Source organism: Carassius carassius, chromosome 50 (genome assembly GCF_963082965.1).
Source record: "Carassius carassius chromosome 50, fCarCar2.1, whole genome shotgun sequence".
NCBI lineage: Eukaryota > Metazoa > Chordata > Actinopteri > Cypriniformes > Cyprinidae > Carassius > Carassius carassius.
This window is the reverse complement of record NC_081804.1, coordinates 7,916,165-8,060,343: the sequence shown is the minus strand read 5'-3', so window position 1 is coordinate 8,060,343 and position 144,179 is coordinate 7,916,165. Positions and strand designations below refer to the sequence as shown.

General features: G+C 38.6%; 6 protein-coding genes across 6 annotated transcripts in view; 4 read left to right on the top strand and 2 right to left on the bottom strand.

Annotated features, from left to right (window-relative positions):
• The window catches only part of LOC132133326 (WAP four-disulfide core domain protein 5-like), a 16,018-nt gene extending 9,451 nt beyond the window's left edge, over positions 1 to 6,567 (top strand). The window contains exon 4 of the mRNA XM_059546117.1: positions 6,527 to 6,567. Within this exon, the coding sequence (XP_059402100.1) occupies positions 6,527 to 6,567 (41 nt within the window). The remainder of the gene's footprint in view (positions 1 to 6,526) is intronic.
• Positions 6,568 to 9,120: 2,553 nt separating this feature from the next.
• On the top strand, positions 9,121 to 19,022 carry LOC132133325 (WAP four-disulfide core domain protein 5-like). Its single transcript, XM_059546116.1, has 4 exons — positions 9,121 to 9,300; positions 10,741 to 10,875; positions 11,430 to 11,687; positions 18,982 to 19,022. The coding sequence occupies exons 1-4, from the start codon at positions 9,186 to 9,188 to the stop codon at positions 19,020 to 19,022; spliced, it is 549 nt and encodes a 182-aa protein (XP_059402099.1). The 5' UTR covers positions 9,121 to 9,185.
• A 2,553-nt stretch (positions 19,023 to 21,575) lies between these two features.
• On the top strand, positions 21,576 to 29,461 carry LOC132133324 (WAP four-disulfide core domain protein 5-like). Its single transcript, XM_059546115.1, has 4 exons — positions 21,576 to 21,755; positions 23,196 to 23,330; positions 23,885 to 24,142; positions 29,445 to 29,461. The coding sequence occupies exons 1-4, from the start codon at positions 21,641 to 21,643 to the stop codon at positions 29,459 to 29,461; spliced, it is 525 nt and encodes a 174-aa protein (XP_059402098.1). The 5' UTR covers positions 21,576 to 21,640.
• A 4,520-nt stretch (positions 29,462 to 33,981) lies between these two features.
• On the top strand, positions 33,982 to 49,813 carry LOC132133322 (chondroitin proteoglycan-2-like). The gene is made up of 8 exons (XM_059546114.1): positions 33,982 to 34,148; positions 35,594 to 35,728; positions 36,280 to 36,409; positions 36,806 to 36,992; positions 44,462 to 44,489; positions 48,254 to 48,388; positions 48,841 to 48,917; positions 49,709 to 49,813. The coding sequence occupies exons 1-8, from the start codon at positions 34,034 to 34,036 to the stop codon at positions 49,811 to 49,813; spliced, it is 912 nt and encodes a 303-aa protein (XP_059402097.1). The 5' UTR covers positions 33,982 to 34,033.
• A 32,690-nt stretch (positions 49,814 to 82,503) lies between these two features.
• Positions 82,504 to 124,496, bottom strand: LOC132133828 (liprin-beta-2-like). The gene is made up of 27 exons (XM_059546823.1): positions 124,386 to 124,496; positions 121,317 to 121,522; positions 109,903 to 109,989; positions 108,308 to 108,421; positions 100,922 to 101,059; positions 97,571 to 97,774; positions 96,716 to 96,808; positions 94,591 to 94,702; positions 93,288 to 93,349; positions 93,088 to 93,163; positions 92,879 to 92,991; positions 92,167 to 92,231; positions 91,879 to 91,953; positions 91,125 to 91,185; positions 90,860 to 90,895; positions 90,359 to 90,500; positions 88,567 to 88,702; positions 88,213 to 88,335; positions 87,989 to 88,133; positions 87,456 to 87,567; positions 86,907 to 86,995; positions 86,681 to 86,803; positions 86,453 to 86,578; positions 86,098 to 86,286; positions 84,902 to 85,084; positions 83,752 to 83,817; positions 82,504 to 82,741 (listed from the first exon to the last, which is right to left on the bottom strand). The coding sequence occupies exons 1-27, from the start codon at positions 124,447 to 124,449 to the stop codon at positions 82,679 to 82,681; spliced, it is 3,003 nt and encodes a 1,000-aa protein (XP_059402806.1). The 5' UTR covers positions 124,450 to 124,496; the 3' UTR covers positions 82,504 to 82,678.
• An 8,981-nt stretch (positions 124,497 to 133,477) lies between these two features.
• On the bottom strand, positions 133,478 to 135,617 carry LOC132133066 (olfactomedin-like protein 1). Its single transcript, XM_059545758.1, is given in 4 exon segments — positions 133,478 to 133,503; positions 133,506 to 134,234; positions 134,860 to 135,145; positions 135,504 to 135,617. Coding segments are annotated over 4 exon segments (1,152 nt in total). The 5' UTR covers positions 135,615 to 135,617.
• Between the last annotated feature and the right edge of the window lie 8,562 nt (positions 135,618 to 144,179).

Sequence of the window (144,179 nt, the reverse complement as noted above, 5' to 3'; positions counted from 1 at the left end):
AAAAGACCATATATATTATTAGAATCTGCTTTAAAAGTTCAGTTTCAGTTTACAATTGTGACATACAATGTCATAACATTTTGATCTGAACAAAAAATTACATCTTAAAAACAATTAAAAAGTGCTTACAGGATTCCTAAAGAAAACAAAACCATTATAAAACAATAAAATAAATACTGCTGTCGAGCCTTTCCACTTGGATTTCACAGGTTTGCTTTTTGTATTCAAAATGTTCTGCGTGGAATCGCCGAATCACCGATACCACGACACGAGCACTGCCCCAACTGCACAAAACAGTCCCAAAATGAGACACAGCTGCAGGCGCAACGCGCTGTGACCCCACCGCCCGCCTCGGGTGAGCCCCTCTTCACACGGGACATCCTCGCCACGGTCCAGCGGTGGACGTTACCACATAAGCCCTAATGACGGCACAATTCAGCTTTGTACACGAACAGGGAAAATTTTCACCCTCCATTACTAACAGCGATATTAATGCTGACATAAGCTAATACCCATAATAATGACAACACCCTAATAACCACCAACTGTTTGATTACCAGCAATCTTCAAAATATCTTTTAAGTTCAACATAAGAAGCAACTCCTACAGGTATGGAACGACATGAGGGTAAGTAAATGATGACAGAATTTTCATTTTTGGGTGAACTATCCCTTTAAGACTCGGAACGAGTCTATTTGCTGATCAATGGAAACCCTTAATGAAAGAGCTGAGTGAGATATGTGGAGGAAATTTCTAGGCAATTTTTTTTTTTTATTGGCCATTTTTAAAAAAGAATTTTAATTTTTTTTTTTTTTATCTTTTGATCCCATCCAAGGTTGTTCTGTCTATTGGTTTTGTTTTGTACTTTTCATGCTTTAAAACTCAGTCATACTAAAGTTTTTATAAGGCAAAACGTGTCTTTGCACTATATACATGTTTTGCAAGAAGATGTTGGTTCATAAAAATAAGTGTACAAAAAATAAGGGAAAAAAAGTAGCTGATGCATAATATGGAGATTTACTTGTAAATATAAAGATGCTTAGCTCTGACTAATTTTAAACTGTAATAACCCACTGGGGTCGAAGCCAGCTCTGGTGTGGTCTGTCTCCTATTTTCTTGATGACCGTGAAAAGAACTAAAAATATGACATTTTTGATTGTACAGATAAAAATAAGATGATCTATGAAACTGCAAAGGGTCTACTTTTATTTGGGTATAGTCATAACAAAACAATGTGCTTCTCTAAATCTTCTTCTCTGTTTATAAAGAAACAACTCTTGCTTTTGTACTGACAAATACACACAAAATATGTCAAAATACCCATCTTGGAAAGTGTGTTCGAAAAAACTGTTAGTTAAGTGTGAAAAATAAACAGTTGAGAGAAATCAGATGTGTATCATTATAATGGATGCATTGTCTTTTAAAGGCACCGGTGGCAACAGTGAGAATCAAAGGTTACACCTTCTTTGTTTGCGTGAACATTTGGGCGGCATCATGCAAATCTTCCCACATCGTGACATGTGTGGGGGTTCATGAGCCATTTTAGGAGGGCGCGGACAAGTCCTAACTTTTATAAAGTATATCTCTTTGGGTATCTCTTTGTAACACTCAAAAGAGAAAGCAATAGTTGAAATTGCATCATATTAACCCTTTAACATTTTTAGTACGATAAAAATGTACGATACACCTATTTGTAAAGTTGTCAATTAACTAATTACTCTAGCCAATGTTGTCCCGTCATGTGACAAAAGAACGAACAACCTGAAAGATGAACTAATCAATTCTCTTTCCGGCTCAATACAGCATTGGTTTAACGTATGGGTATGTCACGTGATTAAGGAATGAGTCAAAGACCCGATAGACCCGAACTATGAACTAATCAATTCTCTTTCCGGCTCAAGACCGGATTGACTGACACAGGTGAATTACTACTAGCAGAACAGAACCTATAAAATATTGCGCGTGCGCTAGTGATGCGCGAGTCGGGTTTTTTTTCCAACCCGTGGATCCTGCTTTTATGAAATTATTTGGCCCGCCCTAGCCCGGCCCGCCCTAGCCCACCCCGCAAATTAAGTAAAATTTCTTGACCCACCCCGTGCATCGGGGACATCATGGAAGTTACGTTGCTACTTATACCTTCGTATCGTAACCTTATCAATATAGGCTATAGGTAATTGGACTATGATGGTACATTCGTGAACAAATCTTTTAGGTGAACGAATCGTTCTCGTTTACGTAATCCACTGACCATAGACAGTAAAAGACTCATTTCTCGTTCACTGAAGTTCCTCCCACAGCAGCGCGCGAGAGCGGCGCTTTTAGCAGCACATGCGCAGCTCGTGAACAGCTCTGTGAACTGTTTCATCCTGTCAAATATGGAAGCATATGGGTAGCAATTAATTAATTAATTAATTTAATTTATATTTTAAATATAAATATATTTTTTCCTTTAATAAAACAACATGCATTTTTGTTATTCGTTACCTGTCCTTTATTTTGACATAACTTATTGGGGAAAAGACATAATTTAATTACAAAATAAATGTAACTGTAATCAGTTACAGTTACTAAGAAAAAATGAGTAATTAAATTACAGTTACTTATGAAAATTTTAACGATTACAAAGGGGATTACATTTGAATATTTACACACATACACATAGGCTACAGCTTATTTCTTTCCCAAATTGCACTAAGACATACGGCCAATAATCTCCGCGATGCGAAAACAGTCATTAAAATGGAATTCAGCCTAACGCGGACAGAATATGCCACATTTTGGAAGAATAAACAAAAAGTAGATCAGTACACTTTAATCAAAACGCGATATGGGAGTGTCTGTGAATATTAAGCCGCAAAATGACAATCTATGAATCCTGCATGTTCTGCGTGTCTGTGGATACCAGGCGCTGACTGGCCATCGGGAGAACCAGGACAATTCCCGGTGGACTGGAAGACGATTTGGCCCGCTATTTTAATATTGTTATTTTATATTTGCACGCCGAATGTACGTATTTCCGAATCCGCCATTCGATAATTTAATCTCTAATAAATCATGAATCGGTTAGTCTTGACTGGCAATGGTTGGGCTCGCGCGCTCTCCGCGCATCCGCCAAACGGTTTGGATCAGACTCCGAGTAATCAATGTGAGACTCGAGAGAGTGGAGTGGACTGTGGAAGAGCACAGCTGGGGCAGAAAAGCGACACTTCTGTTCAGGGTTTCAAGTAAAAATAAATACAAGTGATAATTAATTTGCCAAAAAAACTAAAATGTAGGGCTGCTCCGATCAAGATCGGCCTATCATTAATGCGCATCTTGTCAGTAAAGCCGGTTCTCTAATCAGCGGTAAATTCCCTCAGGTGCGTGATTTCACATAGAGCAGCTGTTACTACACAGAGCCGTTGTTAACTGAGAAGATGCGCAAATAAACGCTGAAAATGAACGTGGATTTGCGCATCTTCTTAGTTAACAATGGCTCTGTGTAGTAACAGCTGCTCTATGTGAAATCACGCACCTGAGGGAATTTAAAGCTGATTAGAGAACCGGCTTTACTGACGAGATGCGCATTAATTATCGGCCGATCGTGATCGGAGCAGCCCTAGTAAAATGCACTTACAAAACATGGTAAAAGTCAAATAAAATTCTTCAGTATGAAAGTCATAAGAGGATGGATGGATAATGGAAGTGAAGGTGCAGTTCAGGAGAGAACTCTTAATTATTTTGCATGTCCCCCAACCTAAGGATTTAAATCTTTTTCATGTCAGGTCCATACACAAAATAGGGTTGTCCATGTTTCAGAATTTGTTGTTGGTGTATGAGTGTGAGATTTCCCAGCCTAATTTTTTTCCCAGTCCGCCCTTGGCGCAGACATGCAGTTTTATCATCATATCATATACAAAGATACAGCAGTGTTTCAAAAAGACATCAATGTTTCAGGAGTTTAGTTCGCAGAATAAGACACATGCTTATTAGATAACCATATTTGAGTTGATGTATATGATTGTGTTTTTTTTATTAACTATTTTTCCCCAAACCATTGTTAGATGCAGTGTTTCCTGTAGTTATGCAAATATTTGGGTTCAGAAACAGTATCTATAAACTATTTCTTTTGATTTTAAATTGGCATTGAACTTCAGATGAATCTCAAAGTAAAAGGCAATACTAAAGTCTGATTGTGTGGTGGATGTGTTCAAATGTGATCATCTTAATTCAAGTGATGAAGGATGGTGAAAGTCTGACAGTATTGAGCACTACTGTAAGGTTAAACCTGCATGGTGTTAATGTTTGAAAATGATTAACACTTGCAAATAAACATTCATTAGAAATTTAGAAAAGTAATCAAAAAGTACTCAAAAGTAATTAGTTACATTATTAAAGTAATTTAAAAAGTTACACTACTATTACATTTTAAATAGGGTAACTTGTAATCTGTAATTGATTACATTTCCAAAGTAACCTTCCCAACACTGTTTTGCATATTACATCTCAAATTGAATATTGCTACCCATATGCTTCCATAGTCAAAAAGAGTTACTCAAGATGTGACGGAGCATGTGACTTGTTGAATGTAGTGAACGAATATGATCTTCTCGTAGGTGAAAGAGTTGAATGAACTGATACATCTCATTCGTGAATGAATTGAATGAGAGTATACAGGGTCAGTGAGCCAAGCATGTAAATCTCGATCAGCAATCAGCAGATACAAAGTGCAGTTATAGGTGCACATACGCTTGTTTTCATATTTGCAATACAGAACATAACTCCACGTTTAATCCCCGATAAAACCTTGTGCTTTGTTAATCTGAACAATTTATTTAGACTATTTATTTAATGCGATCATGCACACACTTTAATGAAGCCAAATCAGTTTTTGTCACAAGTAAATACGTTCGTTGACTTAAGAAATAACACATAAGACACTCTTTTTCGACAACTGCTGGCGTATTTGTGTAATATGAAGAAATGGTCACTGAACGAATCAGTGAATGAATCATTTTGGTGAACGAACTGAACATCAACGAAACTCTTGAAAGAATCAAAATTTCCAACACTAAATTCCATGCAACATAAATGGATTTAAAAAAATGTTGTTTTTAGTGACCCGCCCCAACCCGCTCCGCAATAAAGTGCCAATTTCTTAACCCGCCCCAACCCGACCCGCGGGTCACCTGCAGGGACCCGCAGGTTATGAGACGACCCGCGCATCACTAGCATGCGCGACTGAACGAATCACTCCCCGTTCTTCCCGAGTCACATTAAAGATTTGTTCAAAATGAACGAATCGTTCAAGAACAACTCATCACAATACAATATGTTGCGATACTGTCAGCAAGGCGATATATTGGGATATTTCTTATTTTAGGAATAGGATATATTTTTAGGAAAGCTGTCATTAAGAAATCAATTCAAGTTTATTTGCATAGCGCTTTTTACAACAAAAATCATTGCAAATCAATTTTACGGAAAACTCATTTTCTACAATATTTAGTAGTAGCTTATCAGTGGTGACTGTCAATTTCTGTACATATGGCAGAAGTGTACAGAAAAATCAAAGACTTAATCAAACAGACGATGACCACTATTAACCGCAATTATATTATATTATGATGTAATCAAACTTATAGCAAAATTTGGTAGATCTGTGTTGTAAGAACACACCACCATATGCAAACGTTAGGAATAAGTAAAAGATGATTTAACCAGACCGCAGTGGGATCTCCATTTAACAGTGAAGGTAATTGAACAATTTTTATGCAGTATGAGTAAAGTAGGGTAGGGGTGTTGGGAATTAAAGTGCTTGCAGTATCCTTTAGTTAAATGTATAATACATATAAAATGTATTTTATAAAAAAGACCATATATATTATTAGAATCTGCTTTAAAAGTTCAGTTTCAGTTTACAATTGTGACATACAATGTCATAACATTTTGATCTGAACAAAAAATTACATCTTAAAAACAATTAAAAAGTGCTTACAGGATTCCTAAAGAAAACAAAACCATTATAAAACAATAAAATAAATACTGCTGTCGAGCCTTTCCACTTGGATTTCACAGGTTTGCTTTTTGTATTCAAAATGTTCTGCGTGGAATCGCCGAATCACCGATACCACGACACGAGCACTGCCCCAACTGCACAAAACAGTCCCAAAATGAGACACAGCTGCAGGCGCAACGCGCTGTGACCCCACCGCCCGCCTCGGGTGAGCCCCTCTTCACACGGGACATCCTCGCCACGGTCCAGCGGTGGACGTTACCACATAAGCCCTAATGACGGCACAATTCAGCTTTGTACACGAACAGGGAAAATTTTCACCCTCCATTACTAACAGCGATATTAATGCTGACATAAGCTAATACCCATAATAATGACAACACCCTAATAACCACCAACTGTTTGATTACCAGCAATCTTCAAAATATCTTTTAAGTTCAACATAAGAAGCAACTCCTACAGGTATGGAACGACATGAGGGTAAGTAAATGATGACAGAATTTTCATTTTTGGGTGAACTATCCCTTTAAGACTCGGAACGAGTCTATTTGCTGATCAATGGAAACCCTTAATGAAAGAGCTGAGTGAGATATGTGGAGGAAATTTCTAGGCAATTTTTTTTTTTTATTGGCCATTTTTAAAAAAGAATTTTAATTTTTTTTTTTTTTATCTTTTGATCCCATCCAAGGTTGTTCTGTCTATTGGTTTTGTTTTGTACTTTTCATGCTTTAAAACTCAGTCATACTAAAGTTTTTATAAGGCAAAACGTGTCTTTGCACTATATACATGTTTTGCAAGAAGATGTTGGTTCATAAAAATAAGTGTACAAAAAATAAGGGAAAAAAAGTAGCTGATGCATAATATGGAGATTTACTTGTAAATATAAAGATGCTTAGCTCTGACTAATTTTAAACTGTAATAACCCACTGGGGTCGAAGCCAGCTCTGGTGTGGTCTGTCTCCTATTTTCTTGATGACCGTGAAAAGAACTAAAAATATGACATTTTTGATTGTACAGATAAAAATAAGATGATCTATGAAACTGCAAAGGGTCTACTTTTATTTGGGTATAGTCATAACAAAACAATGTGCTTCTCTAAATCTTCTTCTCTGTTTATAAAGAAACAACTCTTGCTTTTGTACTGACAAATACACACAAAATATGTCAAAATACCCATCTTGGAAAGTGTGTTCGAAAAAACTGTTAGTTAAGTGTGAAAAATAAACAGTTGAGAGAAATCAGATGTGTATCATTATAATGGATGCATTGTCTTTTAAAGGCACCGGTGGCAACAGTGAGAATCAAAGGTTACACCTTCTTTGTTTGCGTGAACATTTGGGCGGCATCATGCAAATCTTCCCACATCGTGACATGTGTGGGGGTTCATGAGCCATTTTAGGAGGGCGCGGACAAGTCCTAACTTTTATAAAGTATATCTCTTTGGGTATCTCTTTGTAACACTCAAAAGAGAAAGCAATAGTTGAAATTGCATCATATTAACCCTTTAACATTTTTAGGAGGAGTAAAACTGACATTTATGCTTTTAACAGCCGGATGTATTTACACTAGCTTTTCCAGTTTTGTGTGGAATGCGCCCCAGACCACCTTCTGAAGTGGTTTGATCAATCGGATTTAAATCCATGTAGAAAGTGTTTCGGAGGGTATTTACACATAGTCTTTTCAGGATTCGATTGCTATCCTATCAGAGAAAAAGCATGAAGTGACCAGGTGTAAACAGGCCCTTTGAGGGCGAGTATTATCATGCTATATTCAACTAGCTAAGTCCCAGTTTCTTACAGTTCATACTTGTCTTTTAATTATTTGTGTATACTCATGTCTATCCAGATAATGTGTTTATTTGTATTAATTTGATTGATGTGCTTGTTTGTGCAACATATATGATTTTTGTACTATGAATAATAACTGAATAATATTTCAGTTTCCAACAAGACTATTCAGAGATAAAAAGGTTAAGTAATTCAATTGATATTCATTTTGATGGTAGCCCATCCCACGGCAAAGAAAAAAAAAAAAAAAACTCTATGGGAAACTCATCGTCTATGGGATCCCGTATTAAAGGAGATACCATTTTTGTCACTTTGACCATGTCTGCATGATGAAAATATGTTCAAAGAACGTTCACTGCAAAAAAAAATGCTTTTCTAAGAATTTTTGTCCTGTTTCCAGTCAAAATATCTTAATATTCTTAAATCAAGATGCATTTTTCTTATTTTGCTAATTATCTGCCAGTAGGATAAGAAATTCAAAACATGCTTGTTTCTGTTTGAATTAAGATAATTTTCCTTACCTTACGGCAGACAATTTTACGTGTTACGTAAAATGCACTTAAATGCACTTGTTTTCCCCCGAGGAAACTAAATACCTTATATAATTGTAAAAATTGTATCTATAGAAACTGCATCTCAACGTCAGAATTTTTTAGATATTTGTACTCTGTAAGAAAAGCATTTTAGCAGAGTGAATGAGGTATTTAAACATCGCTTACGCTTTTGGGAGGAGACCGCAAGAAACTCTGGAACCAGGTTAGGTTCATACAGTAAGTTACCACAGAAACGGATTCTGAGTAAGTTACCTCTTTTTCAGAAACAGGCATGAGTTACCCTGCTTTCTCTGGTTTGACAAACCTCCCATTCTGAAATGGAAAATCCAGAGTTTCCCCTCATTTCAGGGTTAACATACTCAGAGTTTTCACTTCATCTCCCAAAAAAAATTATATATATATATGCATTGAGGCTATAGAGCACACTCATTTTTGAAACAACCTCAGTATTTAATTCTGAGCAGTTTTCATTATCAGTAGCTCATAAGACGATAGCACAGAGTTTCATGTGGCAGTAGACGCTGTACCTGCTGACCACTGCATCTTCATTTTGCAGTTGATAGTGTTACCATGGAAACACACAATCCTCTTGTAATTAGATTACCTTAATTATTATGACATGGCGTGAAAGCACTGCAGCCTTCATATGGTCCAACCTCAATCAAACACATCTGAACAAGCTAATCAAGATCTCCCAGATCAGGTGAGTTTGATCAGGGTTGGAGTTGACCTGATCTCCTTGGCTCTTTAAAACCCAATTTTTACAGCAACTTCTATTGCAGCCACATTATTATTTGTGTGCATTGTTGTCCACACCTCAATTCAGTGCATTTTCTAGTAGGGATCATTATGAGATCGCAGGTTGGGATGATGACAGCTCGATTGTACTGCTCGTTGATTGCTGTTTTATGTTGTCTTTCTGGATACTTGAGCATAACAGATGTTACTGAAGGACAAACTGCAGGTGAGAATCCGTTAACTTGTTAAAGAAATGCAAAAAATAAGGGAATAAGGTCTTTTTAAAACTAACAGTTTGGGGATGAGTATTAGGTTTTGAAACCCTTTTGATTTGACGCAGTTCAATGTAAGTTTTGTATTAATGTTGAAGACTCCTTGCGTAGTCCCTGATTTGACAAGTTTCACTCCTGGCCTCCCCCAATGATGCTCTAGTACAGGGATCCTCAAATCTGGACCTAGAGATCTACTTTCCTACTGAGTTTAGACCTAACCCTAATCAAACCCGCATGAGCATGCTAATCAATGTGTTTATGATAATTAGAAAATCACAGGCAGGTGACTTTGGTCAGGGTTGGAGCTAAACTCTGCAGCACACTGTACCTCCAGGACCAGATTTTTGTGTCCAGTGGCTGGTTATGGTCTAGTGATTCTAATTGTCATGCTGACCCAACGAGGTCGTTTTCCTGATCGAGACTGCTCTGGAGGACATGCATGATGTTGCTTTTGACTGTGAGCCTGTGTGTGCAGCCTGTTTCCAGCGAGTTTAATGATGGATGCTAAGGTCCACAAAATAAACACCTGTGATGCATTGAATTCAATGTAAGCTTTAAGCAGAGACTATTAAAACTGAAGTATTCAGATTTAAAAACAAACAAACATGAGCCAAAACTTGAGTACAAGTTCTTCATCACAAAATGAAGACCGTGCCAGAATTGTCTTAAATCCCAAACAGTAAGACTTTAATGAATTTATTGGGTTATTTCAAATGTGTTCATTACTATAACACTAGCTACGCAAGTTAACCCTTAATCGGGATGTGCATGAGTTATCTGAAGAGCTCACGGTTACCGTTAATGTAAACCATGATTTGTAACGGTTAGCCTATGTGTGATGCTCCGTTTTGCTGACTTCAAAACTCCGTAGCAACTATAAAAGAGTCAGATAGGAGCTTTAATGCTTAAGTTTATAAATGCAAAAGTCTTTGGCCGTAATCAGCGCATGAATGGACCGGATTAGTAGCGGTTCAAGAACGCTGCATTAAAATGCAAGCTGAGTACTAGTCAAACTCCGATAAATTGTGCTTATGATTTATAGGGGTAATCAGCAGGAAGTGCAAAAAGATGTTTATCAGTGCCTCACATGTTCACTCATAATTCAAGAATTCAGGTGTTCAGAACATGAGAACTCCATTGCGCTTAAGAATCTTCTTACGAACGTCTTGGAATTTATCATAAGTTATGTTTAAGATTTGTGAATCTGACCCCTGCTTTGGTTTGCCACATCACGAAGAGCACAATCCGATGCTCTTATTTTCTCAGACACTTGCTAGATAAGGCTTCCCAAAACCTTGCTGATTGTAGAACTTAAAACCTGGAAAAAACTTCTTGATGTCACCAAGTGAATGGAAGTGCCCTCAGTGATGCTCTTTGACATGTATGTATAACAGCAAAGCCAGGAGAGTGTCCCCCTCAAACATCTGGAAGCTTGTTTAATGGGTCCTGTAACGGTGACTCTGACTGTCCCAACGATGAGAAGTGCTGCGGCAATGGAAGTGGAAATTACTGTACAGCTCCTTATACAGGTATTGGTCATTGTTTTGGGATTTTGCCTTTATCAAAAGTAGGTTTGAATTAAATATTGGATTAGTTATTTCTGGTAGCCAATGCAGATTTAAAAAAATCCTCTATTTTAATAGCTCTGCCCACAGGTGCATAGCTATTTGTTCTCTCCAGCCCTGGAAAGCTGATCCAATATTTACAAAGGTCATACTTGCCTTATCTTAAGCATTCTTTTGTTCCGCAGATGTCTTCCTCTGGCTTATTCATTTTTAATCCAACATCTGTCACTCGTCTAATGTCAGTTGTATGCACTGAGTGATCTCTCCTCCCCATTCATGAGTAGACATGCCCCTTACTGCTGATTGGCTACAAGTTTTTGCCACTCTGCCCAACTTTGCTTTCTAAAGCATTTTTGAAAATGCATACCCCACCTTTAAATCCCTTTGGATGGCTTTACAAAAAGAGTAATTAGAATTTACGCTGTAGGTAAAATTTGTTGTTCATGTTTGTTGCTGTATTTTGACGTGGCATACAGTCTATATACACAGACTAATGGTTGCTATCTGTGTCCATGCAGTGAAGCCGGGTCAGTGTCCCAAACCGAAGCGTGTTCCAGAATGTGCTGACCTCTGTTTCCATGATGGCCAGTGTCCTGCCACACAGAAGTGTTGCCCAACCACCTGTGGCCATGCATGTAGTGAACAAAGTGATCAGGAAAGTGGTCCGGAAAGTGATCAGGAAAGTGGTCCGGAAAGTGATCAGGAAAGTGGTCCGGAAACTGGTCAGGGAAGTGGTCAGGGTAGCGGTTATGGTCAGGGAAGCGGATATGGTCAAGGTAAGGGTAGCGGTTACGGTCAGGGAAGTGGTCAGGGTAGCGGTTATGGTCAGGGTAGCGGTTATGGTCAGGGTAGCGGTTATGGTCAGGGAAGCGGTTATGGTCAGGGAAGCGGTTACGGTCAGGGAAGTGGTCAGGGTAGCGGTTATGGTCAGGGAAGTGGTTATGGTCAAGGTCAGGGTAGCGGTTATGGTCAAGGTCAGGGTAGCGGTTATGGTCAAGGTCAGGGTAGCGGTTATGGTCAAGGTCAGGGAAGCGGTTTTGGTCAAGGTCAGGGAAGCGGTTTTGGTCAAGGTCAGGGAAGCGGTTTTGGTCAAGGTCAGGGAAGCGGTTTTGGTCAAGGTCAGGGAAGCGGTTTTGGTCAAGGTCAGGGAAGCGGTTTTGGTCAGGGAAGTGGTTATGGTCAAGGTCAGGGAAGCGGTTTTGGTCAGGGAAGTGGTTATGGTCAGGGAAGTGGTCAGGGTAGCGGTCAAGGTCAGGGACAAGGTAGTGGTCAGGGTAGTGGTCAGGGACAGGGTAGCGGTCAGGGAAGTGGTCAGGGTAGTGGTCAAGGTCAGGGACAGGGAAGTGGTCAGGGTAGCGGTCAGGGACAGGGTAGCGGTCAAGGTCAGGGACAGGGTAGCGGTCAGGGAAGTGGTCAGGGTAGCGGTCAGGGACAGGGTAGCGGTCAAGGTCAGGGACAAGGTAGCGGTCAGGGAAGTGGTCAGGGTAGCGGTCAGGGACAGGGTAGCGGTCAGGGTAGTGGTCAGGGACAGGGTAGCGGTCAAGGTCAGGGACAAGGTAGCGGTCAGGGAAGTGGTCAGGGTAGCGGTCAAGGTCAGGGACAGGGTAGCGGTCAGGGACAGGGTAGCGGTCAAGGTCAGGGACAGGGTAGCGGACAGGGTAGCGGTCAAGGTCAGGGACAGGGTAGCGGTCAGGGTAGCGGTCAGGGACAGGGTAGCGGACAGGGACAAGGTAGCGGTCAGGGTAGCGGTCAAGGTCAGGGACAGGGTAGCGGTCAGGGTAGTGGTCAGGGACAGGGTAGTGGTCAGGGACAGGGTAGTGGTCAGGGACAGGGTAGCGGTCACGGTCAGGGACAGGGTAGCGGTCAGGGTAGCGGTCAAGGTCAGGGAAAGGGGAGCGGTCAAGGTCAGGGACCGGGAAGCGGTCAGGGATGTGATCGGGGACGGGGTCGTGGATGTGGTTGGAGACGTGGTCCATGAAATGGTCATGGGCATTTTGCATAATACTTGCAGGAGATCTCTTCAATTCAGTACTTTATTCATATGGCATGTTTTCCCTGTTTGCTTAAACTGTTTAGAAGGCTTTCTGGTCTGTCTCCCCAGCAGCCTCAAATTAAAATTATCTGAAGAGTTGGTGTCTGGTGCCTTTTTTTTTTTTTTAATCCGATTCATTAAAGGGTGCACTCACACTTGTAATGTTTGGTTAGTTTAAAAACCCTGGTGTGATTGCTGTTAGTATGGTACATTTGAGTGTAAATGCTGCCATCCAAACTCTGGTACGCACACCAAAAGCAAAAGTGGATAGAGATCACTAAAAAGATGGGTCTCCGTCCACTTCCAAACAAACTCTGGTGCAGTTTGAATGCAACAGACCATACCAAAAGAGTAATGACCAAGTGTGACCAATTTGACATGGTGTAACCAAAATGAGTAGAGCTGTGTGTTGCCGAGAATCTGGCAATACAATAGTGATGGGAAGTTCGGATCATTTTACTGACTCAGACTTTTGTCTTTTTCAACAAAATGAAGAAATCTAGTTTCGTTCATTTCAGCTAAATGTAATATGTTACGTGTTACTTCCCCAACATGTCTAGTTGATCACACTACAAACAATACAAAACTAAGATGCTATAAGATACAGAAGAGACCAATTCAAGTTTTTTTTTTTACCTGGGTCTTCAGTCTGTGATTAGCTCACCTCTGAAAAGTCTTCGGGTTCAAGTCATTTCTTAATCATGTGACAGCCCCTTACGCTATTTCTGTCACTGTGTTTTTGTTACGGTTTCTTCAGGATCTGTGGTACTTTATAAATAAAGCCCTGTTATAAATAAATTATTGAATAATTAGTGTTTATTTACTGATAGACAGTCAAAAAGACAAGGCTATATAATAATCCAAGCCTACAATACAAAGTACAGATTAGTTTGTTCATTTTTAATCTAATTTTGAGTTTGCTGGTATAATTGCTTTTCCTAGGTAAACTTGACATTTTGGTCTAATATGTACAAGAAGATTGCTCAAAAAGGACATAATGACAAAAGCAAATAACATGTTGAATCCTAAACAAGTAACACTACAGTTCTGAAGTCTAATCTGAAGGGTGAACTCAGACAAATCATACAAGGTCATTGAAGATTAGAATCCACTGTAAAAAAAAAAAAAACTATCAAAGTGATTTCGCCATCATATGAACAATTTAAAGCATAACCAGTAGTTATAAAGTACGATACACCTATTTGTAAAGTTGTCAATTAACTAATTACTCTAGCCAATGTTGTCCCGTCATGTGACAAAAGAACGAACAACCTGAAAGATGAACTAATCAATTCTCTTTCCGGCTCAATACAGCATTGGTTTAACGTATGGGTATGTCACGTGATTAAGGAATGAGTCAAAGACCCGATAGACCCGAACTATGAACTAATCAATTCTCTTTCCGGCTCAAGACCGGATTGACTGACACAGGTGAATTACTACTAGCAGAACAGAACCTATAAAATATTGCGCGTGCGCTAGTGATGCGCGAGTCGGGTTTTTTTTCCAACCCGTGGATCCTGCTTTTATGAAATTATTTGGCCCGCCCTAGCCCGGCCCGCCCTAGCCCACCCCGCAAATTAAGTAAAATTTCTTGACCCACCCCGTGCATCGGGGACATCATGGAAGTTACGTTGCTACTTATACCTTCGTATCGTAACCTTATCAATATAGGCTATAGGTAATTGGACTATGATGGTACATTCGTGAACAAATCTTTTAGGTGAACGAATCGTTCTCGTTTACGTAATCCACTGACCATAGACAGTAAAAGACTCATTTCTCGTTCACTGAAGTTCCTCCCACAGCAGCGCGCGAGAGCGGCGCTTTTAGCAGCACATGCGCAGCTCGTGAACAGCTCTGTGAACTGTTTCATCCTGTCAAATATGGAAGCATATGGGTAGCAATTAATTAATTAATTAATTTAATTTATATTTTAAATATAAATATATTTTTTCCTTTAATAAAACAACATGCATTTTTGTTATTCGTTACCTGTCCTTTATTTTGACATAACTTATTGGGGAAAAGACATAATTTAATTACAAAATAAATGTAACTGTAATCAGTTACAGTTACTAAGAAAAAATGAGTAATTAAATTACAGTTACTTATGAAAATTTTAACGATTACAAAGGGGATTACATTTGAATATTTACACACATACACATAGGCTACAGCTTATTTCTTTCCCAAATTGCACTAAGACATACGGCCAATAATCTCCGCGATGCGAAAACAGTCATTAAAATGGAATTCAGCCTAACGCGGACAGAATATGCCACATTTTGGAAGAATAAACAAAAAGTAGATCAGTACACTTTAATCAAAACGCGATATGGGAGTGTCTGTGAATATTAAGCCGCAAAATGACAATCTATGAATCCTGCATGTTCTGCGTGTCTGTGGATACCAGGCGCTGACTGGCCATCGGGAGAACCAGGACAATTCCCGGTGGACTGGAAGACGATTTGGCCCGCTATTTTAATATTGTTATTTTATATTTGCACGCCGAATGTACGTATTTCCGAATCCGCCATTCGATAATTTAATCTCTAATAAATCATGAATCGGTTAGTCTTGACTGGCAATGGTTGGGCTCGCGCGCTCTCCGCGCATCCGCCAAACGGTTTGGATCAGACTCCGAGTAATCAATGTGAGACTCGAGAGAGTGGAGTGGACTGTGGAAGAGCACAGCTGGGGCAGAAAAGCGACACTTCTGTTCAGGGTTTCAAGTAAAAATAAATACAAGTGATAATTAATTTGCCAAAAAAACTAAAATGTAGGGCTGCTCCGATCAAGATCGGCCTATCATTAATGCGCATCTTGTCAGTAAAGCCGGTTCTCTAATCAGCGGTAAATTCCCTCAGGTGCGTGATTTCACATAGAGCAGCTGTTACTACACAGAGCCGTTGTTAACTGAGAAGATGCGCAAATAAACGCTGAAAATGAACGTGGATTTGCGCATCTTCTTAGTTAACAATGGCTCTGTGTAGTAACAGCTGCTCTATGTGAAATCACGCACCTGAGGGAATTTAAAGCTGATTAGAGAACCGGCTTTACTGACGAGATGCGCATTAATTATCGGCCGATCGTGATCGGAGCAGCCCTAGTAAAATGCACTTACAAAACATGGTAAAAGTCAAATAAAATTCTTCAGTATGAAAGTCATAAGAGGATGGATGGATAATGGAAGTGAAGGTGCAGTTCAGGAGAGAACTCTTAATTATTTTGCATGTCCCCCAACCTAAGGATTTAAATCTTTTTCATGTCAGGTCCATACACAAAATAGGGTTGTCCATGTTTCAGAATTTGTTGTTGGTGTATGAGTGTGAGATTTCCCAGCCTAATTTTTTTCCCAGTCCGCCCTTGGCGCAGACATGCAGTTTTATCATCATATCATATACAAAGATACAGCAGTGTTTCAAAAAGACATCAATGTTTCAGGAGTTTAGTTCGCAGAATAAGACACATGCTTATTAGATAACCATATTTGAGTTGATGTATATGATTGTGTTTTTTTTATTAACTATTTTTCCCCAAACCATTGTTAGATGCAGTGTTTCCTGTAGTTATGCAAATATTTGGGTTCAGAAACAGTATCTATAAACTATTTCTTTTGATTTTAAATTGGCATTGAACTTCAGATGAATCTCAAAGTAAAAGGCAATACTAAAGTCTGATTGTGTGGTGGATGTGTTCAAATGTGATCATCTTAATTCAAGTGATGAAGGATGGTGAACGTCTGACAGTATTGAGCACTACTGTAAGGTTAAACCTGCATGGTGTTAATGTTTGAAAATGATTAACACTTGCAAATAAACATTCATTAGAAATTTAGAAAAGTAATCAAAAAGTACTCAAAAGTAATTAGTTACATTATTAAAGTAATTTAAAAAGTTACACTACTATTACATTTTAAATAGGGTAACTTGTAATCTGTAATTGATTACATTTCCAAAGTAACCTTCCCAACACTGTTTTGCATATTACATCTCAAATTGAATATTGCTACCCATATGCTTCCATAGTCAAAAAGAGTTACTCAAGATGTGACGGAGCATGTGACTTGTTGAATGTAGTGAACGAATATGATCTTCTCGTAGGTGAAAGAGTTGAATGAACTGATACATCTCATTCGTGAATGAATTGAATGAGAGTATACAGGGTCAGTGAGCCAAGCATGTAAATCTCGATCAGCAATCAGCAGATACAAAGTGCAGTTATAGGTGCACATACGCTTGTTTTCATATTTGCAATACAGAACATAACTCCACGTTTAATCCCCGATAAAACCTTGTGCTTTGTTAATCTGAACAATTTATTTAGACTATTTATTTAATGCGATCATGCACACACTTTAATGAAGCCAAATCAGTTTTTGTCACAAGTAAATACGTTCGTTGACTTAAGAAATAACACATAAGACACTCTTTTTCGACAACTGCTGGCGTATTTGTGTAATATGAAGAAATGGTCACTGAACGAATCAGTGAATGAATCATTTTGGTGAACGAACTGAACATCAACGAAACTCTTGAAAGAATCAAAATTTCCAACACTAAATTCCATGCAACATAAATGGATTTAAAAAAATGTTGTTTTTAGTGACCCGCCCCAACCCGCTCCGCAATAAAGTGCCAATTTCTTAACCCGCCCCAACCCGACCCGCGGGTCACCTGCAGGGACCCGCAGGTTATGAGACGACCCGCGCATCACTAGCATGCGCGACTGAACGAATCACTCCCCGTTCTTCCCGAGTCACATTAAAGATTTGTTCAAAATGAACGAATCGTTCAAGAACAACTCATCACAATACAATATGTTGCGATACTGTCAGCAAGGCGATATATTGGGATATTTCTTATTTTAGGAATAGGATATATTTTTAGGAAAGCTGTCATTAAGAAATCAATTCAAGTTTATTTGCATAGCGCTTTTTACAACAAAAATCATTGCAAATCAATTTTACGGAAAACTCATTTTCTACAATATTTAGTAGTAGCTTATCAGTGGTGACTGTCAATTTCTGTACATATGGCAGAAGTGTACAGAAAAATCAAAGACTTAATCAAACAGACGATGACCACTATTAACCGCAATTATATTATATTATGATGTAATCAAACTTATAGCAAAATTTGGTAGATCTGTGTTGTAAGAACACACCACCATATGCAAACGTTAGGAATAAGTAAAAGATGATTTAACCAGACCGCAGTGGGATCTCCATTTAACAGTGAAGGTAATTGAACAATTTTTATGCAGTATGAGTAAAGTAGGGTAGGGGTGTTGGGAATTAAAGTGCTTGCAGTATCCTTTAGTTAAATGTATAATACATATAAAATGTATTTTATAAAAAAAGACCATATATATTATTAGAATCTGCTTTAAAAGTTCAGTTTCAGTTTACAATTGTGACATACAATGTCATAACATTTTGATCTGAACAAAAAATTACATCTTAAAAACAATTAAAAAGTGCTTACAGGATTCCTAAAGAAAACAAAACCATTATAAAACAATAAAATAAATACTGCTGTCGAGCCTTTCCACTTGGATTTCACAGGTTTGCTTTTTGTATTCAAAATGTTCTGCGTGGAATCGCCGAATCACCGATACCACGACACGAGCACTGCCCCAACTGCACAAAACAGTCCCAAAATGAGACACAGCTGCAGGCGCAACGCGCTGTGACCCCACCGCCCGCCTCGGGTGAGCCCCTCTTCACACGGGACATCCTCGCCACGGTCCAGCGGTGGACGTTACCACATAAGCCCTAATGACGGCACAATTCAGCTTTGTACACGAACAGGGAAAATTTTCACCCTCCATTACTAACAGCGATATTAATGCTGACATAAGCTAATACCCATAATAATGACAACACCCTAATAACCACCAACTGTTTGATTACCAGCAATCTTCAAAATATCTTTTAAGTTCAACATAAGAAGCAACTCCTACAGGTATGGAACGACATGAGGGTAAGTAAATGATGACAGAATTTTCATTTTTGGGTGAACTATCCCTTTAAGACTCGGAACGAGTCTATTTGCTGATCAATGGAAACCCTTAATGAAAGAGCTGAGTGAGATATGTGGAGGAAATTTCTAGGCAATTTTTTTTTTTTATTGGCCATTTTTAAAAAAGAATTTTAATTTTTTTTTTTTTTATCTTTTGATCCCATCCAAGGTTGTTCTGTCTATTGGTTTTGTTTTGTACTTTTCATGCTTTAAAACTCAGTCATACTAAAGTTTTTATAAGGCAAAACGTGTCTTTGCACTATATACATGTTTTGCAAGAAGATGTTGGTTCATAAAAATAAGTGTACAAAAAATAAGGGAAAAAAAGTAGCTGATGCATAATATGGAGATTTACTTGTAAATATAAAGATGCTTAGCTCTGACTAATTTTAAACTGTAATAACCCACTGGGGTCGAAGCCAGCTCTGGTGTGGTCTGTCTCCTATTTTCTTGATGACCGTGAAAAGAACTAAAAATATGACATTTTTGATTGTACAGATAAAAATAAGATGATCTATGAAACTGCAAAGGGTCTACTTTTATTTGGGTATAGTCATAACAAAACAATGTGCTTCTCTAAATCTTCTTCTCTGTTTATAAAGAAACAACTCTTGCTTTTGTACTGACAAATACACACAAAATATGTCAAAATACCCATCTTGGAAAGTGTGTTCGAAAAAACTGTTAGTTAAGTGTGAAAAATAAACAGTTGAGAGAAATCAGATGTGTATCATTATAATGGATGCATTGTCTTTTAAAGGCACCGGTGGCAACAGTGAGAATCAAAGGTTACACCTTCTTTGTTTGCGTGAACATTTGGGCGGCATCATGCAAATCTTCCCACATCGTGACATGTGTGGGGGTTCATGAGCCATTTTAGGAGGGCGCGGACAAGTCCTAACTTTTATAAAGTATATCTCTTTGGGTATCTCTTTGTAACACTCAAAAGAGAAAGCAAAAGTTGAAATTGCATCATATTAACCCTTTAACATTTTTAGGAGGAGTAAAACTGACATTTATGCTTTTAACAGCCGGATGTATTTACACTAGCTTTTCCAGTTTTGTGTGGAATGCGCCCCAGACCACCTTCTGAAGTGGTTTGATCAATCGGATTTAAATCCATGTAGAAAGTGTTTCGGAGGGTATTTACACATAGTCTTTTCAGGATTCGATTGCTATCCTATCAGAGAAAAAGCATGAAGTGACCAGGTGTAAACAGGCCCTTTGAGGGCGAGTATTATCATGCTATATTCAACTAGCTAAGTCCCAGTTTCTTACAGTTCATACTTGTCTTTTAATTATTTGTGTATACTCATGTCTATCCAGATAATGTGTTTATTTGTATTAATTTGATTGATGTGCTTGTTTGTGCAACATATATGATTTTTGTACTATGAATAATAACTGAATAATATTTCAGTTTCCAACAAGACTATTCAGAGATAAAAAGGTTAAGTAATTCAATTGATATTCATTTTGATGGTAGCCCATCCCACGGCAAAGAAAAAAAAAAAAAAAACTCTATGGGAAACTCATCGTCTATGGGATCCCGTATTAAAGGAGATACCATTTTTGTCACTTTGACCATGTCTGCATGATGAAAATATGTTCAAAGAACGTTCACTGCAAAAAAAAATGCTTTTCTAAGAATTTTTGTCCTGTTTCCAGTCAAAATATCTTAATATTCTTAAATCAAGATGCATTTTTCTTATTTTGCTAATTATCTGCCAGTAGGATAAGAAATTCAAAACATGCTTGTTTCTGTTTGAATTAAGATAATTTTCCTTACCTTACGGCAGACAATTTTACGTGTTACGTAAAATGCACTTAAATGCACTTGTTTTCCCCCGAGGAAACTAAATACCTTATATAATTGTAAAAATTGTATCTATAGAAACTGCATCTCAACGTCAGAATTTTTTAGATATTTGTACTCTGTAAGAAAAGCATTTTAGCAGAGTGAATGAGGTATTTAAACATCGCTTACGCTTTTGGGAGGAGACCGCAAGAAACTCTGGAACCAGGTTAGGTTCATACAGTAAGTTACCACAGAAACGGATTCTGAGTAAGTTACCTCTTTTTCAGAAACAGGCATGAGTTACCCTGCTTTCTCTGGTTTGACAAACCTCCCATTCTGAAATGGAAAATCCAGAGTTTCCCCTCATTTCAGGGTTAACATACTCAGAGTTTTCACTTCATCTCCCAAAAAAAATTATATATATATATGCATTGAGGCTATAGAGCACACTCATTTTTGAAACAACCTCAGTATTTAATTCTGAGCAGTTTTCATTATCAGTAGCTCATAAGACGATAGCACAGAGTTTCATGTGGCAGTAGACGCTGTACCTGCTGACCACTGCATCTTCATTTTGCAGTTGATAGTGTTACCATGGAAACACACAATCCTCTTGTAATTAGATTACCTTAATTATTATGACATGGCGTGAAAGCACTGCAGCCTTCATATGGTCCAACCTCAATCAAACACATCTGAACAAGCTAATCAAGATCTCCCAGATCAGGTGAGTTTGATCAGGGTTGGAGTTGACCTGATCTCCTTGGCTCTTTAAAACCCAATTTTTACAGCAACTTCTATTGCAGCCACATTATTATTTGTGTGCATTGTTGTCCACACCTCAATTCAGTGCATTTTCTAGTAGGGATCATTATGAGATCGCAGGTTGGGATGATGACAGCTCGATTGTACTGCTCGTTGATTGCTGTTTTATGTTGTCTTTCTGGATACTTGAGCATAACAGATGTTACTGAAGGACAAACTGCAGGTGAGAATCCGTTAACTTGTTAAAGAAATGCAAAAAATAAGGGAATAAGGTCTTTTTAAAACTAACAGTTTGGGGATGAGTATTAGGTTTTGAAACCCTTTTGATTTGACGCAGTTCAATGTAAGTTTTGTATTAATGTTGAAGACTCCTTGCGTAGTCCCTGATTTGACAAGTTTCACTCCTGGCCTCCCCCAATGATGCTCTAGTACAGGGATCCTCAAATCTGGACCTAGAGATCTACTTTCCTACTGAGTTTAGACCTAACCCTAATCAAACCCGCATGAGCATGCTAATCAATGTGTTTATGATAATTAGAAAATCACAGGCAGGTGACTTTGGTCAGGGTTGGAGCTAAACTCTGCAGCACACTGTACCTCCAGGACCAGATTTTTGTGTCCAGTGGCTGGTTATGGTCTAGTGATTCTAATTGTCATGCTGACCCAACGAGGTCGTTTTCCTGATCGAGACTGCTCTGGAGGACATGCATGATGTTGCTTTTGACTGCGAGCCCGTGTGTGCAGCCTGTTTCCAGCGAGTTTAATGATGGATGCTAAGGTCCACAAAATAAACACCTGTGATGCATTGAATTCAATGTAAGCTTTAAGCAGAGACTATTAAAACTGAAGTATTCAGATTTAAAAACAAACAAACATGAGCCAAAACTTGAGTACAAGTTCTTCATCACAAAATGAAGACCGTGCCAGAATTGTCTTAAATCCCAAACAGTAAGACTTTAATGAATTTATTGGGTTATTTCAAATGTGTTCATTACTATAACACTAGCTACGCAAGTTAACCCTTAATCGGGATGTGCATGAGTTATCTGAAGAGCTCACGGTTACCGTTAATGTAAACCATGATTTGTAACGGTTAGCCTATGTGTGATGCTCCGTTTTGCTGACTTCAAAACTCCGTAGCAACTATAAAAGAGTCAGATAGGAGCTTTAATGCTTAAGTTTATAAATGCAAAAGTCTTTGGCCGTAATCAGCGCATGAATGGACCGGATTAGTAGCGGTTCAAGAACGCTGCATTAAAATGCAAGCTGAGTACTAGTCAAACTCCGATAAATTGTGCTTATGATTTATAGGGGTAATCAGCAGGAAGTGCAAAAAGATGTTTATCAGTGCCTCACATGTTCACTCATAATTCAAGAATTCAGGTGTTCAGAACATGAGAACTCCATTGCGCTTAAGAATCTTCTTACGAACGTCTTGGAATTTATCATAAGTTATGTTTAAGATTTGTGAATCTGACCCCTGCTTTGGTTTGCCACATCACGAAGAGCACAATCCGATGCTCTTATTTTCTCAGACACTTGCTAGATAAGGCTTCCCAAAACCTTGCTGATTGTAGAACTTAAAACCTGGAAAAAACTTCTTGATGTCACCAAGTGAATGGAAGTGCCCTCAGTGATGCTCTTTGACATGTATGTATAACAGCAAAGCCAGGAGAGTGTCCCCCTCAAACATCTGGAAGCTTGTTTAATGGGTCCTGTAACGGTGACTCTGACTGTCCCAACGATGAGAAGTGCTGCGGCAATGGAAGTGGAAATTACTGTACAGCTCCTTATACAGGTATTGGTCATTGTTTTGGGATTTTGCCTTTATCAAAAGTAGGTTTGAATTAAATATTGGATTAGTTATTTCTGGTAGCCAATGCAGATTTAAAAAAATCCTCTATTTTAATAGCTCTGCCCACAGGTGCATAGCTATTTGTTCTCTCCAGCCCTGGAAAGCTGATCCAATATTTACAAAGGTCATACTTGCCTTATCTTAAGCATTCTTTTGTTCCGCAGATGTCTTCCTCTGGCTTATTCATTTTTAATCCAACATCTGTCACTCGTCTAATGTCAGTTGTATGCACTGAGTGATCTCTCCTCCCCATTCATGAGTAGACATGCCCCTTACTGCTGATTGGCTACAAGTTTTTGCCACTCTGCCCAACTTTGCTTTCTAAAGCATTTTTGAAAATGCATACCCCACCTTTAAATCCCTTTGGATGGCTTTACAAAAAGAGTAATTAGAATTTACGCTGTAGGTAAAATTTGTTGTTCATGTTTGTTGCTGTATTTTGACGTGGCATACAGTCTATATACACAGACTAATGGTTGCTATCTGTGTCCATGCAGTGAAGCCGGGTCAGTGTCCCAAACCGAAGCGTGTTCCAGAATGTGCTGACCTCTGTTTCCATGATGGCCAGTGTCCTGCCACACAGAAGTGTTGCCCAACCACCTGTGGCCATGCATGTAGTGAACAAAGTGATCAGGAAAGTGGTCCGGAAAGTGATCAGGAAAGTGGTCCGGAAAGTGATCAGGAAAGTGGTCCGGAAACTGGTCAGGGAAGTGGTCAGGGTAGCGGTTATGGTCAGGGTAGCGGATATGGTCAAGGTAAGGGTAGCGGTTACGGTCAGGGAAGTGGTCAGGGTAGCGGTTATGGTCAGGGAAGCGGTTACGGTCAGGGAAGTGGTCAGGGTAGCGGTTATGGTCAGGGTAGCGGTTATGGTCAAGGTCAGGGTAGCGGTTATGGTCAAGGTCAGGGTAGCGGTTACGGTCAGGGTAGCGGTTTTGGTCAAGGTCAGGGTAGCGGTTTTGGTCAAGGTCAGGGAAGCGGTTTTGGTCAAGGTCAGGGAAGCGGTTTTGGTCAAGGTCAGGGAAGCGGTTTTGGTCAAGGTCAGGGAAGCGGTTTTGGTCAAGGTCAGGGAAGCGGTTTTGGTCAGGGAAGTGGTTATGGTCAAGGTCAGGGAAGCGGTTTTGGTCAGGGAAGTGGTTATGGTCAAGGTCAGGGAAGCGGTTTTGGTCAGGGAAGTGGTTATGGTCAGGGAAGTGGTCAGGGTAGTGGTCAAGGTCAGGGACAAGGTAGTGGTCAGGGTAGTGGTCAGGGACAGGGTAGCGGTCAGGGAAGTGGTCAGGGTAGTGGTCAAGGTCAGGGACAGGGAAGTGGTCAGGGTAGCGGTCAGGGACAGGGTAGCGGTCAAGGTCAGGGACAGGGTAGCGGTCAGGGAAGTGGTCAGGGTAGCGGTCAGGGACAGGGTAGCGGTCAAGGTCAGGGACAGGGTAGCGGTCAGGGAAGTGGTCAGGGTAGCGGTCAGGGACAGGGTAGCGGTCAAGGTCAGGGACAAGGTAGCGGTCAGGGAAGTGGTCAGGGTAGCGGTCAGGGTCAGGGACAGGGTAGCGGTCAAGGTCAGGGACAAGGTAGCGGTCAGGGAAGTGGTCAGGGTAGCGGTCAAGGTCAGGGACAGGGTAGCGGTCAGGGACAGGGTAGCGGTCAAGGTCAGGGACAGGGTAGCGGACAGGGTAGCGGTCAAGGTCAGGGACAGGGTAGCGGTCAGGGTAGCGGTCAGGGACAGGGTAGCGGTCAGGGACAGGGACAAGGTAGCGGTCAGGGTAGCGGTCAAGGTCAGGGACAGGGTAGCGGTCAGGGACAGGGTAGCGGTCAGGGTAGTGGTCAGGGACAGGGTAGTGGTCAGGGACAGGGTAGTGGTCAGGGACAGGGTAGCGGTCACGGTCAGGGACAGGGTAGTGGTCAGGGTAGCGGTCAAGGTCAGGGAAAGGGGAGCGGTCAAGGTCAGGGACCGGGAAGCGGTCAGGGATGTGATCGGGGACGGGGTCGTGGATGTGGTTGGAGACGTGGTCCATGAAATGGTCATGGGCATTTTGCATAATACTTGCAGGAGATCTCTTCAATTCAGTACTTTATTCATATGGCATGTTTTCCCTGTTTGCTTAAACTGTTTAGAAGGCTTTCTGGTCTGTCTCCCCAGCAGCCTCAAATTAAAATTATCTGAAGAGTTGGTGTCTGGTGCCTTTTTTTTTTTTTTTTTAATCCGATTCATTAAAGGGTGCACTCACACTTGTAATGTTTGGTTAGTTTAAAAACCCTGGTGTGATTGCTGTTAGTATGGTACATTTGAGTGTAAATGCTGCCATCCAAACTCTGGTACGCACACCAAAAGCAAAAGTGGATAGAGATCACTAAAAAGATGGGTCTCCGTCCACTTCCAAACAAACTCTGGTGCAGTTTGAATGCAACAGACCATACCAAAAGAGTAATGACCAAGTGTGACCAATTTGACATGGTGTAACCAAAATGAGTAGAGCTGTGTGTTGCCGAGAATCTGGCAATACACTAGTGATGGGAAGTTCGGATCATTTTACTGACTCAGACTTTTGTGTCTTTTTCAACAAAATGAAGAAATCTAGTTTCGTTCATTTCAGCTAAATGTAATATGTTACGTGTTACTTCCCCAACATGTCTAGTTGATCACACTACAAACAATACAAAACTAAGATGCTATAAGATACAGAAGAGACCAATTCAAGTTTTTTTTTTTTACCTGGGTCTTCAGTCTGTGATTAGCTCACCTCTGAAAAGTCTTCGGGTTCAAGTCATTTCTTAATCATGTGACAGCCCCATACGCTATTTCTGTCACTGTGTTTTTGTTACGGTTTCTTCAGGATCTGTGGTACTTTATAAATAAAGCCCTGTTATAAATAAATTATTGAATAATTAGTGTTTATTTACTGATAGACAGTCAAAAAGACAAGGCTATATAATAATCCAAGCCTACAATACAAAGTACAGATTAGTTTGTTCATTTTTAATCTAATTTTGAGTTTGCTGGTATAATTGCTTTTCCTAGGTAAACTTGACATTTTGGTCTAATATGTACAAGAAGATTGCTCAAAAAGGACATAATGACAAAAGCAAATAACATGTTGAATCCTAAACAAGTAACACTACAGTTCTGAAGTCTAATCTGAAGGGTGAACTCAGACAAATCATACAAGGTCATTGAAGATTAGAATCCACTGTAAAAAAAAAAAAACTATCAAAGTGATTTCGCCATCATATGAACAATTTAAAGCATAACCAGTAGTTATAAAGTACGATACACCTATTTGTAAGGAAAGTTGTCAATTAACTAATTACTCTAGCCAATGTTGTCCCGTCATGTGACAAAAGAACGAACAACCCGAAAGATGAACTAATCAATTCTCTTTCCGGCTCAAGACCGGATTGACTGACACAGGTGAATTACTACTAGCAGAACAGAACCTATAAAATATTGCGCGTGCGCTAGTGATGCGCGAGTCGGGTTTTTTTTCCAACCCGTGGGTCCCGCTTTTATGAAATTATTTGGCCCGCCCCAGCCCACCCCGCAAATTAAGTAAAATTTCTTGACCCGCCCCGTGCATCGGGGACATCATGGAAGTTACGTTGCTACTTATACCTTCGTATCGTAACCTTATCAATATAGGCTATAGGTAATTGGACTATGATGGTACATTCGTGAACAAATCTTTTAGGTGAACGAATCGTTCTCGTTTACGTAATCCACTGACCATAGACAGTAAAAGACTCATTTCTCGTTCACTGAAGTTCCTCCCACAGCAGCGCGCGAGAGCGGCGCTTTTAGCAGCACATGCGCAGCTCGTGAACAGCTCTGTGAACTGTTTCATCCTGTCAAATATGGAAGCATATGGGTAGCAATTAATTAATTAATTAATTTAATTTATATTTTAAATATAAATATATTTTTTCCTTTAATAAAACAACATGCATTTTTGTTATTCGTTACCTGTCCTTTATTTTGACATAACTTATTGGGGAAAAGACAATTTAATTACAAAATAAATGTAACTGTAATCAGTTACAGTTACTAAGAAAAAATGAGTAATTAAATTACAGTTACTTATGAAAATTTTAACGATTACAAAGGGGATTACATTTGAATATTTACACACATACACATAGGCTACAGCTTATTTCTTTCCCAAATTGCACTAAGACATACGGCCAATAATCTCCGCGATGCGAAAACAGTCATTAAAATGGAATTCAGCCTAACGCGGACAGAATATGCCACATTTTGGAAGAATAAACAAAAAGTAGATCAGTACACTTTAATCAAAACGCGATATGGGAGTGTCTGTGAATATTAAGCCGCAAAATGACAATCTATGAATCCTGCATGTTCTGCGTGTCTGTGGATACCAGGCGCTGACTGGCCATCGGGAGAACCAGGACAATTCCCGGTGGACTGGAAGACGATTTGGCCCGCTATTTTAATATTGTTATTTTATATTTGCACGCCGAATGTACGTATTTCCGAATCCGCCATTCGATAATTTAATCTCTAATAAATCATGAATCGGTTAGTCTTGACTGGCAATGGTTGGGCTCGCGCGCTCTCCGCGCATCCGCCAAACGGTTTGGATCAGACTCCGAGTAATCAATGTGAGACTCGAGAGAGTGGAGTGGACTGTGGAAGAGCACAGCTGGGGCAGAAAAGCGACACTTCTGTTCAGGGTTTCAAGTAAAAATAAATACAAGTGATAATTAATTTGCCAAAAAAACTAAAATGTAGGGCTGCTCCGATCAAGATCGGCCTATCATTAATGCGCATCTTGTCAGTAAAGCCGGTTCTCTAATCAGCGGTAAATTCCCTCAGGTGCGTGATTTCACATAGAGCAGCTGTTACTACACAGAGCCGTTGTTAACTGAGAAGATGCGCAAATAAACGCTGAAAATGAACGTGGATTTGCGCATCTTCTTAGTTAACAATGGCTCTGTGTAGTAACAGCTGCTCTATGTGAAATCACGCACCTGAGGGAATTTAAAGCTGATTAGAGAACCGGCTTTACTGACGAGATGCGCATTAATTATCGGCCGATCGTGATCGGAGCAGCCCTAGTAAAATGCACTTACAAAACATGGTAAAAGTCAAATAAAATTCTTCAGTATGAAAGTCATAAGAGGATGGATGGATAATGGAAGTGAAGGTGCAGTTCAGGAGAGAACTCTTAATTATTTTGCATGTCCCCCAACCTAAGGATTTAAATCTTTTTCATGTCAGGTCCATACACAAAATAGGGTTGTCCATGTTTCAGAATTTGTTGTTGGTGTATGAGTGTGAGATTTCCCAGCCTAATTTTTTTCCCAGTCCGCCCTTGGCCCAGACATGCAGTTTTATCATCATATCATATACAAAGATACAGCAGTGTTTCAAAAAGACATCAATGTTTCAGGAGTTTAGTTCGCAGAATAAGACACATGCTTATTAGATAACCATATTTGAGTTGATGTATATGATTGTGTTTTTTTTATTAACTATTTTTCCCCAAACCATTGTTAGATGCAGTGTTTCCTGTAGTTTATTTAGTATATTTGGGTTCAGAAACAGTATCTATAAACTATTTCTTTTGATTTTAAATTGGCATTGAACTTCAGATGAATCTCAAAGTAAAAGGCAATACTAAAGTCTGATTGTGTGGTGGATGTGTTCAAATGTGATCATCTTAATTCAAGTGATGAAGGATGGTGAAAGTCTGACAGTATTGAGCACTACTGTAAGGTTAAACCTGCATGGTGTTAATGTTTGAAAATGATTAACACTTGCAAATAAACATTCATTAGAAATTTAGAAAAGTAATCAAAAAGTACTCAAAAGTAATTAGTTACATTATTAAAGTAATTTAAAAAGTTACACTACTATTACATTTTAAATAGGGTAACTTGTAATCTGTAATTGATTACATTTCCAAAGTAACCTTCCCAACACTGTTTTGCATATTACATCTCAAATGGAATATTGCTACCCATATGCTTCCATAGTCAAAAAGAGTTACTCAAGATGTGACGGAGCATGTGACTTGTTGAATGTAGTGAACGAATATGATCTTCTCGTAGGTGAAAGAGTTGAATGAATTGATACATCTCATTCGTGAATGAATTGAATGAGAGTATACAGGGTCAGTGAGCCAAGCATGTAAATCTCGATCAGCAATCAGCAGATACAAAGTGCAGTTATAGGTGCACATACGCTTGTTTTCATATTTGCAATACAGAACATAACTCCACGTTTAATCCCCGATAAAACCTTGTGCTTTGTTAATCTGAACAATTTATTTAGACTATTTATTTAATGCGATCATGCACACACTTTAATGAAGCCAAATCAGTTTTTGTCACAAGTAAATACGTTCGTTGACTTAAGAAATAACACATAAGACACTCTTTTTCGACAACTGCTGGCGTATTTGTGTAATATGAAGAAATGGTCACTGAACGAATCAGTGAATGAATCATTTTGGTGAACGAACTGAACATCAACGAAACTCTTGAAAGAATCAAAATTTCCAACACTAAATTCCATGCAACATAAATGGATTTAAAAAAATGTTGTTTTTAGTGACCCGCCCCAACCCGCTCCACAATAAAGTGCCAATTTCTTAACCCGCCCCAACCCGACCCGCGGGTCACCTGCAGGGACCCGCAGGTTATGAGACGACCCGCGCATCACTAGCATGCGCGACTGAACGAATCACTCCCCGTTCTTCCCGAGTCACATTAAAGATTTGTTCAAAATGAACGAATCGTTCAAGAACAACTCATCACATTACAATATGTTGCGATACTGTCAGCAAGGCGATATATTGGGATATTTCTTATTTTAGGAATAGGATATATTTTTAGGAAAGCTGTCATTAAGAAATCAATTCAAGTTTATTTGCATAGCGCTTTTTACAACAAAAATCATTGCAAATCAATTTTACGGAAAACTCATTTTCTACAATATTTAGTAGTAGCTTATCAGTGGTGACTGTCAATTTCTGTACATATGGCAGAAGTGTACAGAAAAATCAAAGACTTAATCAAACAGACGATGACCACTATTAACCGCAATTATATTATATTATGATGTAATCAAACTTATAGCAAAATTTGGTAGATCTGTGTTGTAAGAACACACCACCATATGCAAACGTTAGGAATAAGTAAAAGATGATTTAACCAGACCGCAGTGGGATCTCCATTTAACAGTGAAGGTAATTGAACAATTTTTATGCAGTATGAGTAAAGTAGGGTAGGGGTGTTGGGAATTAAAGTGCTTGCAGTATCCTTTAGTTAAATGTATAATACATATAAAATGTATTTTATAAAAAAAGACCATATATATTATTAGAATCTGCTTTAAAAGTTCAGTTTCAGTTTACAATTGTGACATACAATGTCATAACATTTTGATCTGAACAAAAAATTACATCTTAAAAACAATTAAAAAGTGCTTACAGGATTCCTAAAGAAAACAAAACCATTATAAAACAATAAAATAAATACTGCTGTCGAGCCTTTCCACTTGGATTTCACAGGTTTGCTTTTTGTATTCAAAATGTTCTGCGTGGAATCGCCGAATCACCGATACCACGACACGAGCACTGCCCCAACTGCACAAAACAGTCCCAAAATGAGACACAGCTGCAGGCGCAACGCGCTGTGACCCCACCGCCCGCCTCGGGTGAGCCCCTCTTCACACGGGACATCCTCGCCACGGTCCAGCGGTGGACGTTACCACATAAGCCCTAATGACGGCACAATTCAGCTTTGTACACGAACAGGGAAAATTTTCACCCTCCATTACTAACAGCGATATTAATGCTGACATAAGCTAATACCCATAATAATGACAACACCCTAATAACCACCAACTGTTTGATTACCAGCAATCTTCAAAATATCTTTTAAGTTCAACATAAGAAGCAACTCCTACAGGTATGGAACGACATGAGGGTAAGTAAATGATGACAGAATTTTCATTTTTGGGTGAACTATCCCTTTAAGACTCGGAACGAGTCTATTTGCTGATCAATGGAAACCCTTAATGAAAGAGCTGAGTGAGATATGTGGAGGAAATTTCTAGGCAATTTTTTTTTTTTATTGGCCATTTTTAAAAAAGAATTTTAATTTTTTTTTTTTTTATCTTTTGATCCCATCCAAGGTTGTTCTGTCTATTGGTTTTGTTTTGTACTTTTCATGCTTTAAAACTCAGTCATACTAAAGTTTTTATAAGGCAAAACGTGTCTTTGCACTATATACATGTTTTGCAAGAAGATGTTGGTTCATAAAAATAAGTGTACAAAAAATAAGGGAAAAAAAGTAGCTGATGCATAATATGGAGATTTACTTGTAAATATAAAGATGCTTAGCTCTGACTAATTTTAAACTGTAATAACCCACTGGGGTCGAAGCCAGCTCTGGTGTGGTCTGTCTCCTATTTTCTTGATGACCGTGAAAAGAACTAAAAATATGACATTTTTGATTGTACAGATAAAAATAAGATGATCTATGAAACTGCAAAGGGTCTACTTTTATTTGGGTATAGTCATAACAAAACAATGTGCTTCTCTAAATCTTCTTCTCTGTTTATAAAGAAACAACTCTTGCTTTTGTACTGACAAATACACACAAAATATGTCAAAATACCCATCTTGGAAAGTGTGTTCGAAAAAACTGTTAGTTAAGTGTGAAAAATAAACAGTTGAGAGAAATCAGATGTGTATCATTATAATGGATGCATTGTCTTTTAAAGGCACCGGTGGCAACAGTGAGAATCAAAGGTTACACCTTCTTTGTTTGCGTGAACATTTGGGCGGCATTATGCAAATCTTCCCACATCGTGACATGTGTGGGGGTTCATGAGCCATTTTAGGAGGGCGCGGACAAGTCCTAACTTTTATAAAGTATATCTCTTTGGGTATCTCTTTGTAACACTCAAAAGAGAAAGCAAAAGTTGAAATTGCATCATATTAACCCTTTAACATTTTTAGGAGGAGTAAAACTGACATTTATGCTTTTAACAGCCGGATGTATTTACACTAGCTTTTCCAGTTTTGTGTGGAATGCGCCCCAGACCACCTTCTGAAGTGGTTTGATCAATCGGATTTAAATCCATGTAGAAAGTGTTTCGGAGGGTATTTACACATAGTCTTTTCAGGATTCGATTGCTATCCTATCAGAGAAAAAGCATGAAGTGACCAGGTGTAAACAGGCCCTTTGAGGGCGAGTATTATCATGCTATATTCAACTAGCTAAGTCCCAGTTTCTTACAGTTCATACTTGTCTTTTAATTATTTGTGTATACTCATGTCTATCCAGATAATGTGTTTATTTGTATTAATTTGATTGATGTGCTTGTTTGTGCAACATATATGATTTTTGTACTATGAATAATAACTGAATAATATTTCAGTTTCCAACAAGACTATTCAGAGATAAAAAGGTTAAGTAATTCAATTGATATTCATTTTGATGGTAGCCCATCCCACGGCAAAGAAAAAAAAAAAAAAAACTCTATGGGAAACTCATCGTCTATGGGATCCCGTATTAAAGGAGATACCATTTTTGTCACTTTGACCATGTCTGCATGATGAAAATATGTTCAAAGAACGTTCACTGCAAAAAAAAATGCTTTTCTAAGAATTTTTGTCCTGTTTCCAGTCAAAATATCTTAATATTCTTAAATCAAGATGCATTTTTCTTATTTTGCTAATTATCTGCCAGTAGGATAAGAAATTCAAAACATGCTTGTTTCTGTTTGAATTAAGATAATTTTCCTTACCTTACGGCAGACAATTTTACGTGTTACGTAAAATGCACTTAAATGCACTTGTTTTCCCCTGAGGAAACTAAATACCTTATATAATTGTAAAAATTGTATCTATAGAAACTGCATCTCAACGTCAGAATTTTTTAGATATTTGTACTCTGTAAGAAAAGCATTTTAGCAGAGTGAATGAGGTATTTAAACATCGCTTACGCTTTTGGGAGGAGACCGCAAGAAACTCTGGAACCAGGTTAGGTTCATACAGTAAGTTACCACAGAAACGGATTCTGAGTAAGTTACCTCTTTTTCAGAAACAGGCATGAGTTACCCTGCTTTCTCTGGTTTGACAAACCTCCCATTCTGAAATGGAAAATCCAGAGTTTCCCCTCATTTCAGGGTTAACATACTCAGAGTTTTCACTTCATCTCCCAAAAAAAATTATGTATATATGCATTGAGGCTATAGAGCACACTCATTTTTGAAACAACCTCAGTATTTAATTCTGAGCAGTTTTCATTATCAGTAGCTCATAAGACGATAGCACAGAGTTTCATGTGGCAGTAGACGCTGTACCTGCTGACCACTGCATCTTCATTTTGCAGTTGATAGTGTTACCATGGAAACACACAATCCTCTTGTAATTAGATTACCTTAATTATTATGACATGCCGTGAAAGCACTGCAGCCTTCATATGGTCCAACCTCAATCAAACACATCTGAACAAGCTAATCAAGATCTCCCAGATCAGGTGAGTTTGATCAGGGTTGGAGTTGACCTGATCTCCTTGGCTCTTTAAAACCCAATTTTTACAGCAACTTCTATTGCAGCCACATTATTATTTGTGTGCATTGTTGTCCACACCTTAATTCAGTGCATTTTCTAGTAGGGATCATTATGAGATCGCAGGTTGGGATGATGACAGCTCGATTGTACTGCTCGTTGATTGCTGTTTTATGTTGTCTTTCTGGATACTTGAGCATAACAGATGTTACTGAAGGACAAACTGCAGGTGAGAATCCGTTAACTTGTTAAAGAAATGCAAAAAATAAGGGAATAAGGTCTTTTTAAAACTAACAGTTTGGGGATGAGTATTAGGTTTTGAAACCCTTTTGATTTGACGCAGTTCAATGTAAGTTTTGTATTAATGTTGAAGACTCCTTGCGTTGTCCCTGATTTGACAAGTTTCACTCCTGGCCTCCCCCAATGATGCTCTAGTACAGGGATCCTCAAATCTGGACCTAGAGATCTACTTTCCTACGGAGTTTAGACCTAACCCTAATCAAACCCGCATGGGCATGCTAATCAATGTGTTTATGATAATTAGAAAATCACAGGCAGGTGACTTTGGTCAGGGTTGGAGCTAAACTCTGCAGCACACTGTACCTCCAGGACAAGATTTTTGTGTCCAGTGGCTGGTTATGGTCTAGTGATTCTAATTGTCATGCTGACCCAACGAGGTCGTTTTCCTGATCGAGACTGCTCTGGAGGACATGCATGATGTTGCTTTTGACTGCGAGCCCGTGTGTGCAGCCTGTTTCCAGCGAGTTTAATGATGGATGCTAAGGTCCACAAAATAAACACCTGTGATGCATTGAATTCAATGTAAGCTTAAAGCAGAGACTATTAAAACTGAAGTATTCAGATTTAAAAACAAACAAACATGAGCCAAAACTACAAGTTCTTACAAAGTACAAGTTCTTCATCACAAAATGAAGACCGTGCCAGAATTGTCTTAAATCCCAAACAGTAAGACTTTAATGAATTTATTGGGTTATTTCAAATGTGTTCATTACTATAACACTAGCTACGCAAGTTAACCCTTAATCGGGATGTGCATGAGTTATCTGAAGAGCTCACGGTTACCGTTAATGTAAACCATGATTTGTAACGGTTAGCCTATGTGTGATGCTCCGTTTTGCTGACTTCAAAACTCCGTAGCAACTATAAAAGAGTCAGATAGGAGCTTTAATGCTTAAGTTTATAAATGCAAAAGTCTTTGGCCGTAATCAGCGCATGAATGGACCGGATTAGTAGCGGTTCAAGAACGCTGCATTAAAATGCAAGCTGAGTACTAGTCAAACTCCGATAAATTGTGCTTATGATTTATAGGGGTAATCAGCAGGAAGTGCAAAAAGATGTTTATCAGTGCCTCACATGTTCACTCATAATTCAGGTGTTCAGAACATGAGAACTCCATTTGCGCTTAAGAATCTTCTTACGAACGTCTTGGAATTTATCATAAGTTATGTTTAAGATTTGTGAATCTGACCCCTGCTTTGGTTTGCCACATCACGAAGAGCACAATCCGATGCTCTTATTTTCTCAGACACTTGCTAGATAAGGCTTCCCAAAACCTTGCTGATTGTAGAACTTAAAACCTGGAAAAAACTTCTTGATGTCACCAAGTGAATGGAAGTGCCCTCAGTGATGCTCTTTGACATGTATGTATAACAGCAAAGCCAGGAGAGTGTCCCCCTCAAACATCTGGAAGCTTGTTTAATGGGTCCTGTAACGGTGACTCTGACTGTCCCAACGATGAGAAGTGCTGCGGCAATGGAAGTGGAAATTACTGTACAGCTCCTTATACAGGTATTGGTCATTGTTTTGGGATTTTGCCTTTATCAAAAGTAGGTTTGAATTAAATATTGGATTAGTTATTTCTGGTAGCCAATGCAGATTTAAAAAAATCCTCTATTTTAATAGCTCTGCCCACAGGTGCATAGCTATTTGTTCTCTCCAGCCCTGGAAAGCTGATCCAATATTTACAAAGGTCATACTTGCCTTATCTTAAGCATTCTTTTGTTCCGCAGATGTCTTCCTCTGGCTTATTCATTTTTAATCCAACATCTGTCACTCGTCTAATGTCAGTTGTATGCACTGAGTGATCTCTCCTCCCCATTCATGAGTAGACATGCCCCTTACTGCTGATTGGCTACAAGTTTTTGCCACTCTGCCCAACTTTGCTTTCTAAAGCATTTTTGAAAATGCATACCCCACCTTTAAATCCCTTTGGATGGCTTTACAAAAAGAGTAATTAGAATTTACGCTGTAGGTAAAATTTGTTCATGTTTGTTGCTGTATTTTGACGTGGCATACAGTCTATATACACAGACTAATGGTTGCTATCTGTGTCCATGCAGTGAAGCCGGGTCAGTGTCCCAAACCGAAGCGTGTTCCAGAATGTGCTGACCTCTGTTTCCATGATGGCCAGTGTCCTGCCACACAGAAGTGTTGCCCAACCACCTGTGGCCATGCATGTAGTGAACAAAGTGATCAGGAAAGTGGTCCGGAAAGTGGTCCGGGAAGTGGTCAGGGTAGCGGTTATGGTCAGGGAAGCGGATATGGTCAAGGTAAGGGTAGCGGTTACGGTCAGGGAAGTGGTCAGGGTAGCGGTTATGGTCAGGGTAGCGGTTATGGTCAGGGAAGCGGTTACGGTCAGGGAAGTGGTCAGGGTAGCGGTTATGGTCAGGGAAGTGGTTATGGTCAAGGTCAGGGTAGCGGTTATGGTCACGGTCAGGGTAGCGGTTATGGTCACGGTCAGGGTAGCGGTTACGGTCAGGGTCAGGGAAGCGGTTTTGGTCAGGGAAGCGGTTATGGTCAAGGTCAGGGAAGCGGTTTTGGTCAGGGAAGTGGTTATGGTCAAGGTCAGGGAAGCGGTTTTGGTCAGGGAAGTGGTTATGGTCAGGGAAGTGGTCAGGGTAGCGGTCAAGGTCAGGGACAAGGTAGTGGTCAGGGTAGTGGTCAGGGACAGGGTAGCGGTCAGGGAAGTGGTCAGGGTAGTGGTCAAGGTCAGGGACAGGGAAGTGGTCAGGGTAGCGGTCAGGGACAGGGTAGCGGTCAAGGTCAGGGACAGGGTAGCGGTCAGGGAAGTGGTCAGGGTAGCGGTCAGGGACAGGGTAGCGGTCAAGGTCAGGGACAGGGTAGCGGCCAGGGAAGTGGTCAGGGTAGCGGTCAGGGACAGGGTAGCGGTCAGGGTAGTGGTCAGGGACAGGGTAGCGGTCAGGGACAGGGTAGCGGTCAAGGTCAGGGACAAGGTAGCGGTCAGGGAAGTGGTCAGGGTAGCGGTCAAGGTCAGGGACAGGGTAGCGGACAGGGTAGCGGTCAAGGTCAGGGACAGGGTAGCGGTCAGGGTAGCGGTCAGGGACAGGGTAGCGGTCAGGGACAGGGACAAGGTAGCGGTCAGGGTAGCGGTCAGGGACAGGGTAGCGGTCAGGGAAGTGGTCAGGGACAGGGTAGTGGTCAGGGACAGGGTAGTGGTCAGGGACAGGGTAGCGGTCAGGGACAGGGTAGCGGTCAAGGTCAGGGACAGGGTAGCGGTCAGGGTAGCGGTCAGGGACAGGGTAGCGGTCAGGGACAGGGACAAGGTAGCGGTCAGGGAAGTGGTCAGGGACAGGGTAGCGGTCAAGGTCAGGGACAGGGTAGCGGTCAGGGACAGGGACAGGGTAGTGGTCAGGGTAGTGGTCAGGGACAGGGTAGTGGTCAGGGACAGGGTAGCGGTCAAGGTCAGGGACAGGGTAGTGGTCAGGGTAGCGGTCAAGGTCAGGGAAAGGGGAGCAGTCAAGGTCAGGGACCGGGAAGCGGTCAGGGATGTGATCGGGGACGGGGTCGTGGATGTGGTTGGAGACGTGGTCCATGAAATGGCCATGGGCATTTTGCATAATACTTGCAGGAGATCTCTTCAATTCAGTACTTTATTCATATGGCATGTTTTCCCTGTTTGCTTAAACTGTTTAGAAGGCTTTCTGGTCCGTCTCCCCAGCAGCCTCAAATTAAAATTATCTGAAGAGTTGGTGTCTGGTGCCTTTTTTTTTTTTTTAATCCGATTCATTAAAGGGTGCACTCACACTTGTAATGTTTGGTTAGTTTAAAAACCCTGGTGTGATTGCTGTTAGTATGGTACATTTGAGTGTAAATGCTGCCATCCAAACTCTGGTACGCACACCAAAAGCAAAAGTGGATAGAGATCACTAAAAAGATGGGTCTCCGTCCACTTCCAAACAAACTCTGGTGCAGTTTGAATGCAACAGACCATACCAAAAGAGTAATGACCAAGTGTGACCAATTTGACATGGTGTAACCAAAATGAGTAGAGCTGTGTGTTGCCGAGAATCTGGCAATACAATAGTGATGGGAAGTTCGGATCATTTTACTGACTCTTTTGTGTCTTTTTCAACAAAATGAAGAAATCTAGTTTCGTTCATTTCAGCTAAATGTAATGTGTTACTTCCCCAACATGTCTAGTTGATCACACTACAAACAATACAAAACTAAGATGCTATAAGATACAGAAGAGACCAATTCAAGTTTTTTTTTACCTGGGTCTTCAGTCTGTGATTAGCTCACCTCTTGTCTGAAAAGTCTTCGGGTTCAAGTCATTTCTTAATCATGTGACAGCCCCATACGCTATTTCTGTCACTGTGTTTTTGTTACGGTTTCTTCAGGATCTGTGGTACTTTATAAATAAAGCCCTGTTATAAATAAATTATTGAATAATTAGTGTTTATTTACTGATAGACAGTCAAAAGACAAAGCTATATAATAATCCAAGCCTACAATACAAAGTACAGATTAGTTTGTTCATTTTTAATCTAATTTTGAGTTTGCTGGTATAATTGCTTTTCCTAGGTAAACTTGACATTTTGGTCTAATATGTACAAGAAGATTGCTCAAAAAGGACATAATGACAAAAGCAAATAACATGTTGAATCCTAAACAAGTAACACTACAGTTCTGAAGTCTAATCTGAAGGGTGAACTCAGACAAATCATACAAGGTCATTGAAGATTAGAATCCACTGTAAAAAAAAAAAAAACTATCAAAGTGATTTCGCCATCATATGAACAATTTAAAGCATAACCAGTAGTTATAAAGTACGATACACCTATTTGTAAGGAAAGTTGTCAATTAACTAATTACTCTAGCCAATGTTGTCCCGTCATGTGACAAAAGAACGAACAACCCGAAAGATGAACTAATCAATTCTCTTTCCGGCTCAAGACCGGATTGACTGACACAGGTGAATTACTACTAGCAGAACAGAACCTATAAAATATTGCGCGTGCGCTAGTGATGCGCGAGTCGGGTTTTTTTTCCAACCCGTGGGTCCCGCTTTTATGAAATTATTTGGCCCGCCCCAGCCCACCCCGCAAATTAAGTAAAATTTCTTGACCCGCCCCGTGCATCGGGGACATCATGGAAGTTACGTTGCTACTTATACCTTCGTATCGTAACCTTATCAATATAGGCTATAGGTAATTGGACTATGATGGTACATTCGTGAACAAATCTTTTAGGTGAACGAATCGTTCTCGTTTACGTAATCCACTGACCATAGACAGTAAAAGACTCATTTCTCGTTCACTGAAGTTCCTCCCACAGCAGCGCGCGAGAGCGGCGCTTTTAGCAGCACATGCGCAGCTCGTGAACAGCTCTGTGAACTGTTTCATCCTGTCAAATATGGAAGCATATGGGTAGCAATTAATTAATTAATTAATTTAATTTATATTTTAAATATAAATATATTTTTTCCTTTAATAAAACAACATGCATTTTTGTTATTCGTTACCTGTCCTTTATTTTGACATAACTTATTGGGGAAAAGACATAATTTAATTACAAAATAAATGTAACTGTAATCAGTTACAGTTACTAAGAAAAAATGAGTAATTAAATTACAGTTACTTATGAAAATTTTAACGATTACAAAGGGGATTACATTTGAATATTTACACACATACACATAGGCTACAGCTTATTTCTTTCCCAAATTGCACTAAGACATACGGCCAATAATCTCCGCGATGCGAAAACAGTCATTAAAATGGAATTCAGCCTAACGCGGACAGAATATGCCACATTTTGGAAGAATAAACAAAAAGTAGATCAGTACACTTTAATCAAAACGCGATATGGGAGTGTCTGTGAATATTAAGCCGCAAAATGACAATCTATGAATCCTGCATGTTCTGCGTGTCTGTGGATACCAGGCGCTGACTGGCCATCGGGAGAACCAGGACAATTCCCGGTGGACTGGAAGACGATTTGGCCCGCTATTTTAATATTGTTATTTTATATTTGCACGCCGAATGTACGTATTTCCGAATCCGCCATTCGATAATTTAATCTCTAATAAATCATGAATCGGTTAGTCTTGACTGGCAATGGTTGGGCTCGCGCGCTCTCCGCGCATCCGCCAAACGGTTTGGATCAGACTCCGAGTAATCAATGTGAGACTCGAGAGAGTGGAGTGGACTGTGGAAGAGCACAGCTGGGGCAGAAAAGCGACACTTCTGTTCAGGGTTTCAAGTAAAAATAAATACAAGTGATAATTAATTTGCCAAAAAAACTAAAATGTAGGGCTGCTCCGATCAAGATCGGCCTATCATTAATGCGCATCTTGTCAGTAAAGCCGGTTCTCTAATCAGCGGTAAATTCCCTCAGGTGCGTGATTTCACATAGAGCAGCTGTTACTACACAGAGCCGTTGTTAACTGAGAAGATGCGCAAATAAACGCTGAAAATGAACGTGGATTTGCGCATCTTCTTAGTTAACAATGGCTCTGTGTAGTAACAGCTGCTCTATGTGAAATCACGCACCTGAGGGAATTTAAAGCTGATTAGAGAACCGGCTTTACTGACGAGATGCGCATTAATTATCGGCCGATCGTGATCGGAGCAGCCCTAGTAAAATGCACTTACAAAACATGGTAAAAGTCAAATAAAATTCTTCAGTATGAAAGTCATAAGAGGATGGATGGATAATGGAAGTGAAGGTGCAGTTCAGGAGAGAACTCTTAATTATTTTGCATGTCCCCCAACCTAAGGATTTAAATCTTTTTCATGTCAGGTCCATACACAAAATAGGGTTGTCCATGTTTCAGAATTTGTTGTTGGTGTATGAGTGTGAGATTTCCCAGCCTAATTTTTTTCCCAGTCCGCCCTTGGCGCAGACATGCAGTTTTATCATCATATCATATACAAAGATACAGCAGTGTTTCAAAAAGACATCAATGTTTCAGGAGTTTAGTTCGCAGAATAAGACACATGCTTATTAGATAACCATATTTGAGTTGATGTATATGATTGTGTTTTTTTTATTAACTATTTTTCCCCAAACCATTGTTAGATGCAGTGTTTCCTGTAGTTATGCAAATATTTGGGTTCAGAAACAGTATCTATAAACTATTTCTTTTGATTTTAAATTGGCATTGAACTTCAGATGAATCTCAAAGTAAAAGGCAATACTAAAGTCTGATTGTGTGGTGGATGTGTTCAAATGTGATCATCTTAATTCAAGTGATGAAGGATGGTGAAAGTCTGACAGTATTGAGCACTACTGTAAGGTTAAACCTGCATGGTGTTAATGTTTGAAAATGATTAACACTTGCAAATAAACATTCATTAGAAATTTAGAAAAGTAATCAAAAAGTACTCAAAAGTAATTAGTTACATTATTAAAGTAATTTAAAAAGTTACACTACTATTACATTTTAAATAGGGTAACTTGTAATCTGTAATTGATTACATTTCCAAAGTAACCTTCCCAACACTGTTTTGCATATTACATCTCAAATTGAATATTGCTACCCATATGCTTCCATAGTCAAAAAGAGTTACTCAAGATGTGACGGAGCATGTGACTTGTTGAATGTAGTGAACGAATATGAACTCGTAGGTGAAAGAGTTGAATGAAATGAATGAGAGTATACAGGGTCAGTGAGCCAAGCATGTAAATCTCGATCAGCAATCAGCAGATACAAAGTGCAGTTATAGGTGCACATACGCTTGTTTTCATATTTGCAATACAGAACATAACTCCACGTTTAATCCCCGATAAAACCTTGTGCTTTGTTAATCTGAACAATTTATTTAGACTATTTATTTAATGCGATCATGCACACACTTTAATAAAGCCAAATCAGTTTTTGTCACAAGTAAATACGTTCGTTGACTTAAGAAATAACACATAAGACACTCTTTTTCGACAACTGCTGGCGTATTTGTGTAATATGAAGAAATGGTCACTGAACGAATCAGTGAATGAATCATTTTGGTGAACGAACTGAACATCAACGAAACTCTTGAAAGAATCAAAATTTCCAACACTAAATTCCATGCAACATAAATGGATTTAAAAAAATGTTGTTTTTAGTGACCCGCCCCAACCTGCTCCGCAATAAAGTGCCAATTTCTTAACCCGCCCCAACCCGACCCGCGGGTCACCTGCAGGGACCCGCAGGTTATGAGACGACCCGTGCATCACTAGCATGCGCGACTGAACGAATCACTCCCCGTTCTTCCCGAGTCACATTAAAGATTTGTTCAAAATGAACGAATCGTTCAAGAACAACTCATCACAATACAATATGTTGCGATACTGTCAGCAAGGCGATATATTGGGATATTTCTTATTTTAGGAATAGGATATATTTTTAGGAAAGCTGTCATTAAGAAATCAATTCAAGTTTATTTGCATAGCGCTTTTTACAACAAAAATCATTGCAAATCAATTTTACGGAAAACTCATTTTCTACAATATTTAGTAGTAGCTTATCAGTGGTGACTGTCAATTTCTGTACATATGGCAGAAGTGTACAGAAAAATCAAAGACTTAATCAAACAGACGATGACCACTATTAACCGCAATTATATTATATTATGATGTAATCAAACTTATAGCAAAATTTGGTAGATCTGTGTTGTAAGAACACACCACCATATGCAAACGTTAGGAATAAGTAAAAGATGATTTAACCAGACCGCAGTGGGATCTCCATTTAACAGTGAAGGTTATTGAACAATTTTTATGCAGTATGAGTAAAGTATGGTAGGGGTGTTGGGAATTAAAGTGCTTGCAGTATCCTTTAGTTAAATGTATAATACATATAAAATGTATTTTATAAAAAAGACCATATATATTATTAGAACCTGCTTTAAAAGTTCAGTTTCAGTTTACAATTGTGACATACAATGTCATAACATTTTGATCTGAACAAAAAATTACATCTTAAAAACAATTAAAAAGTGCTTACAGGATTCCTAAAGAAAACAAAACCATTATAAAACAATAAAATAAATACTGCTGTCGAGCCTTTCCACTTGGATTTCACAGGTTTGCTTTTTGTATTCAAAATGTTCTGCATGGAATCGCCAAATCACCGATACCACGACACGAGCACTGCCCCAACTGCACAAAACAGTCCCAAAATGAGACACAGCTGCAGGCGCAACGCGCTGTGACCCTACCGCCCGCCTCGGGTGAGCCCCTCTTCACACGGGACATCCTCGCCACGGTCCAGCGGTGGACGTTACCTCATTGCCCTAATGACGGCACAATTCAGCTTTGTACACGAACAGGGACAATTTTCACCCTCCATTACTAACAGCGATATTAATGCTGACATAAGCTAATACCCATAATAATGACAACACCCTAATAACCACCAACTGTTTGATTACCAGCAATCTTCAAAATATCTTTTAAGTTCAACATAAGAAGCAACTCCTACAGGTATGGAACGACATGAGGGTAAGTAAATGATGACAGAATTTTCATTTTTGGGTGAACTATCCCTTTAAGACTCGGAACGAGTCTATTTGCTGATCAATGGAAACCAATAATGAAAGAGCTGAGTGAGATATGTGGAGGAAATTTCTAAGCAATTTTTTTTTATTGGCCATTTTTAAAAAAGAATTAAAAATTTTTTTTTTTTAATCTTTTGATCCCATCCAAGGTTGTTCTGTCTATTGGTTTGTTTTGTACTTGTCATGCTTTAAAACTCAGTCATACTAAAGTTTTTATAAGGCAAAACGTGTCTTTGCACTATATACATGTTTTGCAAGAAGATGTTGGTTCATAAAAATAAGTGTACAAAAAATAAGGGAAAAAAAGTAGCTGATGCATAATATGGAGATTTACTTGTAAATATAAAGATGCTTAGCTCTGACTAATTTTAAACTGTAATAACCCACTGGGGTCGAAGCCAGCACTGGTGTGGTCTGTCTCCTATTTTCTTGATGACCATGAAAAGAACTAAAAATATGACATTTTTGATCGTACAGATAAAAATAAGATGATCTATGAAACTGCAAAGGGTCTACTTTTATTTGGGTATAGTCATAACAAAACAATGTGCTTCTCTAAATCTTCTTCTCTGTTTATAAAGAAACAACTCTTGCTTTTGTACTGACAAATACACACAAAATATGTCAAAATACCCATCTTGGAAAGTGTGTTCGAAAAAACTGTTAGTTAAGTGTGAAAAATAAACAGTTGAGAGAAATCAGATGTGTATCATTATAATGGATGCATTGTCTTTTAAAGGCACCGGTGGCAACAGCGAGAATCAAAGGTTACACCCTCTTTGTTTGCGTGAACATTTGGGCGGCATATTGCAAATCTTCCCACATCGTGACATAGACATGTGTGGGGGTAGGTTAGAATGAGCCATTTTAGGAGGGCGCGGACAAGTCCTAACTTTTATAAAGTATATCTCTTTGGGTATCTCTTTGTAACACTCAAAAGAGAAAGCAAAAGTTGAAATTGCATCATATTAACCCTTTAACATTTTTAGGAGGAGTAAAACTGACATTTATGCTTTTAACAGCCGGATGTATTTACACTAGCTTTTCCAGTTTTGTGTGGAATGCGCCCCAGACCACCTTCTGAAGTGGTTTGATCAATCGGATTTAAATCCATGTCGAAAGTGTTTCGGAGGGCATTTACACATAGTCTTTTCAGGATTCGATTGCTATCCTATTAGAGAAAAAGCATGAAGTGACCAGGTGTAAACAGGCCCTTTGAGGGCGAGTATTATCATGCTATATTCAACTAGCTAAGTCCCAGTTTCTTACAGTTCATACTTGTCTTTTAATTATTTGTGTATACTCATGTCTATCCAGATAATGTGTTTATTTCTATTAATTTGATTGATGTGCTTGTTTGTGCAACGTATATGATTTTTGTACTATGAATAATAACTGAATAATATTTCAGTTTCCAACAAGACTGTTATAATATTCAGAGATAAAAAGGTTAAGTAATTGAATTGATATTCATTTTGATGGTAGCCTATCCCACGGCAAAAAAAAAAAAAAAAAAAAAAAAACTCTATGGGAAACTCATCGTCTATGGGATCCCGTATTAAAGGAGATACCATTTTTGTCACTTTGACCATGTCTGCATGATGAAAATATGTTCAAAGAACGTTCACTGCAAAAAAATGCTTTTCTAAGAATTTTTGTCCTGTTTCCAGTCAAAATATCTAAATATTCTTAAATCAAGATGCATTTTTCTTATTTTGCTAATTATCTGCCAGTAGGATAAGAAATTCAAAACATGCTTGTTTCTGTTTGAATTAAGATAATTTTCCTTACCTTACGGCAGACAATTTTACGTGTTACGTAAAATGCACTTAAATGCACTTGTTTTCCCCCGAGGAAACTAAATACCTTATATAATTGTAAAAATTGTATCTATAGAAACTGCATCTCAACGTCAGAATTTTTTAGATATTTGTACTCTGTAAGAAAAGCATTTTAGCAGAGTGAATGAGGTTATTTAAACATCGCTTACGCTTTTGGGAGGAGACCGCAAGAAACTCTGGAACCAGGTTAGGTTCATACAGTAAGTTACCACAGAAACGGATTCGGAGTAAGTTACCTCTTTTTCAGAAAAAGGCATGAGTTACCCTGCTTTCTCTGGTTTGACAAACCTCCCATTCTGAAATGGAAAACCCAGAGTTTCATTTACATTTACATTTACATTTAATCATTTAGCAGACGCTTTTATCCAAAGCGACTTACAAATGAGAACAATAGAAGCAGTCAGGTCAACAAGAGAACAACAACAGTATACAAGTGCCATGACAAGTCTCAGTTAGTCTAGTATAGAACGCATAGGTAGGTTTTTTTTTTTTTTTTTTTTTTAATTAAAAGACAAGAAAAGGAAAAGTGCTAGTGTTAGTTGGTTAAGTGCAGGCGAAAAAAATGAGTCTTTAGCTGTTTCTTGAAAATGAGTAAAGACTCAGCAGTACGAATTGAGATTGGGAGGTCATTCCACCAGCTGGGCACAGTCCAGGAAAAGGTCCGTGAGAGTGATTTTGAACTTCTTTGGGATGGTACCACAAGGCGTCGATCACTTGCAGAGCGCAAACTTCTGGAGGGCACATAAGATTTAACCAATGAGTTTAGGTAAGTTGGTGCCGTGCCAGTGGTCGTCTTGTAGGCTAGCATTAGTACCTTGAATTTGATGCGAGCAGCTACTGGTAGCCAGTGTAACCTAATGAGGAGAGGAGTAACGTGAGCTTTTTTTGGCTCATTGAAGACAACCCTTGCTGCTGCATTCTGGATCAATTGCAGAGGCTTGACAGTACATGCAGGAAGGCCCGTCAGGAGAGCATTACAATAGTCCAGTCTGGAGAGAACAAGAGCTTGGACAAGAAGTTGGGTTGCTTGCTCCGACAGGAAGGGTCGAATCTTCCTAATGTTGTATAAGGCAAACCTGCAGGACCGGGTAGTTGTAGCAATGTGGTCTGTGAAGCTTAACTGATGAAATGATGTTTCCCCTCATTTCAGGGTTAACATACTCAGAGTTTTCACTTCATCTACCAAAAAAAATTATATATATATATACATTGAGGCTATAGAGCACACTCATTTTTGAAACAACCTCAGTATTTAATTCTGAGCAAAGAAATGCAAAAAATAAGGGAATAAGGTCTTTTAAAACTAACAGTTTAGGGATGAGTATTAGGTTTTGAAACCCTTTTGATTTGACACAGTTCAATGTAAGTTTTGTATTAATGTTGAAGACTCCTTGCGTAGTCCCTGATTTGACAAATTGCACTCCTGGCCTCCCCCAATGATGCTCTAGTACAGGGATCCTCAAATCTGGACCTAGAGATCCAATTTCCTACGGAGTTTAGACCTAACCCTAATCAAACACGCATGAGCATGCTAATCAATATGTTTAGGATCATTAGAAAATCACAGGCAGGTGACTTCGATCAGGGTTGGAGCTAAACTCTGCAGCACACTGTACCTCCAGGACAAGATTTTTGTGTCCAGTGGCTGGTTATGGTCTAGTGATTCTAATGGTCATGCTGACCCAAAGAGGTCGTTTTCCTGATCGAGAAAACTCTGGAGGACATGCATGATGTTACTTTTGACTGCGAGCCTGTGTGTGCAGCCTGTTTCCAGCGAGTTTGTTAACGATTGATGCTAAGGTCTACAAAATAAACACCTGTAATGCATTGAATTCAATGTAAGCTTTAAGCAGAGACTATTAAAACCGAAGTATTCCGATTTAAAAACAAACACGAGCCAAAACTTGAGTACAAGTTCTTCATCACAAAATTAAGACCGTGCCAGAATTGTCTTAAATCCCAAACCGTAAGACTTTAATGAATTTATTGGGTTATTTCAAATGTATTCATTACTACAACACTAGCTACGCAAGTTAACCCTTAATCGGGATGTGCATGAGTTATCTGAAGAGCTCACGGTTACCGTTAATGTAAACCATGATTGGTAACGGTTCGCCTATGTGTGATGCTCCGTTTTGCTGACTTCAAAACTCCGTAGCAACTATAAAAATTAGTCTGATAGGAGCTTTAATGCTTAAGTTTATAAATGCAACAGTCTTTGGCCGTATTCCGCGCATGAATGGACTGGATTAGTAACGATTCAAGAACGCTGCATTAAAATGCAAGCTGAGTACTAGTCAAACTCCGACAAATTGTGTGCTTATGATTTATAGGGGTAATCTGCAGGAAGTGCAAAAAGATGTTTATCAGTGCGTCACATGTTCACTCATAATTTAAGAATTCAGGTGTTCAGAACATGAGAACTCCGTTGCGCTTAAGAATCTTCTTACGAACTTCTTGGAATTTATCATAAGTTATGTTTAAGATTTGTGAATCTGACCCCTGCTTTGGTTTGCCACATCACTAAGAGCACAAAATCCGATGCTCTTATTTTCTCAGACACTTGCTAGATAAGGCTTACCAAAACCTTGCTGATTGTAGAACTTAAAACCTGGAAAAAACTTTTCATGATGTCACCAAGTGAATGGAAGTGCCCTCAGTGATGCTCTTTGATCATGTATGTATAACAGCAAAGCCAGGAGAGTGTCCCCCTCAAACATCTGGAAGCTTGTTTAATGGGTCCTGTAACGGTGACTCTGACTGTCCCAACGATGAGAAGTGCTGCGGCAATGGAAGTGGACATTACTGTACAGCTCCTTATACAGGTATTGGTCATTGTTTTGGGATGATTTTGCCTTTATCAGAAGTAGGTTTGAATTAAATATTGGATAAGTGATTTCTGGTAGCCAATGCGGATTAAAAAAACAAAACATGCCCCTTCCTGCAGATGTCTTCCTCTGGCTTATTCGTTTTTAATCCAACATCTGTCACTCATCTAATGTCAGTTGTATGCACTGAGTGATCTCTCCCCATTCATGAGTAGACATGCCCCTTACTGCTGATTGGCTACAAGTTTTTGCCACTCTGCCCAACTTGGCTTTCTAAAGCATTTTTGAAAATGCATACCCCACCTTTAAATCCCTTTGGATGGCTTTACAAAAAGAGTAATTAGAATTTACGCTGTAGGTAAAATTTGTTGTTCATGTTTGTTGCTGTATTTTGACGTGGCATACAGTTTATATACACAGACTAATGGTTGCTATCTGTGTCCATGCAGTGAAGCCGGGTCAGTGTCCCAAACCGAAGAGCGTTCCAGAATGTGCAGACCTCTGTTTCCATGATGGCCAGTGTCCTGCCCAAGCGTGCCGCACAAGCCCTGAAAAGTGAAGCCAAAACGTCTCGATCGCCCCCTGGTGAGTGGTCCTAGTATAGGTCATAAACCCCGCCTCCCCATGTTATTCAATGGGACGCGAGACCAACTAAACAATTAAATTACCCTTCAAATATCTTTTTTCCGAAGCTGTTTTTTGTCATTTACTGTAGTTTGTATCACGCTAATGTAAATACAAGTGTTCGTTTTTAAAATAAGTTGTTTTTTAGATAGTTATTTAATGCTCTAAAAACGGTGGTGTGACGTCGTGATTGACAGCTGTGATTGACAGCTCTCTTGAGCCGAGGAGGCACTGAAGCGTCAACAGGCTTTTTTCATGATCTTCTGAGGACTGAGGAGATTGGAGCTTTAAATTTAATCTCTAAATTTCTATAATTTCATGTATGAAAAAGCAGAAGTGAGTTGCATTAATAAACTAGTTGCTAACATATTGCATGCATTTTAACAATAAATTATAGGATGCTAACCTGGCTAAAACAGACTTCATGAGCTAAATATGAAGTTGATTTAGCTGTCCACTAGATTGAGATTAATTGTTTATAATAGTTTAATTGTAGTAATACGAGTACTCGTGTTTTTACAGTTTATTCATGTTTTACTTTTTTTAAATATGACCTTATTATGTCCTTAGTAAGAAGGAATGAAAGGCTTTCTCAAATAAGAACTTATTTAATGAACAATAGGAATAGCAAATAGAACAGCATAGATAGCAGCTGATGCAATACTTCAGACTCTCCTATTCTCCTGTTCTCAGTCTCACATATTACAAACCTCTACCGCCACCTACTGGCCAATATGCACAGAAGAACACAACATATTCCCCCATCACTTAAAGCAAACTGTCTACCCAGATTTTTAAGAACAAAAGGAACACAATAACAAAGTTACAAAATTACCAAAGCATTCACTTGGTTATGTAACATAACTACTTATCTCAATCAGACTAAAGAACAAAATAAGTTTCACGATAATCACAAGAATGTAGTATTCATATTAAAATAAACAACAAGGTGACTTAATGAATTACTCATCCTTTATATTCTCGCAATGCAAGTGACTAAGTAACACAGTCTTCCAGCCAACGAGGAGGTCGTCTCACACGGGTAGAACCCCTTTGAAGAGCTTCAGCAGCTTGAGGAGCCTGAGGAGCTTGAGGCGCCGGAGGAGGAGGAGGACGAAACTGAAATGACAAGTCCACAGCATCCATATCGGTAGTCTCCGAAACAGGTGCAAAAGAACGAGCCAGGTGAGAAGCATGCCAGTTCTTCCCGTCTGATAACCGGTAAGTACACGCACCCAGTTTACGCACAATTTGACGTGGGTTGGTAAATCTTGGATGCGCTTTCGGAACGTGAGTTGGAATGCGCACACGCACCCAATCTCCCACTTTGAAATCAGGAGTGCGAGCCACACGTCTGGAGTCAGTGTATGCTTTCATTTTCTGTTGTTTCAAAGAAACTCGCTGAAGAAGCGCAGGAGCATCCTGACGTGTGGTGAGAGAAGGAAGAACATTAAGACGCGTTCGCATCCTTCTGCCATGAAGCAACTCAAACGGGGATAGTCCTGTGGCAGAATGCGGTGTAGCACGATACACTTGGAGAAATTCCGTGACTGTAGATTTCCACGGCTTCGTTCCCAGAACAGCAGACTGAATGCAGCCTTTCAGCACGCGATGAAAGCGTTCCACAGCTCCATTCGCGGAAGGGTGGTAGACAGAAGTACGTATGTGTTGAATGTTTCTCTCTTTTAGGAATGTAGCAAATTCCACTGACGTGAATTGGGTTCCATTATCAGACACGATAGAACATGGATTGCCGTATCTACTAAACACAGATGACAAGAAGGCGATAACATTTTGAGTAGTGATGGAAGCGGTGAAAGCGACTTCAGGCCACTTACTGTGATAATCAACTAATGTCAGCGCATAACGACAGTCCCACACAGCGGTTTCAAATGGACCCACCACATCTACAGCTACCTTGTCCCACGGTACAGACGGAAAAGGCACTGGCTGCAGCGGCGCAGCAGAAGTGTTGGCAGTTTTGTCAGCAGAGGACAGACACATTTGACAGGTCTGTATGTGCTCTTTAACCAGACAATCTATGCCTGGCCACCAGGACAGTTCACGAAGACGTTGTTTTGTGCGCACAATTCCCTGGTGGCCTTCATGAGCTAACTTCACCATCGTGTGCCTTAGCGCAACAGGCACAACCAGACGTGATCCTCTGAACACATAATCGTGCTGCACACTCAATTCGTCACGTAGTTTGAAGTATGGACGTAGAATATTATCCACAGAAGTTGAAGAGGAAGGCCAACCGCGAGCTATTTGTGTGCGTAATGCACTCAGTTCAGAGCACGTCGCGGAGGCAGAAGCAAACTCTGCCGGTGACAGAGCTGACATTACAGGAGACATAAACGCCACAAACTCAGGTTCAGCGTCCATGCAGTCTTCATCCGAAGCAGGCAAAGGCAGACGAGAAAGACAGTCGGCAGTGCAATTTTGAGCCCCAGGCCGGTAAATCACATCATAGTTAAAGCACAGTAACCGTGCTGCCCAGCGCGCAATGCGCATTCCGGCGCGATCAGTACCTTTGGATGAGAGGAGCACAGTTAATGCCTGGTGGTCTGTCCGCAGGAGGAATTTACGACCCCACAAGTAGGTTCGCCACTTTTCAACTGCCCAGACACACGCAAGTGCTTCCTTTTCAATGGTTGAGTACTTGCGTTCAGCAGGCGACAATGTCCGGGATGCAAAAGCGACGACGCGCTCAGTCTTATTCTCATGAACTTGAGCGAGAACAGCGCCCAGACCATAATCAGAGGCATCTGTAGATACCACCGTAGGCAAATCGGGGTCGACCAATGAAAGTGCAGGACTGTCAATGAGCAACTTTTTTACAGCATCAAAGCATTGCTGAGCTTCCTCCGACCAGACGAAATCTGAGCCCTGACTGATGCATGCACGCAGAGGTTCAACTACCGTGGCAAAGTTGGGAATAAATTTATTGTACCATGATAGTAGCCCGATAAAAGAGCGGAGTTGAGGTGCATCTTTTGGAGCGGGTGCATGAAGAATGGCAGAAAGGTGATCCTCATCAGGTTGAATTCCTTGCGCATTCACCAGATGGCCCAGGAAGCACAGACTGGTTTTGTTGAACTGACATTTCGATTGATTCAGCTTCAGTCCAGCATCCTGTAAGCGCTGAACAACGGCTTTGAGCGTGTGATCATGTTCAGTTTGCGTACGTCCCCAGAGAATGATATCATCAAGGTAATTGGCAACATTCGAAGTCCCTGCAAAACTGTTACCAACATTCTCTGAAAAGCAGAAGGTGCTGAAGCAAGTCCGTACGGTACGCGACAAAATCTGAAAAGTCCTTCGTGAGTAATGAAGGCGGTCAGATCGCGGCTCTCCTCATGTAAGGGCAACTGAAAATAAGCACTCTCCAAATCGATAGTGGAAAATACAGTCGCTCCCCTTAACAAAGACAAAAGTTCCTCAATATGTGGTAGTGGGTAGCTATCCGTAACTACAGCCTTGTTGGGTTCTCGCAGATCCACGCACATTCGAATAGCACCCGACTTTTTCTGTACTACTACTATCGGGGAGACCCACGGCGAAGCGTCCACTCTCTCTATAATGTCAGACTCGAGAAGGCGATGAATTTCCTCACTGACTGCGGCTCTAACAGACAACGGTAAGCGGCGGAGTTTCTGGCACACAGGAGCCACAGCTGGAGAAGTCTTTACTCTGTGCACAAAGCCTTTTGCACATCCCAAAGCAGCTGAAGGCGTCAACGCAGACAATCGCAGCACAGGTGTTGATGACTGCGCTGGCAAAATTGAATTGCCTTCAAAACGAAGATGTAAGCCATTAATAAGATCCATCCCAAGCAGAGCTGTGCCAGATTCCACCACAAAGAATGATGTGGAGCAGGTGATGTCATCCATAGAGACAGTGGCAGGTAAGCAGCCAAGCACAGGAATCGGAGCACGAGAATACGTCACCAGTTTCAATGAAGGAGGCAGCAGAGCATCTTTCTGGAAGTGTGTATCATACACAATTTTAGGCAATATAGAAACAGATGACCCAGAATCCACGGTAAGCTTGATAGGCACAGACGTAGTTGCGGTCGCAATGAGAGCAGTGCACCGAATTTTATCAGTTGAGTCATGCATATAAAGGATCTGAACTTCAGGCAAGTCAATTTCACGCACTGAGCAAGCTTGTCCTGAACGACACACCCGCGAATAATGTCCCATCTTTTGACAGTTATTACACTGTGCCGATGCAGCAGGACAACTACGATCATTCGCGAGGTGTTTCTTAGATCCACAACGATAGCATTCACGAGAGGACAAAGCAGGTGCAGTAGTTGACGAAGGCTTTGAAGAACGCATTGTAGACGGTGGTTATAAAGGTGGTCTACGACGGAAACGTCCAGCTGCAGGTGGAGGCTTTGCATGTATCACTTGCACAGGAACTGAACGAGTATTCGATAATAATTTGGCTTGTTCACCAGCAGCTTCTGTTTGGGTGGCTATAGTAATGGCTTTTTCCAGAGTCAATTCAGATTCTAAAAGCAGTCTCTCACGAATCCGATGACTGGACACATTCTCCACGAGCTGATCACGCAACATGTCGTCCAAAGTAGCTGCAAAGTCACAAGTAACTGCTAAATCTCGTAGAGCAGCTACGTACTGAATTATAGTTTCTCCTGGTGCCTGAACACGTTTCCTGAAAGCATGGCGCTCAGCCACTATGTTCCGTCGAGGGGTAAAATGCGCTTTCAAGGCCGCAATCGCATCTTCCATCGTATCACCTTGATTCGGCAAGGAATAGAATAATCTTTGTCCTTCAGTCCCCAGACAATGTAGCAGTAGTGCTCGTTTGCGCTCAACTGGCCATGCATCTCCAGAAGCACCAACAACAAGCAAATAATTCTGAAACATCCGTAGCCACGTGTCGAAAGGAATAGTTGGTTCACCAGGACATGGCAAAAATGGCGTGGAAAAAGTAGAAACAGCTGCCATCTCCAAAAAAAAGTACCTCGTCGCCAATTTATTATGTCCTTAGTAAGAAGGAATGAAAGGCTTTCTCAAATAAGAACTTATTTAATGAACAATAGGAATAGCAAATAGAACAGCATAGATAGCAGCTGATGCAATACTTCAGACTCTCCTATTCTCCTGTTCTCAGTCTCACATATTACAAACCTCTACCGCCACCTACTGGCCAATATGCACAGAAGAACACAACAGACCTATTTAAATGCCTGGTTAGTAGGGTACTTGTATTTACCTTATTTTAATGAGATTGGAGTGGAACGGAGCAGACAGAGTTCACAGGAGCAGGACTCCACTTCCGAAACAGTGCAGATTATGGTATGTGCATTCTGCGAGGGAGAGTGAGGGCGGGGCACAGGGGCGGGGCCGTTGATTTCGCGGCTTTAAGGCTTTACTTCCTGCTTGCTACTGCGCATAGCTACTGCGCAGAACTGGTCCCTAGATCGCTATCTGCGCAGGCGCAAGTCCAAGATGTCAGCGCCATGTATGTAGTGAACAAAGTGATCAGGAAAGTGATCAGGAAAGCGGTCCGGAAAGCAGTCAGGGTAGTGGTTATGGTCAAGGTTAGGGTAGCGGTTATGGTCAGGGAAGCGGATATGGTCAGGGTAGTGGTTACGGTCAGGGAAGCGGATATGGTCAGGGAAGTGGTCAGGGTAGTGGTTACGGTCAGGGAAGCGGTTATGGTCAAGGTCAGGGAAGCGGTTACGGTCAAGGTCAGGGAAGCGGTTACGGTCAGGGAAGTGGTCAGGGAAGCGGTTTTGGTCAAGGTCAGCGAAGTGGTTACGGTCAGGGAAGCGGTTTTGGTCAAGGTCAGGGAAGTGGTTTTGGTCAGGGAAGTGGTTATGGTCAGGGAAGTGGTCAGGGTAGCGGTCAGGGACAGGGTAGCGGTCAAGGTCAGGGACAAGGTAGCGGTCAGGGACAGGGTAGCGGTCAGGGTAGCGGTCAAGGTCAGGGACAGGGAAGTGGTCAGGGTAGCGGTCAAGGTCAGGGACAGGGAAGCAGTCAGGGATGTGATCGGGGACGGGGTCGTGGATGTGGTTGGAGACGTGATCATTGAAATGGTCATGGGCATTTTGCATAATACTTGTAGGAGAGTAATGACAAAGTGTGACCAATTTGACATGATGTAACCAAAATGAGTAGAGCTGTGTGTTGTCGAGAATCTGGCAATACAATAGTGATGGGAAGTTCGGATCATTTTACTGACTCGGACTTTTGCGTCTTTTTCAACCAAATGAACAAATCTAGTTTCGTTCATTTTAGCTAAATGTAATGTTACGTGTTACTTCCCCAACATGTCTAGTTGATCACACTACAAACAATACAAAACTAAGAAGCTATAAGATACAGAAGAGACCAATTTGAGTTTTTTTTTTTCTTTTTTTTTTTTTTTTTCTGGGTCTTCAGTCTGTGATTTAGCTCACCTCTTGTCTGAAAAGTCTTCGGGTTCAAGTCATTCCTTAATCACGTGACAGCCCCATACGCTACTTCTGTCACTGTGTTTTTGTTATGGTTTCTTCAGGATCTGTGGTACTTTATAAATAAAGCCCTGTTATAAATAAAATATTGAATAATTTGTCTTTTTGACTGTCTATCAGTAAATAAACACTAGGCTATATAATAATAATACAAGCGTACAATACAAAGTACAGACTAGTTTATTCATTTTTAATCTAATTTTGAGTTTGCTGGTATAATTGCTTTTCCTAGGTAAACTTGACATTTTGGTCTAATATGTACAAGAAGATTGCTCAAAAAGGACAATGACAAAAGCAAATAACATGTTGAATCCTAAACAAGTAACCCTACAGTTCTGAAGTCTAATCTGAAGGGTGAACTCAGACAAATCATACAAGGTCATTGAAGATTAGAATCCACTGTAAAAAAAAAAAAAAAAAAAAAAAAATCTTTATCAAAGTGATTTCGCCATCATATGAACAATTTAAAGCATAACCAGTAATAAGTACGATGCACCTATTTGTAAGGAAAGTTGTAAATTAACTAATTACTCTAGCCAATGTTGTCCCGTCATGTGACAAAAGAACGAACAACCCGAAAGATGAACTAATCAATTCTCTTTCCGGCTCAATACTGCATTGGTTTAACCTATGGGTATGTCACGTGATTAAGGAATGAGTCAAAAACCCGATAGACCCGAACTATGAACTAATCAATTCTTTTTCCGTCTCAAGACCGGATTGACTGACACTGGTGAATTACTACTAGCGGAACAGAACCTATAGAATATTGCGCGTGTGCTAGTGATGCGTGAGTCGGTTTTTTTTTTCCAACCCGTGGGTCCCGCTTTTATGAAATTATTAGGCCCGCCCCGCAAGTAAAGTAAAATTTCTTGACCCGCCCCGCGCATCGGGGACATCATGGAAGTTACGTTGCTACTTATACCTTCGTATCGTAACCTTATCAATATAGGCTATAGGTAATTGCACTATGATGGTACGTTCGTGAACAAATCTTTTAGGTGAATGAATCGTTCTCGTTTACGTAATCCACTGACCAAGGACAGTAAAAGACTCATTTCTCGTTCACTGAAGTTCCTCCCACAGCAGCGCGCGAGCGCGGCGCTTTTAGCAGCACATGCGCAGCTCGTGAACAGCTCTGTGAACTGTTTCATCCTGTCAAATATGGAAGCATATGGGTAGCAATATTCAATTTGGGATGTAATATGCAAAATGACAATGCATTTCTGTATTTACATTTACATTTTCCAATACATTTGTGTAACGTTTGGTGCAAAATGAAAATTAAATTACATAATTTTCATGTGCCATTTCATACACCAGTTTTAATATGTAAAATGAATACTAATTTTAACGCTTTATAAGTTGCAAAATTAAAATGAAAATGTATTACAGATATGATTAGATATGTCTAACATGTTCAAGCAGAAACTGTGGCAAAATTATCATTTAAATGCTATATTTCTTAAATGCATTAACACTCACATTCAAGACACTTATGATTGCATTTTCATTCAATGTCCCGCAATGAATGTAGCAAAATTCAATGTGCACATTGAAAATGCATTCCGAGCCGATCACGTGTCCGCCCCCTCCCGCCATGTCAATCACTGCGTGAACAAGGTGGGGCTTGCAGAAGGTCAAGAGACTCAAATCTCAAATAGAACATTCAAGTGAGAGAACATGGACAAAACAGTTGGCCCGTGTACGTTTTGATCATTTCAGTTTATGGCTTCAATATGTCATTCGCACTTGTGGGCGGAGCTATCTCTGGCCATGAAAACATTATCCTATCATTATGAAATTTAGGTTTGTAGCTAAAGATCAGACATTTCATTGACTCGTGAAGTGAGCGTTTCAGTCGGAGGCAATCATGAATATATATTGGTTTTTAATAATTGAACTAATACATCAAACTACGTGGTCTCTTTGTGATTGGGCATGTTCTCTCGTCTCTTCCGGGCTGATGGGTATCTTTGTCAACCGCCAGACCAGCGTGCATGTGAGCAGCGTGAGTGTGGTCCTGTAGCTAGGTGTGCTCTTTCGTGTCTTTCAGGGGTTGCTGCGGAATCGCGCGATATTTGAAAGGTCCAACAAAGCAATGTTTCAGAATTCGTCTTCCTCGTGAGGAGAGGCGAATAGGTGAATAAACTTAGTAAAGAAAAGGAACGAAAACAACGGTGATGAAAGCTCCCTAAGGAGCCATAGGAATGGCTGTTCTCTCAGCGGCCGTGCGGAGAGGGACGTCGATAGGAGGGGATGTGTGGATACTCCAATTTTTGATTATGGAAAACATCCAATGCGCCAAAAAGCAATACTTAATACATTTAGAATACATTGAGAAAAGGTAATAGTTTAGGATACATTGAGAGAAGATGCCAGTGAGCTGGCTTTTTCCTGTCCTGTTTCCCAGTGGGATCATAAAGTTTTATGAGCTGCTAAGGGAGTAGGGTTACAACTCCTGGTTCTATTTGAGAACATTAAAATTAGGAGAAACATTTCCAATTTATAAGTTAGCAACTTATACTCCTCGCATAACAAGGATTAACCATTTTATGCAAAGCAAACCTATTCAAGATACATATTATTAAGGACTTATATAAAGAGCATAAAGAAAAGTTCATTTGTGTGTGTGTGCTTAGGAATGTGGGTGTTTTGTTTCTTCTTTGAGGCTCGCGTGGGTATCCCTGGACAGTCTCAATAGGTGTAATAACTGTCACCCACGGCAGGATGTTGCCGACATCGCGGCGCCCCAAATGGTGAATTATGTTGGAAGATGTTGTAAAACAAAGGTCCTTGTTTACTCACATTCTGGTCTTTGAGTGCAGAATGTGTTAGAGTTAGGATTCATTAATATGGAACAGATGGCTGAAATACCATCAGCTCATTAGTGTTACACCCATAATAATGACAACACCCTAATAACCACCAACTGTTTGATTACCAGCAATCTTCAAAATATCTTTTAAGTTCAACATAAGAAGCAACTCCTACAGGTTTGGAACGACATGAGGGTAAGTAAATGATGACAGAATTTTCATTTTTGGGTGAACTATCCCTTTAAGACTCGGAACGAGTCTGTTTGCTGATCAATGGAAACCCTTAAGGCGGGCGTACACGGAGCGATTTTTGCTGTCGTACGAGTTTGCATGCGATTTTTATTTTTTATTTATTTCTTTTTTTTTTTATTTTTTATTTTTCTCAATCGTGTGGAAATCGCGTATGCTCGTATGGTCGCGGCTCGTATCATTTGCGATGAATTACGAGCCGAGCAGAGTGGCTTACGAGCACTTCCCGACCTCCCGATCATTTTTAAACATGTCTAAAAAGTTCGTGAGCTATCGGTTTGAATTCGTGCCATTTGTGCGGTTGAACGAGCCGATTTGTTGATTTATCTGAAGTTGACCAATAACGAACTAGGAAAACCACAGAAGAAGAAACACGAACAGGGCAGCACCACGGCGAATTTGGACTATTGACCAGGAGGATAAACTCACTGAAGTCTGACAGGAACAACGAGCGCAGTATGATGTTTCTAGCAACGTGTACCATGCTTTTTAGTTCTCTCTCTTTCGCTCGCTCGCTCTCTCACACACGCATATGTAGTTTACAGGGACTCTCCATAGAATTAACCGGTATTCTATACTGTATAGTATTTTTTAAAGCCATTTGGTTTACGAGGGCACAGGAATTGTCCTCACAAACCATGTTTACATTGTAATACCTATTTCAGATATTTATAAACCATATACAAGAACACAAACACACACAGGGTGACCAAACGTCCCGGTTTCCTATTTCCTGTACGTGTAGGAAACAGTCACGGCTCGTATCAATATTTGATATGCAGTTATGAGAGAGGGAGAGCAGTTATATTAGGCGCGTTCGACTTGAAGCAGCGCTGAACAGAATGATCACCTGTATGACATCAAAGTACCGCGAGAGTGATTCGAATGCATTGTGCTCTCTTAGCGCTCTCGCGGTACTTTAATGTCATACAGTGATCCTTCTGTGCGTGCAGCGTAGCTTCAAGCTAAAGTGTCTATCAACTTCGTGCGATTGCTTCTGGAATTCGCGGGTTGTAAAATCGTGTCGTATATCATCTCGTCCGTACGATTTTCAGATAAACTCACTTGTGCCGTGTGTGTGGAAATACGATCTTCCGACCATCCGAATTCACACCGTGTACGCCCGCCTTTAATGAAAGAGCTGAGTGAGATATGTGGAGAATTTCTAAGCGATTTTTTTTTTTTTTTTTTTTTTTTTTGGCCATTTTTAAAAAAGAATTTACATTTTTTTTTTTTAATCTTTTGATCCCATCCAAGGTTGTTCTGTCTATTGGTTTTGTTTTGTACTTGTCATGCTTTAAAACTCAGTCATACTAAAGTTTTAAGGCAAAACGTGTCTTTGCACTATATACATGTTTTGCAAGAAGATGTTGGTTCATAAAAATAAGTGTACAAAAAACTTACAAAAAATAAAGGAAAAAAAGTAGCTGATGCATAATATGGAGATTTACTTGTAAATATAAAGATGCTTAGCTCTGACTAATTTTAAACTGTAATAACCCACTGGGGTCAAAGCCAGCAATGGTGTGGTCTGTCTCCTATTTTCTTGATGACCGTGAAAAGAACTAAAAAATATGATATTTTTGATCGTACAGATAAAAATAAGATGATCTATGAAACTGCAAAAGGTCTACTTTTATTTGGGTATAGTCATAACAAAACAATGTGCTTCTCTAAATCTTCTTCTCTGTATATAAAGAAACAACTCTTGCTTTTGTACTGACAAATACATACAAAATATGTCAAAATACCCGTCTTGGAAAGTGTGTTCGAAAAAACTGTTAGTTAAGTGTGAAAAATAAACAGTTGAGAGAAATCAGATGTGTATCATTATAATGGATGCATTGTCTTTTAAAGGCACCGGTGGCAACAGCGAGAATCAAAGGTTACACCTTCTTTGTTTGCGTGAACATTTGGGCGGCATTATGCAAATCTTCCCACATCGTGACATAGACATGTGTGGGGGTAGGTTAGAATTAGACATTTTAGGAGGGCATAGACGAGTCCTAACTTTTATAAAGTATATCTCTTTGGGTATCTCTTTGTAACACTCAAAAGAGAAAGCAAAAATTGAAATTGCATCATATTAACCCTTTAACATTTTTAGGAGGAGTAAAACTGACATTTATGCTTTTAACAGCCGGATGTATTTACACTAGCTTTTCCAGTTTTGTGTGGAATGCGCCCCAGACCACCTTCTGAAGTGGTTTGATCAATCGGATTTAAATCCATGTCGAAAGTGTTTCGGAGGGCATTTACACATAGTCTTTTCAGGATTCGATTGCTATCCTATCAGAGAAAAAGCATGAAGTGACCAGGTGTAAACAGGACCTTTGAGGGCGAGTATTATCATGCTATATTCAACTAGCTAAGTCCCAGTTTCTTACAGTTCATACTTGTCTTTTAATTATTTGTGTATACTCATGTCTATCCAGATATTGTGTTTATTTGTATTGATTTGATTGATTGTGCTTGTTTGTGCAAAGTATATGATTTTTTTTACTATGAATAATAACTGAATAATATTTCAGTTTCCAACAAAACTGTTATAATATTCAGAGATAAAAAGGTTAAGTAATTGAATTGATATTCATTTTGATAGTAGCCTATCCCACAGCAAAAAAAATAAATAAATAAAAACTCTACAAATTTATTCAGCCTCCTCGTCTATGGGATCCCGTATTATAGGAGATACCATTTTTGTCACTTTGACCATGTCTGCATGATGAAAATATGTTCAAAGAACGTTCACTGCAAGAATTTTTGTCCTGTTTCCAGTCAAAATATCTAAATATTCTTAAATCAAGATGCATTTCTTATTTTGTTAATTATCTGCCAGTAGGATAAGAAATTCAAAATATGCTTGTTTCTGTTTGAATTAAGATAATTTTCCTTACCTTACGGCAGAAAATTTTACGTGTTACGGAAACTAAATACCTTATATAATTGTAAAAATTGTATCTATAGAAACTGCATCTCAACGTCAGAATTTTTTAGATATTTGTACTCTGTAAGAAAAGCATTTTAGCAGAGTGAATGAGGTATTTAAACATCGCTTACGCTTTTGGGGGGAGACCGCAAGAAACTCTGGAACCAGGTTAGGTTCATAGAGTAAGTTACCACAGAAACGGATTCTGAGTATGTTACCTCTCTGAGTATGTTACGGAGTAAGTTACCTCTTTTTCAGAAACGGGCATGAGTTACCCTGCTTTCTCTGGTTTGACAAACCTCCCATTCTGAAATGGAAAACGCAGAGTTTCCCCTCATTTCAGGGTTAACATACTCAGAGTTTTGACTTCATCTCCCAAAAGAATTTATATATATATATATATGCATTGAGGCTATAGAGCACACTCATTTTTGAAACAACCTCAGTATTTAATTCTGAGCAGTTTTCATTATCAGTAGCTCATTAGACGATAGCACAGAGTTTCATGTGGCAGTAGATGCTGTACCTGCTGACCACTGCATCTTCATTTTGCAGTTGATAGTGTTACCCTGGAAACACACAATCCTCTTGTAATTTGATTACCTTAATTATTATGACATGGCATGAAAGCACTGCAGCCTTCATATGGTCCAACCTCAATCAAACACATCTGAACAAGCTAATCAAGATCTCCCAGATCAGGTGAGTTTGATCAGGGTTGGAGTTGACCTGATCTCCTTGGCTCTTTAAAACCCCATTTTTACAGCAATTTCTATTGCAGCCACGTTATTTATTGTGTGCATTGTTGTCCACACCTCAGTTCAGTGCATTTTCTAGTAGGGATCATTATGAGATCGCAGGTTGGGATGATGACAGCTCGATTGTACTGCTCGTTGATTGCTGTTTTATGTTGTCTTTCTGGATACTTGAGCATAACAGATGTTACTGAAGGAAAAACTGCAGGTGAGAATCCGTTAACTTGTTAAAGAAACGCAAAAAATAAGGTCTTTTAAAACTAACAGTTTAGGGATGAGTATTAGGTTTTGAAACCCTTTTGATTTGACGCAGTTCAATGTAAGTTTTGTATTAATGTTGATGACTCCTTGATGCTCTAGTACAGGGATCCTCAAATCTGGACCTAGAGATCCACTTTCCTACTGAGTTTAGACCTAACCCTAATCAAACACGCATGAGCATGCTAATCAATGTGTTTAGGATAATTAGAAAATCACAGGCAGGTGACTTTGATCAGGGTTGAAGCTAAACTCTGCAGCACACTGTACCTCCAGGACAAGATTTTTGTGTCCAGTGGCTGGTTATGGTCTAGTGATTCTAATGGTCATGCTGACCCAACGAGGTCGTTTTCCTGGTCAAGACTGCTCTGGAGGACATGCATGATGTTGCTTTTGACTGCGAGCCCGTGTGTGCAGTCTGTTTCCAGCGAGTTTGTTAATGATGGATGCTAAGGTCCACAAAATAAACACCTGTAATGCATTGAATTCAATGTAAGCTTTAAGCAGAGGCTATTAAAACTGAAGTATTCCGGTTTAAAAACAAACAAACACGATCCAAAACTTGAGTACAAGTTCTTCATCACAAAATTAAGACCCTGCCAGAATTGTCTTAAATCCCAAACAGTAAGACTTTAATGAATTTATTGGGTTATTTCAAATGTGTTTATTCATTACAACACTAGCTACGCAAGTTAACCCTTAATTGGGATGTGCATGAGTTATCTGAAGAGCTCACGATTACCGTTTATGTAAACCATGATTGGTAACGGTTCGCCAGGGTCGTGCGGGCAGGGTAGGCAGTGCCTCACCAAAGGAAATGTTGACATTACATTTATTAATTCCAAGAGCTTTATTAATTCACCACATTATTAATTGTATTCCAAATATTATTTTTTGTAACAAAAATTTTCAGGAATACACATGATATGCTCATTTTGCCATTGTTTGCTCCTAAAAACCGTTGTTTCATGCAGGAAATTCAAAAGCCATGGCCATTGAGGCAGAGGTGAGCGGTGCCTCTTTGCTCCATAGAACGTAGTTTATGTAGATTTGCGCATGCGCAGTCAGTTCTCATGCTGTCTTGAATTATCAACATTGAGGCAGAGACCGAGCTTGCTTCATGTCACGTGATCTACTCGCTCTCACTCAATCCGCGCGCTTCCCGAATACTAGCATCTTTTTAATCCTGGTGTGCCGTCGCCAGACGCTCATTGCGTGTCGGTGTGTGCGCCTAGCAGTTTGTAGGAGCGAATAAGCTGTTTTTGTACTTTAAAGCTGTACTGCTGACGCAATGTTTTCTGACTGTAGCCTGGTGCGCCGTCACCAGACCAAAAGTGTGTGTGTGTGCGCGCCGTGGCTGTCTGTGCGCGTTTGCGCATTTTGATGGAGTGACTAGGCTGCCGCGCCGCCTCCTTCTCTGTGTCCCGCACAAAACATTTGTTTGTTGTATAAGTCATAAGATAGATGTGTCCATTAATTTGATTATTATATTTGATTGTGCATTAGCCTCACATGACTGACTTTGCTGAATGCAGGCAGCGATCTGATGATGCCTGATATGAACTTGGGTTGCTAAATTAACTGAATGAATATATGAACATATATTCCACACATTGATAGGTCACAGCCTACCCATGACAAGATTTCACCGCACGTTACTGCGGTTCGCCTATGTGTGATGCTCCGTTTTGCTGACTTCAAAACTCCGTAGCAACTATAAAAATGAGTTAGATAGGAGCTTTAATGCTTAAGTTTATAAATGCAACAGTCTTTGACCGTATTCGGCGCATGAATGGACCGGATTAGTAGTGGTTCAAGAACTAGTCAAACTCTTGCAAATTGTGTGCTTCTGATTTATACGGGTAATCTGCAGGAAGTGCAAAAAGATGTTTATCAGTGCGTCACATGTTCACTCATAATTTAAGAATTCAGGTGTTCAGAACATGAGAACTCAGTTGCGCTTAAGAATCTTCTTACGAACTTCTTGGAATTTATCATAAGTTATGTTTAAGATTTGTGAGTCTGACCCCTGCTTTGGTTTGCCACATCACTAAGAGCACAAAATCCGATGCTCTTATTTTCTCAGACACTTGCTAGATAAGGCTTACCAAAACCGTTACTGGTTTAATTTTACACTTCCTTGGTTTGTATATGGACGGGGGGGGGGCTGATTGTGGCCATGTATGTAGTGAACCAAGTGATCAGGAAAGCGGTCCGGGAAGTGGTCAGGGTAGCGGTTTTGGTCAGGGAAGTGGTTACGGTCAGGGTAGCGGCTTTGGTCAGGGAAGTGGTCAGGGAAGTGGTCAGGGTAGGTCAGGGTAGCGGTTACGGTCAGGGTAGCGGTTACGGTCAAGGTCAGGGAAGTGGTCAAGGTCAGGGACAGGGAAGTGGTCAGGGATGTGATCGGGGTCGTGGATGTGGGTTGAGACGTGGTCATTGAAATGGGCATTTTGCATAATACTTGCAGGAGATCTCTTCAATTCAGTGCTTTATTCATCTGGCATGTTTTCCCTGTTTGCGTAAACGGTTTAGAAAGCTTTCAGGTCTGTCTCCCCAGCAGCCTCAAATCAAATAAAAAAAAAAACATTATTTAAAGAGTTGGTGTCTGGCACTTTTTTTATAAAATCAATTCAATTAAGGGTGCACTCACACTTGTAATGTTTGGTTAGATTAAAAACCCTGGTGTGATTTGCTGTTAGTATGGTACATTTGAGTGTAAATGCTGCCATCCAAACTCTGGTACGCACACCAAACAAGTGGACCGAGATCACGAAAAAGATGGATCTCCGTCCACTTCCAAACAAACTCTGGTGCAGTTTGAATGCAACAGACCATACCAAAAGAGTAATGACAAGATGTGACCAATTTGATGACATGGTTTAACCAAAATGCCGAATCTGGCAATATGATGTTGCGATACTGTCAGCAAGGTGATATATTAGGATATTTCTTATTTTAGGAATAGGATATTTTTAGGAAAGTTGTCATTAAGAACTGTTTATTTGCATAGCGCTTTTTACAATAAAAATCATTGCAATTTAATTTTACGGAAAACTAATTTTCTGCAATATTTAGTAGTGGCTTATCAGTGGTGATTTTCTATTTGTACGTGTGGCAGAAGTGTACAGAAAAATCAAAGACTTAAACAGACGATGATCACTAACAGCAATTATGTGATACAATCAAACTTATAGCAAAATTAGGTAGATCTGTGTAAGAACACTAAACCATATGCAAACCTTAGGAATGAGTAAATAAGATTTAACCAGACCACAGTGGGATCTGCATTTGCAATCAGTCCCAGTAACATACTGCACAAAAATTTTAATAACCTTGAGTAAAGTAGGGTAGGGGTGTTGGGAATTAAAGCGCTTGCAGGATCCTTTAGTTAAATGTATAACACAAATCTATTTTTTTTTTAAAAAGACCATATATTATTAGAACCTGCTTTTAAAAGTTCAGTTTACAATTGTGACATACAATGTCATAACCTTTTAATCTGAACAAAAAATTACATCTTTATAGGGCTTGGGTGCCGCGTTGCATTCTGGGACGTGGCGGCCATGTTGATGGCCTCGCGAATGTAAACACACAGCAAAAAGTAGAGTTGGCAGAATGAAAAATGATAAAATTGCGACAACTTGCTGCCGCACTTTTGCATTAATGATATCTTCGGCTACCTTGTATGTTTTGTGAGCACCTACACTTCAGAACAGTTCCGAAGCTATAAGTCATTGGAGTCTCATGTGCAGTTCACAAATAGATGGGTTCAGGAGCTGCAGATCATGGAACCGGAGTTGTGCCCAATTTCGACCCCCTGCTGAATTATCACCCACCTTGTTTAAATCGCTACCTGATTGCCTAATCCTAACCACACCCCTAACCCCTCCCCCACACCTACTCCTAAACCTATCAATACTAGGGGGGGTAATAATTCGGCAGGGGGTCGAAATTGGGCACAACACCGGCAAACAGTATACAGTAATCCGGACAAAGGTAGGGGAGAGCGGGGTTGAAAGTAACAAAGCGATTTTCTCAGAGCCTATTACTGTATTTGCATTCCCAGCTATGACGGTATATTCAGCCTTCAATCCTTGATGGAGCTGAGAAAGATCACGTGATTTCCTCATCATTTCCCGCAGTTAGGTCGGTAAAACTGTTTGAGTACAAAAAGTAAATTATTGAAGCGGTAATTTTTAATTGTGTTTTTTTGTTTCATGTATCACAGTAATGATCAATCTACAGGTTATTTAGTGCTTTAACACATCCTAAAGTTTGCATTATCAAAGTTTTTTAGTATAAAAGTAAATTCGGTTTAAATGCCAGGAGTTCCTGTCGGGACGAAAGTAACAGTTGTTACTTTTGTCCCGCTACAGTGACAAGTATTTATTTTGTTCCGGTACATGCTATTCTGTGAATTTCTGTCTCTTGCATCATTTATTAAAATGTTTGTCATATTATACCAAAAGAATGTCTGAGTGAGGGTCAGAAAGACAAACAGTGGTCTGGTTTTATCCAGATGTTTATGAGAGAGCGTTTCTGGACATAGAGGAACATCTGGGCAGCTCCTACCTCGATTTTACCTTAGTTATATTTAGGTTTTAGCCATACCTTAGCTTTTACACCTCCACCTATGAATTTGCAGTGTTTGCAGATGTTTTAATGCACATTTTGAATTTATGCATAAAAACAACTGGATGGAAACATGAATAGGCCTACTGTTACATTTTGTTTAGAATTTATATTATGCCAATGTAATTTAATTATTATATTGTTCATTCTGTTGAATATTTTTTTTATAAAAATACATTGAAATAAAAAAAAGTTTGTACAGTCGGGTTTTGAGACATTTGATGAAACTTAAATTTAAAATTAAAATATAAATATGAAATGTAATTTTTTTTTTTTTTGCAAAAATAAAAGACAGAATATGTTTGCAGTTACATATTAACAAGGTCATAGTCAGGTATACTTAATAAAAATAAGAGTAACAGAAAATAAATCTAGCTTATATTGTTACTTTTAACCCACCTGTGTTACTTTCGTCCCAACCGATGGGGTCAAAAGTAACAATGTGCAACTTATGTTCAAATTGAAATTATACTGAAGCCTTTCTACATTTCTACAAAATACCACCTGGTATTGATAGACCACACTTATGAGTTACTGACCACAGCAGAAATATATCTGTCTACAACATTATGTTTTAAAATGATGTTTTTCTGAAAAATGGTACTTTCGCCCCTGCTCTCCCCTAAGCTGTGCTCCACCTAGCTGCTAGTTTAGTAATAGTTAGTGCTAACAACCATTCACACATGTACTTTTAACTATGTGTTTCAAAAGTGTAGTTGGTAGCTGTCAACCTTCCCATTTTTTTTTCCGGGGTTCTCACGTATTTGAGCTCTTTTCCCGCTGTCTTCCTGTTTTAGTATTTTCCTGTTAAATATCTTGTTAGCCCCTTCCAGCGGACCTGTCAGTCTCTGTATTGTTGTCCTGTTGCTTCCCCCTTGCCCTTCCAGCGAAACAACATGTTTTCAAAGCATCGTTTTGCTTACTTAAAAAAGCAACCTTAGCGTGATGTTGGTCTTTTTAAGATAGTGTGGTTGTTGTGAGCACGATTTCACGCCAATCTGTAAGCAAAGTCGTTAGACCTAGCTTCACAACTCGCTTAGTTAATGCAGCAGCTTTATAGTACAAATATTTTGCTGTCAGTAGAGGGATAGAAACAGAAAGATTAATGTTGAAATTGTCCCGTATGTTGGATGAGTAAGCCGGGAAATTCCCTTATTTTCAATGTTGACGTAAGCTATATAAATTAATATTCAGATGTTATGGTCTCCGTGGTTGCGCCTCCAAGCAGGAAAGCGGTGGAAGTTAATCCGTTTTCATTTTTTCCCCATGGTGATTATGTGTTGCACTATTACACCCCACAATACATCAAAAGTTTAACATCAAATTAAGAGACACGGCTGAGAGGGAGTACATCTAAACACTGTGTAGTAGTCTGAGTTGCAGTAAAGGAGGCCATCAACACGGCGGCCACGCCAAGTAATGACGCCATGACGCCCAAGCCCTTCAATTAAAAAGTGCTTACAGGATTCCTAAAGAAAACAAAACCATTATAAAACAATAAAATAAATACAGCTGTCGAGCCTCTCCACTTGGATTTTACAGGTTTGCTTTTTGTATTCAAAATGTTCTGCGTAGAATCGCCGAAACCGCGACACGAGCACTGCCCCAACTGCACAAAACAGTCCCAAAATGAGAGACAGCTGCAGGCGCAACGCGATGCAACCCTACTGCCCACCTCGACCCGCATCGGGTGAGCCCCTCTTCACATGGGACATCCTCGCCACGGTCCAGCGGTGGACGTTACCACAAAAGCCAGCTTTGTACACAAACAGGGACAATTTTCACCCTCCATTACTAACAGCAACACTCTATATGGAAGTCGTGGCCTGGGGTTGGAGACTATGACAAGGTTGTGAGTTCGAGTCTTGGGCCAGCAATATCATGACTGAGGTACCCTTGAGCAAGGCACCGAACCCCCAACTGCTTCCCGGGTGCCGCAGCATAAATGGCTGCCTACTGCTCTGGGTGTGTGTTCACTGCTGTGTGTGCACTTTGGATGGGTTAAATGCAGAATTCTGAGTACGGGTCACCATACTTGGCTGCATGTAACGTCACTCAATTGCAGGAAGCCCTGACTTCGCAATAAACAGTGAAGTCAGCTTGTCACTGCAGTTGCCGTTAGAAGACCCGGTTGCTATAGAAACAGTCAGCGCTCTGAGACGTGCTCTTAGGACTGTGCATGTGCACTGACTGATCTATATGAAAATATAAAATTTAATCCTAAACTTGGTGAACAGTTTTGGAAAACTTGATGTCTCCCCATTCAAAGAGATACTAGCTGCCTGAGAGGCGTTTCAAAGATGGCTGCCAAGTGATATGACTTGTCTTAAGAGACTTTGGTCTAATGCACCTTTTGCTTGGGGTTTTCAGTGAGTTCAGTCACGATATACATTATACATTTAATTCAAGCAGACCAATCAGGTTGTGAATGTTTCACTTTGCCTTTAGGTTCTGTTTCTTAAGGTTCACTAAAGTTCAGCAAACATGCCACTGTGAACGCTAAGCGGAGCAGGACCAAATGTCTCATTTTCCTTTTTGTTTAAGACCAAATGATCCAGCTGAACTACATGTGTGAACACACCCTAAAAGCAAAGAGAAGGTACCTCCTACTTGCCACAAAGAACATTTTAATTAAATTGTTCCAGAAGGTGCCACCAACACTTGAGGAATGCTTATGGACAGCTAGGGAAAGCTATGGTATGGAAAAAATAATGTACAGCTTAAAGGGATAGTTCACCCAAAAATGAAAATTCTGTCATTTACTCACCCTCATGTTGTTCCAAAACTGTATGAGTTGCTTTCTTATGTTGAACATAAAAGAAGAAATTGAGGATTGCTGGTAATCAAACGGTGGTTGCCATTGACTTCCATGGTATATTTTTTTCCTACTATTGAACTCAATGGCAACCACCAACTGTTTGATTACCAGCAATCTTCAAAATATCTTAAGTTTTACATAAGAAAGCAACTCCTACAGGTTTGGAACGACATGAGGGTAAGGTGAGGTCATGTTTGGGTGAAATATACCTTTAAGACTCGGAAACCCTTAATGAAAGAGTTGAGTGAGATATGGGGAGGACATTTCTAAACATTTTTTTTCTATTGGCCATTTAAAAAAATATATATTTTTACAGTATTTTTTTTTTTATCTTTTGATCCCATCCAAGGTTGTTCTGTATTGGTTTTGTTTTGTACTTGTCATGCTTTAAAACTCAGTCATACTAAAGTTTTTATAAGGCAAAACGTGTCTTTGCACTATATACATGTTTAAGAAGATGTTGGTTCATAAAAATAAGTGTACAAAAAATAAGGGAAAAAAGTAGCTGATGCATAATATGGAGATTTACTTGTAAATATAAAGATGCTTAGCTCTGACTAATTTTAAACTGTAATAACCCACTGGGGTCGAAGCCAGCACTGGTGTGGTCTGTCTCCTATTTTCTTGACCGTGAAAATAACAAAATATGACATTTTTGATCGTACAGATAAAAATAAGATATCATATGAAACTGCAAAGGGTCTACTTTTATTTGCGTATAGTCATAACAAAACAATGTGCTTCTCTAAAATAAAGAAACAACTCTTGCTTTTGTACTGACAAATACATACAAAATATGTCAAAATACCCATCTTGGAAAATGTGTTCGAAAAAACTGTTAGTTAAGTGTGAAAAAAATAAACAGTTGAGAGAAATCAGATGTGTATCATTATGATGGATGCATTTTCTTTTAAAGTGACCATGCCTAATTTAAAAACTACTATTAGGGGTTATAATAGAACTTTAATAAAACCTAAAACTAGATAAATAAATAGTATTCATAAATTACAATTGTAGCTCTAGACCATAGACCTAGGGTTATGATTTTTTTTTTTTTAATACAGTTGTCTAATCGATTTTATAGTCTCAAGCATTCAGAAATCACTCAAAATAAAAATAAGCAGTTTTACTATAATAAAACCATGGTTACCTACTTTTGGTAAGGATTGTGATGTCAACGTTTTTGTTGAAAAAATTAAAGAGGCTGTAACATTCCTATCGCAATTAGGTGGCCAAAATTTAAATGGATATTTGAATTAAATGTTTGGTCAATATTTAAACAAGGTCGTCCTGTAAGTGTAACACCAGCAATTATCCTGCCTTTGGTGCCCTTTGCAGGCATATAGGCTAACGAAAATAGTTTAATTTGTATTACCAACATTATGTAGGCTATTTTATTCAGTGAAACCATATGATTATTATTAACCAATCGTTATGGTCTCATAATATTTTAGTTTTCATGACTTGAAGTGTAGGCTATTATATAAAAATAAAGTCAGATGCGTTGGTGAAATTATTACCGACATAAAACATGTTACTAATGTCAACAGTCAAAAAAGATTTTTCTTTTCTCTGCGCTGGACTGCGCTTATGTCTTTTCCCTGATATAGCCTAGTTGTCCATTTTATTATGATGATCATTTGTATTTAGCCGCAGGGAGAGAGTTTCTGCTGCAGCAGAAAAGATAGCTAAATGGCAACGAGTAAGTATGGTGACACAAAATAAAATGTGGCGAATTTTTTTTTTTTAAGCGGATGAAAAAAAAAGATAAGTAATGTTTGGCGGAAGAGCACTTCACAGCACTTCGGCGCAGTGATATCATCACTCCTTAAAACTCCCCCTCCCCTCTCACTGCACGCCTGCACTATTGGTAGAAGTTTGGGGGAGTTTTCAGGAGTAATGATATTGCTTGCTTTTAATTCACCAAAATTGGGGCCGAAAATCATGACTCAATGGGAGGGCGGGGAAAGGGGAATCTCTGCTATTTCTGCAAAACGAAAGTAATTTGTTGATTAATGAAAGGCAGGTGCGTGGTGGCTGGATTATTGAATTAGAGATTAGTCTGCCGATTCCATCTTTATTTTACCCGATAAACGAATTATATAATCCTAAGGGGGTTAAAGGCACAATACGTAAGTTTTTTTTTTTTTTTTTTTTTTTTTCTTTCATTAAAATATCCACAAAAAACAAAACAAAAACATATATTTTGCTGACTTGCATTATCCCAAATGTTTCGAAGAATGTCTAAATCCAGAAAAATCAGCATATTTTAACTAGTGTATCTGAACTAATTTTTGACCGTGTCAAGAGTGTCAATGTGTCACCTGCCAATGACCTCACAATCCCTCGATTTCAAGTTTTGTTTTGAATAAAACATGGAAACACCAAAGAAACTTTAATATGTTGAGCATTTTAATAGACCAGTGACCACTGCACAGAGTAGCATTATAACAGAACCTGGGCCACGATCTGGATTTGGGGGTTCTTGCTCGACTGATCCCAGACCCAGTGGGCACCCAGCCGGATCTTCTGTTCTGGGGTCATTGCTGTGCAGTTGAACATGTCAGTGAGATTGCTGCTGTGCAGGATAAAGTAGGTCATCAGAAAGATGTCACTTTGAGGTCACGTGATCAGCTGGATAAGATGGCGGCGTAGTTTGATTCTCCTCACCCAGAATTGTTCATTTGGTCGGTAATTCTCCGTTGAAACATTTTATTTTTATACCGTTTTTGAATAATAATTACCCTTGGAGCAGGATGGCTGAATCGAACAAAAAAATCTGCGTCTAATGCCTCTAAGAACAAGGGAAATCGGACTGATATGGAAGCCATTGCGGAATCAGTGTTGGAGAGACAGCGCGACTATCTTGAATCACGTTTTGACCAACTTCAACAAATGGGAAAGGATACGGAAGGGAAATTGTGTGCTATTCAGACCCATTTGCTGACTTTGTCTGACAGCATTGGAACCATAAATGCGGAGATGGGGAAAATACGATCGGATGTTAAAGGCAACTCAAAGTTACTAGCCACTCAAGAAGCGACGTTACAACAGATGCAGCTCAAGTTGGCGGACATGGAGGATAGGAGTCGACGGTGTAACATTCGGATCACGGGCCTGACAGAGGGTCTGGAAGGGTCTAATGCAGTGCAATACCTGACGCAATCGCTCCCTAAGTGGTTTCCCTCCCTCGGTAGCCTCCGGGGTGAAATAATGCGCGCACACCGCGTGTATAATGACAACAAGAGTCGAGCGAACAACCGCACAATGATTATCAATGTCCTTCGATTTACCACCTGTCAAGAAATTCTTCGGGCTGCCAGGAAAAACCCTCTCACTATTGATGGTCGGAGGGTGAGATTTTTACCTGATTACAGCAGCTACACCCTTAAACACCACCTAGCCTTCTCTCAAGCAATGGATAAAGCCAGAGCCAAAGGCGTGGAGTTCTTCCTTCTCTACCCTGCCGTTTTGAAGATTAAGGGCCAATCTCATTTCTCGGTCTTACCCCTTCCCCTTCCCCTTACCACTTTGTCTGCGTCTTCCCCTTGCTTCTCGATACCGAGTGAAGGGGGGTAGGGATAGAGTGTTCCACTAAGAAATGAGACGCCACTCGATTGCCATTTGCGTCATCTTCCCTTGCCACTATCTGGCTGCTACGTCAACAGAGGCGACAAGCATTGACATAAACAAACGAAGATGCCGTCGTCTCAGGTTGTGATGTCGATTTCCTGGGCTCTCTTTATCTTTGCACGCTTGTGTGCCATCAATCAAAGACACCGTAGAAGAAGATTGTGTCCACCGGTCAAATCAATCAAGGAATAATGAGTAATGTCACACAAATTCACTTCACACTAATTTCACCTAAAAAACATAATATGAAGTGTCATGTCAAGGATACAGATAAAAATTAACGTTAGCTTTGCTCGACAAATATAGCTGCTAGCTAGCGGTTAACTAGCGATTCAAAACAAAAACATTACAATTAAAATCGCTTAAACATTGTATTAAAGTATCCTAAAACACGAGTGTCATAATTATAATGTCAATTAAACTGATGAAAATTACATTTGTGCGACTCCTTCACAGTACGACGCTCAGCCATAAAAAAGCTTGATGTTGGCACTTCTTGAAAAAATTATACATTGTTACCCCTCTCTTTCAAGTGTGGTCCTCTGCAAACTTCGTTTCAGGGGCAATGTAGCCCTTCGCCTTGGCCCTAGCCCTTGATCAGAATGAGAATTGAGACGCCACTTCCCCTCACATGAACGCGCAAAACCGAGGGGGAAGGGTAAGGGCTAAGACAGAGAAATGAGACGCAGCCTAAGGTTGGTGGTCGAGTAGAGTCGTTCCAGTCTCCGACAGATGCTGAGGATTTTATCCACACATTACCGGCAGTGCTTCCCCTTTCCTCGAATGCAGACGATGTCCCGGTGGAAACTGAAGGCACAAATGCTGAATCGAGCGACCAGTGATTGTTCAAGCTGGAGTCTTGTCGGGATCCGTATTGTTTAACTTACTTCTTGGGCCACTGTTACACAATTGCAGAAACGATGGGGTAGATCGTTTTGAATTTTATTTTTATTATTTTATTTTATTTATTTATTTTTTTTTATATTGAAGCAGTTCCATAAGTGGCCTTAAGTTTAATTCTGTGTTTACACAATTTATTTGAATATTCATCCTTAGACGTTCTAATTTATGTATAGGCCGTGGATTAAGTTGTTTTGCACACACAATTTCTGCGATCAACTACCCCCCCAACCCCCCCCCCCTTTTTTTTTTTTTTTTTACATATGTTTCTAAAAATGTAGGCCTACAACTTAAGTGTTAGCTCACTTGTTCACAGTTGTTAGTCCCGGTAGGCCTACAAGCTCAGTAGTATAGTGATGTATTTCACTTAGCCTATTTTTGTACTATTGCACTATTATGTGGTCAAGAAATCTTGGTATTTTCAACGGTTCTTTCATGGTTACACAATTCTGGGTTGAATTATCTTTGCTGCCCCGTACCCATAAATGGTCACGGATCAATACTTAATTTGATTTTGTTTTGTCCTATTTTCTCTCACTGTTTTTGTTGTTGATGTATTTGTGTTATAGGGGAAACTCATTGGATTTTGTATTAATATTGTATTTTGGGGTATATTCACGTCGCTTAGCAATATTTGGTGAGGAAACCTTTATTGCAATTTCAGTGAGTGTAGCTTCTGGCAAAATAAAATTTATATTTAGATTGCCAGTGGTTGTTGTGAGAACTGTACATGATGATTATGGGTGAATTATCTATTCTTGTATGGAATTGCGATGGGCTGAATGCACCACATAAACGGAAAAGTGTCTTAACCTTGCTCCGGCAAAAGAAAATTAATCTCGCGCTTTTACAAGAAACTCATTTGCTAAATAAGGACTCTGGTCGTATCGCTAATAAATATTATCATACTATTGCTTCCTCTACGGCTAGTACAAAAACCAAAGGGGTATCTATTGTTTGCAGGCGTAATCTCAAAATTAAGGTGTTGGACTTATGGGCGGATGAAGCAGGAAGAATTGCTATTGCGAAAGTGGAACTGTATGACATAAAGATTGCTCTTGTATCTATCTATGCACCAAATACATTTGATAATTGCTTTTATGATACATTAACACAAAGGATGTTAGATCTGACTGATTATTCATTCATAATAGGAGCAGATATGAATGCAGTCTGGGATGTCAATATTGATCGGTCAAATTCGACTGCTTCCAGAGACCAGGAATTGGCTACTGCCGCTTTACATTCGTGGGCTAAAAGTTTGGGGCTTGTAGATGTATGGCGATCTCTCAATCCCTCGTCAAAAGACTATACTTTTTTCTCTTCCAGACATAAAACGTTTTCAAGAATAGATTTTCTGTTTTCATCTCCTAAACTTTTCCAGAAAATTGATTATGCTGGGTTATTGCCTATAGCCCTCTCGGACCACAAAGGAATATGGTGCTGCGCTACGTTGGGCTGTTTATCCAAGCGAGCCACTAGGTGGCGATTCAATACTTCCTTATTGGTGAATGATGAATATAAGACACAATTCCTATCTCAATTAGAGGATTTTTTGAAGTTTAATGTGGGTTCCGTTGATGACCCCAGAATATTATGGGAGACTGTAAAAGGTTTTATACGAAGCAATGCTACACTGTTCTGCTCCAATATTCGCAAAGCCAGATCTGCCAAATTGCAAGCTCTTGAAGCAGACTTTGTTAGACTTGATTCCACTTTACAGAGCAATTACTCTTCACGGATAGCAGTGGAACGGGACCTTGTTAAGAAAGAAAGAAATCATATTCTGAAGCAACGCTCAGAATTTTTAATCCATAGAACTAGACAGCGTTACTATTTCCATGGGTCCAGACCTAGTCATCTTTTGGCTATGAAAATTAGGTCAAATGAACATTTTGCCGATATTTCCTCCATCAAATCCTCAGCCGGCATTATCACAACTGAACCCAAACAAATTAACGAGACGTTTCGTGTCTTCTATTCCAATTTGTACAAATCCGAGTCTCAGCCTGAAGAGAATAGATGCAGTGATTTTCTTAAAAAGTTACATCTACCACGGCTAGCAACAAATGCTTCCACTCTACTTGATAGCCACATTTCTTTAAAAGAATTTAACGAGGCTGCCCTTGCTATGCAAAGGAATAAATCACATGGTTTAGATGGGATACCACCTGAGTTTTATATTGTGTTCTGGAATAAATTAGGTCCCTTGCTTCTAGACATAAAGACTTCAATTGAAAAAGGCAGCTTTTCTAGAGATGTCAATACTGCCCTAATATCTCTGCTTTTAAAGAAAGATAAGGATCCTTCAGAATGCCACTATAGGCCATTAAGTCTGTTAAATTCCGATTTAAAGATTTATGCAAAGGTACTTGCCCGGCGCATTCAGGATCACATGCCCTTGCTAGTCCATTGTGATCAGACAGGTTTTATTAAAACTAGACTGGCAGTGGATAACGTCAGGCGTCTTCTACATATAATAGATGCGGTAGTGGATGCTAAGGTTCCTTCAGCAGTGTTGTCCCTGGATGCAATGAAGGCCTTTGATCGGATGGAGTGGTCTTTCTTGTGGTCTGTTATGGAAAATATGGGTTTTGGTAAGGGTTTTATACATATGATTAAGGTTCTTTACTCTAATCCCACAGCATTAGTACTCACAGGACAATTACTTTCCTCACCAATTACTATCACTAGGTCTTCACGACAAGGGTGCCCTTTAAGTCCAGCTCTTTTTGCCCTCTCCCTTGAACCTCTTGCCCAGATGATTCGACAATCTACTGAGATAAAACCTATTTCCATTCACAATACTTTGCATCATGTAGCATTATATGCAGATGATGTTCTGGTTTTCATGGAAAATCCAGTAGTCTATTTCTAGCCTGCTGTCTGTTTGTGAAGAGTTTGGCCATTTATCTGGTTTCAGGGTTAACTGGTCTAAATCTGCCCTCTTACCTTTAAATGAGTCTGCTAAAATATTGCAGTACCCTTCCATTATTGCTGTTGTTCAGCATTTTAAGTATCTTGGGATACAAATTTTTCCCTCTTTGAACCACATTGTGACGCACAATTTTTCAGAAGTAGGCAAGGACATCAAGAGAGATTTGGACAGATGGATCAATCTGCCCAACTCTCTGCAGGCTCGAATCTCTATTGTAAAAATGAAGATTTTGCCTCGATTGAATTTTTTTTAGTTCTATGATTCCCCTCTCCCCTGCTGTCAACTTCTGGAATAAAATCCATGGTAATATCTCCCAATTCATCTGGAATAGAAAGACCACGTTTAAAACTGACTACTTTACAAAGGAAGAGGGTAGATGGGGGTTTGGCAGTGCCTGATTGTAAGTTCTATTTTTGGTCTTTTGTACTTCGGCCTTTGCTTGTATGGTTTAATCCTTATATTCCTGTCTCTTGGCGCAAGATAGAAGAACATATTGTGCATCCATGGAATCTAGAAGACATCCTTTTTTTCTAATGTATCAAATAAGCAATGTCGGCTGCGCTTTGGTCCCATAGTTTCCCATCTTATTCAAACCTGGAGGTTAGTTGAATCTAGATGCAAGGTCTCTTGCAAGTGGCATACACAATCTCCCATATTTAGTAATAAAGGATTGACAATTGGAGGCAGACCCATTCCTCCTTCACATTGGAGTAGGAGTGGTATTCGTCATTTGAAAGACCTTTTTATAATGATTCTGGTTTGTGCTCTTTTCAAGACATTGCAAATTCATTCAATTTGCCAGCATCCTCATTTTTCTTTTATCTACAGCTTAGATCGGCCCTCAAAGCATATGGTGTTCCTTGGCAGCAACCTTTGCTTGTACACCCATTGTATAAGTTGATTATTGCTCAAGGGAATAATAGGGGCTTGGTGTCCATATTATATAACTTTATATTAGAGGCCTCTTATGCCAAATTGCCTTTAGATAGGCTGTGGAGACGTGACTGCCCAAATTTGGATCCAGAATTTAATTGGGAGGATGTTTGGGTAAATATAAAGGAGGCCTCTCGTAATCCTAACCACCAGCAGATACATTTCAACTTTGTACATAGAACGTATTTAACACCTCGTAAACTCCATTTAATGAAGAGATTAACTGATCCAACCTGTACCCAATGCGTTCTGAAGGTTCCAGGCACTTTCTTACATATGATGTGGGAGTGTCCACCTGTTGCTCAATTTTGGACTCAGGTGGCATCCAGATTATCCGATCTGGTCTCAGCAACGATACCTGTAACGGTGCCTGTCCTGTTACTGAATAACCTAACAATGTTTAACCTTAATAACCAACATAAGCGCACTGTACTAGCTGGCCTCACAGCTGCTAAAAAAATGATTGCATTGAGATGGAAGCCTCATTCACTTTCTGTTAAATGTTGGATTCTTACATTTTTAGACGTGATTCTTCTAGAATTGTCTACTGCTCGAGTTAATGGTGCGAATGAAAAGGCTCTCTGTAACTGGCATACTGTTTCTGAATCACTAAAAGCCTGGGTGAGATGATCTCTTTTCTTTATCTGATTTAATTCAAGTTGGTTTACTCTGTGTATTCATTAATTCAAGGTCCTGAAATCGAGTTATTCCCCTTGTTTTTTTTTGTTTGTTTTTTTTTATGTATATTTCAATGTATGTGTATACTTTGTTTTTGTGCATGTGTGTATATATAGATATATATACATATTTTCTGTTGACTGTTGCTTATGATTTTAAAATGCTTAATATCTTGTTCTTTTTCCTTCAATAAACATTTGATCACAAAAAAAAAAAAGAAAGATGTCACTTTGGGTTAAAGGACTTGGGTGGAACTTGTTCTCCGGTTCCCCCGAAAAGCAGACACTCCTTTGTTCTGGATGAGGTCTGAGGAGGTTGTTTTGTTGGGTTTAGCCCATAAGGTTCTGAAAATGCTGGTTTTGGCTTACTGGAGATCTGTTTGCATCAGTCCAGCCGGTCTTCAAAGTGTGGTATCCGTTATAAACTGGAAATATTGATAGATAATTACAATACTGCATTTTCAATTTACTGTTTCTTCAAACTTTGCTTTAACTCCCCAAAAGTCAGATTCAAAATATATATTTTTTATAATTTATTTTACTTAATTCATTTAAAAAAATTATATTTTTATTCAGTAAGGATGCAAATGATTTAAAGAGACTTTGTAATGTTTGAATGTTTTAAACTGAATAGTTTTACACTGTCAATAAATACAAAACAAGCGAGAGAAGACATTAATGCTTTATTCAACAAGGATGCATAAATGAATCAAAAGAGATAGACATTTAAATAAATAGTTTCTATTAATCAAAGAATCCTGACAAAAATGTTTTACCATGTTTTCCCCCAAAATAGCTAACTGTTTTTACCTTAATAATAATAATCACCATTATTAATAATTGAGCACCAATGTTAGTGGACAATAACTGAACTGCAAACCAATATGTTAGAATGAATTCTGAAGGATCATGTGACACTGAAAACTGGAGTAAAAACTAATATTCCCAATATTGTAACCGTATTAAAATAAGACTTCGTTCAAAGAAAATAATTATTAATATTGTTTAAAATAAAATAGCTGACATCTCTAACATGACAGTTTGCCACAAATAAAATAGCTGTCAATGGACACCGACATGTAAAATGTTGCAAGGTAAAATAACTCGCCAATATTATTCTTTCTTTGGTATTGGTTGACCGTGAACCTGTGGTCTGATTTTTCTTCTCTTCTTTGGAGTCCTGTTAAGATAAGTATGCTCATTTAAAGCTCAACATATATGAATAAGGACCTCCTAAAGTTTGTCACCGTGTTTGTCGGTTGGATTATGGGACACATTGGACACTGGACAAGTCGTCATACACAGCTTAAAGCCCCCTACTACAACAAACCCCTTTTAACTCTTGGGATGGATTTAACCGAGGTATAGCAAGCAATGCAGTTAGCATGCAGTTCAACTGGCTATACGAATACAATATTTTAAGAAAAACACAATGGTTGAGGTAGATGATTTTATCTATTGACAGAAAGGCTTTGGGAAAAGTGCTGTCTGCATATTACACAATCATTTTTTTGTTTGCTCTTTAACTCAGATCTGATTGTCATACAGTACATCCAGTGTTGGGAAGGTTACTTTGGAAATGTAATAGGTTACAGATTACAAGTTACCTTGTTTAAACTGTAATGGTAGTGTAACTTTTTCAATTACTTTATTAAAGTAATGTAACAAATTACTTTTGAGTACTTTTTGATTACTTTTATAAATTTGTGAAAATTAAAGAATATTAGATAACTGTATTTAAGTTGATGTATATGCTTTTATTTATTAAGCATGTGACGTATTCTGTGTAATAAACTCCTGAAATATTGGTGTTTTTTTTAAACTGCTGTCTCTTTGTATATGATGATAGTTTTCCCAAAATAAGTAAAATGCACATGAAGTGACACAGAGCAGTTTTAGGAATTATGAGGAATATTGAGGCGGCAGAGGTTGAAAACACTGCGAGCTTCAGTAGGCTTATGTGTAGTAAATGAAACCATGTCTTTACAGGAGGGGCGGACTGGGAAAAAAATTCAGACTGGAAAATTCAAACTCATACAAACCAGTCCATGGACAAAACTATTTTTTGTTTGGACCTGACATAAAAAAAAAGGTTTAAATCTTTAATTTGGACTGAACTGCACCTTCACTTCCATTTTTCTCTTCAGTCTCTTTATTTTGCCCGGTTATCCATCTCTCTTATGACTTTAATACTCAAGATTGAACAAAACTAAACTATACAAACAATACTCACAATACTACAATATCTTTATAGAAAAATCCTAATACTGTACACGAGTCATGTTTTTCCCTTACAAAAGTTAAACATGCTTTTATTAGCCTATATAAAAGTAAAAATTTTTTTTTTTTTTTTTTTTTTGCAAATGGATTTGTATTTTTAAATAAATACATTTGTAAAATAATTTAACATTTTTGGTTACCACAGTTAAACAATAGTAACCATTTTCTCTGGATTTATAGTTAAATATTAAAATGTTAATTTTCGTAAGGGTTGTTGTGTTGTCTGTCATAGCTCCCCCTAAACCTATTAAAAAAAAATCGGATTTTTTTTTCAGCTAAATTACTACTGTAACATTACAACTGATAATAATGATGTCCTTTATATAGTATTTTGAGTGATGACTGATGAGCAACGTGCTGCTGCTTGATAAAAAAAACAAAGACAAAAAAGCATCTTTACAGATGAAACTGACCTGAAACCCTGAACAGGAGTTCTGCTTCTCTGCTCCAGCAGTCCTCTCTCTCTCTCTCTCTCTCTCTCTCATTCATTCATTCATTCATTGATTACTCTGATCCAAACCGTTTGGCGGAGGGGCGGAGAGCGCGCGAGTCATGACTAACACTTCATGACTTATTAAAGATTTAATTATCAAATGGCGGATTCACAAATGATCGCTTTAGTACATTCGGCAGGCAATTATACAATAATGATATTAAATAGCAGGCCAAATCGGCTGCCAGGCCACCGGGAATTGTCCCGGTTCTCCCGGTGTCCAGTCCGCGCCTGATTTCCAACACTCAGAATGTGCAAGTCATATATTGCATTTGTGGGGCTTAATATTCACAGACACTAGTCCATGCCATGTTTTGTTACTGACCTACTTTTGATTTAGTCATCCAAAATGTGGCATATTCCGTCCGCGTTAGGCATTTCGTTTTTATGACTGGATTCTACGAACCAGACTGTATTTCCGCATCCCGGAAATTATCAGGGCGGTATGTCTCAAAGTAGTCAGTGCAATTTGGGAAAGATATCAGTTAAATCTGTATGTGGATGTGTGTAAATATTCGAATGTAATCCCCTTTGTAATCGTTAAAAATTTCATAAGTAACTGTAATTTAATTACTATTTTTTTCTTAGTAACTGTAACTAATTACAGTTACAATAATTTTGTAATTAAATTACGTAATGCCGTTACATGTAACTAGTTACTCCCCAACACTGAGTACATCATAACCTCATAACGCCTCCAAAATAATTAGTAACACAATAACAAAAATAGCAGAGCTGTGTTCTTGAGCTGAATTATGTAGGATTGTGTTACACAGTTCAGGTCCTGAAGCTTTGAGGGTGAGGTGGGTTAGGTTGAGGTACACTCTCAGCAGGACGGTGGAGTTAATGTGACCCAGACCGATCACACTATGGCAGTCTGGCTGCGTCTCATTCCTCTCAGCAACTCGTCTTGGCTGAGTAAGTACTGTAAGTGAAAGGAAGTGAGGGTGTCAGGATTGGTGTGAAGCTCTGCATAAGTTAAACCTAGTTAAGCAGTTCAACCTGATTTGTTTGATCATGTTGCTTAAAAAAAAAAATTTGTTTTGGCCATTGTGTATCATGGACCTTTTTAAAGTCCACATGAAATCAAAATTGACTATTTACTTTGTTCGCCTAAATTGATCGTTTTGTGCTGAACAATTCATACATGCGAGTCAATCCACACAAAAAAAACTTTTGGCTTCATAATCTTTAATCAAAATCTGAAAATGCCCCTCCCCTCTGCATTGGAGGACCTTCACTGATGACGTAGGCTTGAGGAATTTGGTGTCTGCTTAATCTGTAACCACGCCCCTCCAACTGACAGTAGACGTCCTGCCTGTGTGTTTGCGAGCATTGACAGCGCGTGAAAGGAGAGATGGCGAGGAGGTGCATTTTTGGTTGTGGAACTCACGGAACAGTTTTCCCTTTCCCTAAAATTCACATCGAGATGCTCGCGAGTGTGAACTTGCTCCTGAGCCGCCACGTCCAGGTGACCATTTGAACTCTCCGCATGTAACGGCTCAAACATGTAAGGTCTGATTCCCGTGATGAAATGATCCTCCATGTGTTCCTGTTCTTCATCTTCCACCTCCTCCTGCAAACTAAATTGCGGTGATTCAGGTGGCGAGTAATCCTCAACAACCGATTGTAAACTTGCATTTAGATCTGCCTCCATTTTTTGAATTAAACACCTACTTATCTAGATCCAATCAGGTGCTAGTTGGAAAATAAGCCACGCCCACTATTTTCCTCATTTATTATTCCGTTTCTCTCGGAAATACGTCACAACACTGGAGAAGTTCCGTTTCACGGGGACTTTAACAATTCTGGTGTTTTCAAAAGCAAAACCTTTTTTTAAGCTATTGTTATATTGGTGCATATAAATATAATTTTCTAGGCACTGTAGAATAAAAAAACAAACAAAAAAAAAAAACCCGTAAGTTCTCTACTTACTGTGAGGTTGTTAATTTCCCTTGAAAAGGCCTCGATCTGCATCCCTGATTCTTTAGTGTGCAACATCTGAAAAACCAAGATATCCGTCAAATATATTGATGTAAATAATGTACGTTCATATTCATCTTTTGGTCATAGTTAGGAAAAAAAATGTATTAATAGAAGGAATTTTTAGCAGAAGAAATGGGTGATAATGAAGTGCAGATATTGTAAAGGGAGAGGAATGTACCTGCACAAGTGCATGAAAGTCCTTTCCCAGCATGCACTTCTCCACATTGTGAAAATGGGTGTTTGGTGATGGCCAGACGCATGGATGAACGCAGGTTAATGCTTAATGTTTGCAAATCATGCATGTCAATGTCATTTTTCAGAGTTTGTTATTAAACATTTGTTGCAAGAATTTATTTTTTAAATCATTTACAGCCAGCCCCCCCCCCCCCCCAAAGGACAATGACAATGGGGTGGGGGGGTTGGGACGTAGCTTTTCTGCGTGTAAAAAAAAAAAAAAAAAAAACATCACTGGGATTGAGGAAGTTTATTGATTGTCACAATATTTTGGGTTCTATATCGTTACACCATCTTCAACTATAAAAATACTTGTGCATTTTATGATATAAAAATAGCCTCATGATTATTTAAAATGTGCTGCTGAACATTTAATAGAAGTCTATGCTTTTTTTTTTTTTTAAATCACCATAAATATACCATTAAATTAATCCCTAAAATATGCAAATATTGCACAAAATTGTACACTGTCTTTTAAAACAGCACAAACTACATGTCAGGTTACAAAAATGGAATACTTTAATAATATATATATATAAAATATTTATTTTTTTTACGATTCACAAAAGAAGATCAAATAACTGTCCATCACAGGAAAAATGGCACTATTCTGAGAAAACTGTTCTGTTAAACCCTGCTGCCTTTGTGAGATGATTTCATTTACATTACTTAACCCTTGGATTCAGGTCTTCCTGCGTCCGTACTGCTGTCTTGTGTCCGTCAATGAAGGATGTTGCGATGTTATAAAATGGCACCTGTGTGGTTGTGAGGTTGACATGGGTTTTGTGGGATATGGGTGGAAGGGTTATTGGCTGCAAGCTCAGCGGTGATGGCTAGCAGAGCATCAGATCTGTAGATCTCCCACCTGCTCCCATCTCTGTGGGTCCCTGTCAAAGATGGGGCTCAGGCCCCTGATGCCGCTGTAGGGTTGGTTGGCCCCATTGAGCAGGGCCTGGGCTTTTGAAGCGTCCAGAGGGCAGATGTAGTCAGTGGAGTCCTCAGCACGCTTCTTACGGTGGCCAAAACTGGAGAAACCTATTTTACGTGGCTGAGGAACAACAAATGAAGAATAAAACACAAAAGCATGATTAATGCATCATCTAATGCTTACTTAAAGTTAATATTGAAAACACTTAGAATTTAACACTGTTAAATCTTTAGGAAATTGAAAATCGTAAATGACTATTTTTCATACTGTATATTATAATAGCCAAATTCACTTTTAGTTCGATTTTGTTTTTAGTGTTTTTTTATTTTTTAAGACAACAGAATTTTTATTTTTTACATCTGACACCATATTATCATCATCATCACTTCTACTACTACAAGCATTAATAATAATAATAATAACAATAATAATAACAATAATAATAATTATAAAATCAGAATATTTCCACCAAATTAAATGAACTTTTTCATTATTATTAAAATTAATTAAAATAAATATTAAAATAATTAGAATAAATAATTGTTTGATACTAGCACATTAAAATTAATAATAATAAACTCTTTCGTCACCAAATTAAATTAATTATTAAATTCCACCAATGTCATTAATTTAACTATTAACGTAAATTAATTAAAATGAATGAACTGAATTGGGCTGGATATCAGAAACTGCCTGCGAATTATCAAATTATCCTTATCGGATTGTGACAAAAGACCAAATCATGAATCTCCAGAATCAAATTTTTTGAAAAAATAATAGAAAAATAAAGAGAATTTTTAATGCTGTTTGTTGGAAATAAAAAAAATTTATCTGCAGAAGTAGTGCATTTTAAACACACACTCTTTCTATTATTAGGAAAATTAATGGCTCAACTACCTAAATGATTACAGAAATGTTTTATCTAAAGCTTCATTGTGCTTCGTAAGTGTGCTCAGCTGATGCAGCAAATGTGCATCTAAACCAAATGTGCTGAGATTAAACAGGAACCGGGCAGCTGAAGCATGTGTCTGTTTATGTCAGGGCTTCCGACTTCATTCAGTTGCAGGGATGAAGGCGTTTCTAAATATTTGGTCAGCAAATGTCCATCAAAGTCAAATCTGCGATTTTCTCACCCGGACTTTAGCAGTGGTTGTTAGCTGTGTGTATCCTGATGATTCCAGGTACTCTTGTTTCTCCTGCTGAGCCTGAGAGCCCACCAGCATGTTGAAATTAGTGGCCAGATGCCTCCTCAGCAGAGTCTTCTGAGGGGGGATGTTCAGGAGCATCGCAAGTGTGTCCGAGTTAAAACGAGGTTCCAAGATCTGTGAAAAAGGAAGATCTGAAGTTACTATGGTGTTCTGAGTAGTTTTTAGTGGGCTGCTATGCATTTGCTAGGGTGGTCTGGATGGCTGCTTCCTGGTTGTGAAAAGAGCCCATAAGAATTAATTTAGGAGTTGCAGGAGAACGTGTTAGATGCTAGTTACTCACTATGAGTCCTCCATGCACTCCGCTGCCTCTCAGGTTGGGAGCGTATTCTGCCAGGTCAGCTGATCTGAGCCACTCCATCACACGGTGATTGGACCACTGAACAACCTCAGAAGGCGATGTCTTATTCTGTCAAACAACATGAAGAAGCATATCAATAATGAGCAGTATAAGTCCTGGAAGTATAGAGCTGGATTGCCCTCTCTTTGTTTCTGTTTATTTCATCCACACCTCATCTCCAGGTCTTCTTTTGAGGCAGCTGGGGTTGAACTTGTTAACATGTAGGACGTGGATAGCACACTTGATGCTAAGATGATGCAGCTGACTGGTGACTTTCAGAAACAGCAGATCATTCTGAAAATAAAACCAAATTATCAATACTGATCACATGATATATTAGTTAATTCCAGTCCTCTAACTTGATTGCAAGGCACTATAGGAAGTTAAAGATATTTACCACTGTCAAGTACTGCAGCATTCTACCGTCCACACGTCCTTCGCTAAACTGGTCTTTGTACTGTGGTAAACCAATGTCATCCAGCCACCCTGTGTAGAAATAACAGTTTCTTTATATAGTGTAACTACAATTTTTTTTTTTCTTTTTACTTACATTATCTAAAATATATATAGGTGTATGTATGTGTGGAGAACTAGGAGTGTCACTTAAAGTGAAGTAATTCCTTATAAAAAAAACTAAAACAAAGCAAATATAACTTTTTAAATTGACAAATATACAAATTTAAAAGTTTAATTTGTTTTCAAATGTAGTTAATAAAAAGCCCTTCATAAATCTTTTCAAATGAATTTTTGGGACATTTAAATTGCATTTATTTGTTTACATTTTTATTTTTTAATTAATATTTTGGACCGATTCATTGTATTTTTACAGCACTGGTCCTCCATATGTGCACAAACAAAACTGTGAAAAAAATATTTATCAGTAATGCACATGCAGAATGATAGAAATTGTCAGCGTTTGTCTCAGAGTGGTGTCATGGGTACATACGCGTGACCCAGATGTGGTCCAGTTCAGAGGATTTCTCTGTGATTTTGGTGCTGAAGGAGCGCAGAGCCAGCTGGAGCTTCTTCCTGTGAAGAGGATGTTTAATGCCCAGCTCCTACATGTGAAAAAAACAGAAATCAAACTGGTTGTGACAGCATATTGTTTCTGTGGTAACGGAGTTATCAATATCAAGAATTGAAAAGAAATATTTTGAAATGTTCAATTAAATAATCCTCACATAAATGTAAACACATTCACTAAAAACCAAAGCTGAACATTCATTTGATTTGATGGCAGAACACATTAGTAAGTCATGCAGCATTACAGACACGGAACAGAAGTTAAAGTCGCTCTGGCAGGTAGAACCAAACCAGGATTTGAGTGGCACCACTGCCACCTGAAGGAAGAGGCATAGCCAAATCATTTCACAGTGTTGAATGAGGAAATCAGATTGTTGATGTAAACCACAGGTCTGAATTTGTTATTTTTTTTAGCCCATAGTCTTGTGCTTAAATCTTGTATGAAGTATCGCTCACCTTCTCAATGTCCTGCGAGGAGAGTAATGTCTGACCGCTGGTGACCCACTGTCTGGCCATATTCACGTACTGAACCAGACCAAACTCCTCCATCCATGCACACACCTGATCACATGACCATTTTGAGAAGGGGATATTCCTGTCACTGCAGAACACATGTAGAATATTAGAAAGATGAATAACTGTGCTCGTTTATGTATATTGCATAGTAGGTGCTGAGATACCGTGCTGAGGCATTGGTGCTCAGGCAGTCGAGTCGAGGGCCGGCCGTGGCCCTGAAACCCCCTCGCCTGAAGTCAGAATCAGATCTGTCTGCAGGAAGACTGCCTGACTGTGTTCTCCTGATCCTAAGAACCAGAGCAAAAAAAGGTGTGGCCATAAGGGCACACAAAAATGAGTTATATAACCAATAATATCATAAGCCACTTTTCATGATACAATCCAATCCTGAAGAGTAAAATGCAAACTTGTGATTTCCATATTTCACACAATATCACTTAAAAACGCATCATATTCGAAACCATAACGCTTTTTTTGAAAGCTGTCTTTAACCAATTAAAAAACCCTCAAATACTTACTTTCCCCACAGTTTTTTACGAATGCCTTTCTGGTTCTTGTGCTGTGGTGAAACAGGAGACTGCTGACCTGATTCTAGTCCAGACGACATGGGTGAAAGGTCAGACAAGGTCGAATCATCCGTCTTCTCTGCCTTTCCTGTGAACAGGAAGCAATCCACTTGTTCAGTTTTGTGTTTCTGCATATTTAGTGGTTCACTATTGGACTGAACACGCATTATTCCTTCTTTAGTAGTGGTCTAATGGTTAGAAACTTGGACTTCAAATCCGAAGGTGTTGGGTTCGAGTCTCAGATCGGCAGGAATTGTCAGTGGGGGGGATACCACGACTGAGGGGAGACCCTTGAGCAAGGCATTGAACCCCCAACTGCTCCCCAGGTGCTGCAGCAATATGACACACCCACTGCTCTGGGTGTGTGTTCACTACTTTGTGTGTGCACTTGGATGGGTTAAATGCAGAGCACTAATTTCAGGTATGGGTCACTTCTTCTTCCCTTCACTTCAGAGGTAAAGAAAGCAAATACTTATGTCACAAGGCTGCAGAGGTGTTTAGAATTTTTACTTCTATAGATCTCAAAAAAGCTTCTTTTTAAACTAAGAGAAATAGAAATTAAAATGATTTTAATAGCGATCAAATAAATTATTCATTTATTCATCATTAAAAAACAATTAATTAAATAGCCGAAGCAGGGCACACGGTCATAAACTTTTCTAGTTTTCAGCACCAGACTTCTGAAGTCTATATGAAACCCAAATGGATTTTCCCTTATTCCTTTTAACCATATAAAGTACATTATATTTGCATCACATCAAGTATAAACTCAAAGTCTAATCTCTGAGTTGAGAGAGAAAGGGGAAAAAAAATTCCCCATGCTTTCAGCTTTAAAGAATCAGGATAGGAGAGCTTAGGTTAAATCCAATATGACACAGCAAGAGTGTGCTCTGTGGTCGCATGCAAACGTGAGATTGAGACGACAATACCTAAAGCTGGAGCACTGGCGCTTCGGCAGCGATCTTCGGATCGAGTGAGAGAGGAGAAACGCATGCGGAGACAGTTGCACAGCCCAAGAGATTGATTAGTCAGAGAGAAAGAGTAACGAAAAGATAAACAGAAGATCATGCAAAGACACTTGCAGTGTTAAAAAAGGCTGAATAAGATGCTTAAGCTGCTATAGTCAAAAAGCTTAGAGGACAAAAGTATTCAGAAAATGGAAGAGCAAACAAGCACAATCACATCAGCTGAGGTTATACAGTATTAATAAGGTCAAAGGTTATGATAAAAAATTTAGCCTGTGTCTGAAAGCTAAAAATGCAGTCAGTATACAGAAACATCCTGTCTATTATGCCTACAAAAAATACATTCACAAATGTCATTTTTCTATTTGTATTTTAATATTTTAGATTATATATTAAATATTTAACTTAATGAAAAAGTTCACCCAAAAATGTTAATTTGCTGAAAATGTACTATTCAATCCTATGTACTATTAGTCCATACAAGATCCAAGTTTGTTTCTTCATCATAATTTATTATAATTTTTTTTTCTTTATCAAATTTGGAGAAAATTAGGATTACATCACTTTGCTTACCAATGGATCCTCTGCAGTGAATGGGTGCCGTGAGAATGAGTTTCTGGGTGAACTATTACTTTAAATTTATGGTAAGAAATCAACATCGTACACACCAAATGCATGGTTCTCTCAAAAGCTCACTTAAATTTTGTTTTCAGAAACAGCCCATGTTAACAAATAAGTTCATCACAAAGAACTGTGGGTGCTGTGAGACAATTGCTTACTCAGGTTGAATTCGCTGCCTTCACTTTCATCAGGAGACAGTTGCAGTGCGGAAGACGGCTGCAGTCTCACTCCATTCTGCTCTGGACGACTAAACTTGCCCGGAAGCGTCTGATATTTGTTATTTTCAGATTTATATCGGTTCTATGGAAGAAATAAATTCATCTTGGGGATTAAATATTCATGTTGAGTTTTTCATATTGCTATTAATTAAATTAATAAATTAACCATAAAACTGCATAATTACAAACCGCTTTAGAATTTAATTAAACATATAACATGAATAAATGAACAAATAAATTTAATTTCGAACAACAAGAACAAACACTGTAATGTCAGTTGTAAGCATTTTCTGAATATGCATTTTTGTTAAAATAAGCCAGGCAAACAAATAAACGTGCATACGTTATGTTAACTAAGGCATGTGCATACAGCAAAGGCTATTGTTGTGGTTCTGGTGTTTTGTTAGCTTTAGTTTATTGGTTTATGTTAGCTAATAGTACCTCTAAAACAGCCTCTACTGGTTGGCCCACTACATGCTTAAGAAAAAACCAGTCAAAACACACAAACATACACTTAGAGTCACACTGTTAGTTGAAACATACAGAATTAAAGCACTATTGTTTATGTTAATCTAGCATTAAAGAGATCTGAATTTAGTTTAGACATTCAGCATAAAAAAAGCATTTTGTTAATGATATGAGTTAATTGGCCACAAGAAGCAGAAAAGTCATATTTATTTATACAAAATGATTCTGGTTTTTGTACCATCTGTAAGCTTCCACTTTGGAGTTCTTCTAAGCTGGTGGACAGCATCCGTGGTATTGACCTGAAAATAAAACCATGAACAATTATATTACATATTTATAAGCTTTGCTTACATTATTGCAGAAATTGCATAAGTGCATCTTGTTTGTTCAGGTTACGTCACAGACTAACAAATGTAAGCTGGAAGCATATTCTCATTGTTAAAAACAATAGATGGATGTAATGTTATTTGATTTCCAATGGAAATTAAGCAACAAAATTCGAAAAAAAATTATTCACTTTAAATTTGCAATCTGACAATAACATTGTTCCTGTCAAATTTAAATTACATTTTTGCAAAAATAAATAAAATAAAGCAATCTCAAGACAAAACTCCATTATTAAATTGAAAAAGAAAATATGAAAAAAATAACATACACTTTTACAAATTTCTTGCACCGTTAACACATTTTTCAATTGAATTTTCTTTCTCTTTCACAGTGTACAAAAAAAAGTTAGCAAAATTATTTTCTATTTGCACATATACTGCAAAAATGATTATTTCTGCTAAATGTATCTAGTAATTGATTGTGATTTTTTTTTTTACATGCACCAGAGGAATATTGAAAATATCTAAATATCAAAGGAAATGCTCCAGCCATAACTACATCGATTAGTAACAGCGTGTGTGGTGTGTGGCAAAAACATCACAAGAACAAGGCCACTGCTACTTTAGAACCCCTTTTAAACCAGCACAAACACACACTCCACTTGCCATTGTCTGCTGTAAAAGCCCAAGTGGCCAATGGATACCATCGAGGTCTCCATAGAGGGCAGTATACTGCGAAAGCTGGGCCAGAGAAGGATAGAATGGGATGGAGTGCAAGAAAGACAAGAGTTGACAAAATCACATTAGCTTTGGTTAATAATTAGGACAGTAAAATGGTAACTAAATGGTCCTTCTCCCAAAGAGGCCTCCTGATCCCGATTGCCTTTAAGAACAGCGTCCCACTAACACTCTGCTATAATCAAAGTTCTGTTATTAATACAACCTCTCACTCACCTGGAGTCCAGCTCCCTCTGGAAACATGGAGAGACCAGGAGTGGCGACGGGCCTCGGGAAGACATCTGTGGAGAATGAAATAAGTAGAACTTAAAACCTAATCAAAGCTGAATAGAAATATGGAGACAAATGGATCACAATCTATGCCTTTTAGCATTTTAGGGTTTCCCCTGAAGTCCGTTTATAATGTTAGTCAAGATTTCTTCTCTAAACTGTTCAAAAGTAACAGTAAAACATTTAAAGTGTTACAAAAGATTTCAAATAAATGCTGTTTTTTATGGAAAAAATGCATTATAGTTTCCACAAAGATATTAAGCAGCAGACTGAGTAATGACTGGAGTAATGGCTGCTTTTAATTCAGATTTGCATCACAGGAATAAATTAAATTGTTTATTTTTGTACATATGTTTTATCAATTACGTATTTTTAATAAACACTGCCTTGGTGAGAGTAAGAGACCACCTTAAAAAAAAACATTAAACAAATCCAAACCCCAAAGTATAAATAGTAGTGCATATATACATTATTATTGGCTAATTTTTTCACATGTAAAACAACCCACTCTGTTAATGTGTTTATGGTTGCAACATTGTGATGACTCCTGAATGACCTGTTTCTCCATAAATGGTCTGGTTGTACTATTAAAGAACTCAAAAAAGCAAGATCATGCAGTTTTTCTCTGAAATGACCCATCTGAAACCTTGAACAGTACCTGTAGCTCTGATCTGACATTGTCAGAGTATGCTTTATGCGTCAGGGCTCTTATTTTTCGAGTGCCATTAAGATCCTCCTCACTGCTGCCAGACAGCAACATATTGTTGGTCACTGAAGAGTCACAGAACCACATTCAAGGGTCAAATTCATCTAGCAATGGAGACTAAAACATTAAAATAGTAAAATTAAGTTTTACTCAAAATGTACCTTGAGAAAGGGCTAAGCTGTCCTTTAATTTTCTGTACTGGACCAACAGAAGATTGAGTTCCTCTATGTGTCGATCCTTCATAAACAAAACAGAGTTGATGTTTAGTCTATAAACAAACCCCTCTACCTGTTACAACATGCATGCTGCTTCCTGCACATTTTGGACCTGTTAAATGCAAAGTGCACACATGCTGACTTACCTTTTCATTATTGGCAGCTATTAGCATCTCCAGTCCAGTTTTTAACCTCTGCAGCTCTTGATCTGGAACATAAAGAGCAAAACTCAATATGTGCACCATTACATTATTATGGCAGTGTTGGGGAAGCTAGTTTAAATTATAAGTAGCATTAGAGTTTCAATATAGTTAGACCACAAGCAAGATTCGCTAATATTCAGTTATATACACTAATCTACATGCAAAAAGAAACTTCATTAGATGATTTTTATTTTTAGATAAATAATCTAAATTATATAATTCAGAATTTAATCCGAGACGTACATTTCTGACACAAAAAACAATGGGAGTTTTGAACAAATAAACACAGATTAGGCTGACAGCATTAAAATCTGAATGTGAAAATTTACACTAAATACAACTAGAATACACCCTGATTTAAGTGAACATCGACAAGCACAGTAGATTTAATGAAATATTATGCAGTATATGAAAAACCTTTAGGACAACTTGATTGAATAGGAAGAATTAGACTTTGATTTGATAGAATCACACACACACACACACACACACACACACGTATCCATTGAGGGGATAGTCGCGACAGACTTGACAGTTTTCCAGTGTACATAAGCCAAATTAAGAGTGACGCTAAGGGGCAGCTGAATCAAGCTGGGAGAAAGCATGGAAGGATCATGATACATTAAATACATAAATTATATTTTTTTTTATGGATTCACGCTTTTTATTTATCTTCTTTTGAACTGATGCATGCAACACCCATGGTATTAAACAGCTTAAAAGAGCAAAGACAATTTTTTATATAACTCTCACTGGATTCGTCTGAAAGAAGAAAGTCATATACACCTAGGATGACTTGAGGGTGAGTAATTTATGGGCTAATTTTCATTTTTGGCTGAACTAACCCTTTAAACTTAGTTTTGGCTAAATTTGCAACCCTGTTACTCATTTCAGAATCAGAAAGAGATTTATTGCAAGTATTCTTGTGCATACAAGGAATTTGTTTTTAGTGACATAAGCTTCCAGTACACAGAGACAACAACACACAGACACACAAAACTTATTTAGTACATTAATAAATTGTCTATTTGATTATGATGTTTCTTTGATGTTTATTGCTAGAAAAAAAAACATTAAACAGTCAAACTAATCAGGGTTTAAAACTGTCCTTAAGACTTAATTTGTAAAGGGTTCAAGTCCTATTTTGTACCTTATTAGTGTAAAGTGTCTTTTATTAATGCAATGCTAAACTATTCTGCACTAAGGCCTCACTTCAGCAACCATTAGAATTTAATCTTCTTGGTACCTCTCTCTGTGATGTCATTGTTGATGGTTCCTTGGGACAGAAGCTGATTCTGTAAACACTCAATTTCAGCATTCTTCGTAGCAAGCAGCTGCTGGAGTTTGCCAATCTCAGTCTAAAAAACAAAACATAAAACACTTTAAACCATCATTTTATTAACACTTAAGAAAGAAGAAAACAAGATCCACATGTTTCACAACAGTGTATGTTTTTGGAAAACAGGGGAATCTGAGACTGACAACACAAAAATGACAGGTTACGAATACGAATACAGGTTAAAATGACCTTCACCATTTTGGGTGATAAACGGTACATTCACATTTAAAAACACCCACTATATTGTCAAAAAAATGGGGTGGGGTTGGGGGAGTTGGACTACTACAAACATGTAAGCTTTTTCTGTTTCATATGTAGAATATACCTACTGTTCATATACCACCACCAAATAGCTAGCACAACTCTCTCTGACATGATTTCCCAGAAAACTTGAATGGTCAAGTAGCTATGCTGAAAAAGGCACTGAATGAAGAGATTACATCATCCCTATCAGAACTTTGAGACTGGCTAAAACGTCTTTGGATGCAGATTCCTTACATTCATGTCCAAACCTTGTAAATGCTCAAATGTTAGCACATAGCAAGACACATGACCCTCCTGTTATTTCTGTGCCACCAACCGCAACACAAATAAACATTCACTCATCAGCCATTGTTTAGTCAAACATGAGAGAATGCTGTGTGGGTAGTAACAGGCAAACATGACTAAATTAGGGAAAAAACTATTAGTAATATTTCATTACAGGCTATAGAAGACAATAAGACATGATGAAACGTACATAAAGAATGTGCTGTATGTACAAATATAGTGTGTCAATCTGTTTACATTCCCATACCGAAACTGCTCAACCCTTGTTCCCAAGATGGACCGACCTGACAATCTACCAGAGAAAGAAGTCATACGAACCCACACTAACGTGCAAGTATTCACACAAACAGAGATGGATGATCTATAGTAGCCTATCCACGTGTACAGTTTTTCTACACTGCTCACTTCCACACATAATGTGGTTTAAAAGATTGCCGCTAGACCATGTGGAGATCTATCCTTGGCTAAAGCTCTCAAAGCTAAAGCAACTGCAAGCCATCTAAATGGGTAACCATTAAAAACTGGGGATCATGAAGCTGCAAGATTATCGTAACATATTTAGTGATTAGCTTGTCAACAACTGACTGAGTACCAATCAGTGATGTGTCAGTGAACGGGTGTCTAATCTCGCTCTTGGAGGGCCACCTTCCTGCAAAGTTTACCTCCAGCACATCTCCCTGACAGTTTTGGGTGGTCCTCAAAAGTTTGATTATGTGGTATAGGTTTAATTGGGATTGCAGCTAAGCTCTATAGGATAGTGGCCCGGATTGGATAACCCTGACTTAAAACAAATCTAGATGGAAGAGGGTTCAAGAGGCACAAGGACTGGGAGCTCAGAGAGGCATAACAACCAAAGGAGAGGACATTTTCATGGAACTATGACAAAGCTTGGAAAATGTAGACTACTTGAGCAGAGGTGGAAGTATTATGAAATAAATCTGTCTTAAATGGCACTCTTGATGCAAAATTCAATCAAAGTTCAACCGCAAGGACTGAGGGTGCCATTTTGGGACAGGGCCCTCATCGCCCTGTCCCTTGTGTCATATTCCTCATGGACGACGACAAGGGATAAGGAGGGTTAGCAGGGTTAAGCACCTGAGCTGTCCGACAGCACTTCTCCCAATGCTGTCGTTCTACCTGAGTGTGCTCGACCGTGAGCTTCAGTGTAGCAAGCTTGGTCATGAGCGACTGGTAACAGACATGGAGGGAATAGGTAATAGAAAGCTGGAGGAAGAGAAAGCCAGAGGGATGTTCATTATGCTAAGAGCTTAAGACACTCTGAGAGTGCAGTGAACAATTGAATTAAATGTATAGAACAGTTATGGGATCAGAGCAAGAAATTGCATTGAAAAGAGTCTGCATTTAGGGTTAAGCCAATATGGCTAAAGAGACTGTTAGTAAATGCTTATGGGGCAGTTAAAGTTGTAATGAACAATACAGAACGACTGAAAGCTAATAGGAGTCCAGATTAAATATGCATTACCTTAGTGGCTTTGAGCTTCCTTTCATATTGTGATTTCTCACCCTCCAGTTCTTCAACTTTGCTCTTAAGAAGGTGAAGCTCTTGTAACAAAGCCTGATGAAAAAAAACACAGAAATAAAAAAGAACAAATTACACATCACCTTGCAGTAGCAAACATCCAACCATTCTGGCAACTGCTCCTGGAAAAACTATGCTTCTGTCTAAGGTACAGAGCTCCTAAATTGACCTTGCAGAAATATAAAACCCTGAGACTTTCTTGTGCATGTGGAAAAATGTTCTTGTGGGCACTTGAAAGTTCTAGGGTCTTTTCCCCTGCAAATTCCACTTCAGGGGTTCCATGCTTAGGCCATTCATATCAATACAAAGGAATTCGGGAGAAAAGGTTTGGACTGACCCATAAAACCCACACACCATGCAGTTAAAACACAAGAAAGCTCTGGAGATTCCTGGAAAACCTTATTAGTTTCTTAAAAAGATAACTTGGGACATCAAAAACTGCCCTAATTGATCAAGGAAAAGAATCTAATAGTCACCACTAAGCCCACAACCCTTCGGGGAGCTCTCTGGATCTACTCAGAAACCGTTAGCGTTAGTGAATTTCCATCATGCAGCTTTACACCCAAAATAAATCATGACATTCTGTCATCGGAACACACTGCAAACACCAGTAACCATGAGATTCCCACAATGGAGCCCACAGACAAACTGGATTCATTGCAAGAAGAGGCAGTTAGTAGCAATTCCTGTTGGAGTGTCCAAAAGTGAGATGGGGGGAATGGTTATTTTTTAGGGTAAAGCAAGGAGGTAAAAAGGGGGTCTTGAAGTAAATCCACCACGTAATGAGGATCTGCCTACATTCTCTCCTCCACTTCTACAGTGGCAGCTGCATTCCTCAGCATCAGAGGCACCAAGGCCCACATCGGGGCTCTGGTCGAGAGCCTCGCGTGTGCCACTGTCGCCCAGGCTCTCCAGAGCTCGCTGCTCCTGGATGCGATTGCTGATTTCCTCCTGGAATTTACACATCTGCTCCTGTAGTTCACTAATTAGATTAACCACACTCTGAGAGAGCAAAAACAAGAAAGCCAGAAAAAAGGAAAACAGTGATCAGATTTGGAAACACAGTTACACATAGACATAGACGATCTTATGAATAATCTGAGTTCTCTGAATAGGCATATTCATTTTTGGCTTTGTGGACATTAGGGTTTAGAATCTAATAAGTCACATTTCCACTCCAGAGGTTCAGGCTCAGTTTTATCTAGCGTTTGGCCCTTTGGACTTTTTAGAAAATAAATTACCTTAAACTTTAAAAAAAAAAAAACCTGTCCACAACTAATCCCCAACAGAGTTTATACACATACCTTCTATGTTTTCAACATTTTTTTGTATTATGCTTGAAATAACATTCTTCTGTATAAATAGTAACGGTGGTGAAGAGACCTGCATTGTGACCTACTCTTTGCCGGTAAAAGTTTTTTACTGACCTATTCGTCTATATGAGGACAAGATTTTCTGGGAACCAAGATACTTTGTTTCAGAGGATTAAATGCAGGTGTTTGAGATTCAAATAAATTTTGGGCATCTGTTATACTTAATCTGTGACGTATGATGGTACAATGCACAAATTAAAAGATAATATGATTTTAGCAAAAAGCATGTTAATGTTCAGTTTGTTTTTCACTTGTGAACAAGAGAATGATTAGTCAGGCTAATCTTAGCTATTCTGATAGAAATGCAAAGGCTGTCAGCCAGAGGAAGTTTCATATGATATTCCCAGTTGATGATAAAGCTTATATATAGCTCTATGCTAAAGGTGAGTGGGGGAGATGTGTGTGGTGAAAGTGTTTTGCGCCTGTTGTATGTTCAAAGTGAATTTCTGCCATTCCGTCCTGTTGAATGGAGCCTTGCAGCTGTCACCCTTGAGGCCAGTGTTTTGATGCAACAAATGCAAGGAGAGCTCGGTTACCACAGAATGTAGAGTGTGCAATGACACTATGGATTTATGAAAAGAATATAAGAAAGAATGATTTACAAGATTCACTCAGTAAACCCACAAATTTCAACATAAACTAGTCACAGAATATGCACATACTTTTGTGACAAGCAAGATTTGTGCAATTTCAATTTTACTGTTTGTAAATATGTATGCATGTATATGTATGTATGTAAGTGCAGAACATTATTAGCAGCCTTTCCTTCGCTTGTTGCTTAATTTCTAAAAGTGAATGATACTCATTGCAGATGTGCGTAAAAAAGCGTGTGCATGTTGTGTACAGCTGAACACTTCTCAAGACAAGCACTGAGCACTTCTGGCATCTGTCATTTTGTGTTCATCAAGCTGCCTTGTCACTATCTCCTATTTAGGCCCACCACTTGCTTTAGTGTCTCTACTGATTAGCATCTTCCCTTATCAGCACGCTGCCTTTTTGGCACTGGGAACATTTGTGGGACATGGGGTTTGAATGTGTGTGTGTAATTGTCTCTGTGTGTATACATATCCAAAAATCATGTTTCGTTAAGCACACTGTCAGTGTGGAAAGGCTGAGTCTCTGTGATAGCCCGATTCAAACGAATGTCAAAGACATAACAATGAGACGTCTATTGGCTCAGAGTCAAACTCCTTCCTGTTTTTGGTCTCTTTGAGTCCTTGGTATACTTACCTGACATCAAACACCAGTAGAATGTTCACATACTAACTGAGAAATTTTAAGAGCCATTTTTTCTAATGACTTCCAATGAAGCTGATGAAACATTTTGAGTCTATGATACCAAAGCAAATGAATATTCAATATGAAAATTCCCATGACTTAAAGCTTCTGTCAATAATAATGGCTCTTCAAGGCTTTGAAATCTCTGATATTTCCAGGTTTTCCCATGGCTGTGGTAAACCCGTTCCATCTTTAGACAGAAAGCCAGAGATTTAATATGTTCAAGAAAAATAAAGCACAGAAAAGATGCTCCTTAAAGTTTTATGTTGTTTTTCTGAGTCTGTTTAGTCTGTTGACTCTGCACAAAGTATGTAACACTGCAAGTTTGATAAGTAATTAGGTGTTAAGAGTTGATAAATCTACAGGATCTACATATTCTCACCACAACATAAACATGCCACCATGACTTCCCTGTCCCCTAGTTATGTTTCCACATGCCAAGTGGAAACATCAGATTAAATATCAGCTCAAAAGCATATTTACTGATCTTGTATTTCAACATGACACTCTTGGTAACTACAATAGTGTGTCTGATATCAGTTTCTCTTCTATTATAACCATACACTTTTTTTATTACTATACCTCTAAATGTATTTAACAACACATAGACTGACACGGCTGCTTCCTGTGAGTGTGGTTTCAATTGAATTAGAGGCAACTGGTGGACAACAAAGACACAGGCATGCTCAAAAAGAACTATATAGCATCTAGTCAACCAAAATCATTCCTAGTCAACAAATCTAAAAAAGTACTACAATATAAGCATTATATTGCATTATAATTGTAAAATAATACTGATAAATGCCAATATAAGCATTTTTCAGTATTATTTTATGAGCTGTCAAACAATTCTAGGAAGCAGAGGCGTTGATAATAAAATAGAAAAGATGTATAAACTATACTCTATAAACAAACTAATTGAACATTCATTTTTGATATACATATTTAAATATATAGTTTAGAACAAACTAAACTATTAATAAACTATTGTTTATTTTTACTAAAATAAAAGTTTTCTGTCATTTTAATAAATCTGAAAATAATTATTGCTAAAATGAAATTGAAATAAAAAAATACAAATGTTTTCTGTAATTTAAATGATGCTGAAATAAAGTAATTATTAGATGAAAATTTTAAGCTCAAACTAATGAATTGGCAAAAGCACATAACATTACTCAAATTTCTAAAATTAATATGAAAACTAAAAATATAAAACTAGGAGGCCAAATAATTTTTTACAAAATATTTATAAAAAATTAAATTCTTTTTTGCTGTGATAATAAAATTGCCATTGAGAATCATGAAAACAATGTATTGGTATTTTGGTTACTGATATTTTGACATCCCTGCAAGACAGACTACACATATAGAGGAAGTAAACAGCCATTGGATTAAATCATTATCATTTAGAAAACTACAATAGTATGACATTAATCAAATACCATCTCTTAACAGATTAACCCATTCGCCCCTATGAACTGACAGACTGATACAGTACCTCAGCTTTATTATGTTTCTCCTGTTCATCATTGTGGTTGTGTTCCTCCTCCATGCCGACTAGCTTTAGTTTCAGATAGGAAACTTCATCCATGAGTTCCAGTTTCTGTGTCTCCAGTGAGGTTCGGCTAAGGAGCTCCTAAAGCACATGCACACACGTTAGCGAAAACATGGTGACACACACAAACACACCTACACATTTGTACTGTATACAGTAACAATCACACGGCACACAGGCGCTTCTTGATGCTCCACTGGCCAAGTTCTCTCACAGTAATGCTTAGGCTGAAGCCAAGCGCCACTAAATATACTCAAGCACACTATTTTTACTTCCTCTGCCCCTGTATGTGAGAAAGTCAGGAGGGCCAAAAGAGGGAAACTTTGTTTGATACTACCGGCTAAATCAAGCAGGGCACTGAGAACCTTTGCGAACCAGTGTTTAAAAAGGGCATAAATTGCCTTGTGCACATAAGAAAACCTAAAATATTGTGGTGGTATGATGATGGTATCAGATGGTAAATCTGTGGTATTGTGATATTTACAGTTGTGCTGAATGATTACAATATTACTACAGTATACCTCGAAAAACTACAGAGTATTACAATGAAATCAGGCAAAGATTTTCTAAACAAAACTGCCTCATGCACTTTTGTTTAGTAAATATTTTCCCAAATGCATTCAATTCAATTTCCACATAATCAATCCAGCAAAAAAAAAAAAAAGTCAACACATTTTGGCTAGTCCTAGTTATGCCTCATACTTTGACCAAGGTCAAATACTTTGATTGGTTAAATGCAGAGCACTAATTCCGAGTATGGGTCACCATAATTGGCCACGACACTTTCACTCACTAGATCAGGGGTGTCAAACTCAATTCCTGGAGGGCTGGAGCCCTGCAGAGTTTTGATTCAACCATAATTAAACATACATAATCCAACTAATCAAATCCTTCAGGCTCATTTGAAAACTACATGGTCTGTTTGTTGGAGCAGGGTTAGAACTAAACTCTGCAGGGCTCTGGCCCTCCAGGAACTGAGTTTGAAACCCCGGGTCTAGATCATGGTGTACAGCAGTGGTTTTCCAGCTTTTCTACTCCAAAGTCCCTAATTGGCCACAATAAAAAAGGTAAAAGGCACCACAACTTGTCCAATTGTTTCTGATTTACTGGATAAGAATTACATTACAAGAACACATTACTAGAGTTGTCACACACCTGGACTTATTTTGTGTGTTTTTGCCCCTGTGACCCAGTTTCTGTCTTCCGTGTGTGGTTTGATTAGTTCCCAGGTGTGTCTAGTCATTTCCGCATGTGTTCCATGTCCCTGTTAATTTAGTCATGCCATCCACCTGTGTTTTCCCAATTATCCTTTGTATAAAAGCCTTGTCCTTTCAGTTCTGTCTTGTCGGGTCTACTCGTCTAAATGTCAACTTGTCACCTGTTACTTGCCACTTGCCTCTTGCCACCTGTTATTTACGACTTACCTTGTTTATGTTTTATTTAATAAATCCTTGTTTCGTTTATCCCTCGGCTCCGTGTTCCTTCCAGCAGCATAAGCCGTGACAGAAGACCCGACCTGAAAAAGTTAAAAACTTCGTGTTTTCCCTCCGTTTTGTTTTCCGTTTTTTTTTCACAGTCTTTTTTCTTTCCGTAGTGTTTCATGGATCCCCTCTATCGCCCCGAATACCTCCTCCTCCTGCTGGAGCAGGAGGGACTGTCTCTCGAGGACCATACCAGACGGTTTCTCTGGCTAGCTAATGCCACCAGCTACCCGGACCACGCGCTCTGCACCTTTTATCACGCCAGCCTGAACCCTAGGTGCAGAGCGTTGTCGCCCGAAGATGGTCCTCGGGAGGATTTCGCCGCCTTTATAGAGTGGAATCTGGTGAGAAATGGGTCACCTCTCACGGTCGGCCCAATGGAGGATCTCGCCAGGTCCACTCTGGACCCAGAGCCCAGCCTACAATCTCCCCACGGTACGAGGCATAAGCCCGAGCCCACCGATGATGGAGAGCCAGAGAGCATCCCGTCAGACCAGGTGCGAGAGCCGGCGACACTGCCCACCACGAGGGAGCAAAATATGGAGCGCCAAATGGGTCAAAATGAGGGGGGTTCCAATTCACCTATGCCAGATCCTCTGTTAAGCCCAGGAAGGGCTCCTGATCTTCCGTTAAGCCCAGGACGGGCTCCTGATCCTCCTGTAAGCCCAGGATGGGCTCCTGATCCTCTGTTAAGCCCAGGAAGGGCTCCTGATTCCCCGTTAAGCCCAGGACGGGCTCCTGTTCCCCCGTTAAGCCCAGGACGGGCTCCTGTTCCCCCGTTAAGCCCAGGACGGGCTCCTGATCCTCCTGTAAGCCCAGGACGGGCTCCTGATCCTCTGTTAAGCCCAGGACGGGCTCCTGTTCCCCCGTTAAGCCCAGGACGGGCTCCTGTTCCCCCGTTAAGCCCAGGACGGGCTCCTGATCCTCCTTTAAGCCCAGGACGGGCTCCTGATCCTCCTTTAAGCCCAGGACGGGCTCCTGATCCCCCGTTAAGCCGAGGACGGTCTCCTGAACCCCCGTTAAGCCCAGGACGGGCTCCTGAACCCCCGTTAAGCCCAGGACGGGCTCCTGATCCTCTGTTAAGCCCAGGAAGGGCTCCTGATCTTCCGTTAAGCCCAGGACGGGCTCCTGATCCTCCTTTAAGCCCAGGACGGGCTCCTGAACCCCCGTTAAGCCCAGGAAGGGGTCCTGATCCTCCTGTAAGCCCAGGACGGGCTCCTGATCCTCTGTTAAGCCCAGGAAGGGCTCCTGTTCTTCCGTTAAGCCCAGGACGGGCTCCTGATCCTCCTGTAAGCCCAGGACGGGCTCCTGATCCTCCTGTAAGCCCAGGACGGGCTCCTGATTCCCCGTTAAGCCCAGGACGGGCTCCTGTTCCCCCGTTAAGCCCAGGACGGGCTCCTGATCCTCCGTTAAGCCCAGGACGGGCTCCTGATCCTCCGTTAAGCCCAGGACGGGCTCCCGATCCTCCGTTAAGCCCAGGAAGGGCTCCCGATCTTCCGTTAAGCCCAGGAAGGGCTCCCGATCCTCCTTTAAGCCCAGGACGGGCTCCCGATCCTCCTTTAAGCCCAGGACGGGCTCCCGATCCCCCGTTAAGCCCAGGACGGGCTCCCGATCCCCCGTTAAGCCCAGGACGGGCTCCCGATCCCCCGTTAAGCCCAGGACGGGCTCCCGATCCCCCGTTAAGCCCAGGACGGGCTCCCGAACCCCCGTTAAGCCCAGGACGGGCTCCCGAACCCCCGTTAAGCCCAGGACGGGCTCCCGAACCCCCGTTAAGCCCAGGACGGGCTCCCGAACCCCCGTTAAGCCCAGGACGGGCTCCCGAACCCCCGTTAAGCCCAGGACGGGCTCCCGAACCCCCGTTAAGCCCAGGACGGGCTCCCGAACCCCCGTTAAGCCCAGGACGGGCTCCCGAACCCCCGTTAAGCCCAGGACGGGCTCCCGAACCCCCGTTAAGCCCAGGACGGGCTCCCGAACCCCCGTTAAGCCCAGGACGGGCTCCCGAACCCCCGTTAAGCCCAGGGCGGGCTCCCGAACCCCCGTTAAGCCCAGGACGGGCTCCCGAACCCCCGTTAAGCCCAGGACGGGCTCCTGAACCCCCGTTAAGCCCAGGACGGGCTCCAGCCCCAGAGCTTACTCCAATGCCTGCTCCTCCAAAATTCCCACCCTCCCACCCACTCCTGCCTCCTCCTCCGCTGTCGTCTGGCTGCCCCTCTGCTCGCCCTCAGCCTACCATCATTGTGGTGCGAGCTCAGCGGGACCGCCATCCTCCAGCGACGCCTTGGTCGGCGTCTCCCTCACCTCCGCCTCCAGCCTCTGAGGCCTGGACTCCGCCTCGGCCCGTTGACCCGTCGGCTCCACCATGGCTCCTAGCTCCTTCCTCTCCGCCGTGGCCCGGCAGTCCACATGCTCTGCCTGGCTCCCTCGTCCCTCCGGCTCCGCCTTGGTCTGGCGTCGTCCATCCTATGCCTCGGGACTCCACTCCTCCGGCTTCGCCTCATCCCTCCGTCCCTCCGGCTCCGTCAGGCTCCTTCATCCCCTCGGCTACACCTCAGTCCTCGGTCACTCTGGCCTCACCGCGGCCTTCCGGATCCACATCGCCGCGTCAGTCACCAGAGCCATCGGTTCCGCCTAGGACCTCCGGCTCCTCCCCGTCACCCTGGCTCTTCGGCTCTCCGTCTCCGCCTCGGGCTCCTCCTCCACTTGCTCCGTTGCCGTGGGTCGAGTCCCTGGAGTCGGTGACCATTCCTCCTTCATGGCTCCTTCCACCGTCGGCCCCACCTTGGGCCGTTATGGCTGTGGCCTGGGTCCTGCTGGGTACCTCCTGCTTCAGATCCTTCCTGTCTCCTCCCTGGCTCCTCCCTCCGTCATCTCCTCCCTGGCTCCTTCCTCTGTAGTCCCTGTCTGCTGGCCCCCTCCTGGGAGGCTGTCCTCCACCGGAACCTCCTCCCAAGTTCCCACCCACGTCTCCCTTTGTTGTTTCTACGGTGCGAGGACGCACCTACCGGGAGGGGGGAGTACTGTCACACACCTGGACTTATTTTGTGTGTTTTTGCCCCTGTGACCCAGTTTCTGTCTTCCGTGTGTGGTTTGATTAGTTCCCAGGTGTGTCTAGTCATTTCCGCATGTGTTCCATGTCCCTGTTAATTTAGTCATGCCATCCACCTGTGTTTTCCCAATTATCCTTTGTATAAAAGCCTTGTCCTTTCAGTTCTGTCTTGTCGGGTCTACTCGTCTAAATGTCAACTTGTCTACTTGTCACCTGTTACTTGCCTCTTGCCACCTGTTATTTACGACTTACCTTGTTTATGTTTTATTTAATAAATCCTTGTTTCGTTTATCCCTCGGCTCCGTGTTCCTTCCAGCAGCATAAGCCATGACAAGAGTATACTAGGACACTCTACCTAAAAAATGTATTTACTCAATAGAAATTTATAAGTTTACATATTACACTTACATATTATTGCTCTTTTGTTGGTTTTGATTGTTTCTATTGTCCTCGTTTGGAAGTCGCTTTGGTTAAAAATGTCTGCTAAAGGATCACATGTAATTAAATGTCATGTAAATGTATTTTAATGCTTTAATTAATAAAAAAATTATATTTATAAAATGAAGTAAACACCCATGTAATGAGAGCAATAATAAAACATTACTATAAATTACATTATAAATGACATGACTTTTCCAGTATGTAGAAAAAAACAAAAACAAAAAAAAACACGCTTTTAATAATTAAGCTCTTTTTTTTCTAAAAGAAAAGCTGGAAAAGATTAAGCTGATAAACAACCAGAGAGGTACACACTTTTTGTAGTTGAACCCCTATTACCTACTAAAATTATTATTTAAAATATAATTCAATTTAATGTGAACTAATGTGAATTTGCATTGTTGCATTTTTACATTTGATCCATAAATTTTCATAATACAAATACCCATATTTCAATTGTAATAAACACTTTTCTCTCACTTTCTGTATCTGTTATATGTGGAAGACATTCTGGCGGATGACGCAGGACATATGTACAGCGCGCACCTCTAAGATATGCTAGTCTCGCGAGTTTGTTTATAGGATCAAAGGATCCTTACTATAGGAAAGGAAAACCAGTCTCCTTTTGGTTTATATCGAAATCCTTCGACAAATATATATATATATATATATATATACACACACTTCTAATTCGTGACCAGTGTTTTCTTTTGTTCTTTTGTTCACACAATGCTAATGTCCTACGTCATCCGCCGGAACGGCTTCTGCATATGACAGATACAGATGGAAATGAGAGAAAAGTGTTTATTACATTTGAAATATGGATATTTTTCTTATGAAAATGGATTCTTGGATTCAATAGAATCAATGAATCTTATCGCGAGGCACATTTTATTATGGATGCGTGCACTTTATTTGACGACTTATGGACTGTTCAACAGAAACACCCGCTGACTGCAGTGATAGAGCTTGGAATAGCCAGGACAATTTTTATACAACTCAGACTGGATTCATCTGAAAGAAGAAAGTCATATACACCTAGGATGACTCGAGGGTGAGTAAAACAGAGACTAATTTTCATTTTTGGTTGAACTAACCCTTTAAATTATTCATAATCAGATAAATAAAGGACTGTTGGTAAGATAGGGATGCACATTAAAAAGACTCCAACATGTATACACCTGAGTATCTTTTTAACATGTAGCTGTGTCTTAGAATAAAGGTTTTTTTACCTTACTGACAATGTGAGTGCCTGGACGTGGATTTTTTTGTTGTGCAACAGGATCCACCTATTATAAAGAACTATGGTATTTAAGAAAACTGCCATGACTAAGCTGAGAGTTTACTTGCCCTATCAATCAATGAAAACATGAGGGCCCTCTCTATCTCTCCATCTCTAGCATTTGTTGACACAGCCGTCCTGTTATGGAATCCTGAACATGATCCTTGGCAAAGTGGGCAATTCTCACTAATATAACCTTAAAGTTGTATGAAATTGAACTGAATTGGTACGTCAAACAATTATAGGATTAGATCATATAAAATAAGTTAATATTTTTATTATGCTTTATGTATCTAAATAAACAATATAAAAAATATATACTTTAATATTAAATTATTTGCTATTATCATTGTGTTTATATATATATATATATATATATATATATATTTTAAGAATTATTAAATAATTTACCGGCAGAATTTCAGAGACTTAGGTCTCTGCACCTATACTTGGAACTCCAAGGAAAAAAAAGTGATGTGCATAAAATATTAATCATTTAACCTTTTGTCAACATTGTCACAATGACTCAAATCCTTTCTGTCTGAGTACGTCTGTGCATATATTTTTTTTTACAGATACTAAAAACATTAAAATCCTCCTCACAAATAAGCACACTGTATATTTCTTTCAGTGGTTTCACAAGCAATGCTAAAGGAATATAGCAATTTTCAAAAACATTTCTCAAATCAAAGGAACACTTGCCAGCAAACACTAACACAGTGACTAAACGAGTGTGATTATAGATCCACCAGTTTAAGCCAGTTAATCACATGCTAAACCGTAAAACACACAAAACATGCACAGTTATCATATTTTATGATAATAACATCCACACAAACAAACAACTAACTTTGTAGAGACAAACATGGATGTTAAGGTCTGAGGGTGAGATTATGCCAGCACTCGGCAAACAACTGGTAACCCACATTCATAGATCTAGTACAGTCAAGTCTACACAATTAAATCTGAAACTGATGGAAAAATTACAGATTGCTTAAGTTTCAGGTGGTAAACAATGTTTTACAAACCATCACAATTCTGCTTAAAACTTGACGTAAATGACAGCAAGTATGTGATCTTACCTGTTGAAGCATTTGCTCAGTAGAAATGAGTTTGTGGTGGTGTTCTTCCAGGGAACTTTCCAGATCTCTAATCTTTTCCCCTTGAGCTTCAACCTGGTCAGTGAGAACACTCACCTAAAACCAACAAACAGTAGAAAACGTTTACTCAGGCTAACCTAAAACTTGCCCAGAGTTTCTCTGTCATTTCCTCCGACAGATATGCTAACGACGATTGCAACACACATCCAAACCCAAAGTCTAAAGAGCAGAGGGATGTAGTCCTTCAAATGTGTACATTTGAGTTAAAAACGCCCATTCCTTAGCTCTGAGACACTTCCATGCTAACATGTGAGCCTGCTTGAGATTCAATTGATTTGAAAGTGTCCTTTTGTTCAACACCAACTGAAGGACTGCCAACCAGCAGGACAGGTAAAAGGAGAAGAACAACACCTTGAGGGCATTAGGAGCCAATCGTGTTCATCTTTGTTTTAGACAATTCACCACTCAGATCACAGGAGGGGAGGGACTATGGAGAAGGGCAACTTTGTAACACTTGTTGCAGAGTTAGAAGACTTCTTAAAACTTCTTAAAGGGGAAGTGCTTCACTTTTTTATGTTAAAATACTTTCTTTCACCTCTGTTTAATATGCAGAGACAGCCACAAGTAAATTAGAAAACACACAAACCTAAATTAGGTTTTAGATCAGAAGGCATTTTATTGTCCACCAAATAAAGATTATAAATCAGATTGCTAAGAAAAATACTCTGAAACCTCTCATAGAATTTTATAGACTCAGAGATTTCAGATTACTTTCACCTTTCAACCCTAAGAAAAAAAATAAGAAGAAACAGTTATTAAATTTGAGGATTTGAGAATTCTGGGAATGTCAATTTTTCCCCGTAAACCATTTAACAGGTTTGTACAGTTTTTTACCGTTAAAATCACAGTCATTTTTTACAGTGTAGAAACCATCTGGAACACCCAAGAAATTACCCAGAACCACCTAACAATACCCTAGCAACCATATACAGTAGAATAACCTAGTGACCAACTAGATGCCCAAGAAACCACCTAGCAATGCCCTAACTACATAGAAGCCTTAGAAACCCCCAAAAGCAGTGCCCTAGAAACCACCTAGAAGACCTTCAATATAGAAATAATATAATCTGTGACATTTGTATGACATAAAATAACTGAATGATATATTTACTGTTAATTCAGAATGTCTGCTTTGGAAAAATCTCTCTTAAATGAACACAAAGAAGCTTGCAAGCTTACAGTAAACATATACCGTTCTAAAGCTGATAATGGCTTAACTCTCACTGTGATGTCCACCATTGCTGTTTAGTAAAATATCAAGTAACACCTACCCCCTAACCTGTCCACAGATTGTCCCATAGCTATGTGATCTACAACATCCCATTGTGCATTAGACAGGCAGCTGTGTCATCGTGGGATGCAGCGCGTCAGCGTCACCGTTCACAGAGACACCATAGTCCCCCGGTTTGACCCTGTGAGGTTTTACAAGCATGTTGGCTAGCTGTCTTCTCATTGTGTGGACATTGTGACTATTATGCTGAGTTGAAATGCCTTGGAGGCCTAGTGAAATATCTCACCTGGAGAACCAGAGACTCTTTGTTCCCTTCTAATCTCGCCAGCCGCTCTTGATAGGTCTCATTGTTGCTTGAGCACTGGAGGTTAACCTGTGGAGACACAGATTACATGTGTTTTTACACAGAGAAGTTTTCTGGATTGTAAGTGTAATTTGATCACTTGAAGTGGCTGATTTCCTCATGAGGACCAAAATATCTTCTCAGTGTGGGTTGTTTCAGGTTATACTTGCTTTGTGAATCTTCTATCCCTTTACTCTACCCCTAAATTTACATTTTACATAATTCTGTATGATTTATCAGCTTACCTCATGGGGACTGAAAATGTCCACACAGAGGTAAAAAATTACTGGTATTTCTATCCTTGTGGGAACTTTTGGCCTCCATAACGTACAGAACCAGGTACACACGCACAGACAGAAACTGAAAGTCAACAGAGAGGTGTGCAAGAGGAGAAATAACCTGCTTGTCAACTTTTTGGAGAATAATTGGCTCACTGCAAACGACAAAATAAACTTCAACAAAGAGAAATATGCAAGTAAGCCAAAAAAAATAGGTGTTGTTTTAAAGGTGTTAAATGACATGTTGGCGCCAAAAATAAATAAATAAATAAATAAATAAATTAACTGAAAGCTTTGACACCCCTTCAATAGAAACACAATAAAGTAGCTAATTACAAATTAATGAGGTAATTTGCATAATGGTTGAGGGTCACAATAACAATGGAAAAATAAACAACAGCATGTTGTGCCTCAGGGTTGCATAGACAGAGACAGATAGAAAGATTTTAAGTTTAAATTCTATTTTTTAAATTCTATTTATTTAACAAATATTGTTTGCACAACTCACATGGATGGATGCATGGCTAGACAGACAGAACACATACCAATTTAGCTTAACAAATTATGGTCACACTTTATTTTAAGGTCCAATTCTTGCTAATATTTGTATGTTACCACAAACTATGCCTTTTGTCTCAATAAACTTCTAATTAGTATTTAGTAAGGAAGTTGTTAAATTTAGGTATTGGCCAGGATTAGGGATACAGAATATGGTCACGCAGAATTTGTGCTTTATACTAATAAGCAGACATGTTAATTAGCAATACTGGATAAATTATCATAAACTGAAAAAAGATGAATGATCAAATAAATCTTCTGTCCAGTCTTTAGACTATATCAGCAAAAAACACATCAGTAAATACAGCATGTCGCAGCGTGATAAGACACTGTCACTTGTCAGTGCTGAGCTAGCAGAGCTAACGCTTGCCACATGGATAATCTCTGTCTTTTAAGCTTTTGCTGTGTCCAGGGCTGTCAATTTTCACAATAAAGCGGTCTACTCATGGTTCACAGGGCTGACTCCCTGGAGGAATTACAGGGTTAAACTTGTCTAAAGGCAGTGCTCAGTCTTCACACATGAGGCTTTCTGTGCATAAAAGTTGCAGTCCACAGCAAGTTTAAATTCAACCTGAGGTTATTTATTTCTTGGGAAACAGGTAATGAGAAAAACGTTTGATATCAGAAGAAAAGAGTGTAATATCATTCAATGTGTAAATGTGATGAACTCAAAAGAACTTAAAAGTAACCGTAAAATTATAATTTATGAATTGAAGGAAAGAACTGCAATTCCCATAAAGCATTGCTACAGATATCATCATATTAAAAACAATGAATAAATATATTCATTTAAAGTACTAGTGCTTTACAGGAGTGGGTGTGGTGCTAAAGTGTTATTTTGATGTCACAAACTGATTTGTGGAGATACTTTGCAAAATCATGGGTAATGTAGTTTTTCACCAGGAATTCCACTACTGTACATGATTATTTAAAAAAATAATGTGGACTGATGGCTTCAACAAATGCATATACCATCGATTAATAACCTTGTAGCTCACAATAGTTCTGTCGTTTAAGGTTTATTAGTTATCATTAAAATCAATTCCCTTATCGATAAAATGAATGGGATTTTTTTCTTTTGGAAACAACTGTTGCGGTTCAGTTGCACTAGAGGCTCACAAACTACATTTCAGCTTTAACCTGGAAACCATGCAAACATCAACTGGAACATTAATTTACAACCCAAACCCACAGAAAGTGACTTTGTCTCCTTGTTTCAGATGTGCACCACATGTCCTGATCTATAGTTAATTTAACCTTTAGAGCTGAGTTCAAACAGTGAGAGTCATGATGCTCTCTAGGGCACCAATTCAATTTATTACCTCACCATAGAGATGTTTATAAGCAAGACAACCCAAAAGCCCTGGAATATCCCCCATTTTCATGTCCCACTGCCTGCTTGCTGCCTGATATGACTTCAGAAGAAAGTACAGTGATCATTATTACACAGTCCAAGAATGTATGACAAGAGTTCTAAAGTACAACCCATCCCTGCAATACAGTAATGCATTTCATTCCTCTTCTAAACCACCATTTTATACTGATACAGCTTGTGAATTGTAATTTCTGTCATTCCTTTCTTACTTTGGAATGTAATGGCTGGTTTCATTTTACATTGTGTACCTTCCTGCAATGTTACAAATATCTGCCCCATATCCGGCTTACTGCAATCCCACAATGTCTTGTAAACCACATCAACCATGGCAGGCAAGCTTTATAAAGCCTCTTGCACTTTAAGAACAGGTGTGCACATTGATGTTCATACCCCCACCATTAAATTGAATTTTACTGCTTGATTTACTTCTCCAAATGTCAAGTGTTAGTTAGTGAAAGCGTTTTTGTTTGTGTTCAAGGGCATGAGATCAGAATCACTGAAGCTGGACAGGGTAAAAAGACCTTTTGTACTATTGCAAATCACAAGCTCCCGGCACGCATCCTTACCAGCACAATACAACTTGATGTTTTGAACGACGACAAACAGTTCTACACAAATCGAACCCCTCCATATCAGTCTGCTCATCCGGGTAACAGAAACCACTGCTACTTTCATGTCTATCAAATCACCATGGACTCTAGTTTCATGCAACTGTCACCATCTAGGGTTATTACAGCTAACTTTAAACTATACATTAAACAAAAAAAGAGCATTTTTTCACTTAGTTACCTGTAATATTAATATTATGTTGTGTAATATTGTCATGGTGTTTGTTACGTTGCTATGCTGATTGTTTTGTAACATTTTAATGGACTATTATTTTCTTACTGGAAACTTAATAATTTAAAAATAATTTAAACATATCAGTATTCCATAAAAAAGTTTGCAATAATAACTGGTTGACTGTGCATGAGGGAAAGAGAAAAAAATGTGATTAATGAAAGCTAAATGGAAATGTCCAAAAAAATTATAACTTAAGTAGAAAAGTATACATTTCAACCTACCCTTTTAAGCCAAGTGAAATGCTTATAAAAGTCAATTTCCTCATCCATGCTGAAGGCCCATCTTGACCCGTTGTAATGAAGGAGCGACTGCAGCGGCTGGCTGAGATCTGAGCTCTGGGTTTCAGTGACTGCTCTGCCTGTTTTACAGAGTCGCCTCCTTCTCCTTCTCTTCCTCCTTATATTGGCTGCTGAAGACAGGAGGTCTTAACATGCTGAAGCAACTGCACAAACCTCATTTCTAAAGCCAGATGTCTATCCAAGACTCCCTGTATCTGCTGCCCAGCCAGACATTTAGATGTTCAGTGTGTGTGTGTGTGTGTGTGTGTGTGTTTGAAAGAGAGAGAGAGAGAGAGAGAGAGAGAGAGAGAGAGAGAGAGAGTGTGTCAGATGCAAAACATAAATCCACAACTTCCACTCGCTGATGCTACATGCTCCAAGACAACATTCAACTCCCTCTTTCACATGCGAAAGGCTCTTCTAATCTTTTCTTTCAGTCTTTTTCTTTTTTCTTTTCTCTGCATGACACAGTGGCTCGAATTAAGTTCGAGAGCAAGTCTGAAGGGAAACAAGCCAGTGTCTCTGTTTAAACACAGCTAAAGATGGAGAGAGGGACATTTAAAGTCTCACTGCCTCAGTACTCTTCCATATGTTTTTACTCAAGACTTCAACCCATTATTCCAAAGACCCTATTTCCTGTGGAAGACATCCATCTATTTCTGTGCATTTTTAGTTTTACAAGCAAGCCTGCTGTGTCCAGTTGTATCCTTCATGGACAAACACAGCTGAGGGAAAGACTGTGAAGGGACTGAAAAGCACAAACTAGATAACAACATAAACTCGTGGTCTTATCAGGCCTGCAGGTTAACATGCAAATGTTAACTGCTGTAAACAATCATATGCTGTAATTAACTTACTTAAAGGGATTGTTTACTCAACATTAATATTCTGCATCGTTTAAGGCAGGGATTTTCAATTCCAGTCCTCGCGCCCCAAAGCTTTGCACATTTTGAACGTTTCTCTTAAGCGGCATTCAGACTGCACGATTTTAGCTCAGTTTTTGGCTCGCCGACATGTTTTGAGAAATCGCCAAAAATTGCCCGAAATTACAGGCAAATCTGAGCTCGTTCACGTGAGTGATAATCACGCAGTGTGAATGAGCAAAGACGCGATCTGGGAGAATCGCAGATGAGTCGCCGATGCCCGTGAGATATTTGGCTAAATATCTGGACCTGTCGGCGATTCAAAATCATGCTGTCTGAAAAGTGTTCTGACTGAAAACTACATCGGCAATGACCGACAGCCAATGAGAGAGCAAGATACAGAGCAGCGGGGAGTTCGGGGAGGAGTTATAGACCACAATATCAGCAAGTATGGCTTCATTTGAAAAAAAAGGCTTTCTTCTCTGTCTATTTGGACCCATGAAATGGAAGATAAATTAGTATAAATTTAGCAGGAGCACCCGTGTCTGTTTGACGTTTCATCTGTGCTATCCCAGTCTCATGTGAAAACTCCGGTCTTGCACGTGTGATATCGCGTTGTTTCCTTGTCACATCTCGCGTGTGTTTGGTTGTGAAACATAGTTTGCGTGCCAGACAGAGCTGTCTGTGATTCTTCCTATTGTAAAGTCATGCAGTGTGAAACCTTCTGTCGCCGATCCATCGTGCAGTGTGAACACAGCAGTGACTGAAGGCTGGCCAAGGTAGTCATGCAGTGTGAAAAGAACAGTGACCCGACTACTTTGAAAACGTGCAGTCTGAACTCGGCTTTAAGCCGCGTCCAGTTTTTGGCTCGCCGACAGGTTTTGAGAAATCGCCGACAAATGCCCAAAATCACAGGCAAATCGGTGCTCGTTCACGCGCGTGACAATCACGCAGTGTGAATGAGCAAAGATGCGATCTAAGAGAATCGCAGACAAGTCGCAGATGCCCGTGAGATATTTGGCATGCTAAATATCTGGACCTGTCGGCAATTCAAAATCATGCTGTGTGAAAAGTGTTCTGACTGATAGCCACATGACCGACAGCCAATGAGAGAGCAAGATACAGAGCAGCGGGGAGTTCGGGGAGGAGTTATAGACCACAATATCAGCAAGCATGATATAAGAACACACAATCCTTGTTCCTCGCGTCTCCCCAACCATTTCCTCCTCCATAATCTTCTTTTCTTTTTCTTGTTTTCGCTGCAAATCAGTGCACAAGCAATTCTTACTGCAAGCTTCTTGTGGGCTACCATTTTTAATAATAATCCCAGTCTCACGTGAGAACTCCGGTCTTGCACGTGTGATATCGCGTTGTTTCCTTGTCACATCTTGCGTGTGTTGGGTTGTGAAAAGTAGTTTGCGTGCCAGACAGAGTTGACGGCGATTCTTCCTATTGTAAAGTCATGCAGTGTGAAACCTTGTGTCGCCGATCCATCGTGCAGTGTGAACACAGCAGTGACTGAATGCTGGCCAATATAGTCATGCAGTGTGAAAAGAACAGTGACCCGACTACTTTGAAAATCGTGCAGTCTGAACTCAGCTTTAGCACTTCAGATGTTTGTTCTATTCGAACGTAAGTGCCCTGCGAAGTGAACATTACAGGATATTCCACCATGATTCCAGTTCAAAGCGAACGTATATGTTCCATTCAAAGTGCATTGAAGTGTGCAAGTCGTGAATTTAAATTGTATTGATTTACAGAGGTACATGATGTCACAGTTGTCCGTGTGTAAAGATGCTGTGCAGCACAAAAAACAGTGAATGAATCAGGTGTGTTAACAAAGAGAGACGTGCAAAATATGGAGAGCAGTGGGGTGCGAGGACTGGAATTGAGAACCGCTGGTTTAAGGCATGGTCACATTAAGGAAATTTCTGCAAAGCACTGTCCACAGTGCAGCAAGCATGATGTAATGTAATGTGAAGCATCACTCATTCAGAAGCCACTTTCAAACCAAGCATCGTTCTGTTGGTCTGTGCAGAATTTTTTTGTGTCCAACTTAAACATGAGAGAAATCTGTGTGAGGAACTATTGCTATTACATGTAACTCCCGAATGCATGAATTCCCACTAAAATGACTGGATTCAACCTGCAAAATTTTGCAGAGCAACGGTCAATGCAACCACACATACAGTATATACATGTATTATATGTCATTTTACTGTAAAGTAAAATTTATGCTTTTGTGAGTAAAAAATGGCACCACTTTGATATGGGGAGAGACAGAAGAGAGCGAATTGTTGAATAAAGTTGGTATTTTTGTTTTTTTGTTCTCGTACAAAAAGTATTCTCATCGCTTCATAAAGTTACAGTTGAACCACTGATGGCAGATGGACTATTCTGACAATGCCTTTCATACTTTTCTGGACTTTGACAGTGTATTTTACTTGGCAGTCTATGGATCAGTCACAAGCCTCCAGGTTTTCATCCAAAATATCTTAAATTGTGTTCCAAAGATGAACGAAGCTTTTATAGGTTTGAAACGACATGGGGGGTAAGTGATTAATGACAAAATTTTAATTTTGGGGTGGACTTTCCCTTTAAGGATATGCAGGCACCAAAATGCTGTCCTGTAATAACTGAAACATTGTTGCCATATTTTTATGGTGAATTTCTGACAACCACAATTATGTGTGATAAACAGTGATGATAAAACTAGACTATTTGGTCTATTAGGTCATTGTTTCGGTCTAGAGAATTGTAACTAAGTCAATAATTAATCTAATGGACAAATAATTCAGAAAGGTTTTGTGAAATGATTCAGACCATTAAAAAAGATTTGAATGAATTAATGATTCATTCATAAATCAGACATCAGAAGGTTACTTATAAATGTGTCAAGAAGAGCTACTGTGGACTTTTTAATTTCAGCCTGTTTGTTACCAAGCTACCACATGGCTTTAGTAGATCTGAAATGTAACATCATACAATATTCTTTACAAATTCACTTTTGCCTTTCACAGAAAATAATCCTACAAGTTTGGAACAAAATTAAGGTGAGTAATGTATACAAAATGCTAAAACATTCAGTATGGGCCTTGTGATGGTTACCAGGCCTGAGATTCAACCAATATGCCACACCATACCCAATTACACCCTCTTTGTAATGCCTCGCATTGAGCATTTCCTGTTTGCGTCATAGGGAGTTTTGTGTACTATACAGAGCAGTAGGGATATGGTCACCCTGAGGATTGTTATCAAAACGGTTAAATACCTACAGATGAGGTCATCAAATGACACTTTGACTATGTTGCATTATCTTTTGGTGTACTTTTTTCATTCTAAGATTTCAAAAACACATTCTTCTGAGCGAAGGAGTTTGCGATTACGTTAGCTATCAAGCATCATTAAAGGTTCCACCCTGAGATCAAGCAGGGCAATGGTGTCATATTAGTGTAGCATTCAACTTATCCAAAACTTTGAGAGTTCAGCTGCACCTGGCAAAGTCTCCGATCCCGACAGCTGTGAAGCTGGAGATATACCAGACACATGTGCGCATGCATACACAAACAAAAGTAGACATATTGACATGCTTAGGTCTTGGGTCAGGTCAGGAGATGAACAAGCTCTCTTATCTCGTTTCTGCAGCTGCCGCAAACATTCCTCATGTGCATGTAAACATGGGACAGATATGGTGTGTAAGAACAAAGAGTAATGCAGGCCCTTTAATGTGAACGTTTCACTATCGGGACTTAATTGCATTTGCTGCAATGTTTTTATCGGTTGTAATAAGGAAGCATGAGTGTTTTTGATCCCAAAATTCCCCAATTACGTGGATTTCTATTGAAATAACTGGATTCTGTTAAAATTCATCAAACAATGTTAAAGGCCCTGAATAACTCAAGTTATTTTTCAGTCTTTGTTTAAAAAGAAGTTTGAAACACTTGAGCAGCAAACAGAGATACTGATTGCGAACATCCCCATACTGCAAATGCTGCTGTGAGTAAATATTAGATTTAAAAAAATACATGTAAATAAGTATATAACAAAATGAAATCAACAAAGGTGACAGCTGTGAGCAAACAGCAGTTAAGAAAGCATCTGATCATAGCGATGTGGATATGTTTGCACCAGCTTTGTAATTCGGCACTCCGGTCAAGTTACATCATGTTTACTTATACAGCAATTAATACAATAGACTGCTTTAAAGCAAGCAGCTTTGCAGTATTAAACATGTGTAAGCGTTGCTTTAAATTAGAATTATGACTTACTAGCTTAATACTAACCCTTATTACTACTTTATATTACTATAAAACTGCTCTCCAGTGTGCTCATTTTTTATGTCGTTGACAGACCAAAAAGAAGAAATAAACCGGACAGGATTTCCTTGTCAAAGGCATGGAAAAGAACCCATTACGTAATCACCACGGACCAATGATAGTTCGAAGGTGATAACCTGATTTTGTTCGATATGAAGTGACAGTAGTTTTTTTCTTCATCTTTGCTTGATGTATATCAGGGCCTTTAGTGTGTGCACAGCTGCAAAAACAAGGCCCTTGATTGATTATTGAGCTCCACCAAAAGATTGTTTATGCACTTTCTGAGATTTTCTATGTTCATTGACCAAGAAATCACCACAGGCAACTGATGAGAATCATGTGCAAGCCCATCAGGATACACAAAAAACGGACTGTTTTTGCCAATAGCAAATGCCAGCAAAACAAGAAAAACACTTTTCTGAGAAAGCAAGTATGCATTGTCAGGCTACGGATCAAGAAAATAGTCTAGTTAGTATGAGCTGTCAGCAGAGCTGTCAGCCGCAGACTTATCCTAGAGGAGATGAAGCCGAGCTAAAGGTGACCAGATCATTTTAATGCAGAGCAAAGAGAAAGGAGAGAATGACTGCGTGGAGAGGGGGATATGAAGGGAAGAGAGGGAGAGAGACAGGAAGCACAGCCTCACATGTCTCAGAGGGGATTCAAACTCTTTTACAAACATCCAAGCAACATACAATTATATGCACCCAAATGCTGGGCCAGAAAACTGCCTCTGGGACACATGAGAAATTGCCCTGTATTAGGCAAGAGTCTGTACTTAAGGGTATACAGTAGTTCACTCAAAACTGAAAAAGATCATAATTCTCATTATTCACTCATGTTGTTTCAACCCTGTAAGCTGTTATTTTTTTTCACTGGAACACATAAGGACTTTTTTTTTTTGAAGATTCTTCAAGCAGCTTTTTAAGATCTGATTTTAAAAAAAGGAGCATAAAAATAGTTCTTAAGACTTGAGCTCACCACGTTTGGGTCAGCGAAGTCATTTTTTTTGAGTCAATTATTTTTAATGAATTGATCGATTAGGTTCAGTTCTAACCTTGGGTTGCAATGGTTCTTATGTGAACAGCTCACTAGAGGGGAAGATTTTCAGTGAATAGTGATTTTAGTCATTAATGATTTCAATTTGTTCTTCACACAAAGAGATTAAATGACTGAAGAGGACTAATATAGTGCACAAGTCATATGCATACACTGTTCTTATTGTTAACTAGTAAAAATATTTTTTGAAGATATATATGTTCATTTATAAATTCATTTTTGTAACTAAAAGTAAACTGAAAACATACAAATAAAAGCTAATTTAAAATAATAATTAAAACAACATTGTATATGGACCATTGTTTATATCTTTGCCATTTTTTATTCTACATTGTGTTCCACTGAAGAAATAAAGTCCACGTTGGGAACAAAAAGAATTGAGTGAGAAAACAATGCAAGAATTTTCATTGATGATGAACCATTCCTTTTATACTATATATAAGTATAGCTGCTTACTGAAAAAGGCTCGATTCGATTCACAATTTTTTTTAGATTTTTAACTAAATGAGATTTAAGACAAATTATGAATTAAATGTGTCCTTTTATTATTGCTTGGACAAAATGCTGCAAATTTCTTTGTGAAATTGAAATATAATACTATAATAATATACTAATATAGCACATATTGCTCTTTTGTAGGTTTTGATTACTTCTATTGTCCTCATTTGTAAATTGTTTTGGATAAAAGTGTCAATTTATATTATATTTAAAAATTTAAATATAATATAAATTTAATGAAAAAAAAATTAAATTAATTTTTAAAACAAGCCCCAAATCAAATAAATAAGTAAAACAAATAAAATAAATCTCTTCATATAAACAAAATAAGTCTTTGTTTGTGCTCTTTCCATTTAAAATGAGAGCAACCATGCACTGCATTTTAATCATGGTCCAAACAAAAATGCTGCATACATGCAACATGAGCAATTTTTAATCTATATAAGATTATATAATTTCGAAATTTGAAGCAAAAACAGAATGGTTTGACTTCAGTTTTTGTGAAACTATACATATAAAAAAAATATCCGCATTGAACAGAAACGGCAGACGAGCTGAATGAGACGCAGATTCACTCTCTGCCAGCAGGTGGCAATTAAAGAGTTTCCGTGGTTTCCGCTGTAAACAAAACAGTGCTGCACTTATGAACTTTAATATGCATTATACTGAGGCAAGTTGAAAAAAAAATACCATCTAAACTTTTCTAAAGACAGTAAGTTCCCCTTAGACATATATTCATATTAACTCCTACCCCTTATTGAATCGAGATTAGTTTAGCTTCTGTAGCTTGTGTCGAATCGTCAAATATTTTAATCGATTTTCAACCGGCCTGCGGGTAATCTTTACATCCCTAGTCTTAACACTTGCAGGGTCTTTTTGCTGTTTATAATCCTGACACCACATTAACATTAAAGAAAGTTTTGTTTCCAAAACATGACAAACGAAATATGAAAAATTTCATTTATCATCTGTATCTCTACACGGTGTGTAGATATTTAAATAAAGAAAACACTATCCAAATGCTGACTGAAAACTTGAAGATGGCACTAAACCTAACCAGAGAAGCTCAGGAAACATTAAACATCAAACTCAAAATATAATGATTGCTCATGAGTTAGTTAAGGGTGAATGAACTGACCTGAGTTAGAAAGAGGACACTTGTTAAGTGAATTAACTCTGGCTAGGGCTTATATCAGCCAGTATAAAAACTGACCATTGTTTCTCAATAACTGTGATACTATTCCAACATCATTCACAATCATTTTATAGGCTTTCACTTTCAAGTGCCTCACCGATCCTTTCTCCAGCCACTCCATGAGGGTCTGTGCGGTGGTGCAGGGCATTTGGGAGCGCAGTGAGTTGCAGTCCTTGTCCCTGACCTGGAGCTCCAGTGCCAGTCTCAGCTCCTCAGCCAGCTGGAGAACTGGCAGGGGCCCGGCGCTCACAGGAGAGCTCAGATCATACAGCCCATTACTGAACCCCACCGTAGCCTTGGAACCTGCGGACAGAAATATGAATGGACTAAATAAAATATAGAAGAGGTTAAACCTTTAGCTTAGTGGTCATATGCTCAAATGGGTGACACAGGTTCGAATCTAGCATATTTTAAAAGTCCATTCCTTTTTTTCTTGTTTTTTATTGTATCATAATAGCAAAAATGATGAGAAAAGATACAATCTATGGTACAGCTAGGGCAAAAAGTGACTTGAGAGGAAAAACTAATAGTAAGAGAGCAGGGGAGATGTACCATCACGCCATGTTATACATCATCACATCATATTAACCATCATCCCCCACACCACTGCAGCCACTTGTCGCCTCCATCATCTAACACAACAGTTGCAACCGTCCCCATCTGGATACTATGGAATGAGACGAAACTAATTTGCAGGAACATCTGGAAACCATCAGGATTCTATAAAACTTTAAACGTGTATGATGACATCGTTCCATTTTTTAATGGCAGAATCAACACTCAGAACAAAGAGACTCACAGTTGACAATGGATAAGGGCCTTGGTGTCACTCTTTAAGCTTATGCAGTTGTAAGCACATTACACAATATTCCATTAGTTTGCATGTCCAGTTAATGTAAGATTTGTATTGTTTCCATATGTCATTACAAAGAAGATAAGTGGGTTCAGTAGCCCCTCACTGCAGAAAACAAGATCCAGGGGGCGTGGTTGGATCCACACCTGGGGGCTGGAGATTGGTAGGTTTGGGGTGGTGATGGGTGGGTTTAGGGATCAGGGGTGGAGATGGGTAGGTTTAGGTATATGTAAGGTGGGAGGAGTTGGATCTGGAACCAACCAGGGCCCCTGGATCTTGTGTTCTGCAGTGAGGACCACCTCAGTGGGTGTACTAAAGTGGTGCTAAGAGTAATGAGAACAATGCAAAGAAATGCTTCTTGCATGCATGCAAAGAATGTGAGACGAATGTACAACTGTTTATACAAATGCATAATTTGTGCATTCAGGTGCAAGTGTTTTGCTTGACTGAAGGCACAAAATGACCTCATTGGTTGCTTTAATGGATCAGTGGGGGTGTTGTGAAACAAGCTGTGCATGGAGGGATGCCCTAACGATGCAATTTCAGCTGTAAAACAAAATAAAGTAATTTACAATTATTTGATGTAAAAAAAAAATTACAAAATAAAGAGAGAGAGAGTGGAATATTTATTCTTGCTCAAGCTATTGGATATCATTTAGGATTTGATCATCAAAAATCACCTAAAATAACAAAACAAAACAAGACCTACTGGAAACCAGAAAGTCTATTAATCATATATATGAGGCTAGTTGTTACATTACATTACATCTTTACATCTTCACATTACTACAATTTTACATCCTACCTCATGTTTATTGCTCTTGTCATATTGCTGTATTGCTCTTGTTATGTTATGTTTAATGTGCTTTTATGTTTAAATTCCTGTTGTCATGAACACATGCATATACTTGTTTTGTCAATGTCTTGCAACTAGGTCCATCAGAAAGGACGGTTGAAAAAAAAGTTGAGTTTATCGTAATTGAGATGTTCCAACTGTTACCAGTAGGTGGAGGCATTTCAAGAAGTTTGAGCAACTCTTATAACAACACTTCTTCATTGTCATGAGTCAGTTCATACAGCAGAACCAAAGAGACACAACCATGCCAGGATTAGCCACATGGTATGACATCTGATTACTAAACATTAATGGTTTCAAATTATTTAAATTCATAAGCAATTGATTTATAAGTATATGCTATTTGAAGTCCTGAATGTGTAATATTTGGCACATGTAGCCATGACAATTATAACTCATGACTTGCAGGACTACACAGTTAATAGACCATGTGTGGTATGCAAAATGTTATTACATGGTACAAATAAGTTTACATTATGATAACAAATCTCATTATATTTTAACTGTAAATGCAATAACATGGTTTATATATTAAATAAACATAGTATTTCTTATAACTATAATATATAATATATAATATAACTACCAGCTCAGTGAAAAATGGAAGATATGAAAAGAATCAATAAAAATAGTCAAGTGTAATTAAAAAAATAAATATTTTACACAGTAAACATTTATTTTCTAATATTCAATGTCAATATACTAATGTTAGGCCCTTTCATTAATTTTTTATGTTTTAGTCTCTTCTGCTCACTAAGGCTGCATTTATTAGATTAAAAATACATTAAAAACACTAACATTATGAAATATTATTACAATTTAAAATAACTATTTTCTATTTGAATACATTTTTTTAATAATTCCTGTCATGATAAAGCAGACTTCTCAGCATTATTTCTCTTGATCCTTCAGAAATCATTCACTTTTGATGATCATTTTAATATATTGCTCCATTAAAAAACCAACTTCTTTCTTTCTAGAAATATGAGCCCTTGTTTTTTAGATCACTTTTTATTTAGCTCTTTTTATCCCACATTAAATGTAATCAAGCCAACATTGTTTTGCCTAAAAGTTAATGGTAGTGTGACCTTAGGTTATATACTGTAACTGAATAAATAGTGTTTATCACAGATTTTGTTACAGTGAATGTCTCTGCCTCTGGACTGGCTGAGTCCACTGTACATCTCACTGTCTCGCTACCTCTCTACTGTAGAGCAGAGCCTTATCTGATTGCTTCCTGAAAAGCAGCCAATCAGAATCAGACTGCAAAATTACCTTTACCTGACCCATTTTTCTGAGAAAATATAATTGCTATTTTGAAATATCCTGTTTGTTATTCAGTAAAGAAGCAATTGACATAATTGTGGACCAGATCATTGCTATTTGGAAGAATGTGACCCATGCACAAGTTCATCAGGAGGATTTCAAGTCAGCTTTAAGCTAAATTAAAGTCTTACCAGCAATAATATCATCCATTTGTTCCAAGGCTGCTTCTAACATGTGACTTGCATCTGAGGCCATGGTGCCAGCCGTCTACTGCATCTGCTGGTTTGCTTCTCAGTGACCTGCAAAAATGTGTCATGTAATTATGCAACATACTGAATAAAAGTCACAATCCCAGTTGCTGGGAAAGTGCATTTGGAAATTGAGGGTGGAGTAAAAAAATGAATCTTGTGTGTGAACCAATACTATGAATCTCATCTGACGGCAAGTATAGCAGCTTGGTGTGTTTAAGATCGCTGCCTTCCTGTACTGTAATGTAACTTGACATTACATAAATTCCCTTGAGTAAATGTGCTTTACAACAGCATCTAAATACAAATCATATTGTCCACTATGAGAAGGCTATATTTAGAAAATGCCACCAGAAAACGATGTACGTGTTTGACTGCAAGCTCTCTGAAGCTACAGGATAAAATGGTCTCCATATTAAGAGCTAGTGTTTTCCCAAGCGTTAACCCCTGACTCTCTGCTTTGACGTATCCCGAGGCATGTTGGCTTTCTCCCTGTGGAACCTCAGTGTTGGAGGGAAATTTGAGAATAATTAAACCTGTCAGGATCAAGTTTCACCCTATTGTTATGTCATGTGTAATACACACATTCATACATATATTTAAGCTCACACACATAAACAAATACAAACACAAACAGGTGGCTCTAAATTATTAAAGCCCGTTTCCAGCTCACAGTAAACATTTACAATTTTTTTGGCATTTTTTTTTTGCAGGTGAAATACAGTCATTTCAATAGGAATCAACATAATTGGGAATTTAGGGGAAGTTCATCAGACAGATTTGCAGCATTTTTTACACGATGCAAAAATACAGGGAAAAAATGATAGGACTGGATATTTCATATAATTTTTACTGTAAAGAACTGTTAAATGTACAGTTTTTAAAAGTAAAAAAGGTAAATCAAATGATAATTTACAATGAAAAACTGTAAACTGATATTCCCAGAATTCCCTGAGTGACATTTCACATTTGAATATTTTGTTTAATAATTATGTTTCTTAATAGTTTTTGTTATCAGTTATGCACATTTGGGTTTTATGTTGGGTTTTATCTTTTGTTGTTTAATGAATGTTTATTGCATTATTGTAGTGTCATGTGTGTTACCATGATGGTGTTTTGTGTTTGTGTGAATGACTGCACCAACGGTATACTAGTATAAATCCGCTTGTGGAAAACTATTGTTATGAGTTTGTTTTTCATGATTTGTCCTGTGTCTTCCTCTTTTACCACCTGTTTTATTATTCTAGTTGTCATTATATGTTAAATGTACAAATTAGATTTTAGTAGCAGTGTGCATTGTTGGATTTACTGCTTTAATTGCCATTTTCTTTTTTGTAGATTACAGTTGTTCTGTAAATATGTTTACATTTTTTTTTTCAGAATTACTCTGTCAACCACAGCTGCCAGTATTTGTGTGTGTGTGTGTGATGTTTTCTTTTTACAGTGTATTTAAAAATGTTCATGCAAAATGTTGCTAAGGTGAATTAAAAGAAGTTAAAATGATCTCTAAATTTCTTGTAACTGCATTTATTAGTGCATTCAACCTACTTGTGCTCTTGTAATTGGGCGGCACGGACACATGCCACTCAGGTGGAGGGTCACAAAAGACAACTGTCAAGGGCTAAAGGGGGCACCTCCCACAATGCTGTTCATTATGTAGCTTAATTTAGTCTCACACATCAAGAGAGTGTTGACTCTATTCAAGGCCTTGGGATCTTTCACTGAAACACACAACAGCGCTACAATCACAGCCAGATAAGGGTGTAGACTTTCTGTCATATATCTGCCCAAAAAAAGGAGTCATGTCTTTGATTTGATCATACTGATGAGGCTTTTTCAGCCCTTTCCACTTATTATAAAGTGGTGCAGGGTGTAGGGCACAGAGATGTGCTTCTATTGTTAAGTCTCACAAAACAAGTTTTACCATTTGCATTCTGGCTTCACATCCGATGATCAGCAGGTTTGTTAATTTCTGTGCTAATAAATATACGACCCCTCAATGTTCTGAGATTAATGAGAAATAACAACCATTTTTAGATGCCTGACCCACTACAGAAGACCAAGCACTCATATCTGACCCACAAACTCAGCAATTTCAGGCAATTAAATCAGCCTGATAAAGATAATGTTAGCCACAGCAGTTCTCCTGTGCCATCGGTTTCATATCATTACAACCTGCCATAACACTTCAATAGTTTGTTCCCATGCATTACATCTTCTGTGGTTCAGCTTTTTATTTCACCACTGTGGACAATTTCCATTCAAACATTACCTGTGTATGCTTTTCTCCATGATGTGTTTCACCTGGGCTCAACGGCAGTCAACTACAGCTAAAGAACATTCATATAGGAACAGTACGAGAAGCAAATAACAGATTTAATTCCAAGATGTCATAAAAAAAATCAAGTAGAACTTGCAAGGAATTTTGCTGGCTGCCACAAAAATTTTAAAGACCATATAAAATGAAAAGACACTGAAGTTAAACTCATTCAAATTGTTTTGACACTTAAAACGGAATCAGTACTAGTTTGTTTAGTATTTTAAAATATATATACATAGTTAACATATTATTACTATATATATATATATATATAGAGAGAGAGAGAGAGAGAGAGAGCTTTGCATTAAAATAAATTATGTTTTAGTATTATATTAAATATTGTAAGAAAATATTAAAATATCATATATAAGAATTATATTACAAATTATATTCTTAGATTATAATATAGAATATTATATTTTAATATTATAAAAAAAATTAACATTATTATTTTAATATATTTTTAATATTAACAATATATGAATAATATAGACAAACAACAATTCTATTTTTACACACATATACACTCACATACATACATACATTCCATCTGCACTATTAATTAATTGATTGATTATTAACACAACAAGGAAATGTGTGCAGAACCTGTAATTGGAATTTCTATCAAAGTAGTGATTATTTTACAAAAATAACTAATGAAATGCTAACTGATCTACATAACTTACAAAGTTCCTTGAACAAATCTTTCAAATGATTGATTAACTGAAAAGCAGTACAAGCTCTGGAACGTTTCTCACCATTAAGTCAGTATTGCTTCTATCAGTGTTGACACATTCCAACACAAGCCACTCCTCTCAGTGTTCCTGATGTACGCCACCCAGAGTCAAGAGCTAGCGGGTGACTGAATGCCGATGCTATCTCAGTAATGATTGGTGACATCACACAAGTCACATGACAGACACTCTTCAAGTCCCTGGCTGCTTACATCCCCTTTATTTACAAAACCTTGATAAGCCAACCCAAACAGAGAAACTTGTAAATGACGAGACCTTGGGTTGCACAAAATGACCTTTTCTGCCCAAACCCAACAACTGCAGTCTGAATATTTAGGTTCACACTGTTTCTCACTGAGATTGCAAAGCCATTCAAACCACAGGTTATTCACGAGGAGGCTTTAATAGGGGAAACACTGATTTGAGCCTGATCCCATTCAACTGCAGCATCCTGCAGCATGAACGAGGGACAAGAGTTATATCTAGAGACCAGGATATCATACAGACTTGCCAGTGAGCTATTTTGACTTGGGCCAGTAAGCAGCAATCCAGAATACCATAGTAATCTGCCTTATGGTGGTTATGTTTTCAGGGTTCATGCAAACACAACTCACACTCACAAAACAACAACAACAAAACAGAGAATATATACTTCATAATGGCCAGACACATTTTAAGGTTTTTTTTTTTACTTTATCTTTGTTTCAAGGTGAAATATGACCTGGATTTGTTTTCAAGAGATCCACCTAGTGAGATTCTCAGGTCTACTGTGGTTTGCTTTACTTTGACATGTGACAGGTTTCGACAATACTCAAGTGTTTGCTTTAGATATCACTTACAGTACAAGCAGATACTTCAAGAATCTAGAGACCTTTTGGATCCAAAATCCTTTGATATATTGAAACCAAACAAGCATGCTAATTCTCTTATTATGTTTTAACAAGCTACTGATATTCATCAAGGGATTCAAAAACTGTCAGAGACTGTGAGCCCCGTGTCTGGTGCCAAAAAGCAAACTGTGGTGTTAGAATAACCGTTCTTCTTAATTTACTCCAGGATGTTTAGATTAGCAAACTGAAGCTACTGTGGAAAGTCCCTGTATTTTGGAGCTACGCTGCAGTTAGTGAGGCTCATTCAAGGTTATCCCTTACTAAAATGCAGGAAAATTGTAATGGGTGGATGCATTAATGAGTAATCCATAGTAAACCTGAATAGTAACAGACATCAAACATCTAGGCCTTTACTTATTTAACTCTAAATTTGCTGTATTGTGCATAAAAGGTTTTAAATACAAATTTACAGTATATAAATAACAATATTTGAGGAAAGGATTATTTTCTTACTTGGACAACAGTTATCTTACTGTAAAAACAGTTCCCATGAAATGTTAAAATATTATTGTACACTACCGTTCAAAAGTTTGGGGGCAGTAATATTTTGTGTATTATTACGATATTTTTGAAATCAATACTTTTATTCATCAAGGATGAATTAATTTGATCAAAAGTGACAGTGGATACATTTACAACGTTACAAATCCACATATTAGAATGATTTCTGTTCATGTGACACTGAACATTGGAGTTACGACTGCTGATAATTCCGATTTACAGTACAAAATCGTACAGACCCCAACCTTTTGAATGGTAGAGTATATAAAATGTATATTAAAACGATAGATAGATAGATAGATAGATAGATAGATAGATAGATAGATAGATAGATAGATAGTCATTCCATAGAAGTATTTTCCATGTTGTTTAAAAATTCCCACTATGTACTGTACAGTAAAAGCAAAAGCAACACATACTGTAAGCAGCCTTGGGCAGAAATACTGCAGTGGGAGGAAGTGGCATCAGCATTAACCAATAAACCCAGCACGTCAACACAGCTTACAATGAGAACATCAAAAGCAGTAGTCCTCAAACAACTTAACCGTCCCCACTCAGCACTCTACATTAAACCATCCTGATGCGTGTGTGTGTGTTCAGTAAGCAGCTGACAGGCTGACATGTCGCGTGGCCACCGCGCATCCCTTGTTTAAACACACTATAATGGCGATAAGGTGACCTGTAGCACAATTCAAATGCTGTGGCTGACACAAGGCCTCATTGTTGTGGTATTTGTATGCCCTGTGTGACTTTAGACAATGAGATGACTATTTATGCCATGGAACAAGCAGGTTTAGGCTTCGCCGCAAGCTCTACCTTCTTGATACAGGTTAATTTTCATACATGGTAAGTCATCTACAACAAACCTGGTTCAAATAACAAGGAGATAGTGTTGCCGCATGGTATGACTACACTGAAAAATAATAAAAAATTTGGTGTAGATTTCCTTTGATATAATCTTCACTCTGAATCTGTTAGAAAATGGTACAAATAATTACAAAGATATGGATGACTAAACTTCAAACTGCAAAAAAAATAAAATAAATAAATAACATAAAAACAATTTTTTTTAAATTAAATTTTGCCCTGAATTAATTTTTGTATTACTTTCACACCCTTTACTTTTTTTTTATTTTTTTTTTTATCTTTTTTTACTTATTTTAACAGCATTTCTTTTCTTATTTTTATATTTCTTTATGTGCTCATTAAATTTTTGGTCTATTTATTCCAACTTGTATTTATTTACATTTTATTCACAATAAAGCATGGTTATGACCGCTTTATTTATTTTTCTATTTATCCTTACATTTCTGTCTCTTGTATGTTAATAAGGTGGGTTGGTCTTGTTTACCATTGGTTTATCATACAGAAGATGGAAGTGTGTGCTCAGCAACAAAATCTTACATGAACTGCCCCATAAATGTTTCTTATGCTCAAACAGCGTTTAATGGTAATTATTTGTGTATATATATATATATATATATATATATATATATATATATATATATATATATGGAGAAAGAGATAAAAGCTTTGGGCCTCCTTACAAAGAAACGGCAAGTAACAAAAAATTACAAACACAATTTTGAAGTATAAAAAGCCCAAAATATTTTTTTACAGTGTACACTACAGGTGGAGTAGTGTGATCATCAAGCGGAAAACTGAGAGGAAGCTTTGTTGCATTAATAAAGAAGTTTCCACATAACACTTCCACACATATTAACATCAGAATGTCCAAGAGATCAAAACAGCTCTGATATTACATGCATGGATCGCTATTCTCAGAATGATTCATGGCTCAGTGTAGGCGGTTGTGAGTTCGATTCAGGCTCAACCCTTGGCCGGCTTCAAGCACTGTTCACCGGAGCAGATGCGTTGTGGCTGCTGGCACTCCTCCGCAGAAACAAGAGAAATGTCAGTCCTAAGCAGGTGCATTCGACTGTGGAACCGAGGCCCATGAAAATGTCAGTGAGCCACTCGGCACATGAAAGCCTTGCCCATGGGGCAAAACATCACGCCTCTTTCCTACAGGTCCCTGACATCAATACTGCCCAATGCATATTGCATGGGATCTCCATCACTCTCTATCTCAGTCTGCAGAATGGGGTTCTCACAACGTCAGATGCCATCTGCAGGTGTTTAAGAACTGGAACATCATGGAAATCATTTGGTTCCAGTGTTTTGTACAAAATGTAACTGGGAATTGGATATAAATTCCTAAACCTAGAGCTTGGACACATCAAAATCAAAGGGTGACAAGAGAATTCATGTAAATAGCTCAAAGATTGCCAGCTGAAATGAGTGATGGGCACTTTTAGATGGTTATTAAACTGCATTTAACTGTACAAGCCTCCAAAGAATGAATGAGGATTCTACTAACATTACTAGAAGAATGTTTGTTCTTCATAACTTTGAGACAACCCTGCCAGAATGTTCTGGGAATGTTCCCTGTTAACTGTGATCTCAGTGAGAAAATAACTACTATTTCCAAATTATCATCCTGGGAATGAAACGGTTGTGGTAAAACTGGTCAATCAGGACATGTATGTGCACCTCTATGGAAATAAGATCACTGTAGAAGAGCCTGAGGGCTATGTGTCTGTTCACAACAACCATATGAATGTTCTCCTCCACCTGTTCTCATAAACTACTACTCATGTTCAACGTGGCCCCCATAAACAAAAAATCTACAAAAAATCAACATCTTGCTCGGAATTCACTGTGACAGGAAATTAACACACTGCTAAGATTCTAAAAACTGTTAATCTGTAAACAACATTCACCGATCTTCCTCAAAATCTCTTACTGAAAACAAAAAAGAGAAGAACAGAGGGATGGAGAATGAAGTCAAAGGTCATGAAGACTATAAAGGCTTGTACATTTTTCAACCATAGACAGCTATACATTAGAACATTGTCCTTTAAACAAACACTATAACATTTAAAATTTCATCCATAAGATATTAAACTCCATTTCTAAATACTTTAACTTGGCAACCATTCTACAGGGAAAGGCTCATCTGAGACAGTTCATCCTACACTGTATGACCCAGTTATGTTCTGTACCCTGATCCTTCAGGATTTGACAGAGCGAGCACGTCTGTGTTTAAGTTTCTGGTCAGTGATTATTTCTCTTTGGTCTTCATAGTATAGCAAGTGGTGTACAAATAATGTAAATAATGAATACAATTTAAAACAAAATACAAATTAATATATATATATATATATATATATATATATATGCAACTACTTTAGGCTATATATTTTTTGCATTAGATATTAAAATTCAGCTGGTCATCATATAAGCTAAAGCATATGTGTGTGTATTCATTAGATGTAATATATTTAATTACGTTTTCATTATATGTTATGTATATATACACAATATTAATATTTAACATTTTTGACATATACAGTAGTCTATAAGGCGATTTTTATTCATGTTAAGCATATTTTGCAAAATTCTGATTCTTACATGTATTATTATTAATAATAATAATAATAAATCAATGCAAGAAATTATAAAATTAACTTGATTTGAATTACCCCTTTTTTTCTTTTCTTTTTTTTTTACGAGTAATAATGTTACTGCACCTAAACTTTCTTGATATTTTTATGACTTTACACATGGAAAAGACTATTCGGTACTGTTTAAACTTATGAAGAAGTTATTCTGCACTAAAAAAAGCAATGTAGACAGGATGCTTTAAAAAAAAATCAACTTACCTTTCCCGTCTGATTGTAAATCCTCCTACTGTCAGCTGGAGTCCCGCTCATGTGTTATCATCGAGCTGCCCTCCTCCATATAATAATAATAATAATGCCATACTATGAGGGACATTTCCTCTGACCAATCACCTGTCATGTACTGTAAGAGGCGGGTCTTATCGCGAAACCAATTCCATATTATGTGCAAAAAAACTAAAACAATCCTCATTATAATGCGGGAAACAAAGTATAGTAGAACTCTTTTAATTTAGAAAAGGTAGCAAGGAGGTAATATTTTAAGAATCACAAGGGCGGTAAAAAAAAAAGAAGGGGTTTCTTCGTTTGTTTCAAGTGTCGGCGATAAACGATAGAATAAGCTGATAAAACAAACATTTCAGTACGTTGTTTTGTTGTGTTGCCTTTGTCTTCAAATATGCTTCTATACAACTAGTGACAGCGTGTTCAGGTGGTGCTGGAAATCTGTATGGAGGATACAAGCGCCATCTTCCGTGCAAGGTCAAAAATACCGAAAGCATGCACAAGTGCGCATGCGCGAAAGTTATATTTAGTGAATGTAGTGTTCGCAGAATTTTGTACATAAATAAGCATAATTATTTAGATGTCCTCCCTAGCAATCTCCTTGAATTATTTTTAAAATTCTTACAGAAATAGCTTACTAATCAAGAAATGTTATAGAATATGACAGTTGCAGTTGTCTGACTGAACCGAGGAGGTCAAACAGTCCTTTGTTTTTCAGGAAATTACAGACTCTGGCATAACCACAAAGTGCTTTCCACTATATCACAAGCAGATTACATGTTATTGGGGAAAAGGACCTTATTGTAACTACCATGTAGAACTGCCCTATCCTACATTTTATTGATTATAACTTATAGATGGTCTGATAGCATCATCCCAAGCATACAGTTGCTTATCCTTTGGGTGGAAATGCAAAGTGGAGTGGCTTGAGTAACACTTTGGGAAGAAAAGCACAGGGATGCTCTCGGTGTAGATGGTGTCATGGATATCAAACAAGCATTGGATGCTTGACCTTCCACCATAATGGGAGTTGTAGACCACATATAAGGTGCCACAGATTATGAAAGCTGCTTCTGCATCACGACTATTGCAGTTGGTATCCCATGTGTGCTCTACTGCCAGACTACTGTGGTCCATCTTGGTGATCACCAAGTTGCCACTGATGTCAGGGTCGGCATGGATCGACCAGAGCCCCATTTCGTCTATGGCGAGATCAAGCAGGGTGTGAGGATTGAGGGAATATGCTGGCATCTGACCAGCTCCAGGAAGCAGCAACCGATCAGCCACTGTACGATTGCCGAGGTGGACCTTCAGGATCTCATTGTTGGTGTCTGCGTTGTGGTAGTACACAAAGCCGTTGTAGACCACATGGCCGGTTCCATGCCAGGGAAAAGGAAGACGGATAACTTCAGTTTTTTTGGTGTTTGATTCGGTGAAGGTCTTCAGAGAGGTACATGCTAATACTGTACTGTTTCGAGTACCACTAAAAAAGTAAATCTTAGCAGAACCCTTTGACAGATCCTTCATCCAGGATCCACTGGCGTCACCTGCTTTCTTGACAATTTTAACAGACTTGATAGCCACTACTTCTGAACTGCAGTCTGGAAGAATCAAGGTAAAAAATAAATAAATCAAGATTATACACCTATAGCATATAGTAAGTATTATAATTATTAATAATGATTTCATAAAAAAAAAAGAAATTATATATATATATATATATAGGTTATATGCTTTATGTCTTATAGTTGCACTATAGATTGGTACCATATGAATTATTAGGCAATTTTAAAGATTTTTTGAATTAATCAGTGTTAGTGTTGTTTGATAATGAATATTTAAATTCTGCATGCTCTGCATTTCCTCTATTTTTACATTTAGATTACTTTTACCATAATGTAACACTCATTTATAGTTATTTCTTTTAATAACAGTAGCCTAATACTTTAATACTATATTTAACCCTGTCAAAATGAATATCCATTTTTCATAATGTTGTGATGCCCAAATTCACTTGTAGCATTTAAAATATTTGATTTGGTTTTTAGTGTATTAATTTATTTAGACAAAATAGTATAGAACTTAAATACTGGTGCATACTTTCTTGTAGACATTAAAAATGTAACATCTCAAATGCAATCAAATTATTTATACAGTTTTCCTATGAAAATGAATTTTTTTTATATTTACATTAAAGTTGTAGGGATTAATTAACATTGTATTTACCTTTGCCCTTAGGGATTACAGATGTCTTTTTTAGTTTGGCTTCTTTCAACTGGTGCTCAAGCAACGAGTCCTCAATGTCAACCTGAAGCGTATCAGGGATCTTATTATGCAGGTATTCCACATCTCTTTCCACTCGGTCCAAACGCGAAGCGACGGTGTCCATGTGACCTTTGACCTCTGATTTTAGCACGTTCACTTTGCTCGTTTCACTGTGTATCTCCTTGGACATGTCATACATCTTTTGACTGAAGTGCTGGAAGTCTTGCTCACATTTGATCAGTCGTCCCTTTTCATAAATCAACATCCTTGTTTGTCTTGGAGAACAATTCCAAATTATCAACCATATTTTAGAGAAACAGAAAGGGTTAGGCTTATGGAATCTGAATATCAGTGTTATCAAACTGTTAGATTCTTCAGATTTTATGACTATTTTAGAGTTAGACTGAGGTTATGTTGTAAGAATGTAAAAAATAATTTCCAGGAACACTTTGAACTTACCAAAAAGATTTGTGTTATATCTGAATGTTTAGCTCATAGTAAGCTAAAATCATATAATAAAATACAATATTACAATATTGTTTTCTGTTAAAGCATGCTAAAGAACAAATGTATTTGGCCACAAAATCTTAAAAAAAAAGTCTTACCTCAAGCTGTTGAAGCTTTCTCTGAAAATATTCCATAATAAAATGATGAGTTGTCCTCTGAGCTTGTCCCGTTCCAAGCAAAAGAAATACAGTTACCAAAGACAAAAGCATGATGTATATTTTCCACCTTTGATTTCTTTCTTATCTTGTATTAAAACCGAGAAAACTCCCTTCTTATCTAATGTCAGTCTGGTAAAATGGAGCCAGATGGAGTTCCAGAAGCAACTGGTTGTTTGTTATTCAGATTCTGGAACTGTATTCGAAGGAAGATGCTGAAAAGTCAGGTCTTCACAAGCTGTGTTTTTAGTTGTAATAAACTCCAGATGTCCTGACAAGCTTTCTTTCGATAAATCAACTCTGCAGATCATACTATTCAAATTTTTGCATATTTAGAGTATAATATACACCATACTTGACTCTCTCCCCTTCAATTTGTCCATTAGCCTTTTAAGAGGTCAAGTTGGAAATTTGAGAACGGGAAACACATCAGGACACCTCCAGGAGCTGTCCAAAATAACTTCAATTTTGGCACACCAGCAGACATTTTCCTGCCAAATAAGTGATGTGGGGGAAAAATGACTTTATTCTTGGAAGAATTCTCAAAGCTGAAAGGAACTTTGTGTTTTGTCTCAAAAATACATAATCAGTTGTAAATTCCACTGTATATTTTGAACCAAAATCTGAATTAAGGAGTTTGAACTTCACACCAGTTCATTCAAAAATAAATAAATAAAATAATTTTATTTGAATTGGTCCTACAATCAAAACAATAAACTGATTTGGTTTCCATCAGTAAAACAAAACAATAGTTTGCATTAAAATATTGCTAGATTCTTTTCAAATAGTTGCACCTCCAAGAGAATTGTTACGTGGTGATTCTGTTTGTCCATCAGATGGCGCCTTAAGACAAAAACAAAAATGTGAACTCTGGGAACAGAGATTCACATGTGTCCATTGTTGATTGTGTTTGTGAAGACAATGAGAGTGCTTACACAGATTAGAGATAAATCCCTTTTCCAGCATCTCTGGTTTTTCAGTGATTATCTAAAATTCAACATCTTCCCTTGGACAATTCCCTTTAGAGGTTTATATGCTCCTGACACCACTGTCCCAAATTCCTCTAGTCAATTATTTAGGCTGGTATATAATGGCATCATTCAAAATGGTCTTAAATAGAAATCACAAGAGGAGCCTTTTGCATTAACTACAGTATCAGATCAAATCTTCTTTATATTTGCCTAATTAATTTGCTGAGGGTAAAACATTTTTTTTGTACTATTATTTATTTATTATTTTTTAAACTGAAATGAAAACGAAGCTTGGGCAATTGTTAAAAATGCAGTTTGATTGTCATGAGGGGATTGAACTAGTGGTCAAAGAAAACATAGCAAAGGGAAAGCGACAGGCTCAAATGATGTAGAAACGTTTGATGTGGAAATTGTATGGCCTAATTCAATCAAAACTCGGCAAATACAAGGACTTGATTTACTAAAGTAAAGCACACTGCAAATACATGAAGAGAAAATCAAAACTAAAAACAGCAACAAACAATAATACATCTATATTTACTTTAGTTTTGTGTTTAAAAAAAATCTTAATTAAAGTCATTTTAAAATGACTTTGGCACACCTTGTCCCACTGTACTTCCATTGATAACTATCTCTAAGTGGCTGGTGACCGAACTCTAACCCAGCAAAGCGAGACAAAACCCCTCATCAAAGGTTCCATTAGTGGAATACTGAATGAGTTTCACATCATCTCATCATCAATCACTTCATGTCCCTATCTCAAGGACATAAAAGCTTGCTAATGTGTATATCTGATATTATTATTTTTTTATGACCATCTCTAGTTTTCTCTGAGCTTACAATCACCTCTGCTTTGGAGAGTTGCATCTAATGCCAATGATTATGGTTATTTACAAAAAAAGACTGCAGTAAAACAGTATAAAACAACAGATCCTTTAAAATTCAAAAGGTAAATGACAGGAAATTAATGTGTTATCTCTATAGTGTGTAAAGGTAAATCTGTTCATAATTATCAGACAATACACTAACAGACCCAAAGATTCCTTCTTCCACCAATGAGGGCATGCCTGGTCCCCATACAGTCTCCACAACTGAGCCAACCCTCTGACACACTTGCATAATTACCTTTCATCTTTTTTTAGTGTTTTATCCCTATCAGCTCCCAGCTGTTTAGAACTACATATGCAACAACCCATTCATGACTTTTACAGGAAACTTCAAAGCACAATTTATTATTCCTGATAGAATTGCATCCTTTGTGTCAAGCAGAAAAGACTGAGCAGATATAAAAAGACTAGATATTGGCGCATGCTATAATCCAAAATGTAAAAGTTATGACAAAGTTCTTTTTGATGCATTTTTAAGAGAACATTACATATAATAATTTTGCAAATGCTGGAAATGTTACTTTTGAATGTTCTCTGAATATCAGTAACATAAAAAAATGGTATTTGAATATACATCTAAAATATTTCAGAAATAAAACCTTCCACAACCAATTAACTTTTTGAGAACATAATTAAAGTCCAAATAACACTGAAAGCAGGTTCTATTAATATTACTTGAAGACTATCTTTTAAAAAAGTGGGAGAGAAACATGCCAGGATGTTAGCAAAATTTGAGTCCCAGGGGCGTAGCCATCTTTTCAGAAGTGAGGGGGACAGAAATATATATAGCCTATACATACACACACACACACACACACACACATTAGAATATAATATAAAACATTACAATAGAACATTTCTGTAATTTATAGCTACCAGTCAACAGTTTTTGAACAGTAAGATTTTTAATGTTTTTAAAGAAGTATCTTCTGCTCACCAAGCCTGCATGTATTTGATCCAAAGTACAGCAAAAGTTTTTAAAATAAAAAAAATTACTATTTTCTATTTAAAAAATATTTTAAAATGTAATTTATTCCTGTGATCAAAGGTGAATGTTCAGCATCATTACTCCAGTCTTCAGTGTCACATCCTTAAGAAATCAAATCATTCTAATATATCCTGATTTGCTGATTATCAATATTTAAAACATGAGTACATTTTTTTCAGCATTCTTTGGTGAATAGAAGGATCCAAAGATAAGCATTTATGTGAAATAAAAAGCCTTTGCTACATTATACAGTATATCATTCAAAAAAATATATATATATTTTGGAAAATAAATTATAGATATGAATACTTTTATTTAGCAAGCTTTAAAATCTCAATAAATAACATTTTGAAATATATTCAAATAGAGAAAACAGTTATTTTAAATAGTCTAGTAAAAATATTTCAGTTTACTGTTTTGCTGTACTTTGGGTCAAATAAATGCAGGCTTGGTGAACAGAAGAGACTTGACTGGTAGTGGATACTATAGGCAACTTTAATTATTCTCTAATTTCTAGCTTTTAATTAGCTTAGAAATCTATAACTGCTTGACAATAACAAATAATAATATTTTTTAATATACTACAAACACTTATTTATCACATAATAAGGCAGAATAGTTTCTATACTGTAATAAATCTATGGGTGTACTCACACTAGCCAGTTTGAACCGTGCCCGAGTGCGTTTGACCACCAAAGCGCGGTTCGTTTGACTAGTGTGAGTGCTCCGTACCGTGCCCGGGCGCGGCTCGATTGGCCGGCCCTGGCCCGCTTGGAAGAGGTGGGCCAGAGCACGGTTCAGTTGGACTCGGGCGCGGTTCGCATGCAGTGTGAGCGCTAACCGTGCTGGAGCACGGAACAGGACGCGTGGCGTCGCGGTTTTGCGACGCTCCAAAAGCTCAGCTGGTAACTTGCAAACCTCCTCATACGAGCAGCACGATTACGTGAAAATTTTCGCGCCACTAAGGCGACACATCTGTTTAACAACAGGCTGTGAGAGGGCTGTGGACCACCGTGGACCAAACGACACAAAATTATCCACAAAGAAAACAGAGCGATGGACTCCATTGTGTTCAGAGAGCGCCGCTCTTCCTGTTTATCCCGAAACCGTCGCGCACCATAATGACGTAAGCGTGCTCCGGCACGAATGCTGAAACCCTCCTATGTGAGTGCAGGCCAGAGGGGGAGTGGGGAGTGGGAAGGGGGGACAATCGTACTCGGGCCCGGTTCATGGCAACCGTGCCTAGTGTGAGTACACCCTATGTCAATTAGCACTGTTTTGTTGATATACTGTATTTATCACCTGCTGGAGATAAATAGATAGACTTGAAAAACCATATATTGTCGCAATCGTATATTAATGTCTTCGTGTTTCCAAAAGTTTCAGTTCTTCTGTCAAAATAACTGTTTTCATACAGCGATAGCTCACACACACACACACTCACGTTTTTTTGTTAGAAATTGTAGTTTGTTTATCAAGTATACTGTTATAAGTTAATCAGACAGTCTCTTCCAAAGAGGGATTGAGACATTGTTCTTTTATGTCAATAAACCTGTTTTTGAAGCATATCTTATAGTGTGGCATCCATTTTTGCTTCTTTTGTGTAATTGTTACAACTTACCCCAGCATGTGTTACAACCTACCCCGGTATTGGGGTAGGTTGTAACGAAGGTACTTCATGTATTTGACACCAACTCACAAGGTCTGTGATATTCTTGTAGAGGATTGAATTGGTGCCATTTGTAGTGAACACTTGTGGGTACTTTATATAAAAATTTGAGAACTCTAGCTACAAAATTCAGTGAGATATAGTTACTGAAGCAAAAAGTGTTACAACCATACCCGGTCTCCCCTACCCTCACCAGGCCTCGCAGTCGCTGAAGTGCAACATTGTAAAGGGTCCGTCTGAAACCGTGTCTCGCGCGGCCGCGGCAAAGCATAACGCTCGTTCCGAACGCTCAGTAATTAAATACACCAGTATGGCGGTATATTCAAAATTAACATCGTAACGAAAATATACACCGGTTTTCGGTATGAACGGGTTTACCGCCCAGCACCAATTAGGGATCCCTCAAGGCTCTATTCTTGGACTGGTTTTATTCACCCCTTTTTTATTGCCTTGCCACCTCCTGGGCATGTTATCAAAGCAGCTCTTTGATATTTGAAATGCTAAAAATTATATTAGGGTCATTTACATTTTTGGACACATGGCTATTGTCCTGTCTGAGGCTTAATGTTGTGTTATATTAAAATGAAACGTAACTTCTTATTCAGTGTCTGTTACTTGTCACTAATCTGTTGTTTTGCACTAATAGATTGTGCTATTGTTAAGGCTCATTTGACTCTTTGCTTTGTCTGAAATAAGAGTTGTTTGCATTTACTGACCTTGTCACCAATGTCTTCTGTTTGATGTTTTCTGTGACTAGTTGCTGAAATCTTTGTTTTGGTGATTCCACTTGCTTAGCCTTGCAGTGTTTATAAAACATGCTTTGAGAAAAGAGACTTGAATGTCTTTCTTCTGAGCTTGTGAAAATTAATCACCATTGAAACATTCTGTCTTGCACCTTGGGATTTAGTGGGAAAGCAAACAGTCTATTTATTCCACTTTAATGTATACAATGTTTTGAATATTCATGTGATTTACTAAAGTGTGTGTGTTGTGTACACATACTGTATTCGGTAAAAATACACTGGGGCTCATAAGTCTGACACCACAATTAAAAGCTGGAATAAACAAAGCTCAAGAAAATGTAGAAAAAAAATTAATAAAATAAAATAAAAACATCATTGTAGAAAAAATAACATTCCATTAAAATTACAATAATGCTAAATAATGTAATATATACCTTAATGAATTGGATTACCCTGACATCTGGTGACATTCCCAAGCTGATATACTGTATTATGCACCATCACATACTCTTAAGTGCTTTGGTGGTTTTGCTGAAACCTGATCCGAGTTATGCAGATGGATAAGATAGACAGAGACACCCTTAAAGGAATCTGACAGGAGGATAAAACAGAACACACACCCACGCTTCTGCAAATTCTGCCATATCCTTGTTAATCAACATTAATTTAATTATTTTAACCAATTATTATTATTTTCTTTTTTATTATTTGTGTATGTGTATGTAAGGAACCAGATTTGACATTGGACATCAAAAAGTAACCCAACAGGGTGACCATAAATCTCTTGTTATTAACAATGAATTCAGATAATGGGCACAATTCACTTTTGTATGCGTTTGGTTTTTACTTATTTATTTGTAATATTAATTATGATATCTGTGGGTCAGGTTAATAAATAGTAACCAATGCAAATAGCATTACAAAAATAGCAAAAGTATAATAACAAAATTTTGACCTTACAAAAATATAAATAAATAAGAAAACATGATAAACTGTATTTAACAAATATGTACCATTTTCTAATTTATTTTTTTTTTTTTTTTTTTTTTTTACAAACTGTGAATATATAGTAATTACAACTTTTGTTTTTAAGTTTTAAATTATTTTATGTTTGTGCTTTTGGAAGTGGATCTTCAATATCCATAATTAGGTTTATTTTTTTGGATTTTATGCTAATTTTGAGCACAAAGTATGTGCTTTCAGCAAATGTAATTGTGTTGTTTAGTTGATTATGGAAAAATGTGGATATCTGGTCACCCTACCCAGTGCAGTCATATGAAAATATATAAAAATCAGTATAATTTTCTTTAACTTGCTTTCTTTTATTCATGGTCTTTCGAGGATGAAGGCACATCATTCAACTTCTACCATGTGAATTACAGAGACAAATTTCTCAATGAATTTAAAAGTTGATCAACCTATTCATATCCCTCTCATATGCATGATTATAGGGTTAGTTGCATTTTATTGCTTGCATTTAGCATGGTTTTAAACATCAAAAAAAAAAAAAAAAACTGAGACCCATTTTTGAGACACGGCCCACCAATTAAAAAAATCACTTGTGTAGAGATTGTGCTTGATGTAAATGCTTAAGAGTAAATTGTAATCTTATCTCATTAGGGTTCAGTTCTATACAAGTCAGTTTATCTGTGGGTTTTTATGTGCATTAAAGTGTATTAACATGAATAAATCTTTGTGCGTGTAAAATAAAGAGTGATCATGGGTACTACTGTATTGTTTGGACAGCAATATAGCCATAGGATGGAGACTTAATTGTTTTGTGTATGAATTGTGTGCTTAGCAGCCAATAAAAAAACACTATTGGATATTTATGAGAGCATAGAATTCCCTTGACGATTAAACCGAATAGATGATCAATCCTTCACAGGGCTTTTCAAAAACGTCATGGATGCTAACTGCGAAACCCTAATATTACTGAATCCCCCTGGGTTGTAAATCAGGGACATGTAACCATAGCGTTGCCCACCTAATTGGCTTCCATTTAAGACTAGAGGCGCACATGGGCTGCAGTGCACCTGAACTGTAATGAGAGAGGAGATATAGATTGTGAGGATTATAAAGAGGATGAGAAAGGAAAAATAAAATTGTAAACCTGTAGTTAAGGATACCATTCAGGGTTCTAAATTAACTTTTTTGATCACCAGCCAATGTGGCTGGTAACTTTCTAAAGTTACCAGCCAATCAGAATTTCCACTAGCCATTTTTTTCGGTAAAAAGAACAAATTATGAGTGCCACTGAATGCATTTGATCATTTTATTAACATTGTTGGCATGAAAAACACATACGCATTGTACAGTGCATACAACAAAATATACACTGACTCAAATGTAAAATCATTAGTTCCCACCACGAAATTGCTTGTTTTGTTTTTTCTTTCGCGTAACTTACATGCGGCAATCCTGACAAAGCATTACGACATTCTTGTGATCAAACACAAGCCATTCATGATGCCCCATCAGCCATTTGGCATTACATTTTTTCTTTGTTTCTCTGTCCGTAATGCGGAGCCCCGCACATCACCTGTAGGAGAAAAAAATCAATCCGTGGCGACGGTTTTGCAATCCGTCCCCTCAGTTTATAAACCGTACTCACAAATTCATAAACTGTTCCCTCGGTTTAACAAATCGTGCCCACGGTCCACGGATTAACAAACCGTGCCCACGAATTCCCAATCCGTGCGCTCAGATTTTGTAAACCGTACCCTCAGTTTTTGAATCCGTAGGCTACTCACGAATTCATAATCCGTGCGCACGCTTTCGCAATCCATTCCCATGGATTTGTAAACTGGCACGCATTTGTGGCTCCGCCCCCACCGGCAGATTCATTTCTGTTTATTAAACATTATTTTTCATAGTATCCAACGAGACCACGATCAGCATTCAAAAAATAGTCTTCTTTTGAGCGTTTATTTTACATTAATCACCAATAGGATAAGACACATCCGCCTGTGTTTTAAGGCCAAAAAAATAAACGCTAAAAAGAAGAAAATAAGGGTAAAAAGCAATAAAAAAAACAAATAATATGCCAGTTATGTTTTCATTCCTTTTCTCTCTAACTGAATGCAATGTTATTTTTGGCCTAATTATTTAATAATAACATTAACAGTGAAGCATGCATCTAACTCCGGCAGATGGGGTGGGGTGGATGGAGCTTAGTATAATAAATTCACAAAAATAAGTCTTCATGTTAAGAAAGAATTGTACACAAGCATTTCCAAAACTGTCAAAGGTTATTTAGAAATAAAGCAATTCATGAATTATTTTATGACAAACATTTTTACTGTCTTGTAATCATTTATTTAGCCTACAAATTATAATTATAAAAATAACTTTCTTTTTA

Excerpts from the sequence above, each read along its gene's own strand:
- LOC132133324 (XM_059546115.1), top strand. The coding sequence starts at position 21,641 with ATGAGATCGCAGGTTGGGATGATGACAGCTCGATTGTACTGCTCGTTG. Across the intron at positions 21,756-23,195 it reads TACTGAAGGACAAACTGCAG|CAAAGCCAGGAGAGTGTCCC; the intron begins GTGAGAATCCGT and ends TATGTATAACAG. Across the intron at positions 23,331-23,884 it reads CTGTACAGCTCCTTATACAG|TGAAGCCGGGTCAGTGTCCC; the intron begins GTATTGGTCATT and ends GTGTCCATGCAG.
- LOC132133322 (XM_059546114.1), top strand. The coding sequence starts at position 34,034 with ATGAGATCGCAGGTTGGGATGATGACAGCTCGATTGTACTGCTCGTTG. Across the intron at positions 35,729-36,279 it reads CTGTACAGCTCCTTATACAG|TGAAGCCGGGTCAGTGTCCC; the intron begins GTATTGGTCATT and ends GTGTCCATGCAG. Across the intron at positions 36,993-44,461 it reads GCGGTCAAGGTCAGGGACAG|GCACCGGTGGCAACAGCGAG; the intron begins GGTAGCGGTCAG and ends TGTCTTTTAAAG.
- LOC132133828 (XM_059546823.1), bottom strand. The coding sequence starts at position 124,449 with ATGGCCTCAGATGCAAGTCACATGTTAGAAGCAGCCTTGGAACAAATG. Across the intron at positions 96,809-97,570 it reads GTAGAAGTGGAGGAGAGAAT|GCTTTGTTACAAGAGCTTCA; the intron begins GTAGGCAGATCC and ends TTTTTTCATCAG. Across the intron at positions 92,992-93,087 it reads CAGCTTAGCCCTTTCTCAAG|TGACCAACAATATGTTGCTG; the intron begins GTACATTTTGAG and ends GTGACTCTTCAG.
- LOC132133325 (XM_059546116.1), top strand. The coding sequence starts at position 9,186 with ATGAGATCGCAGGTTGGGATGATGACAGCTCGATTGTACTGCTCGTTG. Across the intron at positions 9,301-10,740 it reads TACTGAAGGACAAACTGCAG|CAAAGCCAGGAGAGTGTCCC; the intron begins GTGAGAATCCGT and ends TATGTATAACAG. Across the intron at positions 11,688-18,981 it reads GGGAAGCGGATATGGTCAAG|ACTCGGAACGAGTCTATTTG; the intron begins GTAAGGGTAGCG and ends TATCCCTTTAAG.